The following is a 141337-nucleotide window of genomic DNA, read 5'->3' on the forward strand; positions in this document are numbered from 1 at the left end:
CTGTCATCAATGCAGTCAGCAGAAGGAAATTAGCTGTTTCTTACCTTAAGTTGCTCTAATAAGTCAAAGTCACTTTGGGATTCATTGTTACTCTACAGGCAAAGTGATGTTATATCTTGAGCGAACACAAATATCTATATCAGAACTTCTAAATAAAGATTTGTTACAAAGGCTGTAAAATATGTGTTCTATTCATCCATTTGAATTCACACAAAAACATTGTTTTATGGATGCAATAAAAAATTATACTATTTGTATAAATATCACTGGTTGGTTATAAATATTAATCAATAATTTGTGTCAGGTAAGCTAATACAAAACCCATATCATTAATTTAATGCATCATGTTTATTCATCTCAATATTAATGCAGTTAATGTAATCTCCAACACTCCCACATTGATGACACACATCCTTGCAACCATCCCATATCAGACACACTTGGCCTGATTGAGATCTGCTATGCACATTCAAAAAGTATTCTAGTCCTTCGGGGGGACTGTACAACTGTTGTCACTGTGGCTGTCACACTGATTATCACCATTTGCTCTTAATTGTGAAAAGTTAAGTACAAACTTTTTTTAGTTTTACTTTGATTCTTACTATTTTTTTGGTACTTTTACTTCAGAGTTGTAAACTATATAATCCTGTGTATTAGTCATCTTGTTTTAAAGGAGTTCTTCTTAAAATGTGTTGGAGACCATCAAAAGTAACAGCCTGCCTGGTAACATTACCATTAAGTCTAGCTGCAAAAAAAATTTCAAACCTTTTTGTTGTCTTAAGGTTCATAACATCATAACATCTACATTCTCAGCACAGACCTGGCTTGGAGTTTCTTTTTAAAACTGTACTAATAGCGTAGTTGAAAAATCAAATTATGCACATAAGTATGCTTGCATTGCAGAGGCGGCAGTGAAAACCGAACTTAAAACTTAGAACGTAAATTGATGCCAACTCGTATTTGCAAATCCTTTGTCAATCTGTCGTTAAACATGTTATCAAATAATGATAACTGTATGCTCCTAGCTTGCATTTGCGTGCTTCCTTCTGATGCTGATGTGCTGTAATAGGGCAAATGTGCATTGGAATTTGCCTGCTTGGATACACACAAAACATTTATGATGTGCCTGACTTTGTTTCCTCGTGTGGCAGACAAGCAAGGAGTTTCTGCATTATATGGGACCAGATGTCCTGTAAATCAATAAGGAATGAGTTCTGAACATTCATCCCACACAGTCATAGGTATGTCAATTACGCTTGATTCTTTGATGAATGGAGAATGACTATTGTAAGGGCCACTAACCTGTAAGTTACTAAATAACATTTCACTCAACGAACCCACTCTTTAGAAGACTCAAACCAGCCAATTCTGAAAGTATGGTATGATCCCTCCTCTCCTCATTCCACTGTTGTAGCTCCAGTTAGTATGCAGAGAATGTTTCTGGTTAATCTCTTAAAAGGTAACTACTCTATTTCTGTGTAGCCTGAGCCACAGTAAATAATGTGCAAGCACTGTTACCCAAAGTGGCACACTGTACATCACAAGAGCTGGATTGTTTAAGGATAAGTATTGATACCATCACACAATATCTAGGTTGTACCAGACAAAAACAATGTTTCTACAGCACCTTGTGTGTATATTATGTGCTTTGTGGTAGATAATTGTGTTGTTCTGGATATGCAAATGAAGTCAAACAAGTGATGAATGGAATATATTTGATCAATCAAGTAAGTCTAAGGCACATGATAGTGCATATTCATCTTGCATCATGAATATCAAATCAAAGTCATTCATCAAATATCAATTGTACATTTGTAGCTTATTAATCATACAACCTTATATCTCAGTAATGCCAGAAAAGATGAAGGTTGATAAAGTACTTGCAAGCAGGAAAATGCGGTGGTTGTATAGTGAGCAATGAGGTGTCATTGAAACTTTCTATCTCAGTAGTCAATCCAAACAAGCTTGTCCGTAATCCTTGCTTCTGTTCCTGCCCCTCTCTCTCTCTGGCCTATTAATCATTTCTTTATCCATTTTCGGTAAAGTTAAACTTAACGTTATCGTTTTCCTTGATACTTTCTATGGCATTGTCCTTTTGTTCACAAAAGACATGGTTGATGATCGAGTCATGTCATAGTTTCTCAGTGTGAAGACTATTATAAAGGCTTCACTAAGAAGTCAGTCAAGTCGTCACCTTTAAAGATTTCCCTACTAGAAGTAAGGTGCACAGTCAGCATTGAGTACAAAGTAAGGGTATGCGGTGTATTTCTTTGAGAAGAAGAGTGGGTCACATTTTCGAGAAGTGAACTATACCTTCCTGCATGTCCCTCGGGGCACAGCGTCAGGACCACACAATCATTTTCTAGGTATTGTCTTCAAAGTCAGTCCATCTATGTCCTTTGCATGCTGTGATGAAAAAAATGCCAATCTAGGCCATCCCAAACATTTAATTTGAGCTTGACCAATTGTACTTTTCTTTATCCAGTGTTTCAAGAGCTACAGTAGGAACTATGAACACATTTCTGTGTAAGAATGCATGGACGTTTTCATTGCCATCATATACTGGATGAGAGAACTAACACTCGATTGCCAGCAGTTCATCAGTGCATCCTTCAAATGTGTCACCCAGCTTGCCTCAAGGCAGCGTGCTGGCTCAAATTGAAGCTGACATCTTCCAAATATGAAAGCAACAAATCACACATTTTTATTGGGCCTAATCTCCAGCCTAGCCCCTTGCAGACGTCAGCACAATCATGGATGCTGCTCTAATTCTTGCCGACTGGCTGCTTGTGCCTCCCAAGCATCTCTGGACTCACAGACCAAACGCAAATGGCTAGGCGCTACAGATGGGAGTGACACCTACGCTCATTACGCGACTTCAACACGGTGGGAAGGAAGTGTGGAGTTTGTGTACTGGATATAGAATGGTTCTGAGCAATATAGTGATTTGTGTCTGGGTTGATTCATGTTGGACTGATTAAAGGTTGGAAAATGTGGATGTTTATATTGGCATGTATTTGGCATGTGTGTTTTTGTGGAAGGTATGTTGTGCCAAAGAGAATATTCAAGCGGCAATGCCTCCACAATAATAAAAAAACCTGACATTTGAAAATAAATTGAATTGTACAATAAGATCCTTATTATTTTGGCTGTAGGATGCTCTCCAATCCCTCTCTGTCTGTCTGTCTGTCAGTCTGTCTAGACACACACAGGGTGAGTGGGGGAGAGGCTGTTGAGTGCAGAGCTAGCTCTCCACCTCTTGCCCTCCTCTCCTGTCATCTGTTGCCCCACAGCAGGCCAGAGGTTGTTGGCGTTTTGCTCACTTGTAATCCGTCTCACTGTCAGACTGGCGGCTCCTGGGTCACCCGTCACTCAAAGTGACATGAATCAGCGTTGACGCCAGCAGATTTAAGCCATTTCTCTCAGTCTGTAAACAGAGCCAGGGTTCAGGGGCCTAAAGCTAAAGAACAACCTGTCCCCCTGCCCTAAAACCACAGGCCAATGGTAAATGACCCACAAAAGCATGAATGATGTTGGACAGCATGGTTTTACAATGAACCACACAACAAATACAGAATCCAGTAAAGGTATAATTTGCCATGAATTGCACAACTAAGCGTGTCCACGGATGGGGGTGAAAAGGCAAATCAATTGATTATTTAAAGCAGGGAAATGTAAGTCACAGTGATAATAGTTGTCCTGTCATTGTAACCAAGATTCAGACATGGACATGTGCACTCTTAAAAACCCAGCCAGTGTGCAGACAGGGAAATCAATACAGCATTTTGTTATCTATCTCTATCTTACAGCTTAAAAGAGAAGGATTATATGTCATAGAATGAGCCTGAGCAGAGTGAGGTGGAGATCTATCATTGTAGAGAGTCACTGGCCTTTCCTGTGTAAATCATGTGTCACATGGCCAGCAAGTTCATTCTCCGGCCACGGAATACATTTAGGGCCTGGACGCAAGCTTCCATTTTTCTTGTTTGATAGAGTGCTTCCTGCACTGGTGGACTTGTAAGATTATTCTCTAACCTACACCTTTTCATTATTTTTAAGAGTAACAATCCTTATAAACAACAAAGTGAAAATGTGTGTGCTTGAAAGAAAATGAGATCCCCCCCCCCCCCAAAAAAAGAAATTTGAATGGTACATTTTAATTTTAATAATTCTCCAAGGAACCTTGCTGTCGGAACTGCGGAAGTTTTAATGTGACAAAGGCTTGACAACGGGGCAAAAAGATGCAAATGACACACCTGTGGCAAACGAAGACGTTGAATTTCTCCCTTCAGAGCACTCTGTCCTGTACACGTCAAAACATTCACTGCTATCACGGGACCTCCAGAGCCCAAAACACAGATGGAGCTCACAGTGAATGATTTGACTTCATCATTTACTGGCCCCTCAGCCTAGTAGTTTCATAACCATTTCTCCACAGGAACATCATGCTGACCATCCCAGTCAGACATGAAAAAGTGAGAAGTAGCAATACAAAATATGAACTGTCACAAAACCCAAGATAAAAGATATCATAAAGTCACAACACACTTATGGGTTGGTCCTGTGCAATACATTGTGTTGGACAAAGGATATAAATTATAATTTGAAGTGTGAATCCTTTTTAACTGTAAACAGCAAAATGGCAGTTCCATTATCTAAAATGAGTTTATTGAGTTTAATATTGAATACAAGGAGCTCTGGAGAAACAGTATTACTATTTAGAATAGCACAGTCTAAGCTCAGCCATGCAAATGGTGAAAGATATACAGGAGGTGCAGGTACTATATAGTCTTGATCTCTCAATTATGGGTACACACCCGGATCTGCAGGTAGTCACTCATTCACAACATCTATATTACATCTGTAAGATGGGGTGGTAGAGACAATCATTTCTTCGCTTCACTTTCAACTCACAGAATCATTGTAAGTCGTGAAAGTATGTGAACACTGAAATTGTCAGACAGCTCCCACTCACAGCTTTCATCATCCCACTGCCAAGCATTTCTATTTAATTTAAGTGTGCTGGGAAGTACTTTCATTTTGTTTTAATGAAGTTTCAAAAGTTGGATGATCGTAATAGTTGGCTGTTCCAGTCCCAGTTTTTTACTTTCTATCTAGAATTTATTCTCTGTACAGTTTGACTGTCATGTAGGCTTTTCAACCATTACATTGTAAAGCTGGGACTGGCAAAGAAATAAGAAATGCAGCATTTGAATTTGATGGAGCGTGCATTACATTCATGGCTATACACCCTGCAGGTTGATCTGACCATACAAGGAGTTAAATTGGTCACAAAGCAGGTTTGGCAACCCAATGTCCAGATTAACAGTATCTATTACCCAGAAACTGTCCCTCTGCATGTTCTCAGTGACCACCCATGAATGACTTTGCCACACGATCTAACCCATTATTGAAAGCAGAAAAATTACCCAGGATAGAAGTGAAACAAAGACCTACTAAATGCCATCATCTTCACAAAGACAATGAGATCTAACATTCAGTGTCAAGACATTATGTTCACGGATTTTCAACAAAGAATCAAACTATAGGCAATATCTGCTGGTAAACCAAGAAGGCTCTTAGCTGCCACATCAAAATTGAAAAAAAAGGTCCTGCATTTGAAAGCCTAAAGGCTTAAACTAATTCAAAAAGTCTAATCAGACTAGCAATCCCTGATGTTAATGAAGGTGTCACACACTGCACAAAGAAAGTTGTGCCTGGCAATCTTCCATTTTTCGGCTGCCTACACCAGTGACATTTCATCTCACATTCAAAGAGCGCCTAGGCCCCTTAATGAAATGCATAATTAACATATTCTAATTGTGCTGAGCACAGTGATGGTTTTGACAGAGCTCACTTTCCATGTCTAATTCAATGCTAATTTAATCTGTTCTTTTCCCGCCGACATGACCTTTCTTGATTGAGTTTCACCGCAAAGAATTTTTTGATGGATTGATTTATCAACCTCTTGGAATGCAACAAAAGCGCCAGTTTTAGACAGAAAAAAATAGAAGGTGGAGAAAATGAGGACAATGGAGGTAGCAGACAGATCAGGTGACAGGAAAAGGGAAAAAACAGTTAGAATTGAATGAAGACAAGCAACCTGAAACAGTGTCCAGTGATGGATTGTTTACAGTATAAAAAACAAGTCTCTGCAACGCTTCCCTTCATCATGAACCCTGCTGGTCTAATGGCACATTTTCCCAGTCATTTAATCACACTTGCTGAACATTGCTTAAGCCATCAACTGGCTTACCTTTAATATGGGGATTAGGGGGAGTCTAAAGGCTTCTCTTTGCAAGAGAAAGAGCAAATACCAGCTCCATTCACAGATCTCCTTAATCTGAGTATTTACCAAAGGTTGATGCTGAGCAGGCAGCTCACAGTACTTCAGCCCATTCAGGTAAAGCCCTCACCTCTAGACCAGAAACACTTTGAAACATCTCAACATCTACTTTTACATGTCTCATTCAAAAGGGCAAAAAACGTTGACTCCTTTTAATGGACAGTGTCTATGGACATTAATCATTTTGATGTGATTTAGCAGACTATATAAAATAATACATTTAATATATTGTTATATATATAAAAAAATATTGTATGATAAATCTCTTGCAATGGTGACATTTATTAAAGGAAAATTCATCCTTCCAAAGAAATGCTCCCCAATAGCTCTGACTCAAAATCTAGGTAGTGAAATTGGGGGGGAGCTGTGAAACAGGAGGGGGGAGTGCAGCTGTCTGTCAGTCAGTCAGTCTCTGGGATGGGGGATTATGCAGAGCTCAGAGCAGTAATTGAACACCGTCGGGCCCGCCCTCATTTACATCTCTCCCTTCTGCAGGCTTTGATTGGCAGCTGTACATGAAATGCCACATCAGTTGAAAGTATGTTGTGAGCTGGCACTAACAATCCCGTGGCTCGGGGGAGACCTGCCATATTGTAATTTGGTTATCAGGCATGAAGGAAATAATTCTAAGTGCCAGGAAATGTGAGGCAGAATAAATGCTTCATTGCTGCAAGTTGCCCAGGGTGACAGTTCTTATTTAATGTACAAGTACGTCCTGTTGCCTGCAGGTTTTGGGTTAGGGAAGGGGGAGGCAGACTAGGTGATGGCGATAGTGGAGAATTTTGACACACGATTTTAGTTTTTGCTCTGTGGGGGAGGGAGATCTAAAACTCTTCCTGCATAAAGTATACAATGTATTTGAGTCACGTCCTTTTAGGAGTGTTTTCTTTATCCTAATTTCAATGGAGAAAAGAATACTCGTACAAACTACGAGGGATGCACATCTATTCCTGTTTTACAATCCATATCAGCGGGTCATGCGGGGGAACTGCCAGACAAATGGTGAAGGCCACAGTGAAACCATATATGCACAGAATAGATGCACGTCCATGCATAGCCTTGCATCACTGGGCTGACATGCACTGAACATGGGCCCTGATTGCAGCCACGTCCCCTAAGTGGCATGGGCCTTATTTGTTTTGATGCACTGTTTTTGCTTTGGGGAGTCTTTTCTCTTGAGATGGAGCTGTCACAATGTAAAAAGAGGCCCCTGATGCTGGCAGCAGCCCTCGGGCAAAATGAAAACAAGTAAGTGGCATAGATAAATCATGCCAACCAACGTCGTCTTGATGAATCAAATAAGACCAGAGCATCGCAGCAACATTGGGCTTAATGGAGGTCCCAGTGGTAGCTGTACATTTGTTTATAATGAAGGCTTTGTATCGTTCTCTGTATTGCTCCCAAAGACTAGACAGACAGATTAAATACATAGATAGAAATATGGATAGATAGATAGATAGACAAAGACAAAGAGACCGAGAAAGAGAGAGAGAGCGACCAACACTTGGTTATAACGTAACACCAACTATTCCTAATGAACCAAAAACCATAGGGTTAAGCAAGAGTGTCCCAAGTAGTCATCCATCCTTCATGTGAATGGACTGACTGAGAGGCATGATGGCTGACATTCCCTGGCAGAGAGCGGATCATTTGTCCAGGCGAACAGGAGCTGCTCAGTTCCAAATGCCATGGTGTGGGGTGCCCAGACAATGGGCTCTATGCAGGGCTATTATCCCCTGTGTCAGCAGGGATCGCCCTCCCATTTGAAGAGGTCCGCTCGTCTGCATCCATGGCACTTTGAGAAACATCATTAGGTGGCCTGTCAATTTCACCACAACGTTATCTGGTTGCTATAAATACCGGGCATCTCTCTCCTCATATTTTCTTCATACCATCGCACGTCTCTCAGTCACGAGGACGGTCCGCAGAGCGCTAAATGATCTCAGCATTGCTCCCCCATTTGGTTTTAATGGTTATAGATGGTACAGTTGGCAGACAAATGATATAATACATAAATCGGATGGACCATTGCACATTGTAGGTTTCTCTTTTTAACCAAATCTTCTGTACACTCACCCTATAAGGAATTTGGATTTTTGGGGGGTTTGCAACCTAATGCCATGATATCCACAAACAAGCTCCAGAACTCTTTTGACTTCTACATGTCCTGATGTATCTCTGTGTTGTTTCATGTAGACGAGATGACAGACAGGATGAAGCTGACATATGGATCAGTCAACAGCCTTGACGTCACTCTCTTTTTCTGGGCTAACTGCCGCTGACAAGTGGGTGGAGGTGGGTATGATGATGTGGCATTGATCTGCTACCTGATCAAATAGCCTTGCAAACTGTTGGACTCAGGGCATCATTAGTACACAGTGAGGTGGTAGCCTGGCAGACAGGCAGGCGGTCTCATTGGGTGTCTGGTGCCAGCTGTTGATGCCCCTGGTGCTGGCTGCTCAGTTGGTCTTCCTGATGGTTGGTTTTCCTTTAGGGGTCAGGTGGGGAGAGCCCCCATTAGCCTTACAATGTGACGGCTACCATCAGCTCTGCCTGGGTGGTCCAGGATGTTAGTGGAAGAAGGAGGAAGAATAGATATTGAGATTCAGACACTGTGTAACATCCCAATGGCATTTCTATGAAGAAGTGAGCAATCCTGACAGGACAACGGTCATTTGGTTGGTTTTGTAAAAAGGCTCCAGAAGGTGTATACGCACAGTCGTCTACAGAAGCCACCACTAAGCACCCATCTTCTCTCTCCTGACTACCACCTCAGAAGTCCTTGAGCTCACAAATCAAACACATGGGAATGAATCAGAGCACCTGCTGGGTAGTTTTTCAGGCATTCATAAGTGCCATGTAAGAGTTTAGGGGGAAAAGAGAGAGGAGAGCGGAGGTTTGGATTTGTGAGAGGTTCTGTTTACTTTGCACAGATTTATGCACAGAGCTGTATCTGACACATCTCTTACTCATGCTCTTGGCTTTTCTTTATACCTCCCTTTGGCATTGCCAGACTAAGTTATGTGGATTGCCTGTGAAGATGGGATATCTTGGAAGCACTCAAGACTGCCCCCAGAGAATTGGCCTGTAAACCATCATTAGCAGGGAGAGAAGGATAGTCTTTAGGATGTTAGATCTTGTCGTCATCCAAGCTATAACCCTCTAATTCCCACTGACATACCAAACCATATCAAATCATGTATAATTATGCCACATCCATTCCTCTCTTGGAATAAAAGTTTTTTTTATAAACAATGAATTATATATCGTTAAACATAAAGTAGCAGAGAATAAAATTCTACTTCAGAGACTTGCTATCTCCCCAATTATTTCTACAATACGAGTAGTACGAGTAAGTGGTGGTGTTAAAGAAATAAACAATGGTCCTCTTCAAAAATGTTTGAATCAGTGTGGAGTCTGTTGTACAGGAGGAGAAGAGAAAACATGTCCTTTCTGTCACTGCTTGATTTGATTGGAGGATCTACAATGTAGGCAATCCAAAACAATAGCCTGTTGACACAGCAATATGTTGGATTTGGTCCCATCTTTTACTGTATGATGTTTGGGACTTCAAAAAGATGCCCTGACTCTTGATTTAACCATGGCAGGGCAGAATTTCACATTTAGCTTTGAAATCTTTGACAATTGGGGAGAAAGGCAACCTTCACAACTTTGAAGCACACATGAAACTTAGATCAATTGTATTTCTAAAGGTGCAGCAGGAAGTCACCATACTCGAACCCGACAAAATCAACATTTCAAAGTCTTCAGGGAGCTCTTGACTTTTGTGACGGATCACAGAGCGGTGGATTGGCAAGACTTCATTTACATGGTTTAGAAATAGGCAGTTGGTCTAGCTTGAAAAAAAAGGAAATACTTTATCAGATAGATTTCCTTTACAAGGATGGAATATATAACCTTTCTTCTTCAGCTCGCAGGGGAAAAGTTAAAAAATAAATACTCCAAAACATCAAAGGCGATCATAATTGACATGTTACATCCGTGTAAATAGATCAAACCTGTGAGAGACTTCAATGAAATAACCCAGAGAAGGAGAGCAGGACTGGGAGTGAGCCTTCACATTTTCCCTGGTCAAAAGAAGGGAGAGCAAAAGCTTGAATTGAAATAGCAAGGAAAAGGAGAAGAAACTTAGTTTGAGTGACTCCTTGAAGAAGCCAGATCTGTGGACCTGTCAGTTGATTAGTCCTCTTGATTAGCATTTATAAGAGGCCCCAGTGCTCTATTATTTGCATTTCTATTTAGCCATGATTTTGTGGAGGGCACTCCGTGATTAAACTTGTCAGTAGACCTGATTGACAGGGTCAAATCTTCACATTCCATTCTGCTGGGGAGGAAGAAAGGAGAGCACATCCATGGTTGTGTCAGACTTCTTCCTGTTCTACGCCCAACAATCTTGGTAAAGGTTCAACACTCTCCATTTTCCCTCTCTCTGTCTCTCTATCTCTCTTCCTCCCCTCTCCTTTCTCTCTCTCTTCATCCCTCCCCTTCACTGTCTTGTCATTCCAGATAGGTCAGGAATGTTTTAATTTTAGGGATAGATTCTGCCTGTCAAGCAAGGCGGGTTGGCGTGTAGTCCAGGAGATGAGATGTGAAGGGTGTAAAACAATAAAAAAAAGAGGAGGAGACGGGTGAGTACAAAGAGGAACGAGCTCACTTTATTGGACAGATTTAATTACTCTGAATAGAGATTAAAGCAGGCAATCCACTGAGGTGTGAAATGAACCCTTGATTACTGATGAAGCTTTGAACAGACACAGAAAACAACAGTTTTGGGAAGAAAAAAAAAGATTGACCACTTGGTAACGATAATTATTTTAGAGCACAGATCCCATTTTCTGGAATGTAAAGGAAACGTGCTATTCCAGCATATGTAAATACTTGGGTATTAGGTGACTACATTATTAACCGTGGTCAAAATGTTAACGGAAAAAGACTCAACATGGTCTGAAATGCAGCAGCTTGGTTGCATCAGCGGCTGCTAACCTTTCTGTTAGACTGGCCCGTCTCCCTTGGGACTGCGGCCTCGGAAAAAAACAATTAAAAATGCAGAAATTAGGTGATGCAATCTGCTCGTCCTGCATAGTGCTGTGGACTCTCCTGAAATCCCAAATGCCTGGTTGTATCTACTCCATTTCCTACCTAGAGGTGAGACAAACAGACATAACAAAAATGTCACTGGATTGTATGGGATGACGTTAAAGGAACAATAAGGACCTTATCCTCTCATTCCCAGAATATTGACACAGACAATGTTGTGCATTGTAAAATATGCATAGCATTGCTCCACTATGAAATATATAATCCCAAACTTACTATACCATATTTTATATCCAAGTCAGGATACGTACCCGGCCCAATGTATGTACATCTCACTATGGCCACACAATATCAGGCAGTCTTCCAGAAAGAGGAAAAGGATATCTCCCAGTTTACACCTGATGTTCACAACTCAGACGCTGAGGCTGTACTGTCGCAACAAGAGGGTAGATGTTCGAATAATTAGCAGTAATTAATGAACAGAGAATGAAGACTCATTTGTGTTTTAAATTATCTTAAATGATCCCATTAGCACTTGTCATACCCATGTACACAAAACAGCATGAGTTCAATTATACTTTTGTCATATCAAAGTGGTTGTATCCCATTAGATTTGAGGTCTTTCAATTGCATGAACCGGGTAGATCTTATTTATATATTTTTTAACGCAAATGGAAAGATTTCAAACGACCATTATCAGAATTTGTGAGTTTATTGTGATGAATGTTAACGTTTTTGGAAGAAATCTTTTAAAACATGCACACAGTATTGAAATCACAGTACGGAAGCTATTATAGTATCTGGTCTGATTAGAGCTTTATACCCTACAACTTCTATCTTGCCTATATGACAGCATGCACACAATAAAATATGTACCCTGTCTAGCCTTTAATGCACAGTCACACATCTCATTCCTGGTTGTGGATGGACAAGGGAGGAGGGCAGAGAGGAGAAATAAAGTGCCATAATGAATCTAAAAAGCATAATTCATTCAGATCAAACGCACTCAGGGATGAGTCATGCTCCGTTGAACTCCTCTGACCACTGACAGGGCTACAGCAGGGAGAGAGGAGGGGGCGGCAGATGACGAGCACGCATAAATTCTAATTATTCCCAGAGTACGGTCTTGCAAATGGCCGTCCTCTCAGCGGCAGCGCCAACGAAGCTTTCCTCTCTCCAAAACCTCCGAGCCGTCCCCACCGTGCTGGCACCCAGTGCTCTGGATAGAAACCAGTGGGAGAGGAAAGGAAGAGGATGAGGAAGGGCAGCCATGAAACTTGGGCCGTGTGGCAAACTGTAAGAGGACAACACCCTGCAGAAGCAGCAGCGGTTTTGGTGAGGGAGAGGAGTAAGATAATGAATTAATCCTGGCAGTAATTCGGTGTGTGTAAAGCGGTAATGCTGTAATGAAAGTCATCCATTGTGCACATTCTCTCCCTGGCCGATGAACCATCCCCCCCATCATCCTCTGGATCTCAGGTGCTTAGCCATGCAAATCTGCCTGACAGCCCAGTACATCTCTGTCTGCCTAATTGGACAGTATAGAGTTGTTTATGGATATTGCAGACATTTAGGACTCAGTTGGGGGCTGCTCAAAAATCATTAGCAAAGGGCCCCTGTAACTGGACTGTCAACTTCACTTCACAAACGTCAAAGCCAGCGATAAAATATGTTTATCTCTGTCAACCAAACCAAAAGTAGCCTGTGCTTGGTTAACATTGAAACATGTTATGATGTGTGGAGAGCTGGATACCAGCAGCTTGTTATAACACTTCCCCTGGTAGTTAGTGATTTGAAAGCAAGGTGTTTTTTTTGTTGCTAATTAGTAAACCAGTTTATCAGGAGAATGTGTTGACATGATGCTGTATAAGAGCTTTACTGTAAGTATTGTATAAGGCAAGGCTGTTTGTCAAAGGCTACATTTGGGAGGGATAGACATGACTGATAGATGGTGGAACCGCATGCCATGACCTGAATCACGCAACCCAAAATGCTTGTTTTTGAAGATACACACATCAGTTTCCAACATTTAACTGTGCCACACATGAAGCACTTCACCAAACTACATATGCAACCACTTCCAGCCTCATTCCTACCTTACCTCTGATGCTTCTTTTAAAAACATCACCTTGTAAGCCCTGCATTGGCAATTCTATATCTAGCAGCACAGTACCTCTCCAGAAATCCCATTGGAGCCCAACAGATGAGCAGGTCCTGGCTTATGACTCTCCAAATTGAAGGCACTCTGATTTGCATGGGTGAACATGGCGAGGCAGGGGAGCAGGTCAGGAGGGTTCCAGACACAGGCTTTTAGAGGGATGAGTCTGTGCCAAAGCACATGGAGGTGATGTGCTCTTTGACGTGACCTCATACACAACCAGAATAAATACTAAGCAGGAGATGAGGAGACTAATAAGACCACACCAAACATAAAAAACAAACATATTCTTCCTTTTGAAACTTGGCTGCAGTACTGATTATCTGTGTAACTAAACTTTGTATGAGAGGAATTTGGTTTGTAATTATTAATCATTCTTTTCGGAATGTAGCAAATACAAATGAAATGAATGAATCCATTAATTTACTAATTACATATTTTTTACTGATTACTGATGCATTTTTACTGATGTTCCTTACTGATTGAAAGCTGCATCCATTGTGTACATCACTGTGAGCAGGAGAAGACAAGAAAAGGGTAGAATCAGAGGCAGTAGCACCCTACTCTTTATATCATTCTGTCTTTATTGCTGAAGTCCAATCAATGGCAAACCAGTGTCTATTGTCTGCAGTGTACTCAGTCCCATGCGCTCCCCCACCATCCCCCATTACAGAAATGTTTCTTCCCATCAGTGTCTTTACTTATCACTTCCCGGGTGACATTGAACTTCCTATGCCCTGGCCGCCGAGACACATCTCTGAACTCGCACAATTACTCTTCATCCCCACTAACAATTTAGTAATGAAGTATTGATTTCCAGATTCCCCTCTTATGGATGATATTAGATTTTGTTTGATAAACTGTGCCTGGGCCTCTAATCTGCACTGTCCCTTTCCCCACTGTCTGTAAAACAAAGTGCCACTGGAGAGGTAATGACCAGAGAACATCGATGAACTCATTTCATCAATTTGTAACACTTGACAATGAAAAAGGGCAGACATTTGTCAAGCAGCAATGTCAAAGTTTATTGCTCAGGGTAGAGTCTTATTGGGAGCCAGACATCTTGAGCAGCGCTCAGGTCTAACTTATGGGCCCCAGTGTGCCAGTTACTTTTAAAGAAAATGTTTGGATACTGGGAGGATGTTAGTGTTGCACCTGGGTAGTCTGATTTCCGTGACCTCTGGGGATTCATGCGTCATGTCAAAACACACAAAAACAGCAGTAAGGCTGAAGTCTGGCAGTGCACTAGTGCGTGTTTGTCATGCAGAGCTGTTACATGCTAGTCACACACCCCCAAGATGCAAGTGCTACATGAACTCTGAATTCCAATATTTTCTGGCCTAGCATGTTTCATTTTCTAGCTAGATCCTACAGCTCAAGAACATTAAATCATTATTCCATCCTCATATGAACTGAATGTAAAATGAGAACATGAGAAAAATGGACAATAAATTATATGACTTCTTTCAGATTCAAGTTTGCATATGATTCAACGGTATTAATGTGTAAATAGCTGTACTAATCCCAAACCAGATTTTTACAAATGATTGATCACACGTGATCAAATACTGGATAAAGAGTACCCTAGAGAATGATAGTAAACAAGCCTTTAAAGGCTGAAGATACTGCCACAGATATCTCTTCAAACCTAAGGCTATGTTAAACATTATTTTCTAGCCATTTTGTTTTTTTCCTATTCTTAATCTCTCTAGGGTTTTTTCAACCTTAATGTGTGCTACTGTGTGCCCCATTTATCAGGTGCAAAGTCAAATCATTTATATCACCTTGTTCATCCTAAATAGACCAGGAGACCTCAGGAACCACAGCCAATTTAGACTGAAAATCCCAGTTCCGCTTAGAGTAATGTGATTTTCCTCCTCCCAGAAATCTACATGTATAGTGCTTATCAACCAGATTACTGGCAGGTAGGAGCCATAACCCAATTTGAGGTTACTTGTTTCTCTGTGTGTAGTATTCAGTGTCAGATCGCATTAGAGGAGGAGGGGTATGGCTTTGTGAAATAGAGGTGTAACTGCCTATCCCTCTTTCTACACAGCCCCACCCACTCACATACCGTACTTGTGAGTTACAGTACTGCTAATAAATATAACAACTAAATCACAGACAGACCTTCAGATGCTAATGTATATTTCCATTGTCCTACATACACAGATGATTTCAGATATAGATTGAGCCTGTGATATGAGCCTCCTGGTCTTTCAAAGAATGAAATTGATGTTGAAAACAACACATTGTCTTGCACTCCTGGAAGGTATTCAACAGTGATGCGCTTTCTGTGGTCTTCCCCCATGCATGGAAGTGCTGGAAGTGACAGATTTGAGATGGGCCCCGCTGGAGTGGTGACAAGGCTGAGAAGGGTCTTATGTGCTTCCATTTGTCCTAGAATGGAGGAGATGCCATTTCCTCCTCTCTTGCACGCAAACCTCTCGCCTACATCCACAGCCATTATGCAGGACCAGGATGTACCAGATGAACCCCGCCTGTGTCCGCTCATCACCAGAGAGGTCACCCCCCCTCCCTGCACAGGCCTCCCTCCAAGGTGATTATTGATAAAGAATGACACGCCAATGGATACATGGGGGGAATTACACTCTGGGGCCCAATCACTTCTCCTGCACTGCTTCCACAAAGGGGAGACCAGCCGAATAAATACATATTTTGTAGGAAGAGGTGACCAGTGCTCACTGTGAGGGAAACAAAGGGAAACCCATTAGGAATGCTGGGAGCCATGTCTGTTTTCCTTTAGACACAGGCTCCCTAATATCATTTATTGGAAACAATCATATTTTCTGCTGCACATAAATGTCCAATGACAGGCAAGGTCAGGTTCATAGAGAACACACGCATTGCTACAATGAATACATCGAACGGTCAAAAGTACCATCACATTCTCCTTGCAGAGCTGGTTCAGCCTGCAGACTTGGCACGCTGCTATTCTGGTCAGCTTATTTAGCATGGAAACAGATAACAGATGTTCATGTAATATATCATTCTATCATACAGAGAATTATACAACAAATCCAGACAATGATTTGTTTTAAATGCTAACAGGCCGGTAAATTAATTACAGGTAGAAATTCTGTCCATAGTGGTAGTTCTTCCATGTGGTTTCCAGGCTACATAGAGCACAGTGTGTCCCGTTGGTGAGTGCTTGGAGATGGGGGGGAGTGAGGCAAACAGATAGCAGTTGTTTAGGAGGTGCCATGTCCTACCAATCACACTTCCCTTCTAAAGGGGCTCCAATGGCACCTGAGGGGGAATCTCATGGCTGTCATCCCAGAAAGTCTGCCGCACTGATGCTTGCTTACCATCTGCTCCCCATATGAGCAAAAAACCAGGCAATTGTCTCCGTGAAGGTACCTCAATCACACTATGATTGCACTAATATAACATATTTTGATACCATTTAGGCAACGTCTTGTTGGTGGGCTACGCAAAGCTGAAAGAGCTTTTTGTCTTTAACACGTAAATACAGATGATCGATAGTATGCTTGGTATCAGGTGCTTTAGAGATGTATATCCCAGCTCTGTCGTCTTCCAGCTTGGACCGGGCGTCTGACTGGGAGTAAAAGAAAGCCCAACAGTGGGACCCTGTCAGTGTCACACTTCTGTAAATAACCCCTCCATGCCTTTGGTTTTATCATTCTCTGCAAATTATTCCAGGCCTCTCCAGAGCTGACAAGAAATAGCATTATTTTATGGCACGGAAAAAAGAACAGATAAAAAGGAGGGAGTCAGAGAGAGAAAAAAGAGAGATGGGCTGAAAAAGGTCCTTCAGGGAACATGGTGTAAATGAAGTTCCAGGAATGACACAGGCGAGCAATGAGGCGTGGATGGAAAATATACGCTGCACATCATCGGATAGAGATGCCAGTGGAAATGGCTTCATTGAAGTGTCAGCCCTCATCCATCAATCAATCATCCGCAAGAAACAATAACGCCGCGGCGATGGGGCGGCTTTTATGGGGCTTACTCATGGGTATCGGAAACAGCACTTAAGTGTAGTTCTGACACTGGGAGAAAAACAGAGGTGAGGTGCTGGGCTTATTTCTATGCAGGTATAGCCCAGAAGGACTGGAGGAGGTAAAAAGGACTAAGTAGACAGAACCCCCTGGTAAAAAGGGCTTGGAACACAGGGGAACACAGGGGAACACAGGGGAACACAGAGGAACACAGAGGAACACAGGGGAACACAGGGGAACACAGGGGAACACAGAGGAACACAGAGGAACACAGGGGAACACAGGGGAACACAGGGGAACACAGGGGAACACAGGGGAACACAGGGGAACACAGAGGAACACAGGGGAACACAGGGGAACACAGGGGAACACAGAGGAACACAGGGGAACACAGAGGATTGGGTTTGTATTCATCAAAATGTCGATTTTCATATTTTGCCTCCGTTTGATATGCGTAGATCTGGGATTAAATGAAACTGGCAGGCCTATGTCACAAGTATAATTTTGCAACATACGTTTTGGATTGCTGTTCAATTTTCTCACTACTCCCTCAGTATGATATATGGGTCAATTGAGTCCATACAGTTTCAGAAAACAGATGGTTGGTTTATTGTGTCAGTAAAGTTTATGGTGTCAGTAAGATTAATAAAGTTTGAATATAGACACCATAGAACTTCAAGCATGACTATTACTTATGGTATAAGATTTCAGTTTCCACAAAAGATTAAACTATTTGGATTCCATGCACACTTGCAGATGATATCAATATTACTCCAAACAGTTTACAAACAGAACAGATCTTATTTCCCTTATTGAACTTATATTCACAAGTTCAACTAACAGCTGATACAATTGTACAATAACAGCAAAAAAGTTAAATGCTCTAACAGTCACTTTTGCTGTATGTACATCTTTTGATTTCCCCAAACCAAATCTCTTGATGACTTCTCAGCAACACGAAACATGACACGTCATCCATTATTCTGTATGTGCGCCTTGCTATCTCAGCCCTCTCCATATGGCCCCTGTTGTCTACAGACACCCAAATCCCTTTCCTGAGGCCAGAGGCTGTTTTTGTGGGAACCATTACACTGCTCCTCTTCCTCAGAGGGATGGGGTGACGATGATGAGCAATCACAGCCTGAACAGACTTTCTGTCTCACATTCTGACAGGATATTCAACAATTGACCGTGTCCACTTTGCTGGCCCAATTGCTAATTCATGCAAGTTGACAATCTGGAGGCAACAATTAGGAGTGTCAACAGAACTGAAAATAAGAGTGAAGAGCACTTACAGAGAGAGAAAGAGATAGAGATAGAGAGATGGCAAAGAAATTTGGAGTGGATTGTTCCTAAAATGGAATATTTGATCGCTTTGGGAAATAATTCATGTTAATGCAAGCACAGATTTACATTTGGGTAATTAAAGGATGTGCACTAAATCCATTGCTGAGTGCTCATAGTCAACTGTACGATAAGAACTTGGTACATTTGACAAAAGAGCTGTGTGACTGCAGTTTGTATGACTAAAACCTGTTCAACTTGGCCCGTTGAAATGCATTACATGTATAAATGGTGTTATTCTTTTCATCCAGGCGAACAAGCCATGCAAAACATATGAGGCATGATGCAGAAATGATAGCAATGTATCAGTATTCATCATGTTTAAAATCATAATCGTATGTAGAATTACAAAAAAAACACTTTCAGGAGACCCATCAGTCAGATTTATTTCCAGGAGTAGCCTGGTAAATATATTTTAGTTGATTAGGGTTTTTCTATCAAATTGACACCATATATGCAACATTCAATCATAAGTCAATCCTACCATTGAAAATGTCAGCATGAATGTTCATTGAACTTCATGAACTATTGTGTGTGGTGAATGAAGCACGAATGCCAAGTAAACAGTGAAAATGCAGAGTATATGCTTGTTAAAGGGACACTGACATAAACCCCTTTCAGCAAGTTTTGAAAAGCAGAAAATATAACAAGACCATCATCTTGGACTTAGGGATTCAGAGTAACAGGAAGCATATCATGAGATGAAATCGGCTTCTGTCCTTTGCCGCGCATCTGCACTAAGTTTGCCACAGTGTGGGGGGATATGAGGGTGATGCTAAGTGAAATGCTCATTTTGCGTTTGTGATTACCAAGGCCCATGGGCGATATGCACTAATGTGAGCTAATGCAATAGATTACACAGCACTGGCCCAGGGGAACAGACAGCAAACAGATGTGCTATACTCCAAAAAAGAAAATCAAAGTTTAAAGTGTTCAATGTGCTGGAGATTGTCCCTTGTAATTTATCGCTGACAGAACGCACAACTGTTATCTCTTCTGTCAGTCTCCTCCTCTAAGGATTCAGATGGGAAGGAAGTAAACAAAGGGGTGCCATTTTATGACAAATCAATCTGAAGTTCACATGGTTCTTTGGAAGGACAATATGTTGTTCACCATGGCTTTATCTTTTTCCAGACAACAATAAGCTAAGTAAATGACACTTTACGCTAGATGTCAATCATTACTGGGATTTGGAAAAAAACCTTCGCTTTCCCTTTACCATCCAACAAATACTGTGATTTGACCTGTCAATGATGACAAGAACTCAAATGAAACTCTTACACAACTCTTCCGCCAAGACTACCAACTCGCCTCTACATGGCACAAGAGCAAACAACAGTATAAGAAAGTTTATCCCACAAAAGCCTACAACTGAAACACAGTCAAGCCTTTGTATTTATTGCCCTCTAGTGTTGAAATTCAGAAATGAAGGCTGGTCAGATCCTCCATATCCACACAAAAAAACAAATTAGTTACATACTGTCAAGTATAGATATTTTACAAATGTCTTGGTTGTGTTAACAATTGATGTAATATCCATCTTTCATTTCACATAATTAATAACTGAGGATTTGACAATTTTACACTTCCTGGGTCAATACTGATCTAATCAAAACACAATAAGCAAAAAATAAAGCAATATGAATATTTCACTAAATAAAGATAATCTAGTGTCCAGTAGTTAAGTCTCAAATGTACCATAAGAACAACCATCACATACAATGTGAAACAGGTTCAGAAGAAAGGTGATGAGGGTGGCTGAGATGAAGCCCAGCACCAACAGGAACTCAAACCTTAAACAGAGTTGGAACAACAGGTCTGCAACACAAAATGTAATGGACTAATTTTTTATTATATTGTAACTGTCATACATATTTAAACAATATTTCACTTTTTACAAAAGTACATGTGAATATTAGAAACAAAACCAAATAAAGGGAAATAAATTAACACAAAATTCTATAATAAATGGCAAAAGACCAGATTACTAAATCTGAAGTACACAAATTGCTTGAAAATAAGAAAAGTCTGAAACCTGAGGCAATCGCAGATTTGTTTCCATCAGTGTACAATGCTTTGAGCAAGGCCATTATATCCTCCTCCACATCAATATCACCAAATAAGACAGTCCCCAAGAAGGCCAATGATGAGGCACGTAGCCAGGTCAACATGCCACAAACTAGATACAAATTACTCAGTTGCTGCTCAGGACACTTAATAATATAAGAAACGTCCTGAATACTGTGTAAATAAGACAATTGTGTTTAAAACAAATGTTATAGAGAACTGTTGTTTGCACACAAAACAAACCCCCAGTTATTGTGTTATTTGGTCCATGTTTTACAGCATAGTGGGTTTTGAGGCACTAATAGGCCACTGGTAACCAGTGTACCTTTTACACAGAATTCTGTGTGGCACTTTATACTTGATCCCAACTGAAAATGATACTGTCATGTCCATCCAGTGATCGCTACAAAGAGGCACATCAGACATTTTATTCCATCCTGAAACTGTATTGTCTGTCGTAGTTCACATGACAGCTACAGCAGCTTTATCTGACGATAAAATAATACATTTCTTGACCTTCAACAGTCAATGTCTGATGCATATCATCATACATGTTGTGAATAAAGACTGTAAACTGTCAGGCCTGAGACTATTGGACAGTGCTTTGACAAAATAATGTAGTAATGTATTGCTGACTATGAAAAAAAGATCAAGACATCCGCAATTGAACATGTAAAAGTATGATTTTTTTGTTCTTCCTTTACACAAGTTCTATCTAGTGCATCCATACCATTACATTACATTAACAGTCAATCATCATACATACTGTAAACTGTAGGTAGACTAATTTATAAAGGTTTATCTAAAGATCACAGTAGGTCATCACAAAATAATCCATCAGTTACCGCTTTCCTTCTACTGAAGCAGGTGGCAACATGATAGCATCAGAATACTTTAGACCTGGAAAGGGAGAGAAGTGTTTTCAATTAAGACATTATGAGATCAATGAATACAATAATAAGATTGACACTGATAAAGTCTACATTTTACAACATGGACTTTCATTGGAGTTTACTGTCATCATCATTACCATTACAATTGTTAGGCTTTTTTGTCAGTGGCTCCATAGTTATCATTGCTGATGGGACTGGCATGGTCTCGTCTCTGTATGCTAGGTAGAGTAGGCAGGTGTTGATATAGTGTAGCTCTATTCCCTATGAAGAGAGATGGGCAAACTGAACTGTCACTGCCAAAGACCAGTTCAGTGTGATTTTGGAAAAAATTTATTTGAATACTAAAGCCCTTGCGTTGACAATTAAACATCCAACAAATTCAAGAATATAATATAAGCTCTGCAAAGATGAGCACATTTTTAGACTAAGTGCTCAGTACATACCTGCCCTAGGATTGGTCAAGCCTCCATGGCTTGGGTTGGCCCCTGTGACCTGGTAGAGGGACGCCAGGTCACTGGGGCAGTAGGAGCGTAGGATGTTGATCATGTTCCAGTCAGTGTCGATGCTTCCAGGGGCTGGAGGAGATGATCTCACAGGAGCAAAGGCCTGAGGGCATTCAGATGGGGAGTTTCCTTGCAGTGACATTTTCCTGCCTGAGGTAGGTAGTCTTTTGGACACATCCCCTGTCCTGAAACTGGGGGTTTCAGCAGTGCCACTTTCCCTGCAGGGGGGCAATGAGTACTTTGGCCTCTTGCTGGAGGTTTCACCAAAGTCCATTTGAGGCAGACTGCCAAACCGGCTGGAGAGACAGAGTCTGGCAGCATCTGAGGGCCAGACCACATCGTTCCTCACCGAGTAGCTCCTTTGTCCAATCCCTACTCTGTCAGGTGGGCTCGGTCGGTCTACTGCATAGCAGTCATCTTTGCTCGCACCGCTGATGGACTCCTGCCCTGCCTCTTTAAACCAGGAGGAGTGCTGGCTGGTGTGAGGTTCAATCCTCCTGTACCTCTTGCCCTCCTGCCCTGACTCCCTCTGGAGTGTCGGGATTGGGGAACTTTTAGGGACCTGAGGTGGGTTCTGGGGACGCATCTCTGGAGGTTTTTCTGGCTGGGGGGTTGGTGACTTGGTACGACGAGGATGTCTCCTGTCAATTGGAAGAAGCGGTGTGACATCTTTGCCATCCAGGGCTGGTGGGCAGCCTGTGTAACGCTTCAGTTTAGCACTGCCTCTGATACCATTCCTCTTAGTCATGTCTGACTTTTCCTTATGAATCAGCTTCTTGTGCATGAGTAGGACCTCTGGGTAAAGAGTTTTAAAGGTGCAAGACGCACATGCTTTGGGAACTAACACATTTCTTGGTTCTGAGGTGGCGGAGATGGACAGTGACACTTTTAAGGACAGATTTAATGGGGCCTCGTTGTCTTCGTCTTTAATTTCCTTACGCTCCATCTTCAGGTTGACAGGTATGGGGTATTTTATGTGGACATCTTCTGCAAAGAAAGCACTCTTAGCAGTTAATTTCCCACACTCAGCAGTCACTTTGGTAGGAGGGCTGGCAAGCTTACCACTCAAACTATTACACCTGTCCTCTCCTTTAGCATTGACACGTGACTTAGTTCCTGGCCCAACCTTGGGGGTTACCCACAGTTTGGACCTGCTTGTGGTCCGTTTCTCCTCCTTATTTCTGGTGGATTCTTTCTCACTAGGAGAGGGCCCTGGCAGCACTGGTCTACTAGGGATCTCAAAGTAAGGTTTGTCCTTGTGATGCCTGTCCAGGTGATATCTCAGTGAGGTCTTCTGAGCGCCAGCATAATCACAGTATACACACTTGAATGGTTTTTCACCTAAAATACAAAAGGGAATAAATCGTCACAAAAAAGGACCAACCAAAGTCCTTAATCTCACACACACAGACAAAGTGGGTTTCTAAACCATGGACAGTTCACAGCTTAACAAAAATGTCAACAATATATAAACTTTACCTGTGTGAACCCTGAGGTGAACATTGAGGCAATAGCTTGAACGGAATGTTTTTCCACAGTAGCTGCATATCCTTGAGGATGCAAGGGTTTTGACTTTTGTCTGATCAATGCCATCTTCACTTTTATCTAATAAAAACAAAACATCATTAAATGCGTTTGAGGAAAAGGTGCATGATCAATAGGTGTACAGCAGAGGGAGACAAAAAACACATTTAAATGTGTTATGTGAAAGATTATTGCTTGTACTGTATCAACCCAATAATTATAAATACAATCTGTCAAGTCCAAGCTATTAGAAATGTATACCTGAACAAAAGACATCCCCAGTTCCTTCCTCTGAGCCATCTTCAGACCCTTCCTCTGCTTGGTCTAGGGAGCCTGCTCTTGACATCTTGCCATCAAAGGAGGCAGTGGGGCTTTCCTCTCCACCCCTCTCCCTCATGTGCACTCTGGAGTGGAGCACAAGCTGGTGGTAGGTTCTGAACGTCCTCCCACAGTCCTCACAGTGCGTTGGCTTGTCTTTCCGGATCAGAGACCTCTGGTCTGGCTCAGGTGACGGGGTCTCTGCTCCCAGTAGCCTTTTAGACCTCAGCTGCCTTCCAGAGTCCTCTTTAACAGACCTGTCACCTTGAGATTCTGACCAAATATTTCCCAGTTCTTCCTTGTCTGAACCCGAGTCTTCATTGTCTGAGCTAGCATCTTGGCCCATGTCTTTTGCTATATTTGGACCAACTGCTATCTTGCCCTTTGTGGCCAGCTGCCAGGCTTGGTAAGTGTTGAATGGGTCAAGCTGGGCAATTCCCCTGTAGTATTTATCTGGTTGCATATCAGAACACTTTGTTACAGGGCGAAGCTGAAGACCCTGAAGAAATGCTTCCTGATTGAGCGAGGACTTGGCAGTAGCAATACTCTCTGGATCTCTGTCTTCATCAAGCTCTGCTTCTCTGGTATGCATTTTTCTGTGCTCTAACAAACTGTCTTTATCTGGGAAGAAAAACCCACATACCATACACATTTTATAAAGTGTGGAGACAGGCTCTGGTGTTTGTTCTTGGGGGATGTTGTTGATTGTGACAGGGGCGTCAAGGTCCTGCTGGGCCTTGCTCTTCGGTCCCCCCTTGCTCCCATGTATTCTCTTCATGTGGAGCTTAAGGAACCAGGGCTCCCTGAAGCGCCGGCTACAGAGATTACAACTGTAGGTAAAATGGTCCCTGTGCTTCCTCATGTGGGTCTCCAATTCACCAGCATCATCTGTGACCTGATCACACACAACACACTTGAAGACTTCTTCATTTACAGGTGGTAAGCTAGGTTTGGGCCGGGCTCTCTCCCCTGGGATTCGAAACTCAGCATCCACGCGTAACACAGCTGGTTCAAACAAGGTGGTGGGGTGCTCAGTCAGGACATGAGGGCCCAGGTCATCCTGGTGAGTGAAGGCCCGGTCACAGAACATGCAAAACAAGGCTAGGGTTCCCTCTGCCTCTGTTTCAGCTTTCTGAGCAGTTGTGTAGTGAGGTGTCATACTGGACCCTGCCCCCGGCATACTGCTACTGGTCAGAATCTCTTGGCCCAGCCCATCAGGACCCTCCACATATGGTAGTAACAGGTGAGTTGGCATGTCTTCCCAACTGCGTGATCGATCTTGTACGTTCCTTAAAATTTGACGTCAAATTAATGTGGCTATTGGTTTATACTTTTCAATAGGAGATTGCCTACAATGTGTATAAACAGATTTGGGAGCAAAGTGAGTAACAAACAATGGGTTAGTCCTTTCACTTTCTGAGATCTGACATGTCTGACAAAGAGAAGTGAAATACTGACTTTTGCTGTTATGGGTTCTTGCAGGACATCTTGGTAGGTCACTGGTGAAGGTAAACTTTGACACATAAGGCCTGTGAATGAAATTTGAATATTTCAGTATAGCGTATACCAAAAGATCTTAGGAGCACAGAAAGGTATTATTTCACACTGAAACAGGAAATGAGTCCTTTGGCAATCTACTCTAACAGATACAGTGCATTTCCTCACAGGGTATTCTATATTAGATACTAGATCATTTAATCTAAAACCATCTATCCAAAAAAAAAATGTCTACCCCATATTTAGGAAGACACATCTTTTAAAGAGTAGATGAGAGTGAAGTCTATATCAGAAATAGCAGAATACCTAAATGGTGTTGTGACTTGTTTAAAGCAACAGGTAGCCTAATCCTGTGTCCAAACACTGCATCTCAGATTGGAATTTCCTTTTGTAGACGAGGCTTGCATCTTTGAAGGAAGTATTCACTATATCGATACAAGTGGAGTAACTGGACAAACTAGTCTATGAAAGGCAAACTGTGCATTAAGTCAAGATGGAGGCTAAGTTAAGGAACTTGGCAGCCCTACGACCAATTAAAAGTATTGAGAAATGTACTATAAAGCCGCTAACAAAGACCTGCCTTTTTTATCTCAAATATGTGAACATCCACATTTACTAATTGTGTATTTACCTACACTTCAAACAGGCTATTGACAAAATGTTGGTTAAAGAGTCCAGTACATTAAATTTCCTGTTCCCTTTTTGCTATTTCAATAGCCTACAATACTCATCCAATATTGTTCCCAATCTTCTGACAGCAAGGTGTAATTAAGCTCTACAAAGTAGCTATAAAACCACGTTTAACATTCTATTTGTTCTCTGGAGCACGCAACGTGATCACTTGTGCCAAGTTTGGTAGAGAAGACAAATGATGCACTCGGCGATACCATTATTAGTCAACGGTTATGGCTTTCAAACAACAAACCTTACGGTTTACAATAACTAGTTAGTCTACCAAAAACGTGACAAAACAGTGTCGTCTGTATTCATAATCCTTGCCATTAAGGCAGGCATCTAGCAGGCTTCAGTTGTAGCTAGGTGGTCCACACAATGTTTTCACACAAAAGCTTTGTATTGTTAACGTTAATTTACACTAGTTAACGTGAATTCTAGCTCTTGCCTGCTGTTATTGGTTAGTTTTAGAGAATAAATAACGACTGCACTCGAGAAGTTTAGCTAGCAATAGCTTACAAAAAAAGGTATTTTATAGCTAGCATGCCGGTTAGTTGCCAATCAATAACACATTTTCCGTAAAGTCAACGTTAGAATAGCTGGATATATCAAATCAATATTCACACGTACGTAGCCAGACTAGCAACACAAGTCTTAGAACTAAGCCAAACTGGCTACGTTAGCAGAAATTGGTTGCAGTTCTCTCTGGACTTGTGAAATGCATAGACAATCATTGAATTAACTTTAAGTAGTGTTCATCCTTTTGGAAGTTGGTTAGAAAGCTACCCAACATAACATTTGCGATAACCTCGCCACTGACTCCAGATGACTCACCCTAAAAGCTAGACTAGCTCGTTGTCTCTTATGGCTCACATTTCATGGCAAACCATATAGCCTAGTTAAAATACTGCCGATTCACACTTTGTGAACAAACGTCAAAATAGTGTCTGTAACTATTTTAAGTTAAATAAAGACGTTACCTTGCAAAACTAGTTCAGTGAAACGGTATCGGATAGTTCATCTTGCGATTCTATTGTTTGCGGATCATATTGTTCGTTTCAATGTTTGCAAATCCTTCACTGTGTGCAGCTGTTAAATTCTGAGGCGCGTTCTTAACGATTCTCACTAGCAGCACAGCCAGAGAGCACAGGCAGTCAGAGAAACAGCGCTTGCATTAACAGCCCAAAAACCTAGTGGTTGTCACATGGTCGCAAATAAGTTGCCATCCTTAGAGGCAACTATTTATGAAAATGTAGTTTGTGTTTCTGAATCAAATACACGCTCAAAAGATGCAATTGACTGACACGAGGATTTAGTTCAAAGTTATAGCGAGTCATATTTGCATACCTACTTTGTTCACTGAAGAGACAGGAACTGTGATGCTAGACGTCTTGGCTTTACATTTAGGGATTCATTTTTGCCTGAAATATATAAAGGCAGGTTATTGTCAATGTCGCTAACTCGATATACTACCGCAAGCGACTTTTGCTGAACTACGATTGCGAGTTAACATTAGCTCTAACATTAAGTGACTTACCAACCTAAAGTAGACAATGCTTGTCTTGACTGTTGTAACATTCACACACAAGCAGGCAGAGGGAAGGCAACCTATACCATGTGTGGTTGGGGGATGGGAACCTTAAACAGTAGTTTTAACAGTTGCATGATGGATTCAGCAGGTTGTGTTATCAGGCATTGAACTTTTAGTCCTTTTAGAACATAACTAGAGTGCTCCATTCTTTGAGAAGAAGAAAAAACTCTTGACAGTGTACGTTTTTCAAATTTAAACGTATTTTTGTTTCTAGTTGTATAATCATTATTATTGTATAATCCCAAATAATTTAAATACATTATAATTTACGATTATACAGTTGAACATCATACTAACTGTTAAATCGAAAATATGTGACATTTACTTATCACCTGCTTACTTCTGCCCCTCCCCCACTGCAACATCAGACTGACACTGCAAGTAGTGATCTCACTGAGGTCAAGATCAGTTAGTTTTCTATGTATTGTAAGGTAGACTTCCTATTAAACAATATCCTTACTTGTCTGTGATGTAGTTTGCCTTGATTGAGGTATTTGAATGATAACAATACTTAGCCATACTCTTTAAATGCAGGAATTCAGGACCCCTTGAATGCACTCATCATTGGATCTGGGTGTTTTTCCATGAATGACTGAATACATTACATTGCCCTAGTCTCTGAGAGAGAGAGAAAGCTCAGTTACCCTCCCCATCTGTCCAAGCTAAAGAACAGTGAACAAATCCACATCGACTGCTGTCGGCATGCATTTGCCAAAACATCTCCAGCATCTGGCTGAAACACACAGAGGATCACCCTGCCTACATTATCAACACACTGGTGATAGTGTGAGGAACTGAACACCAGAGGATGTCTGTACAGTACCTTAACTTTGCCCTCAGTCTTGTCACAGAATAATACAATTATTGTTCACTAACAAGAATTGTATCTCTGTTGTATATATATATATATATATATATATATATATATATATATATATATATTATAAAAGATTTCTCAGTATTAGAGTATACCACTAAATGGTACTGTAAGTTATACATCTAAATGTTTGATCATTGCGCAACTACATTTCATTGCACCATTATTTATAATACTCTTGTGTTTCATGGTTAAAGAGAGGTGTTTATGTGTCGCCTATTAATGTATGTAATTTAACTACAGCGTTCAACTGTTGCTTGATTTTTTTACCTTTTTGGTATTCTTGCTCTCTCCCAAGGTCCTGTCATACAAACAAGTCTTGAATGTTAATCAAAGGCACCACATGTGACACACAGAGGCCTCCCGCTCATTTCCTATTGTTCTGTTACCACAAAGGCTTTGTGAACGACTCACAATCTGGAAAGCCAGTACTATGTCTGAGGATGATGAAATAGCCTAAAATTAAATGCCCTATATCTGTTGCTTACAGACTCTGTTATCTAAAGAATATGTGTATACTTATCAGCTCTCATTTTGAAACAAAACTCCAAATGTAAATACTTGCATGTAACTGGATTAGATTTCAAACCAGATTCGTTCATGTTCAAAATGCCTGAATTACTGTACGTGAATAATAACAGAAAACAGATGAACTACAGTATTTTAACAAATAATCTGTTTACTTTTCACTGATTTGATTTAACTTGACGGAACTATTTGACCAACTGTTGTGTCCAATGTCCTGTTTTGTACATATCTCGGCTCTAAGCACAACGATGTTGTGAAAAAATGTATGAGGATATCATACCGTTCCATAAAATATTAAGCAAATAAGAGGAATAGTAGGGTAATCTGGGCTTGTTAAGAATGGGTTACTGCTTACCATAAGAAAACAATTATTTGGAAGTCAACAAGCAGCAGTGCTAAGTTTTAAAGCAATGAGTGGGTGAAGTCCTCTCAGTCTGTGGAGACTGTGTTTTTGTCCCAATGTGTCAGAAGCAGCTGAGTGCATTGTTCCCTTTCAGTTTGACTAAGACTCTTTTATTACCATTGGGGGCTGTTTCAATGATAATATAAAGTCTCTTTTCTACCCATTAGCCTTCCATGGTTGTTCATCTTAACCTTTTTTTATATCATATATGATAGTATAATTATCAGAACAGAATATTTCACAATGGTCTTAGAACCAAATGTTATTTGTTTTACCAAAATCAATTGTGATTTCTTCAGATAGCCTAATCCTTCCTTATCACATATGTGTAAACTTCAGTGTGCAAAGTCTAACAATACACTTAAAACTACATCCAGGAAGATGTGAAGAGAATCCAGTGTGTAAAATGTGTCAGGTTTTTAAGAGGTGAAGTGTTTTGTTCTGCAAATATGTCATTGAGCTTTCTTCTGCTAAACCAAACCAGCCTCTTTTGAAATGTTAACGTGACTGTTAGATGTGATAGATGAGTTTGAGAGAAAAGAAAAAAAAACGATTTGCATTGTTTGACAGTAAAATTCTACATTACTTCATTATCTCTATCAACATCTGCAAGTTTGAGTCAAAGTTTTCTTTCAAGTTTGTTTTGGGCTAGCTGGTCCTTGCTCTGAGCATTGTTATCATCCTGTGACAGGATGCATGTTTAATGTTCATTGTAATATGTTTCACCTTCACATATACTTTCCCTACATATGTATACGTCTTTACTAGTTTTAATGTGTACCAGTGAATGATCCACATGCAGGATTTAAAACCAGGACGCAGGACTCAAAGAAGCAGGACCTACCTTTCAACCTTTAAGACTTAAGAATAGCAAATGATTTTGCCTGTGCCTGTGAACCCTCCTAGGTGCTCCACCGCTAAGGAGCGTCTTTGTGCATCTGCATCATGCTTCCCAAATGACTAAATATTTAATCATTCAGCACACCAGCTCTGCAGCTGCCTGATTGAACAGACAATATAGACTGTCAGTGAGTCACAGTGTCATACAGTGGATAGATATTGCTTTTAACCTGCTATCAAGAGGCCTGGGAATAATGCTCTGTCTTTCGAAGCTGCCTGGAATGGTTTCCCCTTTTGGGTCCCTGTGGACATGCTGATGCAGAGCAGCGCAGGCTGTGACACACATTAGTGTTGACAGCAGGCTGCCCTGCAGGCCTCCCTACCCACTGTTCCCTTGTCCCACCCTGTACAGGGCATGGGTGCATTCTCACAGACACTCCAGAGATGAACTCGATTACTATAGTCGCCCATCAATATGCATAAATACTTGGCTTGTATCAAAGATATATGACCTATATTATTTGTGGTGTATCCTCTTCTTCAGTCACCAATTACATTACACTAAAGACACTGTTGCAATGAATATATTATTATGGATTTAATTGTTCTGCATCCCACCCAAAAGTAACGCAAAGTTTAGGGAGACACTTTGTTTTGTCACTGAGCTTTCAACAGCTAGACTCCATTTGCAACACAATGCATCTAAGATCATGTGACTTTTACTATTTGTAAACATGGAAATGTTTCAGTCAGTTTTTTTGTAGCAATGTCTTGTTTAGAAAGAATTACATAAATTCAAATTAGTAGGCAACAGTTTTGTTTCTAAATAGTTTGTATGAGTGTGTTTTGTATGTCTCTGTGTGTTTGTTGTGTGTGTGTGTGTGTGTGTGTGTGTGTGTGTGTGTGTGTGTGTGTGTGTGTGTGTGTGTGTGTGTGTGTGTGTGTGTGTGTGTGTGTGTGTGTGTGTGTGTGTGTGTCTGACAGAGTCACAGAGGGAGAGATAGAGACAAAAAAAGAGAGGGTGAGAGAGAGAAAGAGTTTTCGGTTAAGAGTTCTCAGATGAATCATGCAAAGTGGAAATGATCAATGAGAAATATGAAAAACTTAGCAAATGTGTTTGAGCTCAGGGTGAGATACAAAGGCAATTCATACTTTCCAAAGTTGTCTTTTTAATTAGAAATCATGTTATTTCTATTCAATTTTATGAATGATATTTTTGTATCGTTTTCTTGGTCCATCATTTTCCACCATACTTAAAGCTCTCACAGGTAATGAGATTTAAGAAATCTTCCTCTGTAAAACTCATTAGTATTATATGGTAACTGTCAAAGACTTTGCATTTTAAAGTGAAACAGACCACAGGGGATAATGCTCCAGGTAATGCTCCAGATAAATGTCTGTCGCCGTACTGGCACACACTAGTCTTCCTCTCATTCACAGCATGGCAATTACTTTGATGCACACATTTGAAATGATCGCACCTATTACAGAGGTCAGTGCAAGAACAGTGTGCTTCAGATAACAAAGGAGCAATGTGAGTTATGTCCTCAGGGACATTCTGCGACTCATCATTTAATGGTGGATGATCTCAGAAAGCACTATCTAAATATATCCTCCCAAAGTCTATCTTCATGATGTGCACAGTAAAATGAATCAAGGAAATTAATATTAGGAGGATTTTAAAAGATGAAAGTTTTATCCTTTACACCAGACACACAATCTTTTAGATCTGGTTTTACTGTAAGAAACTATTCCATGAGGTATAGATGAGACTGCAAATAACTGCAAGAAAATAGGAATGGAGTAAATAACTAAACAATGGACTCAATTCTAGATCCTATTGTGTAATCATTTTCCCAATATGCTTAAAAAGGATGACAAATATTTTCTTTGTATCTTACTGGTAGATGGTTGTATTTTACAAGGCAATTAAATGAATGCGGTAATGTCTAAAGATGAATGGTACTATATATAATTCCTGCACCTATTGTCGAAGGTGTGGTACTTTTTCCAACAGTGGGTCAGAACAGAAACAAAAAATATTGGTTCCCTGAGTGATGAGTTGTGGAACAGGTTTTGAGTAAACGTTTGGTAAATTGTAGAAATATCAAGGCAGACATCACATTTTAGTAAAGTGTTTCACACAATTTTATATTTTTGTTCTAAATCCATTTGAGGGCATCTGCCCTCAAATGGGGCAAGTGAAAGTGTTTTAGACTTTTCCTAAAAGTATTTGAAACGTTCTAAGTGATTGACAAACCTGTTAGGCAATGTCTTTCTTCTTCTTCTTATTGCAACACTTGACAGTTGTGTTTGATCATGAGGTACAATTATTCAACCAACTCTGTTCACAACATTCATTACTATTCATTACCTATAAGTTTCAAGACTGATACATTTTCAGAAAGGGGGGGAGCTACAGTAGAAAGCATAGCAACAAAAGGTGTACATATTTATTGTCTTTGATATGATCCAAGTTACAGAGATGTAGCTCTAGAAAAATAAAAGAAATGTTAATATGACACATAGTGTAAATGTCCTACTACATGACAATAATTCATACAGATTTTAACAATAGAAATCATTGAAAAAATGTATAAGGTGGAAAGAATATGTATATCTGTAGAGTCAGTTTATCGGTTGTCAATTAATGAAGAAGTGTGACAAGAACAACTGAGGAAACGTCAGACATCACATAGAAGTTGAGAAATTTCCTTGTAAAGTGCCATTGAAAAATAAAAGCGGTAATGAAATACTTCTGCAAGATTATCTATCATGAACCACCATTTACAGTGAATATCTCCCTGGAAACGTTACATGCTGAGTAACCATCACTGTCTTTGTACTATCACCATTATTTGACTCAATCCAATAAAATGCCACTATATCAATATATAAATTTGTACCCCCCACAAAAGGCAAATCAGATAATGGACAGTATGTTTATGTTAAATATTTTATATAGAATGGAAAGAACCAAAACAAAACATAATGCTGCATTAGATTATTAGCAGTGTTTAAATGAAGATAAATAGTCTAGCATTCAGAAATTTCATGTTTAACAGCTGTCTACAGGAAGTGTTTCTGAGAAGTCTCCTTATAAAACCACACTGTTGTATTGATCATGCCATTTATAACCAATGCATATTTCCCCATCATGACAAAGAAGGTATCCAATTGTTAAAATACTCCTTGTAAACTAAACCAGACCACCAGTCCACATTTGGCTTCTTGCTCTCATCAAACAAGCACTTGCTCTTATTCTTTTGTTGTATGAAATTTCATCAAACTTCTCTTCCCCACCCTTAATCAGATGATGAAACGTGAAACAATGAAATTGTTCATTTTTGGGTTCGAAAACAGGGTGGCAGTTTTTTTTATTCTTTCTATTTGGCCTTTTCGGGAGCAGATGAGACAGCCAATGGTTCTGTTTGAACTCCTGCATCTGAATGGCGTTTACCCTGTGAGTGAAAAAACAAACATATCCATTGATCCAAATATTTATATGAGCATGTTCTTTTGGTAGAGATCGACTTGACCTATGCTCCAACTAGAAGGCCTCACAGCTGCTATATTTGATACATTGTTTCCATCTAGTGGGTGTTTGGAGGAACAGTGGTGGAACAGTGTTCACTGCGGCAGAAAGCAGCATGTTCAACAATGACAGTCATGAATCTCACCCCAACATGGTAAACATGGGTTCTGATACAATTTGAGCAACTTGAACAAATGGTGCTCGTCTGACCTACCAGGTTCTTAAAGAACAAGTGGATGGAGTTCCTTTTTTCAATTTTCCTGGGTATGTTGGCTGGATCTTCTCCACTCTGAGAGGTCGCTGACTGGTTGTCCACTGGGGCCTCTGGTGATGGGGCCTTGGGGGTGGGTTTAGGCTCCTCCTTAGTCTTCACAGCCTGGGCAGCTTCAGGCTCGGCAGGAGGAGCAGATGGTTCCTTCTTGGGCTCTGCAGCCTAGATACATTACAAGATCAGATGATCAATTGGAGGACACTGTGTGAGGCTTCAAGCAAGGATCCAGAGATGATTAGATATTTTAAACTGCTATAGTAGTATTTAAATATATTGTTTGATACAATGAGACACACAATTGATGTGACTCAGCATAGTCTGTGTTGTTGTATGACAAGTGAACAAGCAAGCATTGCAGTAGCTATTAAAAGCTATACATGATTATAACAAATGATTAATAGAAAAGAGGGCCTTTGTCAAAATATCTGTTAGAGCATGTATTGAATGGTCGATATCATTTATTTTCCCGGGATAGTTCACACTGTGATGGAGGTTGTTTCAATAGGGTAGTACCAGCATCTGAGATCACTCTTGTTAATTTGTCAGTGGCAGGCGTGTGTCGCCATTTACCCCTCCCGTTGTTCTCATGAGGAGTCGGACTCCACTTGCTGAGGCCGTCTGGACTTTTGAGGCCATTTGATCTAGCAGCACCTCAAATTCACATTGCACTGTTATTCTCTATGATATGCATTTCTAACATTGTCTGAAATTTAGATTGACTGTGCATATCCTAAATAATACCTATCCTGTATAAAAATCCCATTTTGTATGGAGTAGAAGTACAATCATGAGTATGTGATATTATTTACCTTGCTGGGCTTGAAAAAGGATTTAAAAGTAGAGGCTTTCGCAGGAGCTTTTGTTTCCTCTGGAACAGGTGGTGGTTCTGGCTTGGGAGCGGCTTCCAGAGTGCTCGCCTTGGAAGCATCCACCTTCTATAGCAGGCCAGAGGGGAAGGCAACACAAAGGTATTGAGTTTTAGTCAGCAGGAATAAAAGCATAAGGGAGCGTTTGAAGCAAATGTCTGCCACCTGCAAGCCAGAAGAAAGATCCCACTAATGAGTAGAGAGGAGGACAATGCAAATATGCATAGATGTGGTCTGATACCACAACTGTCAGAAAGCAGCATGCAGTCCACAGTCATCATGTGTGCAAGAATTACTGCTACCAGTAGACTGCTATTCACTTCATGCATCCAAGCAAATGAGAGAGACGTCGGGATCACAAGGGAATTATCCACTAATTTACCTGGACTTCTATTGTTTGTGGCACCACTTCTGATGTCTGTGGGAGTGTGGGAGAGCAGAGTGATGTCAATCCGGCCATAAACATATGAAATACATGGCAAGATGTACAGCAATATGGTTCAATGAACAACTGTATTGGATACAGTAATGGAAGGATTGGTGTCTGGTGTTAATATGGCCATTTATACTTGTAACATGGGTTGGATTGATTCAAATGAAATGTGTTCAAATGAATGCATGTAAATGTAAAAAGAGGAAAGGTAGATATGACAGATATCGAAACATGCTGAAACACATGGATGGAAGGAAGGACGATTAGACCATGGTGACTGTTATGCTATGTTTCTTTGAACAAAGGGGATGGGAGAAATGTGAAGGGAGGACAAGAAAAGCAGTCTGTGCTCTAGACCTTTGAAACTCCAACCTTTGTCAAGTTGCAATGATATCATTAATACAATGACATGATAGATGAATGCAACAGAATGCCACTGTGCCATTGGTTAAAAAGCATGTCCTTTACCACTGCACTGGGCTTCACAGGAGCTTTGGCTCCACTTGATGTGGCACCCTTGGCTTTAGATGCCTTGAACCAGAGCAGTACCTCAAATTAACATCAATCTGTTATAATCGGACACATTCCATCTAAAAAAAGATTTCCTGTGAAGTAGCTCAACTATGATTTGATGTTGTTACTTTGTATAGGCAGGTGTACATTTACCTTTGGGCGGAAAAGTATGCTGAATGGACTGTCTTTTGATGATTTCGCCTTGGCAGCTTCAGGTTCTTTGGCAGCATCCTTTGCTTCTTCTTTGGTTATGCTTTTGACAGGTTTGGCGGCAGTTTCCCCTTTGCTCTCCAGTGTTGGTGGTGCCGGGGGTGGTGGTGGAGGGATGGACATTCCCTTCGGTGCTGTGGAAGCTGGAGCATCTACTACTTGGGCAGCCTATGAAAAGGAGAAAGAATCATCCCATTTGAACTCTTCAAGTCCTAATCAAAGATACCAGAATGTTTGTACAAATAATAAGTGTAAAAATGAAAACAGCCAAGCGACATTCACTTTCTGCAAGATGTACGGTGTACTCACAGCTGTTGTTGGTGCTGGAGGGGTCTCCTTCTGAGACAGTGACAAATGTAAACATGAGAGTGCTGTTTCAAAAGTGTATTTACAATTTTGGCTCTTCTAAGAGGTTGTGTGTAACGCCTGTCTCAATAGTTTGCTTAAGAGACCTGCAGTGGTCTCTTTAGCAACAGGCTACATGTATTTGGATTCCATGACTGAGGAAGATGCCATCTGGCCTGCATGCAGAGTTCTTCTCAGATTTGATAAAAAATTAATGCCAGTTATGGCAGAATGCTGACACTACTACTGATTTAGTAATAACTGAAGAAGTAATGCATTACAGTATTGTTCTTTTCAGGACATATTTCAGGTTATTTTTCGAAAAGTCTAACTGTAGATCTCTGTAGATTCACTTTTTGTAAAGCTCTCTCTTGGAAGTCGCTTTGGATAAAAGTGTCTGCTAAATGAATACATGTAAATGTAAATGTAGATCTCTACTATGGGGCCTTAGATTCTATGATACTGAAACAGTAAGATTGTGAGTCATGATAATAATAACTGCTTTTACTTTTGTGAGGTCATATTTACTTATTTAAACACAAATCACATGAAAAGATTACCTTCTCTCCAAAGAGTGTTACACACTTACAGTATGTCACGGGAAGAGCATGTGATTAGTGTACTAATGAGCAGTCGGTGCAAAGGCCATGAAGAAAAATGATCGCTTACCGGGTCTATGGCAATATCTGGAGAGGCTTTTTCCTTTTTGGGTGTTTTAGTGGGATTAACCTGTTTAGCATGGGAGTATTTAAATAAGTTCATACAAGCATACAAAAAATGATTAAAATGTAACCTAAGGCATATGCAAAAGCACAAGAACATTTTTAATTAGTTTTCAACTGTATAATGTTGGAATGTTTTAAAGTTAAATACAGTAGCCATGTTCAACGGGACAGATGTCTTTCAGTTATACACACATTGGTGCCTATGCAAGGATAACGACAATGTACACAAAGTGCACATAGATCCTCCCTGACAGAGCTCATACAGTACATGCAGTCTCACTGAAACATCCATTGTGCTCTGGAGATGGCGTAGGCCTGCCCTCGCTCTATCTTCACACATCTCAACTTCCAATTGCACAGGCCTCCTTTGTGAGCTCACATTATGGGGCGAACAATAGGCCACCACATTCCCGCATGTTCAAAGACTTGATTAGCATAGGGCTGGGGCAATGTTAACTCTTTAAAGAGGCATCATTCCAAAAGAAGCCATGATGAAGAGGGAAACACAATGGTGTCTTGTGTAACCTTTCCTTCAGACATGGTCAGTGGAGCACACATTTCTTAGAGACGCCCTCAGTGCCGAAGAGACTGCCTTTAGACACACTTTCACATACAATAAGCACAGTATCTAACAGTGCAACACAGTTTCAAGACAATGACAACACTGATGAATATCAGGCGTTTTCAACAAACCAATTTTTTTCAGGTTATGAGGAATTGATTTCAGTGAGATTTTATTATGGCAATTTACTTGGAGTTGTACCTTGTGTATGTACCATAGATGCTCAGCTGACTATCATCACGTGTTCCATTACTATCAATTACTACCTTATGATTCCAATCCTAACCATAAACAGATGTTACATCTCCACAGAGGCGTAGTTGACACTCTCTTAAAATGTCATTATCCTCCGATTTACAGAATGGTTATTATTTTACAATATTTTACAATACCATTCACTTGTTTATGTCCAAAACACATTTTTAATTGTTGCTGAGATGTTACACTCAATTCAAAAGGAATAATGCCTATCACAAAATCACAATGAATGGTACAATAAAGTATGTCCAAGCGAATGTTCAACTTACTAGTGTTTTGAAGAAGTTCATAACTGTATTCTCTTCAGTGCTCTCCCCCTCTTGAGTTTCCACAAGGTGATCCCTGTCTTCACCAGCCTCAGGTGTTGTGCCTTCCTCCGGGGTAGGGGTGACAGACACACAGTTTGGCTCCTTAAATGTCACTGAATCTTCCTTTGGCTCAGCAAGTTCCTATGGATAGCCACAGAGAATGAGCTCTTGGAGATGTGTTGGAGCAGCAGAGGAGCTGATATGCAGGCACTGTTAATCAAAGCATTGAGCAGGGAGCACAATTCCAACCATGCCTCTGCCTACTCAGGGCTCTATCAACAATCACCCTTTTATTAATGTCTGTGCCCACCCCACCAACCCCTATTGGTATTCTGCTATGTTCTACACTTCTGGCTCTATGCTTGGAGAAATGTAAGAACATGTTTTTATCTTGCTTCAAGGCAAATTTATACTTGTCAAATGTACAGCTTTTTGATGTGATGAGAACTGAATGGATCCCACATCAATTTAACATAGATTATTCTTAAATATGACAAGGATCATTACTCAGGCATGTGTACAGACATCAACTAAGACTGTTTTTAATTGTAGTTGAGTCTACAATCAAATGCAGCCTTGTGTCAAAAAAATAATTCAGAATGTGTTATTTTTCCATCAGCACAGCTGTCATAAAGGCTTGAAAAAGAGTGGGGGTCAAAATGTTAAATTCACATTCAGTTCTTCCAATTATCATATGCTCAAGGATGTGTGTTTGTCTGGATACAGAATTTAACCCAGCATGAAGCGATCCTGTGGCCTTAGCCTTGAAGTCTCAATTTCCCTAACTGCAATTACATCCATTTGCTCTACTGGTTGGCAGCTTACTTTTCCAGCAGATAACTATGGTTCAACCCCAATCAAGTATATATTATGTGTAAGTGAGAAAACATGATCTTGCAGCAAGGCCAGTATGCTGATATGTACTGTCTAAAAGTAACAAGGCTGAAACGTACAATCTTGCCAAGCTATTAAAATTAAGCAAAGCATTTAACCTATAATTTTTTCATCGCCTTTAGTGAGTTTTGTTTGTGCTTGGATCAGTTGGGGCTGTGTGTATGTACGGGTGAAATATCTAGCACATTTTATATGCAAACTGTTCACGCTTTATTTTAGCAGACAATTTGTGTTGATTTGTGATGTATTTTGAAAACGTCTGTTGGCACACACAAGCATTATTTATACATAACAAACACTTTAATAAAAAATATATTATTAGTTGTAGTATTTGTAAGTATAGAGAACTTGTAACATAACACTTGAAAGTAAACACACTGTTACATTCAATCATGTCAACAGTGTGATAGTGTGATTCTAACATTTCACGTTACTCTCCTGTACGTCCACTTGTAGTTTAATGCAAATAGTGTAGCCCTGTGCAACCGACTCAATATCTACAAGCTTAAATTGTGATTTTACAAAACTCTGCTTGCAAGCTGACTCGAGATGATTGAGCAACAGTGAAAATGATGTATCATCTGGAGGTTTGCTGAGCACCTTGCTGCTATCGTCTTTCAGTTTCACAGCAGCACTACTGTCTTCCTGGGATTCAACCATGGCCTCTACGGATTCCTGGGCACTGGAAGGAGGCGAGGTGAGATCAGGTTCTTCAGTGCCTTCCGAGTCCATTCCAGAGTCTGATTTACATAATTGTGCTCTCTTTTCCTTCTCAGGCTGAGGGCTGTCTTCAGCTTCCGCTGCCATGGCCTCAACCTCCGTTTCAGCCTCAACCACAGCCCCAACAATTGCCTCAGCCCCAGCAATTGCCTTTTCAACTTCAACCGCAGTCTCTTCATTTTCAGCCTGCACAAGAACCTTGGGGATTGCCTCAACGACACTGGAATCAAGAACACACACCAACACTTCCAAGGCAGGAGATGTTCCCTCTGCAGTAGGACTAACACTTTCTTCCACAGGCACATCAGGAGAGATGGAGCTAGACTCAGAGTCTTGAGTGGTTTCTGGTTGCGCATCAGCTGCCACATCCTTGTGGTTTGATTCATTTTCAGACTCCTCTTTGACACCCTCAGAATCAAACTCCATGATAGCACCCGACGCTGCAGCACTCTCTTCTTTAATCTTATCTTCAGGGACTTCCATGACACCACTGGAAGTCATTTCTAGGATAATAGGAGCCTCTTCACAGGCATCATTCTCACCATCCTCATCTATAGCCTCAACCTCAACAGCCTCAACAACTGCCCACACAGTTGATTCAGCCGCTTCGAGTTCCGCTTCAGCTTCTTCAACCTTCCCCTCAACAACATATGCAGCACTAGCAATTGCACCTGCAACAGTGGCATCAACCTTAACATACTTCACCACTTCAAAGGCAAGGCTGGTGATTTGGTCTGCTGGTTCTGGATCTGATCCACTGGGGGGTGTTTCTGCTTCTGGTTGCAATGTGTACTCCACCTTTGAGTGTTTTGATTTGCTCTGTTTTGAAGTTTCAGCTTCGCACAATTTAGATGCGTCAGCAAGCCGATTTAGTAAATCCTTTGTAATGAGAAGCAACATCATTGTTTGTGAGGGATGAAGATTTATAGACAATCTGTTTGGGGGACGTGCACAATCATATACTTACAAATTACAGGAAATATGTTTATATATGTTTAGATAAGTTTATACTTACAGATTGTGGGTCATCAGCTACAGGTGAAGAGGGATTTTCAGTGGGGATATTTGTCTCCTGCAAGTTATCCACAATGGATGAACTCTCAGTTTTCTTTTTGAATAGCTTGTCAAAGAAGTTAACTTTTTCCACTGTCTCCTTGGGATCTTTCTTGGGTAAATCAGGGGAAGGGATTTCAGACTCAGCTGGAGTCTCCTGCTTCTGTTCCACATTCTCAGGGAGACATGGATTCTCTTTAGGCACAGGAAAACTGGAGTCATCTGTCTGGTCAAGCGCTATCTCCAATGAGAGGGTTGATGTGGGGGCCTCACAACTTTTCTGCACTGCAACCTCACTGACAACTGCAAAAGAGATAGCAGTTGTTTGTTGATACATGAATCAGGGAGGTGACACCACATATCCCCTTTTTGGGCAATCAGCTGGTGTACTTTACCAAAGGAGTTCCCAATTGATAGAACCACCATGATGAACTATTCCAAAGATTCATGTTAAAAGCTTATAGGAAATCACATTAACATGTGCTTGAGGACAGGTACAATTAAGTGACATGGCTTAAATGATGCAAGTCAATATTAGGGCTTCAATAAGCTTTGAGTCATGGGAATCCTATTACATGACTGTTGATCCACAGTAAGACAACACTATGACAGATCAAATAGTTAAATTAGGCCCATACCTGAGGCAACACCTTTAAATCACATTGCAGGCCACACCACCCAGTAGTCCTTCAGGCTTTTGTGTTTACAGAGACTTAAGTGAGGTTTAGCACTTGATCTTAACTAAGCTAATAACTCAAGGATGAGTCGAAATGTCATGTAGCTAAGGAGCAACAACAGCTGTAGACACATCATTGCACAGGCTGGTAAAAGCTGCTGATGTTCATGGTTCATTATGGTAGTGAAAAGTAAGGAGGTAATCAAACACTAACAAGATACATTGACATTAAGAGATTATTAATCATTGTCTGTGATTGATAATGGACGTATGATTTACTCACCATTGTTTTCCAAGATTGTTATAGCGTGGCCATTGAGTCCTCCATTTTGATGCTGCAGAGTGACTTCTTCAACCTACAAGCAACATAGTTGTAGAAATAAAACACCCTGATAGTCATCCAATAATGTCCATGCTGTGGCAAAATCCTTGAATATATCAAGACAATATTATTGTTGGTTCCTGTACCTTAGTTTGGAGCCCATTTTGTTTGTGAGTAGATTGCTCATTCCCCATCTTTACCCAAGAAGAAGATGTGCAGGTACAGATCAACAAGCAGCTAAAATACATTGGTTGTGTGTTATAAACATAGAAAATACGTGATAATACAGTATTGGTATAACTAAGTGAAGTCATGTTTGATTTAGAGGACAACAGAGGGATCTGTTTGCTTTACTATACAGAGGATTAAAATAGTTATTGTACCATGCCTTAGATTACTTACCTCGAGCCTCCTCCTTTAATATTTAAAATATTTAAATCTTGTGGAAAAGCAACAAGGGCTATCCGTTTGTTATATTCTCAGCCTTCGGAAAACTGAAGGTGCACTTGCTTTTCAACCTGGTATGTAGTTTACTGTGGATATCCTCCAGAGTACCCAGGTGTTAAGTCTGATCTTGAAGGGGTGTGTCTTTCTTTCATCAATAAACTAGGTTTTCTTTTTGAACCAAACCTACAGCCTCATCAGCAAAAGTCTCTTACAGCATCTCTGATCCACTCATGCTAATCTCTTCAGTTGTCTGATGTCTTCTTCATTATAATGTGATGAGTTTAGCTCTATCAAGCATATTTCCTCTGATATCACAGAGAGTCTGAGTCACATTGAGGGGTGGCATATGTGCTGATTAAGGTGTGGTTTGTAAGAAACAGGATGTGTGCGAAGGATATCCATGTCTCAAATAAACCATTGGCATAACCATGTATTTACTGTGGCACTAATCCAAAAAGTTGACCAGTTAATTATGTTTGTAGTTTAGTTTCTTACTTAACCTCACAACAGCTACTTCCCATATCAAAGAAAAATACAATTGTAAATTTTGGCACCCAATTATGTTATAATGTATCGATGTTCAATACTGATATCTTTGTTGGTCAGAAGATAATATTGATTTAGTAAGAAGACCATTGACAGCACCGATAACTCCTAATCAAGGCAAACAAAGACTCTGGTAATCTAATTTTCAAATGATTGAAGCTTTTCACATTTGGTTCATGGTGACTTCATGTGAACCTGACACTATTAGGCAATCATTCCAAAGGATTTGAGAGATCCATCTTGTAGGAATCATTGGTACACAAATATACAATATCTAAGATGGTAATAATAGGAAACATCTCACAAAAATGATGATCTAAAAAGGGAAAGTATTCCAAACAGGAAACAAGACCACTGATGCTATTCTACCAGTAACCAACTGGTAGAATAGTTTGGCTTAAAGTGGAATGAACAATACATTCTAAGCATTCAAACTACATTCCATGGATTCACTGATTTGCCAAACATCTCCCACTGCTGCAGAGAAGGCGTGTAGGGGCCATTCTTTGAAAAACGTTTTCCATCGGACCAGCTGAAGAATTCACCACAAGAGAAATAATAATAAATATGACCTTTCAACAACAACATATACATACATAACTTTGGTCAAAACTTTAAACAAAGGAATTCAGAATAAAGACAATATCTGTAATATAAATGCAATATGCTGAAGGAAAACACTGTACTGTGGCCTACATGGTGAGGCGGAACTCAGATTGCCCTAGTTACTGTGAACTTTTGACAAGGACAAAAGAGATGAAAGACCTCACACAACCTCTGTTCAAAGACCCAACTCAAATGTTTCGTCTGTTTAATTATCCAACCATTTTAATGTTTAATGTGAAATCTGTAAGATGTTTTTTTTTGTCCTCCCTGCACCTAATATTAATGTGTTGCTTTATGAAATATTTTTCCATGTGTCCCAAATCGAAAATAGTTGTTAAGCTCTAAAACTGTAGTAACTCGTGCATTCAACAAATATTTGAACCTGGGAGCAGTTCTGTTTGTTGTTGAATATTTGCAGAGTGAAAGTTCCGGTTCCTCCAAGCACGTGTTTAAATTGGAACGCATTTGCACACTTCTTTCAGCCTAAATCCAAGGTTTTGTAACAATAAAGTATAATTTCCTTTTTCGTAATATTTTCAATGTAATGACATTATATGGCAGCATTAACTATCACTATTGTGATGGAACATTAAGAACAATTGCATCAGACAAAGATGAAAGGAAAACCGTATGTTTGTAGAAACTGAACATTTAGGCTGTGGAGTCAATGTGCCGACTTGTTTTTTTGTTGAATTAACAGAATTGCTCACTAGGTGGCGGCAGCAAGTCACATGTAACTGACTGACACACGCGAAGAAGTAATCGGGCGTGTTCTAAAGATGGCAGCCACCATGAAGAAAACGGTTGTAAGTAAAAATCCAATTCAACCATGAGTCTGTTTTAAAGGCTTCACAGCCACAATATATTTTTTGTAATAGAAAGGTTATGACACTTCACTGCAGTTTTTCTGTTAGTGGCTGACTAGACTAGTCAGCAAATAGGCACTAGAAGAAAAAAACCTCGTGCATTGCATTGGGGAAGCAAACTGACAGCTGAGCTCTTTTCGCACAAATATAGCTAGCACTAACTGTTTCACACTCATGATCTAGCTACCTAGCAAACGACACCCTGTTGCCAGTTTTTGAAATATGCAATTCATTTAGTTATCTTAGCTTCGGTAACTGATTTGCTAAATGTCTGGCAATTAGCAATGATAATATGTTTACTGATACACCTTAATCTTTGTTCCTCCTTCCCCACAGGGAGTTGAAGACGTCAATGTAACGTTTGAAGATCAACAGAAGATTAACAAGTTTGCACGGAACACAAATCGAATGACTGAACTGAAGGACGAAATAGAAGCTAAAAAGGCAAGTTCAGACTTGTCATATTACATTCTCATGTTACATTTTCTTCCATGATGGCCTTTGATTACCAAGTAACCATGAGTTGCATTCACCTGGCTGGCTGCTGTTATAATACATCCTTGATTTACTTACAATCCACCTTATGACTGATTTGTTATTGTGTACCTTGATGATAACTGCAATTGCTTATTTTCTATTTGGTTTAGAAATCTCTTCAGAATTTGCAGGACGCCAGCGATGATATCATGATGTTTGATGATGACACATTGCTGGTCCCATATCAAATTGGCGAAGTTTTCATCAGTCACACCCAAGAGGAGACGCAAGAAATGCTAGAAGCTGCAAAGGTAGGTGGTCAATTTATTATTTTACTCTAATTATCCTTTAGTGTTGAATGAAAACTTTTTTAAATAATGGTTTTGAGCAGAGCTATACATCCATACTCAATTTTGTCCACAGGAAGGGCTAGAGCAGGAAGTCAAAGACCTGGATGGGCGAGTATCAGCGATACAGCAGGTGTTAGCAGATCTGAAGGTTCAACTTTATGCCAAGTTTGGTAACAACATTAACCTGGAGGCAGATGAGAGCTAAATACTGCTGGGCTTAACAACTCAACATTGACATTTATGCAGTTCACAACCAATACACGTCATTTGCATTCACATGTTTTTATTTTGTACCTATTGTACTATCGTATACTGATGATGTTGGTGATCCAGTTCTTATTATTTCTGTTGTGGGACAAAAAGATGATCTCAAGGTTGCATTGGTGTTAGAATAAATGCTAATATTTCAACTGGTTTATGTTGGCAGTTTTTGCTTACCATTGTTTAAACATAGAATCCTTTCAGTAACCCCCCTCCTATCCCTGTTTGTGTACCACATTGAAGATAGCATTTCAATAGGTACATTAATACCATTATAATAATGTTGTTGATTTTCAAATGGCTTGATGTGGACTTCTTCCATGCTGCTTGGATTTAGATTGATTGAGAGCAGAATATAACAGACTTCTTAACAGCCTTCTGAATTGAAGGGAAGCCATCTTACAGGCTTCTGTCAAGATACTGTTTCATCTAGACATTTGCTTCGTACGATCAATAATGAACAGTATTGAACTATCTGAGGCTCTCTTATTTCTAAATGAAGAGATGAATGCCATAATACTCATCAGAATACATTGACTATTGAATGTAACAATGACAAGATAATTTATATGCATTGAGTGAGGGTATACATACAAGAGTTTTGTTTGTGTTCTAAAGGGTTTAGATGACATGGGGTTGCTCAGCTGATGAGCATCACCACTACAGACATTTTTATAAAGAGACAGTCTCGTTTCGACTCATGCAAACACTGAGAAATAGGAACACTGGCTGATTATTGATACGTCTATCATTCAGTAGAATTATTTAAAATCCAGACAGTCGGGATATCATTTTTCCAACTGTTTTGTACTGGAATGGAGTTCTTGTACAGCAAACCACCATGTTGGCTCCTACCAAGACATAATTTATAGACCTCATTAAAGCATGCCCTAAAGTCCTGCCGTCTTGAGCTAACAAAGTATCAAATAAATAAAGTTCAGTGTTCTAGCATACACCTCCGGTGGATGGAGGTCTCAATTAACAAGTTCTTCCCATGGGCTTCCTGCTGAACATTCACTGTGAAGATTAAGAGGAATTCTACCCACATATTGGCTTTATCCACAGCTTGTTAAATCCTGGCGCTGAAGAACGCATGGAAATTACAGAACTTATTTCCCAAGTGGTCTTGTTTTCTTTCTCTCTCCCTTGTCTGTTATGTTGTGAGTTCTCATTAGTCTTTGTCCTTTTCTTTTCTCCTGTTTTTATGTTCATGCATCTCTCTCTGCAAAGGGATTCTATTTTACATATTAAGTAAAGTCCCACTGCAGATCTTCATAAACTGAACAGCTGTTTTAACATTATGACTCCCAGAGAGAGAATCAGAATCAGAAAGGGGTTCAATTGCCATGAAAGTTTGCACAGATAAGGAATTTACTTTGTCAGGAAGGTGCATACATTAAACAGAGAAGTCAGTAGACTTACAGTTGCTTTGGCTCATTTCACGAAACAGAAATGACATTCTCAAAATAACACGTGCAAACCTCCAAGCCAATGGGCACTTGTTCACAACAGATTGGAATTTCTCATTCCTTTAATCAAATTGCAATTGTATTAGCACATCCTTGCAAATGACAAGTACTATTGCCTACAGTTTGCACAAATTTCAAATGATTTAGCACATCTTTGCAAATGGTTAAGGACAATTGCCTTCAGTTAGGCCAATTACTGATTTAATATATCTCGCTGGTCTAAACTGACTGTTGCTTCTCAGTCAAGTGGTTATTCTATGCAAAACATATTGGCATAATTTCCTTGTGTACATCATCACTTGCACAATAGTTCACTCCACTGTCAAAATCGTTCAGGCACATAATACCATTAAAAACATCATGGTATATATTGTAATATGGATCTCTTGGATCATCTGTTTACAATCATTGTCAGGTGCAACTAGAACTTCACTAAACAAGGGGACACATCCGATCACCAATCACACTGTAAGTTTAGTTAGCTGACACAAGCTATCCAGGAGTATAAATGCTTCCATCAAATATATAGAGCTTTTCCCAGGCCAGCTCGGGGGCAACTTCACCATGTGTGCTGCCGTTTCAGATAATGGTGTAGTAAACGACATTCCCAGTCTTGGCCCATACAATACCCAGAAGCTCCTGGCGTTCTTGGACCGCCTGCACTCCGATCTCATCCCTCTACATGAGAGGGGTTTGGTAGGGCCTCACTTGCTTACATTTGTCATTGTGTGGGACAATGTAAGCTTCCACCGTGGCCCACTCATCAGGGTTCACTGCCCATCGAAGAATGCGATGGTGCTCTTAGCACCTTACTCCCCATTCCTCAATCCTATCGAGGAGTTTTTTTCTGCATGGAGGTGGAGGGTCTATGAGCATTGGGCTCAAAACCAGAGGTCCCTGCTCCAGGCAATGGATTCTGCTTCTGATGATGTCACAGCAGATCAGTGTAGGGGATTGTTGCGGCATGCACAACGATTCTTCCCCTGTTGCATCGCAAGAGAGAACATCAGATGTGATGTCGATGAAATCTGTGGCCAGTCAGTGTCTCTGATGGAGGTGGAGAGGTGATTCAGTGGTGGGAAGTCAGTGGAGGGAGATGAGGAGCGGGGTAACATGTGAGCGTCTGGGTAGATTGAAGACATAGTATTCTGGAAAGAAAACATCTACAGTAACTGTAGCACAGTGCACATGAGGGATATTTCTAAGGTCCACTGCCATACTGACAAAACATCTAAACATTTTGACCTGCAGTGTTTACACAATGCCAAAGGGACTTTTCATTTTGGGGACATTGACTATTTGTATGAGAAAAGGTTTACATCTTGACTGATGAGTTGTCTGTTTTGGGAGAGATATGACCTTTTGCAGGTGCGCCATGGTGTTTTGCTAAACTATCTAGGTTATTTTGGCAACTGTATTTAAAGCTTTGAGAATGTCCTTTTTTTAGAGAGATGAGCCACAGCAATTGAGAAGGAACTTTTCATTTTGGGGGCACTGACTATTTATATGAGAAGATTATTTGGTTTTGAAGCATGACCATTGTTTTGGATGAGATATGACCTTTTGAAGGTGATCTATGTAGTTGTGCTGAACCATAGAGGCTATTTTGCCAAATGCACTTAGAGCTTTGATAATGTAATTTCTGTTTCAAGAATTGAGCCAAAGCAATGGAGAAAAACCTGTTAAAGCCATTGTAAAGACATTGTTAAGGCAATGGAAACTGACATAAATAGACACAGAACACTGCAAAATAATTGAATATGAACACTAATGTTATAATATAGTGTTACATTCCCATTTTCAGTTATCACAATAGTACTGTATTTGAAATGCCTAAGGTGTACCAGCAGAAACAGCCCAGCAGGTGTCTCCATCTCCGTATGAAATCAACACCACAGACACCTTCAACTCTGACTTTCTGAACGCTGTATTATATCACAATATTTGTTTTAAATCTAATACAAATAGCTATACGATAGTGTGAGGGGCATACTGTATCTGTGGGTGGCCAGCTGCTTGGGGAGCTTACAATACTGCCAACAGTATAAAAAAAATAAAACAAATGCGCACAACTTTGATACAATTCCTTCACAGACATTTTATCCAGCAAACACTGAAGGTTTGTTGATGTAAGGCTGTGCTTTGTGTGTGGAGTATTTGCTGGTGTCTCTGAGCTTGTGCTCACCTCATGTTTCTAAGGAAAGCTATTTGCTCTTTGTGTGGTGGAGACTATCTCATGTTAGATGATTCACTCAATCTTCAGACAACACCACAGCAACTGTTTTGTAAAGGATCTACGCTTCCCCAAACCTTATAACGATGTGCCACGTAGTGTGCCATAGCTACATGTCATTGATAATAATTTAGTCAGAATTAGGGAAATTTATTAAGATTATGGGATGCAGGCTACAATCTTCTTAAATTCTACAAGACTATGTGGAGCTGCTACATACTCTGCAACAGCAGAACATCCTCCATTTAGTTTTTTTGCGTGATGAAGTGTCATGAGATGTGGGAAGTATTGAACATTTCCTATAAAAATCCTTAGTTTTGACAACTCAAGTATGAAAGATTATAGGAGCATGACAAGTGACAGTCAGGGGATATAATAAATGTTATAAGCCTAAACCAAAAACACATAGAAACAGCTGAAGTGCAGAGAAACCACAATATTGGGACTGAGAGTGAATATGTCAGTGCAGTGAAAGAGTATTTCACTCAAGGTCCAGAGGAACTGCCACTTTAGGAATGATCATAGACTGAGACTTTTGAGATTAATTGATATCCTGATAATTACATTTCCATCACTTTCTGTGGCCTCCGGAAATAAGCCTGCTCCTTGACTGTCATTTGTCTGTTCTGAGGAATATTGGCTGTGAATATTTTCAGGAATACCCTTAATGTCAATGGTTTCATTTCAGACCATCAAGTTGATAGCCCTGGACAATAACAATTAAGAGGCACAAGGGCAGTAGTAAAGCCAGACTGGTATTCTGAGGAGAAATATGAGAAAATACCAGTAAGCTTTCAAACTTATCATTTAGATACTGGGCATCCTTTTTGATCAGTAGTCTCTAATATGCACAGATGACTGCTTCACATCACAAATGCATTACCATATCCACGACAGCACAAAGAACCAAATAACCCACCAAAAGTAATAAATTGGAATTCCTCCAATCGTTTTCATGAATATCATTACCAAACACCCTTTGACAATTACATTGCAAAGACCTTGACTAGACTGGCACATCCCAAGGTTTTCAAATAACATTTAAAGTACAATAAATATTTTTCAAGGAAGTGATGGAAAACTCAATTTCACATACAAGCTCTCAGAAGAGACTCTAAAGGTCAAGGGATGTCATGTTTGGCTGCAAACAGAAGGTTTGCACACCAGCACTAATGTTGACACTCTTACTGTGAAATTATTATTAAGAATTCAATTTAAAAAATCATGTTTTTATCATGAAATGACTCCTAATTGCTCCAGTCTAACACTAATCTGATAGAGATGGAACTAATCATTCTATCGTGATGGTGACAAATCTATACCCATAGTTCAGTAAACCAGGTGTTTGCGAAACAGAGATGACAGAACACTATCCTCCACCATGCCACTCAAGCCCCTGTTACTGGAGGCTGGTTTTTGTAACAAGGTGTTCTATTATTAACACTTTGAAATGTGTTGGCTTTATCACTTAGGTGCCAGCAACCAGGTGAGGTTGAATTGGCAACAAGATTTTGGATGTCATGTGTCTCTGACACACTAAACGTTATGAGCTTCATACAGCAGCAATGAACAGAAGACATCTGCTTAAAAAGTAAGACATTTTGCCTAAAACATCCTTACATATAAGCATATTTATGGTCAAGCATATTAGTGTACTATGGATAGAACACTGAAATGTACGTGATAGATCTGTTAAATGACTAAATGTAGATCAACAGACTGTGTTATGGAAGTACTCTCATGGTATGTATAGTGTCTAACACCCAGACACCGGTGTACACAGGTGTGCTTCCCACATTTATTTTGAGTGAGCTACTATGCCTACTTGTGTTGAACACATACGATATAAATACCACCTAATACTGTCACACTACAAAACATCTTAATTCAACTTCTTAAACCAAAGTCATGTGAAAATGCTGAGAGGTCAGCTGCCCTCAATATTCCAGAACATCTGACAGAATGATGCAACATCTGCTGCCTCATCTGCTTCTCTAATGAAAATTTATGTTTATTAGAAATGGAGTGACACTGTTCTAATCGGTAGAAACATGAGTCCATCTGAGATACTTTACTAAATGAATACCAGGTAGCAATAGAACAATGAGATTACTTGTTTTCTCTGTCTTCGGCTCAAACAGATATGCTATGAACAACTGAAAGTGTAATAATCCACACAGGAGGTTTTCAAAGTCAAACCTTTTCTGATGCTACACATCTAAAAGCTGTATTTATTTGCATAGCCAGATTGTTTTATGTAAAAAAGTAGAATGTTTGTTTTTAATCATGATGTATTTTGCAGTCTGTAATTTTAACATGTGTTTATTGAATATATTTATTGTTGATTTGTGTTCAAATCATCCTTCTTCTCAACAAATAGTGTTAGACTGCAGCTTCAATCTGATGTGATGTTAAAGGTGTATATTCCCTCAGTTTAAGTTGCATTAGCCATTGCAGAGAAAGATACATTTTATTTAAATAGCTGAATGTGCATCTGCATTCCAACACTTTGTGGATACTTCTGGTTTTAAATCAATTTAATCAGACCTTGAACCTCTCGCAATAACAGTGCCATTAACTGGGTGGTCCTGTTAGATGAATAGATAGATCTCTGAGGAAAAAAATTGCTATTCAGATTATGTCACGGTCAAGGAAGATGGATCCCAGAGTTCAGAATCGAACTGAACTCAAGGTTACAGTATTGTTTGTCATTCTTTCCAAAGGGGATACAGGTGAAGCGCAGCTGGCAAATGTCTAACCCTGCTCAGGAAATGACTTCATTCTTTATTCAACACAATTAATTTGTTCATAACAGCAGGAGCTGTATTTTCTAGAAAAAGTGGAACTCATTCTGATTCAGTACAACCTGTCTCATAGCACACCCTGTTTCTGATTATTTCAGCAGTGTAATAGAGGCTGTTTTTCTTGGCATTTCACATTTTGCTTTTTTTGTTAATGCTGTGTCTTCTTTGCCCACGCAAGTGTAAATTATGTTTGCATCCCATTCCCCCTGTATCCCATTCATCAATAAATTGCAGTTATTAGGTCAGTCATATCAGGGATTCCAGCAAACCACGCAGTGGCATCACTTCTTCTAATGACTTGTAACCGCTGCATTGCAACACAGGAAAGATACTGTTGAGAGCAAATCACTTTCTCTTTCCTTTTGCGGTGTTAGAGGCAGCAGGGATCCACAGGAGCTGAAAGGTATCCTTCAGGGTCTGCTTTGTCTGGGAGACATCACTTCTTAATAAACCACACAACCATTCAGGGACCTGTAAACCTCCCAGCCACATCCCTGGTCAATAATTAACCTTAAACAATAGCAGCCAGTTCTAATGAGAAACAGGGAGATGATTATTCCGTTCTTGGTCCCACCGTAGAATCATCCTTTGCTGTATAATGTCCTGAATTTCCAGCATGTTTCCCCATATTGATGGTAAAGTAGAGGTGGGCAGCTTTTTAAGTGTGATAGATGGCCTGTAGTTTTAGGCTGCTTGGTTCTTTATGCCTGCTGTCCTCGGGGGAGAAGGGAATGAGCCTTTGCTGCAATATAGTTCCTATAAAACCTTTTGTTGCCTTTTGATCAGTATCAAAGGTAACACCACTCATTTGTTAAAGGTTTACTTCCAGCTTCCCCATCTGACTTCCATCGAACAGTTTCATGTAGCTAATCTATTGTGAAGTTATTCTTGAATGTACTGTACATATAATATGTCTACCAACCACATCACTGTGGTTTAAGGTTGACACTTGTGGTTACATATCGCACTTTGTAGTGTGTATGTGTGTGTGTGTGTGTGTGTGTGTGTGTGTGTGTGTGTGTGTGTGTGTGTGTGTGTATTGCATGGTGCATGTTGAAGAAAGTTTGGTGTGTTTGTGTCTAATCAGTATTTAGGCGGTACAACAATTTACGGTAATCTGTTTATGATGCCACGGGTTTAATTAGCTGCTTGGTTGTCAGCAAGACTCCCTGAAGGTGTTGATGGTTAGAAATGTCCTTATTTATCAGTCCAATGATGAACTTGTCAAAAATATGATCAGTGAAGACAGGGTCAGAATTATATTTTTTACTGATGACATTAATAAGCATCAGTTTATCATGTATATGATAAGTTAATAATACAATAATGTTCTTCTAGTGTGGTGCCACTGTCAGAACTCCAGTTGAACTCTGCCAGGGATGAAGTTCTCACACTGAAATGTAAGCTTCACTTGCAAACATACCTATCACTGTAACACTTTCTCTGTAGGAAGTACATGTACATGTGCTGTCATAGAAACAACAATACATTTACATTTACATTTATTCATTTAGCAGACGCTTTTATCCAAAGCGACTTCCAAGAGAGAGCTTTACAAAGTGCATAGGTCACTGATCATAACAACAAGATAGCCAAAAAACATCGCGAGTAGCCAAAACATGAAGCACACATTGTGAACAACCAAAGTAAGTGCCAAAGGGAAGAACCATAAGAGCATGTAGTTAAACAAGTTACAATTAAACAACATGAACCGCTATAAGTGCAAGTGTACCTGTGGAAAAAAAGCAAGCAACAGTAATAAAAACAATATATCACAGCGAGAACAAAAATTTAATACAATGATACTGTTGGTGTTAGTTGTACTATATATTAATATCACACATGTCCACAACAATACACTCCTCCTATAATATATAATGTGGAATATTTCTAGAAGTTTACACTGTCAGTGTTCAAAGGAAAATTAGTAGACATTTCACACACCTGTAATAACATTATCTTATACCATGGTCTGGGTGAATACTTGATTCTGATTGGCTGTAATAACATTATCATGATGTACAGTCAAATAAAGGAGCAAACAGTAGGACTAACCATCAACCCAAGATGCTGCAGTTGGTTGTGAAGTATGACAAAGTCAAATACTACTGGCAGGTACTTACAAGTAAACAAACTTAGCTTAGCTAAATTCTGAATATCATGAATATTTTTCAGTCTGCTTCTAGTGACAGCTCTACTGGAAATATTAACGTAATAAAGATGACAGGTAAGATATGAAGCATTCAATACCTCAATTTAACGTAATTTGACTTGGGTCGTATTGTCTTGAAGTACACAATTTCAGGGGGGAATCTCTTGATGCCTTTGCCCAATGGGATTGAGGCATAGCAGGGGATGTATAATGTAGTTATTAAAGGCAGTATACTGAATTATTTATTGTCACTTGCAGTTTTGCTCAATGACAAGGTCTCCTTTGAAAAGTGGTATTAAACTTTCATATTTTGAGGTTTCCAGAATGAAACTATTGATTATCATTTTTATAAGCAACTATTCAAATGATGTGACTATGCACTGGGTTCATATTCTGAATGATAAAGTAACATAACTATATGTGTTGAATGATGGTTAGGTTTTATAACATGCATTGGACTCTATCTACAGTATGTGCTAAATGTGGTGTGTATCAGTCAGTAGTTTTTTCGACCTATAGTCTAATGATGACTTGGGCTTTAGTTCAAAGTGATAGTTAATTTTTAGGATGACAGTACCACCTCATATCAAACCACTTTTCAAAACTCTTGAAATTTGATTAATCCCAAATGTATCTCTACATTGGATTACAGACTCTTGATTCTGTAATGTCTACCATTGAATAATTCAGAATTCATGGGAGCATTTGAAATGGTTTGAGAAAGTTCCAGAGTTCCTTGACCTTCCGGTACTCTGCGATTCATGAGGCGATCCTATTGATTTAAACAGGTGTAAGGGCCCTCCTCCTGCAGGGAAAATGTAATCTTGTCAGAAGACTCCTGGGTTATTGCAGTTGACACTGTCACTATGGCTATAGGAGCTCCAAAGTCAAGGGAACAGACATTATTCATCTGCCCATAACCTCTCATTGAAGTACAGCAACACAGTTGGAACAGTCTTGTGTTCATACTAAAGCCAAGTCCTCCAACTCATTTAACAAGAAGTGTTGCTACGGGTTTGCAGCTTTTTTGAGATGTTTGAGAAACAGTCAAATCAGATATTGGATTTGATTGCTTAGTAAACGGGACACAATTAATAGTGCACATGGCTCTCTGTGTGTGTGTGTATATATGCGTACACATGGGTGTGTTTTGTGTGAGTGAGAGAATGTGTGCGTGAGAGTGTGTGTGTGTTTGCACGTGCATTTATGCGTGCGTGTTTGTGAGCATGCCCAGATGACTCTTAAGCCTCCGTGAATGGGTATTTACCACTTGCTGTAGCTAAAGTTCACAGAAAGAGAGAAGGTGTGGAGGGGGAGTTGGAGCTGTGTAAAGTGGAGATTGAGAAAAAAGGAAGAGTTAGATAACAACATGGCACAGAAATATAACAGTAAGTCACATTTTCTCTTTTTTTATGTCCCCAGTGAACCATGTTCCTGTTGGATGTTAGACATGTACCAGATAGTGTGGTAACACTTCAAAGTATTCTGTGCTGATGATGTGTGTCATTTCCATTCAAACTACTGGTTTGAAACAACTTTTTTTCAGCAAACTAATAACTGTGAAATTTGATTATGTTTCTGTTTAGTTAAGACTAACATGAAAAACGTACTAATTTGTAAACGTTTTACACATGCTGTTTGTGTATTTGATATTTAACATAAATGTGTTATATTTTTGAAGTTGGAATACTCTATATCTAGACATAAAGAGGGTAAATTCTTTGTGAAAGGGCTTTATTTTCTCCCACAGTTATGTGAGCCTGTTGTGAAATCCAACAGGATTTTCTAATTGCAAAAACAGACAGATTAGTCTCGAGCTGAATCTATATCCCTTCCCCCTATTTCTCTGTCACACAGTGCAGTACTCCATCAGAGAGTACACGGCCGAAGATAAGGACGCCGTCATCTCACTGTTTCGTAATGGGATTTTGGAACACGTCTACCCGGCTTTCTTTAAGGCCATGAGTGATCCAGACCACATTGGGGTGGCCCTCAGTATCTCCATGGCGGGATATGTGCTGGGAGGAAGTTCCTACTTCCAGGCATTACTCTTCGGGGGGGCCTGGGCTGGGCTGGTGTACTACTGCTGCCACGAGATTTATGAAGGCTACATGAAGAGAAGATTGGGCACAGACATGGCCGACATTCAGGCCAGCTTCCTAGACAACCCCGACAATGGCTTCTGGGTGGCAGAGGCAGAGGTCAATGGCAAGTCCAAGGTGACCGGTGTAGTGGCAGTGACGGGGAGGAGGGGAGAGGATGAGGATGAGAGTGAGGGCAGTGGTGGCTGGAATGGAGGGATGATGGGAGCCCAAGAGATAGCCCAAGATGCAGGTGATGGTAGCTATGGTGAGGTTTCCCACATGGTCGTGTCTTTTGCTTGTCGCCGCAAAGGCCTTGGCGCTCAGCTGGCTCAGAAGGCCATGGATTTCTGCAAGGAGCGTGGCTACTCTCGAATCGTCCTGGACACCAGCTCACCACAGACGGCAGCCAACTCCCTTTATCAGAAGCTAGGCTTTGTTCAAACGTCCTCTCACAGTAACACACATGCTAACCGCTGGTTCTCCAAGTTGGCCAGAATCAATGTGATGCATATGGAGAAGTTTATCTAAGACAGAAGTTACTGTAGACATCTGCAGCATTCATCCACCCTTAAATGGACCTCCATTTAGTAATACAGCACAGCACAGCTTACTTCCAATCCAAAATACCTCCAGATACAGCCGTCATCTACTCACAAGCGGACAAACACAGCTATAACTGTACAGAGTATATCATATCATAATGTATCTTCTGTCCACTTTACAGTTTTCAAAACTAATTTAGTTTATTTAGAAAATCAATTGAAGGGTTTTACTTTGTGGTGGGTTATAAAGCCATAACCTCAGGGCATTGGAAACAGTAAGGCAAATTATTCTATCTCACCTGTATTTCACAATTAATTTATACAACTTTTGCTGATGTTTACTGAGAAAACTCAAATTAATGTTTGTGAAACATCCTTGGATATAATGCACAAAATAAACTATATACACATCACATAATGGATTGTTATTTTGTCCACTGAGAAATAAACGGTCTACAAAAGGAGATATTAAATTACAAAAACTTTCTTTTAAGCTACTTTCTGGGGAAAAGTTGAATCCCTTTGCCTCAGAGGAATTAATGCCAGCTGACTTCTAAGACCTCAAAACTCTTTGCTTAAAATACCAATGCAAGACGCAATACTATCCCAACTTTAGGAGGTTTAAAATTCTTTCGAGCTAAAAGAGCTGTGCGTGTAGCACAAGACAGGATAAAGAGTTCACTGTTTTGCAACTTAAATGGCAGTTTAGGTCATTGGACTGAGATTATGGACACCACACAATAGAACACCTGTTAGAATATTTTTTTCACAAACAGTAACAAATGTATTTTTGAACTTATACATTTATGTATAAAATGTTCTTTCGTTCCTTCATTCCTTCCTTCTTGCACTAATTATTAAATTGTTAATACTTCAGTACTTGGGGATCAATAAAGCTCCTCAATAAAGCTCCTTCTACTATTAATACCATAATGCATAATGCCTGTGATAGGATAAGTTGAATAAAATATCACGCAACATGTTCATTGTTCAATACTTACCTGTTTACCTTGATAGCTCACATGAAAAAAGGACTTTGAATGCTGATATGATGCCAGGTGTGTCCCAAATGAGTTCAGTAGAAAGGATACCGCAGCTTGGCATTGAGATGCATAGACATGGTCTCTAGCATCAAGACATCAATCACTCTCCCTGCACATGTCAAAAAAGATTAGGCCAGTAGCCAGCCAGCAGATGTTTAACTAGCCAGAGAAAGTTGAGCCTTAATGCTACTAAACCTGTTGTCATCCATTCACAATTATAAAGGCCTCTGGTTGCAATTCTTCTCATGTTCAAACATTTCTGTCTGAATAATCAATTACCTTATCATGGTTTCAACAAACGCTTATAGCAATGCAACCGAAACCCAGCTTATGTAGTAAACACCCCGCACAATATTAACATCCAAAGTATGTTTTCTTTTACAGTTCAGTTGGAAGTTTCAGTAGCATACCAATTTTCTTTTGCATACATGGTCCTCCTGCCTTAATGTTATCTTCGGGTCATTCTGACCCATCAGTCATTGTGACCCACCGTCGTATTGCGACAACTTTACCGCATACAAAAACAAAGTGAACCTTTTTCTTTTAAACATTGGGCTGTCTCAGACCCCCCACATTGCAAAGGTTAAAAGAAAATTATTTGTATTTGTATTGGGTAAAATTGCGTAAACACAACGATGGTTCGTTATGAACCTTTGGGTCATGTGACCCAAAGGCAGCTCAAGGGTTTATCATTCATAGAACGAAGATTGTTATTATTTGTACTTCCAGTGGCCTTGGTTTCCCCAAAAGGATTGTCCTGAAATGGTAACAATTACCTCATAGATTTTTTGTCATGCTAACACTAGTAAAGTTTCATCAAATTTGAGATAAAAGTTCAACGTCAAAATAATTTCAACAGAAGGTACTCTGAAAAATGTCTTTGGATAGTTAAGGGTCACTTTTACTGGTAACTTTTCAGTATTGTGCTATGCTTTGGGTTTTCAGTCCTGAGAAAATGTTTTGCAACACTTTCATTTTAACAAAAGTTTGATTTGATCTCTCTTTTAAAAGGTGCAAACCAATTCCCAGGCACTGCAATTGAAAACATTCTTTTGAAGACATACCTTTGATGACTTCACAAGTTAATTCATTTTTAAGTATTCATAAAAACAAATATAATCAAAATCCCATAGTTTTAATTTATTAAGATGAATCTTCCTTTCAGATTTTTTATATTCTGTAGCAAACACTCAAATCAAATCAAATGAAAATTGATTTGTATGGCCCTTTTTACAAGCAATGTCACAGAGGGCTTCACATACGGCCATAGAACTGCCCCTCAACCAACCTAAACACACATTCTGTATATTGTGCCATATTAGACAGTAGCATATAACTGAGATAAATGACATCCATGAAATACAACTGTGTATTGCTGTTGTCTTGGAGCTAGAAGTGCATTTGTTTAGATCATGCATCATCTTAGGCCAATCACCAGACTCTCATATAATCACTTTCCATCTTTGTTGTGTACTTCTGAACTTCCTTATTAGCTTTGCAGTTGAACTTCACAACAGTGACTAGCACCTGGCCAATTACTCTAAATATTAAATCACCCTTGAGTAACAAAAGCATGCCAAATTGCAATGTATATGGATAGCTCATCCAGCAATGCCCAATTCTGCACATTTAGGAGCTGGCATTCTGCAGAATCTGCACTTTCTCTAAATAATTGGTCAATTTGTCCATTCACTGCATGGTTCAAAAATGATAAATATGTTTTTCTCAAAGAGGAACACATTAGAGCACAGCACACACTGTAGAGACCTTAACAGGTATAATATGTGAAACAGGGGAGATCTTACTAACTAGATTATTTACATTAAATATTAACCATATAGGACAGAGTGAATACTGCTACTATTGTGCTTTCCAAATTAAAAGTAAACTACAATTAGGCTCCTTCTTGTTATCACGCTGCATTGAAACTTAAAAATGAAAATATTGGTCAATATGAATATAAATAACTTTAGAATTGTTAATGAATCATTACTGAATGAGTGTTCACATCAACATAACCCTGGTGGATGAATGTCCCAGACAGCAGACTCATTTCCTGGGCCCTGACCATAGGTCAACTCACAACTGCAATAATGTATGTTGTAATTACAAAGAGACATTAATCAGTGTTAAAAAAATATTCACTGTATTGTCTAGAAGAGTAAAAGGCGTTGCTCTGTTACATTTACATTTAGTCATTTAGCAGACGCTCTTATCCAGAGCGACTTACAGTAAGTACAGGGACATTCCCCCCGAGGAAAGTAGGGTGAAGTGCCTTGCCCAAGGACACAACGTCATTTGGCACGGCCAGGAGTCAAATGGCAACCTTCAGATTACTAGCCTGATTCCCTAACTGCTCAGCCACCTGACTCCCAGGTTAAATCGATTTGCCACAAAGTTTTACTATAAAGAAGTTCAAAATGGAACAAAACATTCTTATCACAGCCTGCAGTAACTATGATTCATGGACTGACTTGCCTCAGTCAAGACATGTGTCACAGGAAATTAATAAAGAGAATAGCATGTCTGGTTCAAAACAGATGAGAAATGGACCATAACTATTAAGTTGATGATAATATAGAGAGATTTTCATGGATGTAGTCTTAACTACTTTACACCGTTCCTACAACCAATTAGCCCCTTTGTGAAGTCATGCATAAAGGGTTAAGATTTGGATGCTGGGTTCTTGTGGGTGGTTCCTATGCCATTGTAAAAATGCCTGACATCTTTAATATGGGGATTTGCAATGGCTTTGAAGAGTCACTTGAACACCAACTACCTAAATAAAGAAGTAACAAACCATCCAGCCACAAGACACCCTCCTGAACATCATCCTTCATCATAGTTACGATCACTGCTATTGACTTTTTTGCAGTCACTGTATTGAATTCTTGTTTTCATCTTTGATTTTAAATGTGTGGTAACCTACCGTTTGGAGATATACAAATTGCCACTCTGGGGACATGTAAGTCTATGATCAAATGGACTACATGAGAGATCAGTGTGTAAAGTTGTAGTGTGGCTCATCAAACCAGCAAAACTGTGATGATAGCATCTGCCATATTGTGCTGGCTGATCCAGTGTATATTGTGTGGTACAGAGAGACACTGAAACATTGACGAGAAAAAGCATTCCTCTAAAGGAAGTGTTGCCTTGTTGCCACTCCCTCCCTGGTAAGCGAGTACTGGCTGCTCTCAGAAGAAGACATATGACTACAGCCTGTGTCAAGGTGAACCATGATTCCTAAAGTGATTCTAATGGAGCAGACACACAGTATTGACTGACTTAGAATGCGAGATAGCAGACCTAATGGGTCTTGACAGAACAACAACTTACATTTTTCATGATGACATTTATCAAGGGTATTAGATGTTCGACCGTTTGACAAAGCTACATGATATTTATAAACAATCCATAGTGCCTATGCCAGTTCAGCAGCACAAGGGCAGCACATTGGTTCCATTTTTTTCCTCTGAAGGCCAACATCATACATCTGTCAAACTAATTCTTACTGACTTAAATGTGCTGCTAAATATAAAGCAACATTATATAATGTAGATACCATCAAGGAAGCATAACACTCGGTTTGAGACGGTGATGATGATTGATGATTTCAAACTTACCATGGCCCCATACTCAACACCAGTGTTACTTTAGTACTGTTGTCTGCTGAAAGCCTATTAAGGCTATTGCTTTTTAAACAGGAAAACATCATTGATACACAGAGTTCAATCAGGCAGTTACAAGGTTACTTGCTTTGGAAATGGATTGTGCCTGCAGTCTCAGTGATGTGATACAGCAGCAGACACTGCAGAGGGCTCCATGCATCTTCAGGGAGTGGATTTAGCAGGCTTTTTAATTATCTGACTCCAATTTTTAAATTAGTTTTTTTTTATACACCAAAACTAATAAAAACAATAGACAGTGACAGATCTTAGGAGAATTGAATGAGCTTATGTGGAGACAGCGTGTCTATGTTCAGTCCTTATGGGATTACGACCTCCGGTTACAGAGGCTGAGGAAATACTATTGTAAAACAATTAAACAACAGAATCAAGCCCGGGTTTTCACAAATATTAATTCATTCATATTCAAACACCATGCCCATGAGCTGCACATAATAATTTGTAGCTGTTTCTTTGTAATTTCTGTCCATAAAACCTGCTTACAGGTGAACTGGTAAAACAAAAATGTTGTATACATCTCAAATAGCCATCCAAGACAAGACAATGGTGAAGATGTATTTGATCAGAAATGAGCGTTGTATCTTTAGTCACAGTTTACATCAACCTCGTCAATCATAACAATTCCACCTTGCACTGCATCCGAGACAAGCCTTCATCCCCCATTACCTGTTTCCCTTTCCTTCATTGCCCAGACGAACCATCACACCAACCAGTACGAAAACAACTAGTAGCTCCAGTCCACTGTTTTTACATTTGTGGTTGAAAAATACATAATTATTACCCCGAAAAAGCAGAACAGTTGGTTGGGAGCCAGTTACAGAGGACAAACACACAGAAGGATATTTACTAATCTGTGTTCCACGCATAAAGGAGAACCGTCTGCTCTGCTTCTGCAAAGACACCATCTTCCAGGTTTGGCAGAGAAGTCCAAGTCCTTCAGAATAGGGATGTTTATTTTACCTCTGGAGACTTCATTGTTGGTGGACAGTGATTGTGTTTCCTGCCAAGTCACCATACAGCTTGCTCCTGGCCTAGCCTTTTTTATACCCCACACAGCAGGTTTCCTTCCTGCCTTATTCCTCCTCATCAACAGATTCATGACTATGGAAAAGCTGCTGAGAACTAAAAGATGGTGGGGAAGCATTATCCATCAAATAGTTTCCGTAGGGACCAACACTAAGGCCAAGGCTACACTACAGACAATAAGTCTGCTCTGGATCTGTCACTGCAATAAGGGATTATTGAACTGCATCTTGTGAGTGTAGTTCCAAACTTCTTCTACACTTAAAAATCTCCTTCTGCAGCATTACAAAAAAAACACTTGATGGATGTATCAGTGAGAGTAGACAGAAACATAGGGACAGTCAGGTCAATATGACTCATTCAGAAAGATAAACCTAAAGCCACTTGAAAGCTTTTCAATTCCCTTTATTATCTTTATCAGTACTTCATCTATAGAATAAGAATTAAACTCATGGATAAAGGATCTTTGCACCACTTGAAACCAACACATTTTTATCTACCCTGATAAATATCCTGAGCAACGTGAAGACGACTCCTCCAATATACAATAACTAACAGACTAGTCGCTTGAACAGGACCAGAGAGCAGGACATCCAGCATTTGTTCTTTTGTTTCTTTTGTGACATGGTGATGAGTCATAGTATTTACATAATATATGTGCTAATCACTGATAACATGTTGTGTGAATTTTAAAATAGTAAATTGAATGACAATTGTATACTGAGCCTCTTGACCGTACAATGAGTGTTCTCATTTGAATACTTCAGTGTTCAACCATTTGGCATTGATTGATTGCCTTTTCTAATTTCCCACACCTCCCAATCGGCATCATGCTTTAGTGCAAAATATGCGTTTCAGATCACAGTTGAAATCTGTGATATAGTGTGATATATATGAAGAACAATTGTCAGGTTGTGTTCCTTATCAGCAAGTGTTTCTGTTTTCATTGCTATGGAGCTGCAGGGCCTTAAACAAGTAGAAGGACAATGAGATTGTCTAGAACAAAAACAACACAATGAACTGGATTCATTTTCGATTGCCTCTTACCCACTAAACACCATATTAATGTAGGGGCATGTTGAGTCTCAGAGAGCAGAAATGGTGTAGCACAGTTCTCCAAGCCTAATTACAGTATATTGATTGGAAAATGTGTTGGCAATGGATTACAATGAGGTCATATCCTTGGTGTTATATTCACTGATGTTGTATGCATGGTATCGTGACAATATTCTGACCCACAGATAAAAAGATTGGAATTAAATTATGACTATGAGATTGATAACTATAATCCAACAATTTGAAATCCCATCATAGCAAGTGATATCTTTTAGCAAGTCTCTCTATGTAATGCATATTTAATAGGGTAAACAAGAAATAGATTCCACAACCTAAAACACGATTGAAACAGTGGAATAGTGAGCAAAGTTATTTCCCTGATTAAAAATGCATCATAATTTCTTTTATGAGAACATTCCGGCAATGCCTCGGATGGTTGTCCCAAGGACATTCTAGACTGTGATTCTGTCATGACTGGGGTGAGATATTCATGCAGCAAAACCTTAGGCATGATGAGTGAGTTACCACATAATGTCTGGAATGTGTTATTGTGAGTGACGTGCCTGCTGGTAAAGGCCATCTAATGTCTTGCTACTAGGAAAAGGAGACAGGTCGTGGTTCAGTATATAGAATGAGAATTAAAAAATGTAACCCTCATAGCTGTCACAAATCATGAGGTAGGATAGATAGGATGTTACACCAATTTGTTGTCGAAAACAAGTTTGCATCATCATAGGCCAGGAGTATGAGTTCTTCACAAGAACACACCTACTTATCAGTTGACCCACACTCTTTGTGATGGAGTCCAACCTGACGTGACCTGCACAATAGTATACGTTTTTACAAAAACAGAAGAAATACCACTGTTGTAAGACAACAATGGTTCAGTGCACTTTTTGGTTAAGCGTTCATTCCAGATTGTCTCCCCTCAAGGCATAGAGATATCCTTTGACCAATATGACAGAATTCAAACATTGAGACAGAGAAAGGAGAAAAGAAAACAATGTTTCTTCTGACTAAACTAACTGTATAAAAGGGTAATTTATTTGATGGGTCAAATCCAAACCTTGATATCTAACTAACACTTTTCTTGATTAAAGAGTTTTATCTCAATTCTAAAAGTACTATGACTCATGTATTCTTGAGTTTGTGAAATATTAATGCAATCAGACTACTGTACGTCTTGTTGAGAACATTTTAATTAAATGCTGTATTACGATTGATTTCTGAGTACTTTGTTTTATACAGTCAGAGATATTTTGAAGTGCAAAGCACCTGCTGCGTGAATAAGGCCAAGAGGTCTGTTTGCATCAGTCAATCAAAACTAGGATTGAGAAGCACTTTAAAGCAAAGTGATTGAAGAAGAGGGTATTATTTTAATTATTTTTGAACTTGATGAAAAGCACATTTTGTACAGTAATCCTGTTTCTTCAGAGGTTCAAAGTGGATTGATTAAAAAAATTATGATTTTAGCCAACTATCCAAAGACAGTTTCAACAACATGGTGAAACTCTTTGCAACATACTAAATTATAATGATTAAGCAAAGAAAAACAATATACATCATGATGTATACAAATATGTGCTTTGTTACCTGCCACTTGAGGCTAGAGCAAACCATTCTTAGTCTTTGGTATTATATGCAACCATACACAAAAGTAAGAAAACTGCTACTCTAAGTGCATTACTCAGTCAATCATTTATCAAATTAGTTCAAATGAGTCACAGGAAAACGGCATCTGGTTTCTGTTGGATTACTCTAATAAATTGAAGTTGCACAAGTGCTCTAAATGTTCTAAGTGCATCTGTATACCACTCAACCACCAATCAGCAAATCATAATGTCAAGGACCCCCCGCTCAACAGATGTAACAGAAACAACCATAAAAGTGATGTAGAACTTACCAGAAATTATGAATGGTGACAATGAAGCTATGCAATCCGATAATGGGCTGTTATACAAACTCCCAACTGTTTTGAAATGTCATGTGGATTAATTTTAGAGAACGTGTACAACCAATAGGAGTTCAGGCAAGTCATGGCCCCCGCAACTTTGTTTGCAGGCAGAGAAGAGCACAGTTCCACATGCTAGACAACGGTGGCAGCAACACAGAACCCAGCCTCGTCCACAAGTGATGATTTGAAATACAGATGATAGGTCAAGCAACTCCCTTCATAACCTCTCAGCACTAACCCCTTTTGCCTTCAGATGAATGAAAGGTCATTAGATGGATTATTGCTAATTGGCATCCTCATTCATAATCAGACTTTCTGCTGTATTGTCCCGTCTATTCCAACTGACAGTCACTTTATATATTCATACTCCTTCACAAGTAACATGCTTATTGTCCATCAGTTCCTCTAATGCACTTTTGATTTGAATCTTATGTGAGCCGCCGTCAGTCAAAAAGGAGTCCTTTTGTCTCTCTCTATTTCTCCATCTCTCTCTCTTTCTCCATCTCTCTATCTCCATCTCTCTATTTCTCCCTCTCTCTATTTCTCCATCTCTCTTCTCCATCTCTCTTTCTCCATCTCTTTCTCTATCTCTCTCTCTCTCTTTGCACAAACTGAGCGAGACAATAGGAGCTCCTCTTCATTCTGCCAGTCAGATCACCATTAGCCGAGAGCCCATCACCTTTCATAATGCAAGTCAGCCTGCTCTCAAATGCATCCATCTGAAATTCTACAGAATCTTAAAAGCTTTGCATGCCATTTGTGGTTAATATCATCAAAATAAGTTGTGTACTGCAGATGAACCCTGAAGTATATGATGGCTGAAGGGAATGATGGGTAATGCCAAACATCATCTCTCAATCATAAAAGTCAGCATGTTAAAATGTTACCAAAATGCAAGTTTTTGTCAGCACAATACAGTATACAATATGTGGTAGATATAGTGGTGTATATACTGTACTGCATGTGAATTTATGTCAACATAGAATCTTGTACTACTACTGTAACACTTTGCATTACACCATCCTCTAGCTGCATGCTGATTTTTCATGTTGCTGCAAATTAGCTAGCAGATGTAGCAGAGCAAGGGATTGCTGCATGATATTCTCCGGGTTTAGGGCCTAATTGAGACAAATGGCTGGTAGACATGTTCTAGATGTTGCTTTGAACAGGTGATGGAACGGAGCATCCATGTTGTTCCATATCACTGAAAATACACACAGCTTAGAGAAGCTCTGATGCTGCAATCCAAACCAAATGTTTTGGATGCAAAACAATACAACTTTTCTTACTAATGAAAGTTTATTTTAATACGTCAGTTCTTTGTGATGTCACCTTATAAGGATGTTTACTTTATGTAACAATTACCTTTCTTCTTTTTTTTTTACATTTACTTAATATAGTAAATACACAGAACAAATATGTGGTTCCTGAGGTGGGAATCAAACCCACAACTAAAGTGGAGCTCTTTGTACTAAAGGGAAATTCCCTGTACCCATGCACCCTCACAAATTATGTATTTGAATAAATGTGTTATCAACCTCAGACCATGGTTCTATGGATATTATTTAACAAATCTGACAGGATACTTATTGGAAAGTGTTTTCTAGCAACATTTAGATTACCACCAGTGGTAGCAGAGATTAGGTACTGTGTACCAACGTTTATTTACGTAATTGTTTATCCATGAAGCAAAGTACTAACATGCATACAGTGAGACCACAAGACCCCTGCAAAAACCTGTTACACACAAGAATGGCCTGAAGAAGAAAGTTTATCCATTCCTCAAATAGACTTTGATTGAACAACAGTAGCTAAACTAGCTCACCCAGTCACATCATGGCTGGAAGCATACAAAAGGCAAGGTGTGAAATGTACAGACTGAAAGATGATCACATACTCTGTGTGTTTCAGTCACTCCAGCCTTGTCAGTCACTGGGCCATTGCGGCCAAATCAGTCTTTCATTTGCCATTCTGAAATCAGAGCTAGACTTGCTGCAGTCACAGAGGTGTTCTGAGAGATTGCACTGCATGCACACATGGCTTTGTATTCCCTAGACCCAGCAACCAGCCATGCCGTTAACTAGCTTATTTACATATACTTCTCTATTCTAGTGGTGTGCACTGCAGAAATATCAGAATTTAGCATAAATCAAATTTTAGAACCACACAATAGGCGCTTAATGTCTTACTCACTTTTTGCTAATAATGCCAAACTTATGAATGCCTATGTTTATTTGATTATCATGAAGCAAGCATATTATTATTTTATGACCTTTGTGAAATAGTTGACTTGATTGAACTCAGGAATGCATTATGTAGTTGCAATAAAGAGCATGTGCTGCAGAGCTAATGAGAGTTATCTGAAGATCTTTCTATCTTTCAAGTTACACTACTGCCTTCCCAAATTCATCCTATGTCCATTTCACACTGATAAAAGCATTGATAGTAGGACGTCCCCCAAGGGCTTGGAATATATTTAAAAAAGCAATTTTTCTGTGTCAACAAATGAAAAGACAGCCTTCATCAGTGCTTAGTTTGTCAAGTTAGACATGCATCATCCTTACGCTAACCTAGGCACAGGCTGAAACCATGACAACAGCTGTGTGGCTCGGCGCTGGCATTGTCGCCTCACTTCGGTGGCGGGTGAAATGGAAGCACTCACTGCTCACAAAGGCCCTGGCACACTCAGCCTGGTAAGCACTTAAAAGATTGCTGTCATCAAGCTGGCCGTTCAAAGGCAAGCAATACAGAGATTCCTTGTCACAGAGGGTTTGTGGATTGCTGTGATGGTGCTCCTTCCTGTTCCACTGTCATGATCCTGAACACGTGGTGGTGAAGCGGCTTTCCACTCCAAATGGGACTGAATGCAATTTTCATTTCATATGGATGCCATCAAATTATCTGGTTTCAACACTTCCTCACATCTTCTTTAAATGAAATGTTAACCCAGAAATGACAATGTCTCAACTACACAAGCTTGACGAATAAGCCCTCTAAGAACTCAATGGTATTATCTTTTCTAGAATGTTCCAGAGAGAGAGAGAGAGATTAAACAGTTTTCCCAATACGAATGCACTCCAGTAAATACCTCCAACGGCTCAACGTCTCTCACCCAGAGATGCTCACGCCACAAGAAACCCTGGCTGAATAAGAATCATAACACGAGAATAAAAGCCTGTTTGTGAGGATTCATTAGCTTCGTTCATTAGATGAGCTTATGCCTGCAATCCATGAAGGGGATATTTATGATCATTGCTGGTCCCGGTAGAAACAACAGTCAAGCTCAAAGCACATTAAAATATGGAAATGTAAGGATGAGCTGTTCTAGATGTCAGCACAGTCATCGTCTTCTCCCTAACACTTCACTTTAAGGGTACTTACATAGAAATCATCACACCTATAGTATCACATAAAGACCTATAAACAGTGCAATATGATTTAACATACATCTGGACAAGATTTCCAGATGATCCTTGTTTGTCCTGAAACATTTTAACTCTGACTCCTCTCCAACATTCCATGTACACTGGTGTGATGGTGTGAGGTACCCTGCTATTGGTATAATATAGACACCCTCACTGAATGTGGAAAGTTGAAAGGACGTCCCAAATCCCATGTGACGGTTCACGTGCTAACAAGTAGATTTTGAGGAAACCTTTCATCCTTCCTCAACTGAACTTCAGTCTCTTTCAGAAAAGTAATTTGCTTCACGTTTAAATCCTCAAGAGCACAGTTTTGAATTTCCGAACAGACTGTCCTTTTCTTTGTTTGTTAGAATTATCTGTAAATTACTATTCAGTTCAGTGTCTCACAGGGTACGATCAAAGCACACAGACACTGCACAGCAGTGGAACTCATTCTAATGTATATGCATCTGACTAAATAAACAGACAAGGTCGCCAGGTTCAAAACTGTACGTGGGTCTTAATGAACTGAAATGTATTACTCCACAACAATGACATTGATTTCAAGGATCTAACATTTTAGATCGAGTTCAGACTTGGACTGGGAGATTTCTTTCTTCTTCAACAATGTTGAAATGTGAATATGTGACTGTCGGCTACAACAGCTTAAAGTTAGAGTGTCAAGTCAGGAGACCAGTTTTTAATATACTTCAGTTTGAATAACGTGCAAGACTGGCATAAAGTACATTTAGTCTTTCTTAAAAAATCTGCATTAAATTACTGTCTTTGCTGTTAAGCAGTTTTTTTAATATAGGCCTATACACGTTTTTAACACATTAAATAAACGAGGATAGGGATTCAGCACACACTGTATATACCTCAGATTTAATTGGGCAGAAATTCAGTGTGCCTGATAAAAGGCCCTCCAACAACAATGCATCCATTTATTCAAATGCACATCTGGACCAATAGATTATTATTTTGTGATGAAAATATCCTTAATTTACTTAATTGGATTGGATTTACTAATATAAAATTGTACCATCATAGTAAATGTAGTTTGCTTTTTTCTTCTTTTTTTAATGAATGAACATGGTAATACATGCCACATAATCATCGATTATTTTAAGTTACATGAAGTAGGTTCATACATTTATTTCCCCAAAATAATTAGGGCAACACTTTACAGTAAGGTTACATTAACTACCATGTAATTAGATAGCAATAACTGTTTACATAGTTACATAGGAACATAGCAAGTTTATATGTAGTTACACTTCATTGCGGTTTAGTGCTACAATTATTATCCAACTGAAACTTGGTATGGGGGAGGTTGGGCCTTCCAGGAGTGCATGAATGTTAACAGTGATCTTGTTTTGGTGACACAACCTTCAAAACATCCACTTAGCCCTTACACCTCTGCCCCATATTGTACCTTCTTACATTTTTGTAATAACCTATACAGCTAAGACTGGGTACCATTTAAATTCATGGCAAATGGACAAATCCTATGTCCTGTCCCTACATAATTTTTACAATGCAATTACTATGTAGTTACACATTAGTCAATGTAACCATAATGTAAAGTATTGCCATGATTAGTAATTACAGTGGTGGTCAACTTTATGGATAAAAAAGTGTGATTTTCTTCTATTCCCTAACAACCATCCAGTGATTTGAACACTTCTCACAAACAGTCTTCACTCATTCACAGCCTTCACTCTTAAGTTCTACAGTACAAGTGATTTCAGAATTTCAAATGTGAGGCTACAGTGACGGAGCAAGTCATCATGATTCAAACATTGCAATGACGAATCAAGTAAAGCAGTCAAATGTGGTTGAATTATCCAATAGTCACACCATAGAAGCCACAACAGACACCTGTAAACATGTCATTTTTTATATTTACATTATTCTTTGCACTCATTTGAAGGATTTGTCCTTCTTAATCTTCTTACTCCACGATGATAATCTGTTATTATAATGCAGAACATGTTCCAGGCCTCCTTGTTCCAGACTCCGTTGGCATCAGCAGTCAGTATGATCAAACATACTGTAGTGAGTGTGGCTACTCAGCTGGATAACTGTTAATCAAACTCGCTCGATGCCAGAATGTCAAAATCCCCCAAAATATAGCAGCATTTGAAAACCGTTGAGGGAAAAAACATTAACAAATGTTCTGAAGTAACTAAAGATCAGATCAATGCCATAATCTGGTAAACTAATCTATTGGTGGCATACAGTAAATCTATTTGTGGCTCATTCTTCCAATCTTTCTGAATTAGTCTGAAAATGCTGCACATATATGCACTCACTGTCTCTAAACAATGACATTAAAAATCACATACTGTCTATCGACTTGCAGAGGCTACAGGTAATGTTTGACATCAAACTCAGCACACAACACAAATTTATAGAGGCAGTCAAATTAGTTCAATGCACAACCACACTGTTTAGGTCTAAATTGATGAATATAAACAATAAATTAACAAGCGTGTATAAAACCAAGTGTTAACAGTATTCCTACATAGTTAAGATTACATGAGGAGTTTTCGAAGGCCTCGGATTCAGAAGGGGAATATTTGGAGTATGAAAAGTCCACTTATTTTGCACTTGCAGTGCAGGCCTATGTAGTCAGCAGCATTCTGCTTTGACATCACTAATGACTGAGGACGGTCCAGGCTGGTTCATCTCTGCAATGTTTGCTTCTTTATCCACAGTCTAAGAACAGAAAAGGCGTTTACCAAAGCTATCCTGCGTTCATGTGTTGCTGAATCTTTCAGGGTGAGTCCAATTAGGTGTCCTAGTCTGTCAGTAAATACATCTAGTCATTATTAATGCCAAATTGCTTAATAGTAGGTTAATCATTGCATTGACCTGCTGGTAGCCCTTTGCAGGACGTCTTGTTTGTACTGAGGTTTCTAACCTCCAGTCCAACACAGGAATTAGCAAACTATTTGTGAATTGATTGTAGAGGATGACCCTTGAGAACAGACTCTGCCACTGAAACCCAGCTTATTACATCCAGTGTGTGACTAGTAGATAGAGGGGGGTTATCTCATTCTTGGGCTTGCTATTGCACATTGGATCACAGTTTCTTCTTGAGACTGTACCCCATATGTCACACTCCCTAAGAAAACAAATCCATAACCAAAGGGAAAAGAGGTCGTATGAGAGCCATGGTAGGAAAAATATTCAATGCTCGCATCATGGGCATTTGGCATTTGAAGATCTTGTTGTGAAACAATGGTGTTCCTCATTAAAATGTATAGAATGGTATAGTGTCAGAAACAAAAAGAGTATTGCATCTGTAAAATAACCCAGCAAATGTCAAAGCTTTCAAAAATACTATTCACACCTTTATCCATGGCCATCCAACATTTCCATCTGTTTGTCTAGATCCAAATGATGAAGGAAAGTTTTGATTAAACAAAACACTTGTGTTGAGGAGTTCTTCTTTTACAGAGGAAATACAAGAAAACCAGAAAAAGTAGAATACTGCCAACCCCCAACCAGGTTTCCTTTCTCCAGTTTAAGGTAAACCTTGTCCTCTTTATCCAGATAGAGCAGGACTCCATTGGTGGCAGCCTCCCGTGTCACGTCTTTGTCACCGGCGAAGGCTGAGATGACAGGTTTCCCATTCAACATTAAGTTCACCTGCAGGATACAAGCAAGACAGCTTTCAACTCAAGAACGATTTAATGACAAGAGAAGGATCGTTAATTTCCTATTTTAGTTAGATATGTGACAGGATGTAAATACTGAATGACTTGAAAGCAAATACTTTCCAATGCTCCTAAACAAAGTATTCTAAAGGAGTATGCATGTCATGTAGGACATTTAGAACAACGGTTTACATTTGAAGACTTGAAATGACAGTGACAGTTGAAACAAAGAGCCACACACAGAATTTCAAACAATGACAGAGTGCATACTGTCATAGGACCTATAATAAAATGTAGTCTTTCCAAGAAAAACAATATTACTTGTATGAAATCCAATTACAGAAACTACATTTTAATAGATGTGTCAGAAAGGTTAGTCATACCTGAATGGTCTGGCTTTGGTACACTTTGATAACATGAAAGTTGAAACTGTAGATTCCTTTTCTAGGTGACAGAAATACGGATTCCAGTGTGAAGTAGTTGCCTATATTCACAAGAATCTGGAAAAGAAGCACAGATACATTTTTAGATTCAAAAACATTTTCGACACAGTCTTTTTCGGGTCAACACTGATCACAGTCTCAGTATGCAACAGCGCCATTATTTAAAAATGAATAACCTGAAGGAGAATTATCTCTGCTGTAAGATATAGATAAGGCGTCAAATGTTGGAAATAGGGTAATAATAGCTTAACTGAACTTTGAAATGTCCAGAAAGTATTCTTACAAAAAAGTGTGGGCAAAATGAATGTTCTGTTTTATTGTTTTGTATAATAAATTGATGAATCGTCTTACTTGATCAAAGTATATGATTCTTGTTTTATTGCTCATCTCCGATGGTTCATGGTTGTTGCTCCGAACTGCAGAGAAAGCCACCTTGGAGTTTGCTGCGCGCACAGAGATACCGAGTGGAGAAGACGAACCCTTCCAATCCATAGTCGGATTTGAGTCGCAAACCACAAGACACTTGCCCTCTAGGACAATTGGTTCTGTGTCATTCTGTGCTCCCACAAATTCCGGTATCATAGCCCAACTGAGCAGTAGGACAAGAGAGTTTAGCATTGCCTTGATTAACAACCCCATCTTAAAAAGATGCTCTGTATCAAGTTGCGAGTCTCCACTAGCCCTCAGTCGCAGACGCCTCTGACGCTGTGAAATGTTCTCACTGGATCCAGCAGTTTGCTACATCAGATGAAAACATATATAATTTCTTTTCTAAATCTTTATCTTCAAACGATGACAGCTGGTGTAGGAGGTGATCCGACCAATGATTTTGTCTTTGCCACATTTTAATAAGTTTTACTTTTGAAAAAAGAGAAAACTCAGAAATGAAAGAGCGTTTTAGTCTGAAATAAAAAGCGTAACTATCTCGGACCGGTTTGAAGCCCATGCCCTGCGACTCATTATTACACACACGACTGAGTAGCCTACTATACGCGGTGATGCGCTACGTAATGCGCGGCTTGTTTGTCCGCTTAGTGCACCATGATTTTGACATCATGAAACAGCATTACATCATATTTCTGTGTAAATTGTGTTGACATATTATATATGACTTTATATAGTATGACAAACCCAAAGTACTTTCAATAATTTAGCCTACAGAATAGCCTACAGCTAAATTATTGAATCAAACTATAAAACGCACTTGTGTAACCTAAGTATAATGGAACGTCTTTACAATTTATCTGGCTGTTTCCGAGCAGTTTACCAAAGGATATAATCCATCGGAAGACGGTGATATTATATCGTCACAGTCATTGAACTATGCATCTTCAGTTATAGCCTACTGTAGACCTATAAACAAAATAATATCTATTCGCAGTTTTATCGAGATGTTTCCATGGAAATATGATTTCTCAGAGCTGACAATCACTACAATTATTGGAAACATGATTCTCAGAGCCTATGGTCAATACAATTAATGGAATTCACCCAGACGTCCATCCGTGGACTTTTTATTAGTACAGGGATATAGATGTTTGATGTTAAAAACTAATTAATCATTGGCATAAAGCTTGAACTCCAATAATCCATTCAATCACAATCCCAAAGTTATCATATCTCCAATACCAGCTTTATCTTATCCCATTTATCTTAAGTAAGCAACATGAAAGGCAGCCTACAATTAGGGTGTGTCTTTAGAATGTGAGTCATCACATGCTGTAAAGAGTTGCTGTGAAACTGCTGCAGTAGCATGTATCCAGCAGATCCTTAAAGAAGCATAGTGTAGATATTAAGTGAGTTTTAAGATCACTTCAGGCAGACTTGTGGCAAAGGTGAGAAAAACAATGTTTCAGATTATAATACAAGTCACATAACAAATCTGCCACCTAACTCAGGCTCACTTAGCTCATGTATTAATTTACTATGAATTGAATTACATATGTGAGGAAAAATACTGGGTTACACTTTACCATATGTCTACATTTGCTACTATGTATCTCAATATATATAGCCATAGTAGCAACATTGTAGGAATTGCTATGTAATTGCATGGTATTAAATGTAAGAGGTATAGGTTTTGACAAAGAGTAATAAAGCATAGGAAGGAAAGGTGTTAGGGGTAAGTGAATTTTCTCTAGCAGTTCTTATGTAACTACATGGTGTTACAATAGGTATTCACAACCAGTTACATATAGTGTTGCCCCATACAGTGTTTTTTTCTGAAAATACATTTTTTAAATTAGGTCCAGGAAATGTCAAAAATACTTTTGGAGATTAAAACAACATTGAAAACCAAAGAGTCCCTTAAAACGACTTGTCATCTTGCCTCTTCTTGCATAATCTTCCCAGAAAAGCAATCATCAAAATTCTTTCCAATGAGTTAGGTGTTACTTTTCACAATATATTTCTCATTCTTAACCCTTCTGCTGCCTTCGGGTCACATGACCCAAAGGTTCATAACGAACCATCGTTGTGTTTACCCAATTTTACCCAATACAAAAACAAATAAAAATATTTTTCTTTTAACCTTCGCAATGTGGGGGGTCTGAGACAGCCCAACGGTTAAAATAAAATGCTTCACTTTGTTTTTGTATGCGTTAAAGTTGCCGCAATACGACGGTGGGTCACAATGACTGATGGGTCAGAATGACCCGAAGATAACACAAGGGTTAAGGTGTTTTATTGCTACTTTAGTACATTAGGTTGAGACCGTGAGCATGGTTAACTGCTAATACAGTACACCCTGTCTCCATCGAGGGAGGTAGAATTATCACAAGAAAGTTAGATTTTTATTGTCTAAAAACTGTTTTCTCGTATAGAATTGAAAAAAGAAACTGTTAACCTGAGACAAGAGCATAGCTCCCTTAACAGCCGAGACTCCATTCAGCTGTTGTATTTTATTTTTGGTTGAATTGGTTGACATCTTTATGTCATGGAGTGGTACATCTGTTATGTAGATGCAGTTGCTCTCCTGGCAACACTGTGTTTTCAGTTCATGGATCGGAAAATGTGTAATGAAAGGATGATAACAAAAATTCAGCAAGATTCAAGCAAATTAAAATAAATCAATACTACTTGAAATCACATTTTCTTAGCACATTGAGAACTGTACATACAATAAAGAGGAACTTTCCTTTTGATTTGCTTGTATTAGTCACCACATACCTTCAGGTGCAACAAACAAAAGAAAATTGCAGACAAATTATTAGATGTAATGAGAGGTACAAGTCATCTTGTCAAGGTCACATTTTATTAAATTAATTGTCTTTCATTTCTTTATTATAATGTTGTCCATTCTTTTCTAAGTAGCCTACATTTTTGGAAAGATATATTCGAAACAGAATGTTTGTTTTTGAAGTATACTGTGTGAATCACCCAGCATGGCATCCTGGGTGAATTTTTCTATAACTGAAGTTATTTGCTCTTTTTAAGCACTCCTGATGTAAAAAAAACAAAACAACAACTACATTTTCAACAAATAAAATATCTTCTTCAGTCACTACTGGACAATTGCCATGATTAAAATGTCACACAGACAGAAAAACCCTGAGACATGGAAAGTTACAAAGAGTACCCATTTCACCCCGGTTTCATTTGAAGAATGGGTTGAGCATAAAGGAAAGATATCTCAGATGGCAGATAACACAGATGTTCCTCTGAATCAGAGAGTCTTGGAGACGTTCCTGGAGTCTTGGAATAGAAATGGTGTCCCTAAACAAGGCTAGATAGAGCGCCTGCAAGTTTGGAGTAAATGTTAACTCAAATGGATCCTTTTCAGCTGGCTTCAGGAATGTTCTTTGTTGTTTTGTTCCTATGCCAGCAGACAGCTGTGGACAATAGCTAGCTCTGGCATACCAGAATCAGAATCAGAATCAGAATCAGAATCAGAATCAGAATCAGAATGGGATTTATTCACCATGAAAGTTTGCACAGACAAGGAATTTGCTTTGGCAGGAAGGTGCAGATCCATAGTGTTCATAATCATTTTGCAAGATTAACTCAATTATTCTTTAAATCTGTTATCATCGATTCGTTCTACATTGTAGACAACAATCACACACTGTCCCTGCAAGATAAAATAATCAAACACAGATGGCTGAGCGGTGAGGGAATCGGGCTAGTAATCCGAAGGTTGCCAGTTCGATTCCCGGTCATGCCACCTGACATTGTGTCCTTGGGCAAGGCACTTCACCCTACTTGCCTCGGGGGAATGTCCCTGTACTTACTGTACGTCGCTCTGGATAAGAGCGTCTGCTAAATGACTAAATGTAAATGTAAATGTAAAATGTAAACACAGGAGAGTTTAACTGACATATTTACCAAATTGATTTTCACTGAGACGGTATTCCCCAAGTCCAGATGTGTAGCTGCTGCTATTAAACACAGCTGGCAGCTAAACCTGCAGCTGTGCTTCCATTATAATGTTTAGATCAAGCTAAAGGAACATGAAGGACGTTGAATCCAAATACTTAACTGAAGAACAGGGATGTTCAGAACACAACACAAAACCACAACAGTCCATGGGGCATCACTAGAATCAACTAATGCCTTTGCATAGAAAATGTATAGCATTAAGATGTAAAATTGAAAAATAACATTACAATTACAATATTTCACCTAGTAAATTGTGTTAGTTAATTGTGGCGTACAGTTGGCTGTACCAGCAATTCATATTGATATCTTGGTTTGAGTTCATTATGTTTTAGCTACGAGCATGTTTTATACAGACTGCGGGGCACGCACAGATAGACAGTTCTTAAAGGCAGACAGCACGTGGCAGGCTTTAGCTCATCACTGTTCAAGACTGGAGGGGCCACATGGGGCTTCACTCCCCACACATACTAAAAAGCCCAGGTCATTCACCAGTCATTCAGTACGTTTCACGTTTCAACAGCAACAACAAAAACAACAGCATAGCCCCTAACAATACCAACAAGAATAGAAAGTGATTTATATCATTTGAGCATGTGCCCTCTTGCAGTCACTGATGAATTGGCACACCAAGCCAAAGAACTCCTGAGAGTCTTGATCCAGTGGCTCACCAAATTTAACCTTAAGGAAAGAACAAATACAACATGTAGTTATATGTGGATATGAGTCTCCAGTGATATGTTCAATTGTATAAAGCATCCTTTCTGAAATTGTGATAATGTTTTATACATGCCTGCCCACAGTAATTAACAAATTAGACCGATGTATGAGGTTAACTGATGTCTGCCTTGAATGCATGACCCTACATCCAAACCTCATTTGTGCTAATGAACTGACAGACTGCATGATCATGTATCTTTTAAACAAGGCAGACTTGTACCTCTGAATGCATCCCAACAATGATGTCAATAGTCACATCACCACTAATCTGAACTACTAACACAGAAGGTTACTAATACAGATAGTTACTACGTAATACAGAGAGTTACTAATACAGAGAGTTACTAATACAGAAAGTTACTAATACAAAGAGTTACTAATACAGATAGTTACTAATACAGAAAGTTACTAATACAAAGAGTTACTAATACAGATAGTTACTAATACAGAGAGTTACTAATACAGAGAGTTACTAATACAGATAGTTACTAATACAGATAGTTACTAATACAGAGAGTTACTCCACCAAGTGTCAGAGTTTTGGCTGCCTATCTGACTGTTGCACTTTTCTTCCCAGGAACACAGGGAAGGTTCTGATCATGTCAGATACACAAGGTTTAGTCCTCTGTTTCTCTCTGCTGTGCTGGCTCAGGCTGATTCAGGCACATTTTATTGGTGTGTGTGCGCAAGTGTGTGTGTCTGTGTGTTAGAAAGTTTAGAGGGAGGGGAGGAATGTAATAGTGGAGCCACTGTAACACAATTTTGCACATAGCCTGAGGCTCAACTCCCACCTTTTCAGGTTTCTTAAACTCAGCAAAGACAGGTAAACTGTGATGATATGAGCTCATATTTTGATGTAAGTTTTTCCTCAACAATATTCGTATGTATGATCTGCTATGTGACCCTGATATTTGTATTTATTTTATGAATTCCATTTCATTTCAAAAACACTCTTTCTGAAGTGTTTACATATGTGTGTGTGTAAAGTGTGTCAATGAATTTCAAGTCTGTCTGCCACTGAAGAAAGCTTTTGAACTAGTGGAATACAAGCATTTTGAAACAAGAGTAGGCGACCTTGAGGACAACATTTTCTGAAATATACCATATACCATACATCCTCCACATTCTACAGTGGGGAGATAAGATGAAAAACTACTGAAAAGAGAAGGCTGGACCAAGGCACTGAAAAACATCCATCTTTCAAGCTGCACAACAAAGATATTGAAATAATAACTCAGGGATTACCAATATGTCAGTGTAGAGTTTCTTCATCTCTTCACATCTTTTTGTCAGCAGAGAGAGATCTGTTTTGTGCTTCTCAATTGCCATCTGGCATGTGGGAAAAAATGTAGTAATGAATGTTACTGGTACGCTTGGTTATTCAGTAGGATTCAACAGTAAGTTAGCTATACTTGTGTTGCAAAACAGAGGGTCATTGCTACCAACAGCTGAACCTTGTTACATAAATGTACAGTAAAAATAATTATGTTGAAAGTCAATCAGAACTTGAAAATAGGGTTAGAAAGTTAGAATACAATTGAAAATAGCCCAGGTTTTTTCACCTTAAGGTCTTTGGAGAACTTGACGTGTTGCTCTCCTGAGTTTCTCTTCTTGTAACCTTTACTGTATTGAATGGCCTTCTGTAGCTCATTCTTTACAACTGGAAGGTGACATATTTGGTCATTCTTGAAATGATGTGTCTGCTGTCTAATTCAGGTAAGAGGGATATCTCATAACTGCTTCTAAATCTCCAACAAATTCAGGCATAGCACATATTGAATGGAGGCTACAACTAAACTAACCCTAACCCAAGCTATTAATCTAATCTCGTGATCACCTTATTATAGCTGGTGTTAATCTATAAAAAGCATCTCACTTTCCAAATGTGTTTTGCACTGTAAGATACTGAAATGTATCAGTACTGTTGGCAGCAACACTTCTGAACATGATAGCGAGACTGATAGACTTACCATCCACTTCTGCGGTGAGGCCTTTAATAGAAGCTGTGCAAAGAACAGAGAAACACAATGAATGGTTCCACAAAACTGTCCCAATTGAAAGCTACCAATTTTCAGCCTTTGATCAAATCTTGATTAGCTAATACCTCCTGGGACAGTATCGAATTCTGTCAACTCTTGGAAAAAGGTTGCCAGGCCGGGTGCCTGCAACATGAGCTGCTCTACAAGGGCATGCAGCAAGGTGAACTTCTTCTTTTTCCCACGCAGTTGGGAGAGCTGGGGAGAAAACAACACAAAGCGTGACTGGGGGCCCTGTCCACTCAGGTGTGCACTAGACCAGGTTTTGAACCACACTCTTATGATAAAGTCTAAGACTTTGAAAGTCACAAAGATTTCCTTCAGGCCTACTGGTAGATGCTTGGGTTTGGAGAAGAGAAATGTGTAGGGTCAACCCCTGCGAGGTACACCTGAGGTTTGGAAAAGGCTTGATGTCTTTCCAACCAAGCACAAGACCTTGGATAAGTGCTAGAGAAGAATGCATGAATTTTTCCAGCTTGGACGAGTGCAAGGCCATTACACATTACCAGAAGAATTGAATCCCAACAAACAAACCCAGTTTTTCACTCTGTGAGAGTACAATATAACATCAACAGTTTCTACATTTATCCTTGACTTTTGGATTCATAGATGTGTTAAGCCCCTTGGATGTGTATGTTTTCTCTAATGTGTGTGTACATGAGACATAGAGAAGGGAGTCAGGTGGCTGAGCGGTTAGGGAGTCGGGCTAGTAATCCGAAGGTTGCCAGTTCGATTCCCGGTCATGCCAACTGACGTTGTGTCCTTGGGCAAGGCACTTCACCCTACTTGCCTCGGGGGAATGTCCCTGTACTTACTGTAAGTCGCTCTGGATAAGAGCGTCTGCTAAATGACTAAATGTAAATGTAAATGTAAATGTAAATGTAGAGAAAGAGCTAACCATACAATTGTTAGCACTGGTGGGCTTTAACTGTATTGGAATGCATATTAGAAAATGCATCCATATATAAGATTGTAATGATATAGTTAAAATGCAAAGCTATGCTTCACATTTGCTGGAGGCTTGAACATGAAATGCAACTGCTAGGGAAGTGGCCTAATCCTGTGACAGGAGTTTATAGGTTTTTCTAGGTTATGCTATTTACCAATTTGAGGTCGAGGCCAGTCCCCAAGGACGATACTGCAAAATATGCACCAAGTATTGCCCGAGTAAAATAACACAGATGCAAGAGAAAAAAACCTCTACAGTTCTTCTCCTTTACCAACATTCAGCAATTAATTTGGTGGAGGTCTCAGTCAAACAGTAATGTTCTCTTGCACAGCATACAGTGCCAGCTGCTTTGAGACGGCATGAAAGTCTAAAGCACAAAACAGTGCATTTAAATGTATTCAAGACATTGAATCTTATTCAACAAGGTGTCCAAAAACATTCAAAAGTTTGATAGTGTCCAGTGAAGTCGAATTTATGACTGTGCCTGCCAGAGTTGGCTCACCTCCCAGCCATGGGGCCACCGATTGGCCAGCCCTGGCGAGAAGTTCCATTTCACATGTGTAGCCAGGCGGTGATGCAATCACCTGCGTGTCAGACACACCAGGGGAATGACCTGAGTGGACTCGGCTGACCGCTAAGGATAGACGCTAACAAAATGGAATGGAGGAAGAAGAGAAGTCCCGTTGTGTATGTCAATGAGACGTCTTATTAGCCCAGCGGCTACACACTCCATCAAAGGTCAGATAACAGCAGAGGAGCCTACTTTAGTTAAGGACGAGAGGCGGAATCCCTTGGCCTTTCCCTTCCCCGCGTTCTCGTTCAGGTAATTGCCAATGGCGAGGAGGTACTCCAGCACGGAAACAAATGACCTGGAGCTCAGCAGCTGCATGCACATTTGGATCTTCTGGTTAATCAGCTGAAAGACAAACACAGAGGTTCAGAACAAGTCATTTCTTTCTAATCCATCTGCACATTTGCTTGTTTCATATCGCAGGCAACTGGGAATTGAGCTGGGAATTGAGTAGAAATAAGTTCCTTCTTTCCCAAATTCATTTAAAAACTTGAGCACGTTTTAATTTCACTTTATTTCATTTGAATGCAACATTAATAATCATAATGATATGAATCTGCAACCTAACAACATTGAATTTTGAAACATTGGTTACAATAATGTATGTATAGTAATTGATATTAATAACCATTTGTATTTGTTTGTAATACAGCCTCCATTTTTTATAAAGTGGGAGTCAGGTGGCTGAGCGGTGAGGGAATCGGGCTAGTAATCCGAAGGTTGCCAGTTCGATTCCCGGTCATGCCAACTGATGTTGTGTCCTTGGGCAAGGCACTTCACCCTACTTGCCTCGGGGGAATGTCCCTGTACTTACTGTAAGTCGCTCTGGATAAGAGCGTCTGCTAAATGACTAAATGTAAATGTAAATAAAGAGAGCTAGTCCTAAATCTTATTGGCCTGTGGAAACATCTGAGACCAAGTCCAAGGAGCACGGTCTGACACAGGATGCCAACCATATGCTCTAGTTCAAGAGTAGCCTCCCAGCAACCTCCAGTGGGACAAGCTGCCGTCTCACTGACTCAGAACACATGGATATGCAGATCAGCTCCTCATACAGGGTATCCAGGAACACAGTTTGCACAGTTCACACATTCTGAAATGCCTACAAGGAATTCAGGCTGAGGGTCTCCTGGCCTTGTGAGGCTGCTGTTCAAATTTGATTTCTTACTTAAGCCGCAAACAGCAGGGGCTTAAAGCATCAACACAATATTCTGAGGAGGAGAAAGGCGCACAATGCAAAGTAAAATTTGTCATTCTACCGGCAGCGCTGAGCGGCGGGAAAGTCACACCATGAGTGTGCAGAGAGAGGTTCCCTGGGCGGTGACTTCTCTATTTTCCGCCCTATAGCGCCCTGCCTGTCAGATGGCAAGCAAATCCTCCTTAATGTTCCAGGCTTAACTAGTCTGCGATGTCAGAGAATCCAAGGACTTAAACTGTTTTGAGGAGAAGGAAGCCCTAGTCCTTCCTTGTGTAGACAACACATTGTATTCTGAGATAGCTGCATCAGTTGAGAATTGAAGATTACCTTTTTGGCAGACCACCTGTTCCTAGAACTCTGTTCTACAAGCCTATTTCCACACCTCTAAAATATAAACTACAATAAGGCAAGAAGGGAAAGGACTTTGAAAACATCATTATTCCCATCATAAATCTTGTTCAATCAGTGCATACATTTGAAGCCTTAAAGTAAGAAGGACTGGACAAAAGAAGGACTGAACGAACAATTTCACTGAACAAAATGTGGGTTTTCAAAATGAAAATAATTTTATCAGTTCTTTAACAATATATGGAATCCTGTCCTAAATACCAGTGCGGCATTCTGTTCTGCAAAAGAGGTGCACTTAAAAATTACTTTGCCCACTTTCTTCTGTGAATTTCAAACACCCAACAAGAAATGGGTGCAATTATTTAAAACATATATTCCCCCTTCTCCTAATGTAAAAAGCTTTTGAGATTTATAGAATATTGTTCAAACTTTTTGATACTTTAGTACAGGAGGAAAAAAAAACATTTTGCTTTGTTTTAAGTCTTTCAGTGAACATAATACCCACAGTCTACAATTGATTAGTAACAAAGATAAATTAGCAATGTTGTCAATGTGAATTACAGTACATATACTATATACCTTGCAAATTAGATGCAAATAAAAACAAAATAGCTATACGATATGATTATACAGATATAATCAAAATCAATCAGTCTGTTAGTTAATCAGTCAGTAGTCTTGTCCTCTATCCATCCATGCATCCACTCACCAGTTCACCCTCCCATCTACCCTTCCATCCACCCTTCCATCCATCCACTCTCCCATCCATCCCTACATCTTTCCATCCATCTATCCATCCACCCTTCCATCCATCCATCCACCCTTCCATCCACACATCCATCTATCCATCCATCCATTCATGAATACATGAATCAATGTATCTGTCACACTATGATACAGTAACTCACAGGCTGCATGTCCTTCATGCTTTGGGGAAGTTCTCTCAGAGTCAGCAGCAGGTCCAGCTGTGTGCTCAGGTATGGAATTTTGCATATCTGAAGGGGATGGGGATATGGACACATACAGCACAAGCACACACAGTACAATTACAATATAATCACACATAATTCAACCCTATTGCAATGTTTTCATTCATATTTTTGTAAGATGTCTGTCTGGGACATGGTTTATGGAGTGTGGTGAGCTTGCTCCTTCCTACAGACTAGGCTGTAGTGACACTGAATGCACAGATTACCTCTGCTTCCAGTAGAACTCTGTGAGGCCATCGCTGGGCTGATTTAGCAGAGAAGCTGAAGGTTTGACACGATGAAACGATTGGCTGAGCTGCCTAGTCGACCTTTAGGTGGGTGCTAACCTCTAATAAATCACTCTGGCTTGTCTCACTGTTTCGTTCATGCTCAGGTGGCTCTCCCAACAGTAAAAGGGCCTTTGGTGTGACGGATGTGTGGAGGTGAAATTAGGGTTAGGGTAAGCCAATGAGCACAGCAATCGCTCAGATATTTTGAGACATCCCCAATAGGATCATTCTTTGTTACAAAGAGAGCCAGCAGAGACTATGCTTTTTTATTTACCTTTTTAACTAAACAGTATTTAGCTAGCTTCTAAATTGTTCCAAAGGAAATCTAAATAGTATAGTTCCTGTTGGTATGTATGTATTCAGTAATCCCTAAGCCACGGTATCTTGCATCCTGGAGTTAATGTTTCCAAGACTTACCCATTGCAGAAAAACACATGAATTGTCTTTGCAACATCTCGTTTCTCAATATAGGGATTACCATGCTGGGTGAACATGAGACTCATCACTCTGGGGGCGCTGTGCATGACTACACAAGACACAAGATGCCCCACCGTGGTGGGAGGTGTCAGCGTGTCTCCCAACATATCCTGCTACATTCTGTCAGATGTTCAAATACAGAACTGTAGACTGATCCTACTCTGCTGCATCTGCCAGCCCTCCTGTCCATTACAAAATCCACCAAAACACATGCGGGATGTCAGTGACCTATTACAGCAGTAATATGTGCCCATTCCAACACTGAGGGCTATCAGTTGTGTAGGTGACTGACTGGCTACACGAAAAGCTGACTAACTGCACAAAGGAACACTGAGGAAGTCATTAAGAAAATGTACCCGTTATTTTAAAAGTCGAAAATTACCCACCAGTATGTTTACGTAACAGCAGAGAAAAACCTCCAATTGTCTTTAGAAATTTGATTAATTTTCTTGAGTGACCCCTACATTAGAAAAAGTTAAACATCGCCTTTTTTCATATTTCCATGAAAGCTGTACATCACTTGTATAAAGACTGTCTTCGGGTTATTTCAGCAGTTAGATAAAATAACACACACACACAATGACAAACTGACACTATGTGTGCTATTGATTTATGATCCAGAGGCTATAAAGGTGCTACAGCTGACAGGGTTTCCCAGTTCTTTCTTTATTTGTTAAAGCCTTGAGTTCACGTTTCATTGTAATAACAATGAATAGTGTCCACTGATTAAATGCAGTCTATCTGCATTTGATTGGATTCAGCTGATAATCATATTCAACAATAAAAGATTCTAAAGGGAATCAAAGAGACTTCCTAAAAGTTCCTCCTTTATAGGAATAATTGGAGAATCATTTTGGAACCCTGTTTATCATGGGTAAGCGTGTGACACAAAGCCTTACCTCCATCATGTATTGGTCAACTATATGCAGATCAGATACTGGTCCCTTGTGAGATGTGTACATTTCCACGTCATCCAAGGTTGGTACATATCTATAATAAAGCAGAAGGAATAGATTAGACTGGGTTCTCTTTTTAGAACATACTTGAGATCTCTATTGTGTGTTTGTCATAAGACATGGTTCTGGCATGATGGTAAACACTCAGGGTTTTGGAGCTCGAGCATAGAATTTTGTAACTTTGAATATTCACAAAGACAGCTTTTAACCCAAGTGGAGCCTGACAGAGGGCCAGGTGGGTCATCTTTTAGGTTAGCTTCCAGCTTAGAAAAGATAACAGGTGAGCTAGTGGTTTATAAAAAGAACTGAGAAGTAGGACAGTAGAAGCCAAAGTTTTCTGATGCTATCATTTGTCTCCTATTGGACTCCCTCTCCTCTGGAAGTACAATATACTTTGCTGAACTCTAGTGGACCGGAGAAAGGCAAGTGATTAAAAGCCAAGTAGCTTTGATGGCCCTAGTCAGGTCCAATGAAGCTTCAGGTCCATTGATGCCATTCATTTTTTTGCACTGAGTTTGAACCTAGACTTCCAAAATGGACTTTACTACTGTCATTTTACTCAGCTCTAAGTCAAAACCGAGCCATTCACTTTTTCATGAGCCAGGGGAGAAGCTGTTAGAATAGCTACAGTATAGCCGACTGTCATTAATATTGCAGACCCTGTTGGGAGTGGTTCTATCAAGACTGTATTCCTCAGGCGTACGCAATGCCACATTAAAATATATATTAAGTTTTTATAGAATAAATATAATCTTCCACGCGGGTACATTAGATCAACGTTCTTCCGGCAGGTCAGCCACTGAAGGCTCGGAGGATACGACTGCAAAGGCATTTTAGCAGCTTTCTGTGCTATACCCCCGAGGGGAACTCAATAGTGTCCATCTCCTCAAATACCTCCTTATAAAAGTTTCAATAGTTAGCTGCTCTGGTAAAAGGTTCTGGCATCTGCTCTTTAGTATTAGCAGAACATTGTAACCACTACTGATTGCACCCTCTCACCCCCTCCACCTCTTCTTCACGTGAACTAACAGTGACTTGACTTGTTTTACTGGTTTGGCATCGCAGGTTGCCCTGCCTGCACCAGGCACACAAAGACTTTGTTGTTAGGTGAGCCTTAGTTTTTAATAATCTGGACTTTTTGTGCTTGGTTACTTCTCTTCCATTCATATATATATATACAAGCTTTATCAAGAATGGGAGAAGTTTTTGATACTGCATACATCGTATATGAGCAGATAGTGTGTAAGGTGGGATAGTGAGGTGTTAGAGAGGTGTTTCTGACAAAATGGCTCACCTCCTCAGGGATGTGATGTGTTCATCAGACAGCCCCCCATCGTCCTCATTAACAATTAACAATTTGTCCTTCAGCTCTCCTGGCTGCACTGGAAAGCTTTTGAGGAAAATGTCTGTGGGAACAATAGGAATGAAAAAAATCAACACCATCAATGGCACATGAAAGTATTTTTCTTGACAGCCCCTCCCTCTTACCTGCGACGAAATAGCTCCAGAAGCATTTTGAAGACAAAAAAGTTATTTGCTTAATTACCCTCCCTCAAGCGCCTTTGGGGTATGCAATAATTTGCATTTCATCAACTCAGATGTGATTTTTTTTGTTCTACCAAACAACCCCTGTGTATGCTGGATCTGAGAGACAGATCTTTCATTAGCACACTGTGCAGTGGCACTTTAAAAAGAAAGGAATTCTTGTGACTGACGGATTCGTGATGTGCTTGAATGGCTCTTCAAGGATACATGAAAAAAACAACTACAGGTAATCTGCAAACCCTTTAGTTCCTCTCTTGTTAATTTGAATTGGTGGAAAAAAATGTTATAGGCCAGCCTGAATTAAAATCAGGGTAAACAAATGTATTCAAAATAGTATTTTTGTTTTGTTTCTAAGGAGAAGCAAGGTTGTGCAGTAAACAAAATGATTATTTCCTATAAGGAATCAATTGTGTTGGTAGCATTGATAAAAAGTGTCTGTTGACAAAACTAATAACAGAAACTAAAACCAAAGAATACATCCATCCATTCAGATTTTGAGAATTCAGTTCTGACAGAGACTAATCCACTAACAAATAAAAAAGGGTTGAAAGACAGGCTAGAGCAATTTTGTCAGTGCATTTATCAATCCTTCACAGAGGGCTATGGCATTATTCCCTCCCTTGAGGCCTGCTATAGGCTTTTAAGTCAAATATTAAAATGCAGCAACACCACATTAGACTTCATCTCACGATTTTTAAAAGATGTCGAGAGTGCTAGTGTCCTCTAAAGATTCAGAGTAGTTTAAAAGCAAAGCTGCTATTTTGCAATGCTGTCCTGTTTTTCTCAACCTGTGCAGGAAAAACAGTTGCACGAGGGGATTGATTGGTGGTTGGACAGTCTGGTAGTTCTAATCCTGACAAATGAGGTTATGGAGACAGAGAGTGCATCCCACTAGGGGGCACATGGCCACAGGTGTGCAGTTCATTAGAAGCCAGTAATTTTTCAGTCATCGTCCATTAAACAAACGGTATTAGTGCTTTACAAAACCTTGATTAGGCAGGCAGTTTGCAAGAACATGCAAAGGTTCTCATGTTAAATAACTATATTAATTGGATACATATTTAAAAGAAGCACAGGGGCCAGTTCTGGGACTTCACTGAAGCCTTTGTGACCACACTGAACATTCACTTATAAAAGGTGTATATGTAGATTTCAAACTGCACATAGTCATAAGGTTAGCAACTGATCCCATGTCTGGGCCCTCCATATAAAGCTCTAGTATCTGCAAAGAATGTGTTTCCCATATATATCTCATATATTACATTCTCTCTACAGGGTGGAATGCAGCCCAAACGAGAATTATTGTGTGAGAGGAGAGAGGAGTGTGGGAGTGTGATGTCCATTCACAAAGGTGCTGTAGACAGCACAGATTTACTGCACTGCAACAAACAAGTCAGTCACGCTAATGTTTTCAACAGGTTCTGGTACATAGCTCCTGGATGGTCGACTATGATAAGGCATTACAACTGTACATGCACACTTTATTGAATGTTGGAATGCTACACAGCCCAAGGAGGTAAAGAAGGTCAATTCCATCCTGCAATACTAAGTACTGCGTACGTGTGTTTATGGTGGGTTCCAGTTCCACACCCCCTGCAGGTTATACCCCTGTACTACTATGTAAAATGCCTTGTGGATTTAGACCCACACCCCATGTATGACGCTTTAGATAAAAGCATTTGTTAAATGTAAATGTTACGTTGACTTGAAGGAAAGAAGGCAAATGTAATACCCAGCATCTTTTTTTTCCTGTGTTGATTGTCTTCCTGCTTAGCTGCAGTGTGTTCTACGTGTGTCACACAGCCCTAGGAATGATACTTAGAGAGGCTCCAGCCGGCAGAGACGACCAGCTCATTGCCAGAGGGGAAAGGCTCTTAATCTCATAATACTGCCACCTGGATGTAGCCGTCCATGTTGATCTGCTTGAACGTGCCACTGCCAGCAACAGGATGTACTTTACATGACATCGTCCTGTATACATGTGTCAGGTGTGACGCTGTGACAGCTCAACAGAGCTAAGAATCGATGAGAATGATTGATCACATATCTATAATTTCCAAAATGAACTGTTGCTAGTTTAGGGTCTATTGGACATTGGCATGCATTCTGATTCCTTGCTAAGGAGGAAAGCATGAATAAACAGAGAAGCTCGAGATGGGATGAATAAACAACACACATTTACCAGGCTTCTGCAATTTAACATGCAAACCTTATCTGTTCTACAACTAAGTCTTGCAAAAAAAAAAAAATCCCTTATATTGTGTGAGTTTGTGCTTGCGTGCATGTGTGTGTGTGCTATTTATTTGTTCCCTAAGCCTTTAACTTTCTCTCAAGCTTGCGGCAGAGAGATGAATAGCCTGGAGATGGCCGCAGGCAATTGTCACCAAGCGCACTCTTGACAGAGACGAACCTTCCAGGTCAGGTTGGAGTAAACCTGTAGTGTATTTTATCCTATGGCAGGCAGATACACATCCCCCCCCCCCCCCCGTGGTACACAGCCATCCATATTTCATGTGCATGTGCACTCTAATTGTGTCACCAGCCAACACACTTGTACTGATTCCATCTAACAACTCCGCAACAGAGACTTGAATCCCTTCACAGATTCTGTGTCACATTTAAGACTGGTGAGACCTCAGCAGACATCGCTGCCTGTCCCTGTGTTCACGCCTTCAACTATTCAAGTCACAAACTCACAGAAAGCCAACAGGGGAAAGCCAATGGGTAAAAATGTTTCACATCTCCACAATACTTCTCACAGTGACAAGCTACTGCCCCCTTCAGACACACATTAATCTAAATTCAAAACATTCAACAAGTCAAGAATTTCTACTGACAATGCCACTTGCACAGTTAATAGGTTTCATTAGTACAAACATGCATGTTATTAAAACATTAAAACAAGGGGCATATACCCCTTTTATCTTCAACTTTTATAGTTAAATTATTTACTAATAATTAAACATTTGATATAATCTGACTGCATAATCACATGCTAATATTCACTACACTGAAGTTTCTAGAACCCTTTCTAGCAGAAGAATCATTTGAAAAAGGAATGAACTCATAAATTCTGTATTTCGTTTTTTGTTTCTTGAAAAAGGGGTACATGGAATCTACAAACTATAAAAGGAAAATGTTTTCTTACTAGAAAATGTGTTTCTTATTTGATTAGTTATTCTATTGTTATAAATGGTTCTATGGTCTGCTTAGTGTTCATGCTAAAGCTTGGATCACATTTGATGTATTTGGACAAAGCTACTCAACCTTCCTGGTCCTTATTGTGAACTACTGTCATCTAGTGGTTCCACACACTAACCACACAATAAACCCAAACGTTGATATTCGTTACTACTTACTGAAGTTGTGTGCAATCTTCTGGTTCAGCATGATGTGGACTTGATTGTTACTGGCCTCAAACCCACCAATTCTTCCCAGATCTTGTGTTGCAAATTCCTCATGCAAGATTGAAATGTTGATTTCAATCTTGCTAGCCCTTCCTGCCATCCAAAACGATTTTTCAATCTGTTTAAGGGAATATCATATATCACCCAAAGTAAAACATGAGTCTAAAAGTCTCTCTTCACAGTCTATAGGTTGGGGAACTACAGAGACACAGGACAAAATAATTCCTAACAGTTTTACAACAAATGTGAGAGTGAAGTGAAACTTATCATTTGGTAATAAGCATTCTGATCCCTAACCCTAACATCCAACAGTATATTTCTTTAACATGTTGGATTACCGTTATAAAATGACAGTAAAGGTAGCCTGTAAGGTGATTAGTTGTAGTAGACATACCTTGTCTGAGCTAACAAGATCCCAGTGAAAAGCTTTGGTTCGCTCGGATGACGGCTTAAATACAAGCTTTGAGGGAAGTGGAGGCGGAAGTGGGATGTTTGGGGGAGGGGGCGCTTCCCGGGAAGGTAGGAGTCGGACAGGAGGGGTGGGTATCAGGACCGGCCCAGGAGGGGTGGGTATCAGGACCGGCCCAGGAGGGGTGGGTATCAGGACCGGCCCAGGAGGGGTGGGTATCAGGACCGGCCCAGGAGAGGTGGGTACAAGAACAGGCCCAGGAGAGGTGGGTACGAGGCCATTTGTAACAACAGGAGTTGTAGGTGTGTGGGGGCTGGATGAACTGACAGGTAAGGCATAGCTAGGGTTAGTAGAGCTGGGACTAGGAGCATCGGAAGTAGATGCAGGTATCTGCAGAGTATTAGAGCCACGCCTTCCAAACAATGCCATTGGTCTACTCTGGTCCCTCTCTTCTCCGGATCGCGACAGATCCCCATCTGAGGAGAAGTTGCTCGCTGCTTCGCTACCTGTTGACCTCTCGTCAGTGTCACCAGAACTGTCATAGACTTGTTTGGCCGCCCTGTCTTCATTCATGGGTTTAGACTGAGACTTTCGTTTCCACTCCAAGCACAGGTTGTCTATGGCAAGGACCCATTCATCTCTCTCTGTCTGTACAGCCTCTGCACTCTTCACCCGCTCGTTCACAGGAACCCGAAACCTGTAATTCATCATCATAACTGTCATTACAGGAACTTACCTTATGAGAACATTTGTCATTGGTGGTCAAAAAATATCTAACACACATCATACCCTTCAGATATATGATTTTACCTGTCACAAAATACAATTCATAGACGATTGTATCAAAGTTGTAATGTCATCAAAATGTGCAACAATTTTTAAGAAACTGCCAACTCATTCAGAGTGAATACTATTAAAGAAAATCTGACACGGTCCACCGACACAACAGTTCGATAACTATGTTCCTGTGCCTCTGTGCTTCCCTTAGCCTTCACACCCAACTTGACATCCCTCAGTGCCTAGGGGGCATATGGTTCCTCAGGCTCAACTCACTGGTGCTCGTTCTTGTGGGTGATCAGGGTGAAGGTGTCGCAGATGGCTTGTTTCTCTACACTGGTGTCTCCGTCTGAGAGGTGAATGACGATGGATAAGGGGACGGTTGAGGGGACGTCGCTGTCATCAGACGCCCCTCGTCTGCTGGTGGGGACCAGGGTCAGCTGTCCAGGGCGGAGCTGCGCCTCGTATCTTGAAAACATGCAGAATATGATCAGGACAGGACCTGTGGTTTTCAATGGCCGTGTGACTCAATATCATACTACAGCCCTATTGTTGAGGTTAGTTGGAAACTAGGGAGTTTCACCAAGACGTGTGGGACTGTTATCAAAAAGTCATCATTGATATTTGACTATTGAGAGTAAGTTGCTGTTGTTAGAAGCCAAGACATGCATACTTCACCCATTTAAATGATGCCAATCCACCTCTGTGCATCAACAGTTGGCCCTCCCGAATGCTTTTTGGTGCTAAAGGTTGTCCGTGGGTCTGAACAGTGTCCTCTACTGGATTGATGTATATATTTCTGTAGATTATGGTGTTCACAAACTGCACAATCTAGGGCAGAAAAAAGAGGGGATTATGGAGTAGGTTCAAATTTAGCAAATCAACTCAGCATTATCTGTCTATGACAACCCCTAGGGTTTCCTCTTAATGACATACCCTGGCTGCATCAACATACTCGACATACTGTAAAACTGAAAGGATAATACCAAAGCCCTTCCGGCATCCTGTACTTGTCCCTCACCTTGTGTTTGTCACACAGAGAAGTGGCCTCAAGCTCGTAATCTTGGTGTCCACGAAATGAGATGGAGAACCTGGCGCCTGCTCCGTCTTCACAGCTCTTCACACACTCGAAAGACAGCTGGTGCTTGATGATGCCCTTCTCTATGCAGCACATCATCTTAGTGTTGAAGTCAATCTGAACAGAAGGACTTGGTTAAAGGCAGGGTAGGCAATATTGTTGAGGAGCACATTTTGTCATATGTACTGACATGAACTTCACATCCTGAGTGCAACTAATAAATCTAAAGGTTTCACAGTAAATTTAAATCAATCCGATATCTGTGGGCGTCGCAGGACTGTGGCAACCAATTATGAAGGACGGACCAGCACTAATGATTGGACAGCATTCAGACCGAATACAATGATTGGACAGGCTACTTGGTCTACCACCTCCTGGGCAGTAGTCAGGTAGCAAGTTCATGTGTTTTGGAGGAGTGGCTTTTAAGGGAAGGGGTGGGATATTTTGAGCTAAAATTTCTAGGTTAGCAAAACTTGACAATACTGCCTTTAAGGTCATAATTCAGATAAACAAACCTGAAGAATACACTTTTGCCACTTGCGGTTGTGACGGCGGACACTGAAATTGTGCTGTAAGACTTCCTGGTCCTGTAACCGAGACAATGAAAGTAAACAATTGACAGTCCCTCGTAACCAACAATAAGAAAGAATGGGGACAGGCAATGTCTACCCAGGCCTCCCTAATGTATTTGGCAGAATGACAACTAGTCACTGAGAACTGGTTTACAGAGAAAGCGATCCAACAAGTAATAGTCTGTATTGTTGTCGGCTTCAAAGTAAGGCCATCCAGCATCAAACACATTCCATTCAGTACCTCCACAGACTGGCTTTGCTGCTTGAGCAGCAGCTCCCTGTCCCTTCGGGCCTGGTCCAGGGCATCCTCAATGGTCAACTCCCCATTCTTCACCTTGTTCATGAGGATCAGCTGCATCTCATTGCTCAGCTGAGAAGAGGCAACCAAAGCTTAAGGGATTATAACTGTTATGTTTTAGAAAGGGGTCCATTGATTAGGTATGTAATCTGTTGAGAGGAATCTTTATCTTGCGCATTGCATCTGAAAATGTTGTTGTTATTCCTGGAACATCTATGTTTGGTTTCCTCTTGACTTACTTCCTCTTTAAGCAGCAGACAACAGGGTTTCAATTCACAATCTGTGTCAGTTCAATACTCAGAGGAATGTCACACTTTGAACATTGGTTTTGAACCCAAGCTACAGAGATTTGTTGATATAAGAATTTCCAGTTTCCCTCTAACTTGCCATTGAACAACCAAGCAATTAAACTGCGACAATACTAGGTCGACAATAATACTTGGAACTGATGTACAAAGTATGTGCGTTTAGAACATTTGTCTGTGAGCTTTCTGCTAAGTAGAGTGAAAGGTAGAGAATGTGAACATATTTTACCTGTGGTAAGTTCAGGCTTACGTTCTCCTTTTTCCTTAGTCCTTTACCAACCAACATCTCTGTGGTGTAGTGAGCATCTAGTCCATGCAAAACTCTGAGATGTATGTAGTTTTAACAGCATGTAAAACTTAGGTGTTCTTCCTTTTTGTCGTATGTAGAACTACAGGTGAAGAAAACAGATTTACCTGTCTCTCTAGCACCACCCACTGCAAGATATCAGGTTTCACTTTTCTACACTCAACTCAGTACAGGTAAGTTACTCAGGCCACTCCTATGACTACAATGCCAATTTTCTGGCAGGTGGAAACTTGTTCCTCTTTTTGGTTGCAAACTGGTCAAATACCTGAAGAGAACTATAGCTTGAAGAAAAACATTTATTGGGTAATTGCCTTGCAGTGCTGACTCACAGGAAGGTCATGGGTTTGACTACTGTTTGGAGCCTGTCAGTGCTCAGATGAGCTATTGCCTGGGCAATTCTGCGTGGAGTTTGTGTTCTCCCAGAGCTCACATGGGTCTCCTCCTTTCTGAACCTCAATTTAAAAAACATGCAGAACAGATTACTCTCCTGCCCATGTCCCTGGACAGGACATGGGTGAGCACTTGCCAATGTGTGTAGGGAGTCAGATGGCTGAGCGGTGAGGTAGTCGGGCTAGTAATCAGAAGGTTGCCAGTTTGATTCCCGGCCATGCAAAATGATGTTGTGTCCTTGGGCAAGGCACTTCACCCGACTTGCCTCGGGGGAATGTCCCTGTACTTACTGGATTCTTCTATCTACTTTACACTTTTAAAGTAGGACCCATCACATAAATACTGGGTTACTCACTTATAGGATAACACGCAAAATAATATTTTACTCGCAAGAGAAATTCCTGGACTTTCCCTCCTAGGATGACAGGTCAGCGTTGACAGGAAAGGGTCATGTGCCTTTTATATTTTGCTCTATTCAAGGGAAGAGGGAGAGAGACACACAGAGAGGGCGAGAATTCCCCTTCAGTCCCCACGCCCCTCTGCGTAGTAAGTTCCTCTAATGCTTTACTTAAACCATTCTGCCATTTACCTTTCTCCTGTCTAATTTAGCGTACCTTTCGAGCTGTTGCCTGTCAAGTTGTCAAGCTCTTGCTTGAAACGATGTTTGGGATTTTGATATTTTTCGGCACTGTCTTGGTAAGTACATTAAAGAAGGCGAATACATTGAATAATTTGTTTTGATCGTGCTTGATTTAATGTACGATTCAAATGTTACAAAAATGCGTTGGTCTGTCTAACAATATACATATTTGTAAGATAGGGCATGTTTCATTAGCCAAATTCGGAATAGGCAAGCCCGACGTTTTAGGCTTTTTTGTTTGCTTTATAAAACGTACGAAAGCAGGAGGAACTGAAAGTGAAAGTAACTGGTGTGCTCAGTTCGGCCTCTGAATAGGGGGCTCTGGGTACTTTCCAGACGTTGAGAATGTGGTCATGTTTAGCAGGTAGCATCCAGTGATACCAGTACCTGTGATCCAGCAACACAGTACCCGGATGGTAACGACTGTTGCCAAATGTGCGGCCCAGGTTGGTTTTGGAGATGGAGTACAGTTAAATGTGAATTAGAAAGTATTACTAGACATGCTTATGTCTGCATGATTGTTGTGTAATAATATATTTTATTTATTTATTTATTTGCTGTTAGGCACCAAAATGAAGAGCATACCTGTTTGCGAAGATGCACAATGCGAACCATGTCCAGAGAATGAATATCAAGATGCATATACCAGAGACAAAGTGTGCCAACGACAACCTTACTGTGACACAAGTATGAGCTGACATTACCTATTTAAATACATTTGTGCAATAGACCTTTATCCTAAAGATTAAACTCGTAACAAAACTAATATTGACCAGCTTGTGACATTGGGACCCCTGCTTATCCTTGTAGGAGCTGGCTGCAAACATTGCAATGGATGGCTGTTTCTTATAACACGACCCCCTTTTCCCTTGTTGCAGATAAAAACTTTGAATTCAAACATAACAAGACCAAGACGAGTCGCGTCAATTGCAGATGTAAACCAGGATACCACTGCAACAGTAAAGACTGCTTAGTTTGTGTGCCCCATACAAAGTGTGAGCCAGGATCTGGAGTGGTTTCCAGAGGTATAAAACACACAAACACAACATACAGAAGGCATACAAACATACTATATATCCTGTCCTTTTCACACGAGGGCTCTTGCCATTGTTGGTCACATATCTGTGCCAAGTGTGGGTAGGAGAGTTCTCCCTAAAGCTTTTGTTCCATTTTCTCAGGTACTGACAGGGAAGACACCCAGTGTCAGGTCTGCCCACCAAACACATTCTCCAATGACACCTCCGCAGTGAGTGAGTGTTTGAAACACACAATGTGAGTATTTCACTTCACATCCATTCAATTTCAACATTGCCTGAATAGACTACATTTACTTTCACTCCTGAGAATTATAGCTGGTATTAGAACCTTTCTTTGATTGGTAATCATTATCACAGCTCAACTAGTGGTTTCAGATTCTCTGTAAACTCTAAACGTATAAATCCTCTCCCAAAATCAACATTCCAGCTGTGGAGGAAATACTGAAACTGAAGGAACAAATGAATCTGACACCATCTGTGGTAAGTGTAAATTACAAATATAATCTAATAATACTTTTGACACTGAATCGTGCTGACTGTAGATGAGTGCTCTACTTACCGTAATGTATTGTGGTGACCTGTTTTAGAACTTGAGAATGGTTGATACTGCATTCTGATTCTGAGTACTATGGTTTGGTATCTTTTTGGTTTATTTGAGGTGTTTTTTGTTTCTTTTACTCAGCAGTTTCTCGTGTTAGTCCTTGGTTTATAGCTATTATAATAGTTGCCGGTGTCCTGGCCGTGGTGGTTTTTGGCATTCTCTTTTGGAAACATGGTATGTAATCCTTCTAAAAAAAAATAAGTATTCTTATGTGTTACTAGGCTCTTTTTGTAGTTCATGTTCTGTCCCTTTCATCTTTTAGCACCTGGACCAACAAAAGGAAAAGTGAAGGTAAGCATTGTGACAAGGATTCCTAGAAATGAAAACTCAGACACTTTTGATAAAACATTTGCCAATCAGAAACAATAGCTGACACTGCATTTTATTTTAGAAGTTCTTTGGGCTTTGTGGATGGACCTCGGTGTTTGAACCAATGCAGAAGGATAACCCAAGAAACATGGAGGCTGAAGAGTTTATAAATGTGACACCAGAAGAGCCTGGTCACCCAGAAAGAGAGTTTTCAGCACTAGAGATGATGGCTGTGGAGGATGAGGAAGTAGGACAGCCTGGGGAAACTGAGCAGGGACACCAGGTGGCCCAGGAGGATGGTAGAGTACAAATAATCACTCATCCTGTATCACAAATGAACTCACTCAATTAGCATTGCCATGGGCCATAAAACCCACCCTGATGTATTTTACCAAATAAACACAGCAAAATATGCAGTGTTTTATTGAACCACGAATGTGAGCTCAATTTCATATGTACAATGCAATCTTCGTGGATCAGTAAACTAAACTCAGCTCAGCCAGGAACACTTAGAATCTATTTAGAACCATCTACTAAGTAGATGCCAGTTTAGTGGCCAAACATTCATTCTCTGTGAAAGGTAATTTTTTTTGTATGTTTTTGTTTTTGTAAATATATATTATACACTAGAGTTTCTGTAAAATTCCCATGTGCACTATTGTGAACTACAAATTATGTTACAGTAAACTGACAATTTTTGCATTAAAGTGTTTGTATAGAATGTAAAGAGGCCATATTTGTGTTAAAAAGGCATTTTCTATCCGTTATTTGCTGTGTGGGCTGTACCTTCTGTCACTTGCTCAGATTATCCACAATGGGGAGCTAGTGCTGCGTTGTTACAACATTGATGTTCTATCAGTGTTCATGAACAGCATTATCACAAAGTATAATGATGTCATCGTTATGCGACGGGTTCTTAGTAGGTTACATAATAAATGGGTTCAATATGATATGAATTCAGATGATGCATTCAACATAGCATAATACACGTTTGTCAAAATTGCCACATTGGAAATGTGTTGATGGTGTTTGAAGGGGGGGGGGGGGTGCTTCGCATTTCTGCTTCTCTGACTCGGAGCTATTCTCATTATCACAAGATTAAATGGCAGGCCTACAATGACGCCAATTTAGACTCATGAGAATTTACATTGAAATGTGGGTGCTTGGTAGGGACAGGCAGGATGTCATCGCACTCCTGACTTCCTCTGCTCTCAAGCTGCTTGTTAGATCGACCTCACCTGGAATTTGATGCTTGAATAGATGAGCTACAGAAACCACTCAATTATTTTTGTTAATTATTGTATATTTCATTGTTATTTTTATTTTTTGTTGCGTCTTCTTATAGTGCAATTTCCCCGGGGGATCAAACAAAGTTATCAACTTACTACTGTGAGAGGAAGAGTCGAGCCTATAGCACATGCCATTGCAGCTTTGACCTCCTCCTGTTGGATGCCAATGCCCCCAGCCTCTTATCAGTTTGACGTTCCTCATTAAAGTAATGATAACCCTGCTTGACCAATGACATTACCCGCCCAATAACTTTTATGTTATACAGTATTAGTTATAGTAGGCTATATATCCTACGTGAATTGGTGATTCCTTCACTCATATCCTTAAATTGAATGACAAATTATAATGATCCATTCAACGTATTTAGCTTATTTATCCAATTAATTTGAAACCACTTCATAATCAGTTTAACTATTTATACTGTCTCAGCATGTGAGACAAATCTGGTTAATTGTTTCATTTATTTTAAAAAGGAGTCTGCTAAACATTTAGTCTTGCCAAAATGTCCTCAAACTAAAAAAAGAATCGCTATTGCTAACTAAAACGTAATCAACTATTAATTATATATTAGCCTATTCCAGTCATGACAGACACATCATTTTCGTTGACATTTTATTAACAAAATTATAATTTACAGATTGGTGATGACACAATATAAACATATAGGCCTATTTACAAAAAAACGTTTATGTTTTGACAGTCTTTGGTCTCAGGCCATACCACTAACTTAACGAAGTAAAACGTGTGAACTTCAGAAAATCACTGAAAGATTTATGTCCCTGAGGTTTGGAAGATTAAAGTGCAAAGTAAGTAAGTTTTTGTCAATTTTCTTTTTATAGGATGTCTCGGGAAGAGTAACACGCTGGAATATACATTCCGTTCCTGGATGCCCATTCAGTCCACCATTTGCCAACTTCTGAGCCATTATTCTGGTGACAAGAATTTTTCTTTGACTTTTTTACAGTTTCAGAGGTCGCTGTCTCTGCCAAAGACCATATTTTAGGTTTGAGGCATGCACCGCTCTCCTTGTTATCCAAGCGAGCGGTGGTCCGGTCTGCGTCTTCATGGTCGGCTTTCTCCTCATTCGCGCAGTCACTGTCTTTACTTTGCCCATCGTTTGATTCCTGACTGTCGACCAAGCATGTAACCTTTGACGTTGAGTTCCCCCGTATCATATCCTCCTTGTTACCAACAGTTTGAGGATCGATTTGCTCATCGTTTTCCAAGCGACTTTTCCGCACTGAACCCTCGTCGTCCTCACTCTCACCCTCATCCTCCTCGTCCGACTTTCCCTTTGATGCCCAGCTGACTCTATTCTCCTTTTTCAGTCGTCGTCTTGCATTGGCAAACCACGTGGACACCTGTGTGAGGCTCATTTTTGTAACGATGGCAAGCATAATCTTTTCCCCCTTGGTGGGGTAGGGGTTCTTCAGGTGCTCGTTCAACCAGGCCTTGAGTGCGCTCGTGCTCTCCCGGGTGGCCACCTTGGCAACTCTGCTGGGGTCATCGGTGGATACTTGTCGGTATTGTGGGAAAAATGGTCCTCCTCGAGCGAGAAGAGATGGATGATATGGTGAGGCCGCTTTCAGGTCAAAAGCGTTATTCTGTAAACAGAAGTTTGGCGATTAGATAAAACTTTTCAGCGTTGCGTTTAACGTGTCATTACGCATGACGTGTATCGGTCATTAAGGGTTCACCAACTCGAATTACATAGGCTACTTGAGTAGATTATATATTTAAATATTGTTATAAATATAGGGAGTTAGGCTGTGCGTAATATATTACATTATAGGCTATATATTAAAATAATAATTAAATCAACTTACCATGTGCGGTATGTGTCTTTGATGTGGGTACGGAATAAAATTGTATCCCTGCAGTCCTGAGTATGATAAGGGCATCCCAGTTAATGCTGCAAGATGGTGTTGTTGCTGTTGTATGCCAGGTGGGCATCCCAAAACGGGTATCTGGTATCCAGCAGGTATGCTGAGGTTTCTGTCCAAGAACATATTGGCAAATCCGCTTTGTGACGCAGGCATCCTCATATCCCGACTATCTGAGCTGGTATGCCAAGCCTCTGTTCAAGAGCAGTTAATATACCTCTACAAACATTTATGGGCGGGGTGAACTCTGATGATTGACAGCTGCGTTCAAAAGACTTTAGCTTTCACTAGCAAATCCCATCAAAGGAGAGCTCTGCTGTTCCTTTTAACGGTTTCGTAAAGGCGCTAAATACGCGATACTTATCTCTTCCCAAACAGGTCTTTAGTGCAAAGAATAATGAAACTTCATTTGAAATGCAAGTACAACCATTTTGAACGTGGAGTTTGTAGTAACTATTCGGATCTCGTTTTCACAATTGAATTATTTTGTAATCCTTTAAGCAATATTTTAACATTATTATAGCCACTTACAATTTATGAACCACAGTCTAAAATAGATTTATTTATCTCATAGTTTACACCAACACTGAATAGAGTAATCGTTTCAGAACAAGCCCTCTCATGCAAAACCCTTAGCATTTTAAATTAAATTACCAAAAAATAATTAGAAATAAAAAATGTGGATGCTATTCATTAACATTCAAACACAAACTTTCGTTGCTGAATTTAATGCATTGCAGCAAACGTCATGGGTTTTTGGTAAAGTGAGAACGTAACTCGATTTTTTTTTTCACGTGTTGCGCAGAGGGATTAGAAAGTTACATGAATTTGATTAACAGCACTGTGCAAATTTTTAAAGTCTGGCCAACACTTATGGTGGTAAGGATTTCTGTTTTCATTTGGAGTTTGTGAATTGAATTAGCCAACTGAATTAATTCGAGTTATGCTAATCAATTGTAATGTATTGAATACTTTGTGTTGCTTTTATATCTTAGATTTAGGACCGTAAATGTGTAATAGGCCTAGCTTTTAAATTGGCAACAGTTAATAAAGGTAGGCTAAATATCTAATAAAACAAAATGATTATCTTTTAAATAGGCTAGTTGAACTAGGCCTATTTAAAAGATAACTTGAGGTAGAGTTCTTTGTAAATCAGTGTTGCTGCATTTTATGTTTCACGTATCAATTAGACTTGTACCTGCCCAAGGTAACGTATAGCCTACACCTAACTTTTTCGTTAATTTATTCTGATTGAACAATAACAGGGTGTCCTTACATGTCGGATGGTTTTGTTTTGGTTGCAGCAATGAGACTAATTAAAAGCGGTTAGGTGAAACAGGTGTTGACTAATGTATATGATAATTTAGAGATAGCAGATGCTAATGTGCGGAGGCAAGGACTTGATACAAGGAGCAGATTGTTTGCATTTCAGTCCCTCTTCCATGTTCATTGTTCTCTCAAACATGTTTCTGTTTTTAATAGAAACGCGAAAACCTTCACCATGTGTACTATTTAACCGGAATAAAATTTTAATTAAAACATAATCACAGCTCTAATTGTTTGTAAACTGAAGAGTGTATGTGTGTTTGTGAAAAGAGAAATAGAAAGAGATATAGTGAGACAGAGCAGGGGGTAGAAGGAGAAAGATAAAACTAAAGAAATGGAGGGTAAAAGCTATCTGGGAGGTGTTCTTTGGCCCTAGAGCAAATTTGTACAACTAGTACAATAGTGATGACTGGAGAGCAAAGAGAAGAAGGCTTAAACCTTCAGTACATCTCAGAACACAAACAGCTCGGGGCTACAGCCTTTGTCTCACTCGTAGGCCCTCTTCTCTTTTTCTTTTTTTGCAGCTCAACCACAATGTATGTGTTGGTATTGCTCTGAGAGGTCGAGTTTGGACTGTTTAAATTCAGGATGTTACTTGTTTATTGGAGAAAAAAAAGACCAAAAGCAGGAGCATCTCTGTTCCCCGTTTCCCACTGAGGATACAATAGGAGATAAGAGGGGACAAACTGTCTAGCCATTTGTCTAGTAGAACACTTGATGTGGACCTTCATGCCCCATTTTACATCCTCTAACTGCTGCTCAACATAGCCCCTTGATTTATGGGTAGAGTCAAGAGTATGAGTCCTAATGAGGCAGCCGTTACAATGTGTCAAGGTGCAACTTCAGTTACTGACCATCACTTGCCACTGAGCTGACAAAAGGACTAAGCATGTCATTAGAACAGCTCAAGGAAAGGTGTGAGCATTACAACCAAAGCTGAGAGGGAATCCAGAGAGTTAAACACTTTTTACTTGTTAGTTTATGTGTCCAACTAGATACTCCTACATTGTTGATTGTTTTGAAAAATGCTGTTTTTTGGCATTTGGGAAGACATCTAAATATGGTGTTTCTGTATAAGATGACATCCAGAGAATGACAGAAGTGTCAATTGTTTTGGTTATACATGGACCAATTAGTCTCTTTTACTTTTAACAAAACAATTCTGATTGAACAAATGCACATATAGATGACAGTCGCCAACATTCCTAGCAAGGTGTAAATTCTTTATAATAAATCACAAACCAGGACATTAAAAAGACATACATTTAGAAGTCAATTGACAACAAATAAGTATCTGTCTCCCCCCAGAGCTCCTATTCTTCCCAGTAATGGGATTTCCCTGGGACAGACCCAAATGGAGAGATGTAAGCAAAGTGTGAATGTTATCAAGCTCTCCCACCCCTCAGCTATCAACCCTCCTCTCCTGACCCCCTTCCACTCTTTGTCCTTTGTCATTACTCTTATCAGGGCCACTCTATCATTCTTTTTGCAGAGTGGTGGCGCTGAAACCGCTTGCAAATGTAAGTATGTCTTTGTTAGGGGCTGGGCAGGGGCCTGCCTCTCCGCTCCCTCCTGGGTGTGCCTTGATTGACGGCCCTCCGCTGGGTGACTGACAGGCGGCGTTCGTTAGCCTGTGACGGGCAGTGTGACAGCTGGGGACTACTGCTGCTGTCCCTGTGTCGAGCCCACACCACCCCTGTGGGCCCAGCAGGCCCACGGACCCCCAGGTGCTGCAGCCCAAGTCAACCTGCTCCAAACAGTACCAGCCATGCCCAGTCAGCCACAGACATCTAGCTGCCTGGCTCCGTGGGGGTTCGCTGTGGCAAAGCAGTTTGCTATCTGCCCCCCCCCCTCCCCCCCCCCCGCCACCACCACCTCTTGAACCCCTGTACCCCCCTGCCCCCACCCCTGCACTGCTCTCCACCGATATACGTATTTCACAGGAGCAGCGTTCATGAAGCTGTTATATGCTGATTGAAGACAAATGCGATGGTTCAGATGGGTCAGACATGGTGAAGTCAGAGAGGCAGCATATATGTCCAATACGCTGACTACTCCTGTTGTTGTCAACCGCCTATTTGCGCTTCACTATCATTTTTGATTAACTGTCATTTTATTGATGACACACACGTGACAGCTGTGACAAACACACAGCAGCAACGAAACATCGTTTTACAGTAGAACAATACGAAAAAGTGTGATTGCCCTCGATAAAATAAGATGGGTGGATGATTAGGAGATGATAAAGCTTACATCTCTAAAATGATCCCTCAGAAGTTCTCTGCTCTGTTTTCTCTCTGCTCTCACAGAGAGCGGCTAATGAGCTTGTTGGGCATCTGTGACGTGACATCTACATTTCGGCCTATTTGTAAAACAATGGCTACAAGGAAGCCAGGGGCATTGGGTTCTGTGTTTCAAACCCAAAATAACAATGCCAAGCAGGCGCTGGTGGGAAGCTGTGCTCTCATGGAAATGAGCAACCGAACCAACAATGTAGGTCCTAATCTCTTCAGAGAGGGGAATCAGTTACACAGCAGTGTGCACCCCTCAATGCTTTTCATTAGAGTTAGCGTGCCATTGAAACACTGTCCCCCCTCCTCCCTCCCCACACACACACACACACCCTGACCCCCCTAATGTGTAGCCACAGGCACTCCTCATACATGGAGCAGATACAAGGTAGTCCCCCACAACAGAAGGGTTGAAATAGATGGGCCAGGGGGTGGTGTGTGTGTGTGTGGGGAGGGGGCTAGGCCTCAAAGCATGGGATTAGAGTTAATGTGCCCTCCCTGGGTTATAATCTCTTCAGAGGGGGACTTTGTTTGAGGGCTTGGGGGCAGTAAGATAAGTATCTATTACAGAAACTCCCTCTTATCCCCCAGTGCCCCCCTTAAAAATTGAAGCACAAAAACACTTGGCTCTGTTCCCCGTGTCTTCTGATATCCAAGAGCCAAAAGCAAGTGCTGCCCTTTTCAGCTAATCTGGAATTAAGGTCTAAAGCCTTATGGAGAGTAACCAGGACTCATATTTACTCCATCTGCAGCCCACAAGTCAGGTGGTTGATGTTAGATCAAAGGCAGCTTAAAAAAGTTGTGAGGATATTACAATGAAAGGAAAAAAAAACTTCTTTTTTACAAGTTTCATTTCTTTTCTTTTTTAGTTGCTATGGAGGAATACGGGTGTGAAAACCCAGACCTGGGCAGATCTGAGGACTTGTTAAAGTGTGATCTTGTGAGATTACTCCTGTTTAGTAAAAACATAGTCACATTCTATAAACTAGTTCGCTATACCTCCAAAAATATTTTATCCAGTTTGTTTGAAGAAATTTGTGTCTGAACTGTTAAACAAAAAAAAAGAAATAGCAGGTATTTCATGTTACAAATAAAATGATGGTTTAATCATAATATCTTCAGCATATAAATAGTGCATAAAACAAACTGTAAAATTGAGGCAATACATTTAGCCTGAGGAAACAATCCCAACTGTAGCTTGTATGACACGGCAATAAACTGAACCAACACTTAAATTAATACTCTGTAATGTGTTTCAGATACAAATAAATGTAATCAGAAATAATTAACCCCATTATTACGGGTTAAAATCCCATACCAAGTGATGGACAGAAGACTTACATGTTCTAGTGCCATTTTCACCAGCATTAGCATGCAATTTGCCTCAACTATGGGATGCAAATAAAGGCTGGTACACAGTGATTTTGTCTTTAAAGGATTGTTGAAATATTTGTGACTGTATCTGTCATAATATCTGCTTATTAAATTTGCCTTCTTTAAATCTTAAATAAACAATGTGAAAGAGAATCCAAACAGGTCACTTTGAAAATAAAAGTAAACTATGGATTAAAGCATCATGCAGCAAAATAGCCACAAGCCAAAACATAATATTACAACCAATAAGCAAATAAACAGCTTTCTGAACCACTACACTATACAAGGAAAAGTGTGTAAGTATTGTGGAGGAAATTGGGATTTCCTATGTACTTACGTTATTCACTAATTAATAGAACTTTCACTAATCGATAGAACAAGTCATTGGATACTAGTTAGTATGTTCTCATGTGAGTTTGCTATTGATTAAAGTAGATTGTGTGTATGTGTCAGGTTGAATAGATGTTCGGGGTCAGGAGACAGTACTTGGCAAACGTCCCTTGTAATGACGACGGGGAGAGCTCCACCTATGATCTCTCTCTGCCCTTAGAGTGGTGATAGGCTGGGAGCCGTGAATCTCTTTCTCTGTGACTGTTGTTACGTCATTACTGCCTGACTGTCACTATCTATGTTTACATTCTTGTGCCCTATATAAGATGATCCTCTGGCCTTCAGAGCTGAGAGAGACATGATTGAGACCTAAGCCTGGTGTTGTGTTTATTGCCAAAGGTCTGGTTTTCTCGCCCAATCTGTAGTTTGATAATACTTTATATACTTACTTTGATATAAATTATGAACTCAACTGAACTTAATCACTCCGTTAATGAAAAGACGGACAAAACCCTTTCTTCATCAGTACCCATGCATGTGTGTGCTGTCTTGTGAGTGAGAGATGGAGTTAATAAAAGAGTTTCCAGTTCCCTCCCTAGCGGGAGAACTTCCTGGTTCTGAAAGCAGGGATCATGAGCTGGTGAGATGCTGACCTCTCCTCTTCTATAGGAGCCAGCTCCTCCGCAGAACCCCACTTCTTCTTAGACTGGAACAATGACGCCAGCTTCCTGTTCCTCCTTTCTGGTGCCTGGCAGGTCTGAAAATCTAGAGTTCCGTGGAGGACAATAATATTATTATTCAGAAGACACATGATCCCAGTGGTCCTGACAGTTTTCAAAGCAGCAAACTGAAGCACAATGCTGTGAACAAATATTCCTATAACTCAGAAAGTGCATTGAAAAGAACAGATACTCACGTAGTTGACTGTCCCCCTCTGATGAACCCCTGATGTTCAGATAATAGCAGGCAAGATGGCCGCTGTAGTCTCTGATGTTTTCTTTGGCACCTGGGAGAGCAGGAGGGAGATATTCACAAGCAGGAACTACCCATCAATGGAAACGATATAACATCTGCGCTGATGATCTGACACTTCGACACCCTAATGGAGATATCACATGGTTTCCAAAACACAGGTAGCTGTAGCAGAGTTTGAAAGCGAAACTTCTTATGCAAGACTGCTACTTTCACAATGATTTACCATACGATTGAATGAGCAAGTCCAAGATGTGTCGATGGCCATGCAATGCTGCGATATGCAGTGGTGTGTACCCCTACAAGACAAAAACGGGTGAAGGAAAGGTGGCAGGCCTTCTGGGTTGTCATAGTACAAAAAACACAGCAGGGCCGTTAATCATCCAGGAATGTTCCTCTGGGAAGACACGCTCTTGTTTGCAAGGAGAAGTTTAGTACTGACAGACAAGCTTTCCTTCAATGCTCTGACACTTTGTTCACACTTAAGGCAAAGCAGGCTGCCTTCTTAGGACTTCTGAACATCAAGCACGTCACCTCTGACATCCTCACTGGGACTAAAGGTCAGGAGTCAACTGTGAAAAAGTGTTTGAGTGCTTTAATACCTACCGCCTAGAGTTTCCCATGACCAAACACAGCCAAGCAAAACACCAGGAGAGAGAATATACAAATTAGCAGAGGTTATGGCAACACAGCGTAATGACAAAAACATAATTTGCTGGTAATTCTCTAAAATTGTTCACGTTTGGAGTAAAGCAAGTTGGTACATTGTGACAGTGTTTTGGGGAAACAATTAACATGACATGACATGATTTATTAGAGGCACACAGCATCGTGCTATAACGAGTGCTGCTGTAATGCATTTGCACAGCTGGAGGTTCACAGGAACCATTAAGATGCATTACATCATAATCACAAACAACAGTCAGCCCTAGTACAACTGTCCAAGCAAACTTGCCTCAGTGACTGACACAAACTCAACATACCAGATCACTTCCTGTTTGCCAAAAGGTTGTGTAAAGAGAGGTACTCACATACTGCAAGAGATGAGAAAACCAGCATTAGTGACTTAAAGTGTAGAATATAATAGTTCTTTTATCTCGAAGATGATTCTCAGAATGTTCTCAAGTGAGCATTCGTCTATGACAGACCATTTTGATAACACTGTTAATTAACCAGTGTATATGCCAAAATAGATCCTGCTTTTGAGCCACAGAAGATGTCTACTCACAGACTTGATGTTGACATCAGCCCCTGCATTGGCCACCAGAGTGGTCATATCCTCCTTGCCATGTTTGGCTGCCCAGTGCAGAGCTGTCTGGAGCCAACAAGAGAAGAGGGCAGAGTGTCAGGGAAGAGCCCTAGTGTTTCCCTTCTCCCTGTTCTTCAACACAGTGGTGATAGTCATACCTTGAAGGTCCAGATTTAATATCAAATGTAAGTAATCCCCCTTCCACAGGCACAAGTACTGTTGGCACACAGTAATAGGCAGACGTTTTTCGCCTTCTAAGCAGTAGTCTAAACAGAGCAAAGCAGGTCAAGATCTTTGATGGGCTATGTGGGGCAAAGCAGCCAGCTGTGCACAGGAGGAGTGCAGGGATGGGGGATGGAGGGATGGTTTCCTGCCATCTAACGGAGACTAATTACAAAACAACACTGCACTGTGCCCACGGCGGGGGGGAGGGGGGTAGATGCCTGTCACTGGGGGGGAAGATTGATGATGTTGGTGTGACCTGCAAAGGGTGGACCCACCCAGGCATCAGCCCACTGACAGCAGCCGTCACGCAGACAGAGCCCCCGCCACACGAACAACACACACGCGCAAGGTTGGCTGCCACACACACACACATACAAACACACGAACAACACACACGTTCACACACATGTTGAAGGACAACTCAGGACTTGAAGAGAGAGCGGCAAGCACAGAAGACACGTGCGCGCGCGCACGCAAATCACATCCACCTGTTTGACAGGGTGCAGCTATAATCCACCGTGCTACTCTTGTCAGGCTGTTTCTGACTACTAAGACTGTGTAATTAGGGGCTGTTCAACAGGTGAAGGCACAAGCGCTTTGCTGCAGATGTGTAAACCGGGGAAGTACAACCAGGGAATCAGAGACAGACTCGACACACAGAAATCGTGTGTGAACCTAAGTTGGCTTCCTCAGAAACAATCAAGGGCCATGCGCCTCTTCATTAGCAGCAGTAAGAGAACATGTGCCATCACTACACAACACGTTTCATCAACGACATTATGAACCACGCGCCCACAGCGGCGCGTTACTGTAAGAGCTGTGTGGGGGCCCCGGGGGAATTGGGCAGACCTGGGGCCGTCTGGGAGACAGATTGTGATAGATGAAGTCTGGATGGAGTATCTCCATTTCTATTGTCCCCCGCGTCAAACGCTGAAGACAGATTGGCCGGCCGGCTGTTTGACTGGCAGTTTGAAGGCTGTCCTAGTGGGCGAGGGTGACGGACGAGGCAGGACAGGATGTGGCGTCTGGCCTCCTCGCGCCTCTCGCTCCTGTCCCAGCCCACCGGGACGTCCCCTGCCTGCCGTGCCGCTGGGTGACAGCTCTGTCCCCAGCAGCACACTCCCAGTGTGGAGGGCTGCAGCGGCTAAAGGGCTGAGGGACGGTCAACAGGAGGCTCAGTGACGTGTGGCCGACACCTTCCTGGGCATAGAGGACGACACAGAGGGACGACACAGAGGGACGACACAGAGGGACGATGGAGGGAGAGGTTGATGTACTTACAAACTGTCGGACAGGGAGGGGAGGAAGTCCATCACAGCAGGGGTGGACAGGGATGTCACAGGGACCGGAGGAAAAGACGGGAGGGAGAGAGAGAGAACATATAAGAGAAAGAGGAAGGCACACATTTCGATGCAATGATGAACTCAATGTACTAGGTCTGAGTAGGGTGATTCAGGATGATTTATACAGATTATCAAGATTGTTTCATTATAACCCGGCCCAACTCTGGAATACTTCTGGGTTATCTTGTGAACCACAGGTATAGCTCTGATTGAGTCCATAGGAACCACTAGCTCTGAGTCTATATGAACCACAGGTATAGCTCTGATTGGGTTCATAGGAACCACTAGCTCTGAGTCTATATGAACCACAGGTACAGTTCTGTCCTCAACTGATTCCTGGGCCTAGGTCCAAGGACAGGCCGGACTCTCCAGGGCAAAGCCTTCTCTCTCTCTGCCACGGCAGGGCAGGCTACAGAGGACTTCAAAGCTGCCTGAGGGAGATTTAGCACCTTCCCGAGGACACGGCCAACATTGTTCCTCAATTAATCCCAGGCTGCTCTATTACTTTCAGATTATCTTTAAGTGGTTGAAGTCTTTGTGCAGCATTAAGAGTCTCTCCTTAATCCCCCTCCATCTCCCCATCTCCCTTCACTTCAATGGCGGCCGTGCTATCTTGTCCGGGTGGGGACAGCAAAGGCTTAGGCCGCTCTTAGAAGGTGGTCTGCCACAGGACACTGTGAGAACTCTGACACAGGGGAGGGACAACAAACATGAGGCCAAATCTCTTAAGCGCACAGGGAGACAAATGAAAGGATTTGGGTTGTCAGGGGGGGACAAGAGCTAAAAAGCTATCTTTCATAATCCTTTTGATAGTGGATCTTTGAAATGCATGATCGAGATGTTTCTACACAAGCTTCTTCTAAGGATACAATTACGTAGAAAATCACACTGAAATGACTGTCTGGAATGTATACAGATAAAATACAGGGTTGGCTTCACGGGTAATAGTACTTAAAAAAAACTGGGATGCATCTGATTCTATACAAACAACATGTATCCTTCTGGTAAAGGACCAACTTCCAATTCAACTTTGTCCATTGTTAGGCAAAGTTGATTGGGAAAGCTCAAACTGGAATGCAGAACAATGGATGGGGATATTCCAGATAAAAAGCAGACTAGATTTGACATCATACTGTATAAATAGTCAGTTCACTTACCCCCTGAGAAAGACAGCCAGGGTCACAGTTGGGAGAAATGAAATTAATGTAAAAAAGAAAATTAAATCAGTCCAAAATCACATAGCCCATGTATGTAGGCCCACACACATGGAACACACACACACACAGGCGATGTACACAGAGAGAATCTTAGTGGATGTGTACTCACTGAGGTGAAATCCTGGTTTGGGCAAATCAAAAGAAAAGAGAACCAAGGATTAGCGGTATTCTGGCAGTATTTCACAAAACATACATCACAAGATACTCAAACCACACCAGGACAGACACCAGTGCACATTCCAACATGGCAGCCTCTTGGCTAGCTATCTTTACTCTTTAATCAGAAATGTGGAGTGTTTAACTCTGGGCCCTAGCCTTATATAGAAAGGCAATGTTGGAGTCCAGTACCTTTTTGTTGGCCAGGGAGGGGTCCTGTCTAAGGAGCTGAGACAGGTCAGAGGAACGACCACACGCAGCTGAGTAGATCCATTCCTTCTCCACTGGCTCCAGCTAGACCAGAGTAGGAGAGTCAACACACACACACACACACTATAGAGCTTTATACACAAATTGTGCTACATTTCTAAATCCAAAACGTCCACATCAACAGCCTTTTCAGTCACTTATACACACACACACACACACACACACACACATGCTCTTACAGCCCTATGAGCCATATCACAATCATTCACAGCTCAAAACTACAGTGTTGACAAAAAGACTAAGAGACGGGTCGAAATGTTGACATGAGTAGATACACATTTTTGTGGAGGGATCTTGTACAGTTCAACACGGCTCCCTAACGCTCTGCCCCACAGGATCAAGTGAAGGTTCAATATGAGAAACCCAACTCACAGCCACAGATGTGGAGCCCATGCTGCCCATACAGTCCTCTTCCTGCTCAGACTCTGACTGGAAGACAGGTAGACACATGGAAAGGAACATTGTGATCACTTCATTGCTACATTTATATGCAAATGTCATTCATTTAGCAGACACTTTCATCCAAAGCGACATACAAATAGTGCATTAAGTACAGAGGAAATGGCTGAAATAGTGCTGGAAAAGTAACTGGCAAAGTTCAGATTCAAGTTGGGCTCTAAGAAACAGACTGTGGTAGTATGTAAATGAACCTAATGTGCTTATCTGGCCCTGGCTCACACACACACACCAGTGTAAAGATCACACGGATTTCACCTTGAAGTGAGGGAAGGAGACCAAAGGCTGCCAGACAGACAGGTAGATTAGTGAAGAGGCAGACGTGTCGTTTCACACCAATTATTACTATGAGCCTGACAATTAACCAACACAAACGTCTGCCTGTTGCAGGTCTGAGCATATGTTTGCTTTTTTGCAAGGGGTCGAAAATGCTTGGAAAATATTGAACACATTTGACTGAATGTACCAAAGTGTCATAGAGGTTGATTAATGTGTGGGGGAAATGGCACTAGTTTTCCCTGCACTTTGAGGAGCACTTGACTTCTAATTGTTTTCAGATCATAGAGGGACATGGTGTTAAAACACACAGGTCTTTCATGTTACTCACACCAACTGTCACACTCCGGGCATTTAACAGAAAAAGTGGAAAGATATTTATCCAGCCAATTCCACACCGGCACATGTCCATAGGACCACTTTGAGTTGGAAACAAAAATAAGTCAGTAAAAAATAAGTTTAAAATGAAAATCACTGGCTTAATCCTGATCAGTCACAATCATCTTGACAAGTTCCCCTTTCAGCATTTTTCTCTTTTTCCATTCCATTTGTCTTAAGTTAAGCAATGAATACTTCCACAAACTCAAACTTCAAGAAAAAAGCAGCCAGAGTAAGAGTAGTTTCTGTGTGACCTATCAGGAAGTGTAGCCAACCACAGGGTTACAGGGAGTACACAAGGGAATCATTTCTGGCTATTAAGGTTCTTTCCGCACGCACATGATGACGTTCTGTTAAGTTATTCTGACATTCAAATGTGTTTTCACAGAAATGTAGACTTCAGATTCCTCTTTATCAAAGGAATCCCTAGATGTGTAATGGTCAGGTTAGCTGTGCTACCATAAGGTGGAATCAGAGCTATGTTATTTACAAAGTGTCCTAAATACAGTGTTCATTCGTGTGACTAAAACCAACCCACTTAATCAGATTGTGCTGCTATATTAATCTACTCTAACATATTTAATCTGTCTATTGTTTAGTCCATCAAAGAAAACTATATATTTCTGCATGAATCTCAATCTGTTTAATGGTTAGAAATGATCATTATCTTTCTAATGAGTTCAAACATGTTACTGCTTACCATAATGACAAAGGGCTTTAGTCAAATGCAAATTGCCATTAGTTTCAAATCCAGTTAATTTAAACACTGCCACCTTGTGGTTATTTGCTGTATCACATCTAAATGTAACTCCTGAAATTTCTCAGAAGAAAGTTAAGAGTATAATATATACATTAATCTTGAGATGGTTCTGACCAAATTAAAATCTCTTAATACTCTTCACCACATTATCTGTGATGTGGAAGGGTGTTCTGGGTCTCCCCCCAGTGAAAGTCTGATCAGACCTCATCAGACCTAGGTCTCCTAATCCTCCTAATCCTCCAAGAAATATGGCCAACAGCTTCCTGGGCCAACTCAGCATCTCAAAAGAGAACAAAGTCATGAGCTAAGGTACATCATGCTGAGGACTGTCCTGTTACCTTGGACCCTAAATCCTTCTCATGGTCATCCTCTCCATGACTTGGTGCTAGGAGTTCCTCCACCTGGACAGCAGGGGATTCCTTTACAGTGGGCAGTGAGGTGGTCCACTCTGTGGGCTGGTCCTGGGACAGGAAGATAATGCCATATATGACAACACAGAAAGGGTCTCTTAAGCCTCTTGGTCAACTGTAACCATTTCTGCTTACTGTATCAGTTTAGCCAACTGTAATCTCACCAACTGCAGTGTTATCCAGAAACTGCCACAGCTAGAGTTCACGCTGAGTGAAACCACTGTTTCTGTTGTTTCCTTTCTAATACTGCTCAGGCTCGAGATAATGTTTGTCTGCATGTTTCACACTTCACCAGCTTAGAGTACATTATATTCTAAAGCTATGCATGTACAAACAAGAATACTCTTCATAAACAATATGTGTAAAAGCCATTTTGCCAGTTTATCAAACACTTAGTGTAAGTATCATAGTGTGTTAGTAGTGGAATCCACTCAAATAAACCCTGACAAAAGCTTTAAAACTGCTACACTCTTTGAGTAAAGTGTGACTATAACATGGGATACAGGCTGTGCTTGCCCTCCTTATCAACAAGGTCTTGTTTGCACTTTTTATCATTTACCTCTGGGACGTTTTTACCAAAGTCATTGCTACTGAACTCATATTCTTAATCATTATGATATTCTGAATCAATCTGAATTCTCTGATTCCTTAACCCTTCCTGTAGGAAACAGAGACAGATTATTGTATAACCTGGTCAGGTAGAGTACATTACAGGCTACTAGAGCACACAGTAGACATTCAGAGTTCATCATTTATCATGGTGGGATCTCACCTCCGGTGTGGGCTCCTGTTCAGGGGCCCCTGTGACGGTGATGGTGGGTCCTCCATACCACATCACCTGGGCAGGCCTCTGCCTGCTCCCCTGGTCTGGGGACTTTGGAGGGTACAGTTTCAGTTCTGAGTCCGAGCTCTTGAGGTCCTTCTGGGGGCTGGAGAGAGGGGAGAGCATTGTCCCCTCCCAGAGCACTGTGGCAGGGGAGCTGGCTGGGATGCCTGGGCTGACTGGGCTGCCTGGGCTGGCTGGGATGGCTGGGCTGCCTGGGCTGCCTGGCCCTTGAGCCTCCTTCCCTGTCCCATGATTCTCTGGATCACGCTCCTGTAACAGCTGTCGGTACTTCTTTTTTAGGACCAGGTACTTCTCACCCTGAGAAAGGGTATGGTAGATGGTCAGATATGCAGACAGACACAGTAGCAGACAGACAGGCATTGAATAGAAGAGCCCTATTTTATACTACGTCTTAAAGAAACTATGAAGTTGTTTATCCACAACAACAAAATACATTCATGTATACAGTGATTGGGATGAGGCCACATGTCTTTAAGGAAACAGAGTTCATGGAAAACCTAGCCAGATGCCTTGACAGACTCATTATTGCAAAATCTCTGTTTTTTCTGTGGAAACATGCACAAAGTATATTTTCACATGATCTCAAAGAAAACTGTCCTCAGAGTGACACACTCATCACACTTACGTTCTCTGACTTCACTACTGCAATCCTGTCAATGATGAGTTTAAATTCCTCTCTGTATTTAGCTGTGGAAAAGGAAGGCTTATTAATTTCTCAATAGCCCCATGTGGCTTGTTTGCAAGGATTCAACAGACATTATAATGAAACAAACATCCTTCGGATCATCATTCTAATTACATCTAAGCTCACATCAAGACCACATGATATATCTAAAGATTAAATAAGCACTCAAACAGTTGCTCTCAAGCTCCAGTATACAATCACAGACTAATTCCAATCAACACAGAAGAAAGGATGATGGCTATTTGGAGAAGTCGCTGTGGGGCCTGTGAAGGTTGGTGGATGATGTTGGTGGATGAGGTGTTCTGTGTCTTAATCCTCCCACCCCCTGAGCCAGGCGGGCCAGAGGCTGCAGATGGGAGGACAGCTATTCCAGTGCTAACCAAACGCAGCTCGGGTTGCAAAACAATCATACCAAAACAGTCGCTGGGAAAGGGACAAAGAGGAAACCAGACCTCCTCCAACTCCCCCAAAAACCACTCACTCATCCCCAAAGGCCCAAAGTGTCTCTATTTTTGCAGCAAGGCTTTCCTGTGGGAGCCAAACAAGTATTGGTTGGTTGGCTAACATAGCTGTTACACCCCGGACCACTATCAGATGAAGCTAGCCACTGCCAACATTTTAAATGTTTGAGTATGTGAATCTCAGACTGAAGTTCATATTTCTGTGTCTGACTAAGCTCTCCTTGACCTTTAATATTCTGTAGCTCTCCAGTGTTCTTGGCTACATACCTAGACAATAGTGTTTTCATGGACATAATGCAGTCCATGTGTCCATGGACTGTTCAATATATACGCTGGAGAATTTCACTTGAGAATGTTGCTAAGGCATGTGTGGGTGGACAATTGAACGCTTTCCTTTTTCCTGACAGCAGGGGGAAAGAACATTCAGCAGAAGATAGATACATGGTTCACACATACACAACAGGAAATCCAAAGGAAGCTGCCACTTACATCTATCAACAAAAGAATTCCGGGCGTACCAGTGAGTAACACAGTGTACATGTTGAGTTACACATTAGCCTAAGATAGATATTGAAAACACACAGCAACTGACACATCAGTGCTTTCACATTTTCCAAGAGTGCTCTATCCTGACAAACATAGACTCTATCAGAGACCTAGAAATACAGCCTAAATTACAGTAAATTAAAACACCACAATCACAATTATGTCCTTGAAGCTGGAAACACATGCTGCTGTGACAGCCATTAAGTAAGAGGACATCATTTCCCTGATTGGAGAGCCTTGTCAGATGGCACAATATCAAAGCAGCTTTCTAAACCTCTGTCAACAACTGCTCCACTGATACAGCATCTGTACAGTATGAGCAGACAACTGTCACACAAGGTCACATCGGATAATCATATTATAAAGTGGGCTATAAAGTGGTCTAACATGTTAGGCAAGCTCAGTGAGCGCTCAAGATGCATAGCCTATCAAGACGCATGTGAATGTATAAAATACACAACTGAAAACAGTTCAGGGAATATGGCAAACAATTGTTGTTTGTCTTCTTCCAACTGTCTGTACAATGGTTGGTGTGATTCGGTGTAAGGCACTATTCAGGCTGTTTCACTTGGCCTCGTAGAGGAAATGATAGAATTCCTTGTGTAATTGCATCTGTTTACACAACCTTTAATCTAAAGCAGATGTTTGGTTTACTCGAAACGAGTAGACAACAATGGAATGAAACGACACGCTGCTTGAAAACTGAAAGACAGTTGATTTCTGATACCATATTTAGCATCTGTGTCGATCGGTTGAATGGCAGATGTGATGCACGAGGTGATCCACTGAACGGTCAGTGACTTGCGTCAATTCACCCTTCACAAGTCTTCTCTACTGTAGTTTTGTGAGCTCTGGACAACTGTTGCTGTTATATTTTGTTTAGAATTTGTCCATTCTCTGATATATTAGAATGCTACTTACCACGCAATTGCAAGTCGCTATGGCCAATAAATGGCTTATATGTCTTCAATAGGTCTGCATTTTTTACTTTGCCTCCGGCTGAATAAAAATAATCCAGCAAAGATTCTTCACTGACATCCATTTAGCCTAATATGTAAACGTTTTGTATCCACAAATAAATTATGTGTTGGTCACCATGAAAGTCTTAATGGTCTTATTACCATGGCATAATGCCGTCCCCTAGGCTAATTTGGAAAGAAAAATGTATAGTACATGTCCAACTTCACTCCACCCAAACCAGACCACTGCTGCGACTCCTCCTGTTAACCCTTTCCTTCCTGAAAGAACCGTCAAAAAGAAGCATTCTCACATATTTTAGTTTGAAGAGAAACCAACCAAAAGCTCAATTATATATTATGTATTGTAGCATTGTACGTATGTACTGTACCATTGTAGGCATTGTAAAATACCTGTCCCAAAGAACACAGTTTTATATTATCATTATTTCTCATGTGGGATGAATCGTGCACAATATGTATTTGAACACTAGTAACATTTAACATGGATCTCACAAATAGTTTCATTCAAAAATATCCATGATCTAAAATGTGTAATGAAGCTGTTGTTGTTGTGTTCACTCTGGTGAAAGTGATTTGCCCTGTGCGTGGGCCACAGGGAGCTTATTCCACAGTGTGGGGGCCCATTCTGCTAGAGCCCTAGTGCAGTTAAGGCCAGTGTCAGTTAAGGTATTATACCACACACAATGTCACATTAATTGTGTCAATGCGTTCTGAATATTAAATGCATTCGACTTACCCATTAATCTTGTCATTCTCCACTTGTAGGCATAGCTACTCTTAAAATGAATTTCAATTTAATTAAGAAATATGCTTGTGATTTCCATTTCATATGTTTTACCACCCTAAAAATACAATATTGAAATGACAATAAGCTTCTTATGAGCTGATACCATTATAAAGGGAAGGTATCGGCAGGTCATGTAAAATAGGACCTTATGCTCTCTCAATTGAGACAACTTTCATACGAATAAAGAAATATGATCTGCTAACATATGCCACGTCTTTGTAATGTAAAATATTTGTCAGACAGCATCTGGCACCATTTTAATCACCTTTATACCATTACTGGAATACACTGTGTGAATGGAATTTAGAGGCAATCACATTTTACTCAACATCGAAGCAGACAGGAGGGGGAGGTTGTGTAAGAGTGACTGTTGTCTAGCAGAGTACTTTTCAAATGTCTTTAAAACTTAATCAGAGATGCAAACCCTAATGGGATGAAACTCAAATTAAAATCATTTAAAACTTCAACTCACAAAATCAGTCTTACCTGTGACAAGGAGATCCAGACATCACCCATCTACTATGTGACCTATTACACCGAGGGCCCCATGTGCTGAGGGCCCATAGGGGCCAGATGTTATGCTGTGGCCCTCCACACAACCGGAAGGTCACTCAGTGTCTAATAGCAGTGTGTGGTTGATAGAACACAGCTGTTCACAGGGTGATCCAGTCCATATGGCCACCACTAGTCCACAGGCCTTTTCACGGCACAGCCTTGTAAACACACTTTAGTTCCCTGTTCGGTACTCTCTTTTTTTCCCCCTCTTTTCAAACCTGTAAAAACGAACCTAAATCCAATCACCGCGCTCCTCTAAAGGGGATTGTGTTGATTAATGTGGATCTGTAGTGACAGTAGCCAACCCATAAACCCTGCTGAGATTACAAGCACTCAGGCAGCCAGCCGGCCCTCGGCCACGCCTGGGTCGAGGCTCCAGGGGCCGAGGTTGAGAGGCAGAGAGAGCTTATCGAAGGATTGTTTGGGCAGACAATGGTGTCTACCTGATTTTTAATCCCTGCTCCATAAGAGTGCAGGGGATTGGCAGAGTTTAATAAATGAAAGTGCTCCCATAATCAGGATTTACCAAAGTGCCCCTTTGTGTTAATCGGACATTTTTACAGCATGCTTTTTTGACATCTGTCATAGGGAGCAGGCTGTGTAACCCCGCGCTGCCCCTAGCTGCATGAACTGTACATTGCGGAGAACAAGCATGCATTTCATCAGATCATGGAAACAAGGCTCAAATCCATAGGTGGCATGGAAATTAAACAGAGCTAAAGGAAAGATATGAATCATAAAGCCATAGGAGAGGACAGCACCTCCCACGGGATGACACAGTCCTGTCGTGTATGCAGTGTGCGTTGCCATGGTGATTCATTTCATAATGTATGCCAACACCAAGCAAATGGGACATTTGTAATGTGCTACCACGGTGACTGTAAACACTTCTATATTTCATATCCCTTATGTGACAACCTGCACCAGCGGTGCCCCCTCAATAGCCTTAACTACCACAGGCTAATAGAGCAGGGTTGTGTAATTACTTTGTAGTTCGAAGAGAAAAGCTGCATTTTAGTAATTAAACTCCAGCATATCAGCACTAAAGCATTATAAAATTGTTCTAAAATCAAGGATTACAACAACAAATCCATGAGGGCCAGATGTGACAACGGTGGGGGCCGATGGATTCTGGATCAGATTAAGATGAAAATCCCAGAGGGCCCGTGCTGTCTTTTCCATGTGGATTAGGGTATTGTGTGGATTCAACATGCTGTAATCCAGAGATTAGCTGATATAATCACCTGTAAATACACCTTGGTCATGGCACGGCCAGGAGATTGTGTCCCTGCCCTGCCGTCCTGCCCTGCCGTCCTGCCCTGCCGTCCTGCCCTGCCGTCCTGCCCTGCCGTCCTGCCCTGCCCTGCCCTGCCGTCCTGCCCTGCCGTCCTGCCCTGCCCTGCCGTCCTGCCCTGCCCTGCCCTGCCGTCCTGCCCTGCCGTCCTGCCCTGCCGTCCTGCCCTGCCCTGCCGTCCTGCCCTGCCGTCCTGCCCTGCCCTGCCGTCCTGCCCTGCCCTGCCGTCCTGCCCTGCCCTGCCGTCCTGCCCTGCCCTGCCGTCCTGCCCTGCCGTCCTGCCCTGCCGTCCTGCCCTGCCGTCCTGCCCTGCCCTGCCGTCCTGCCCTGCCGTCCTGCCCTGCCGTCCTGCCCTGCCCTGCCGTCCTGCCCTGCCCTGCTGTCCTGCCCTGCCGTCCTGCCCTGCCGTCCTGCCCTGCCCTGCCGTCCTGCCCTGCCCTGCCCTGCCGTCCTGCCCTGCCGTCCTGCCCTGCCCTGCCGTCCTGCCCTGCCGTCCTGCCCTGCCCTGCCGTCCTGCCCTGCCGTCCTGCCCTGCCGTCCTGCCCTGCCCTGCCGTCCTGCCCTGCCGTCCTGCCCTGCCCTGCCGTCCTGCCCTGCCGTCCTGCCCTGAGCAGGAGGCTGAACTCCACTGTCCTGTGGACACACTACACCACGTACACAGGGGAGCCCTTCTGCCCTGTCATGCCCTGACCTGGCCTCTCACGTCAGGACACATCGCTTCCAACTGATGGGTCTGTTTAGATGCAGAGACATAATGTGTAGTGAAAGGAATGGGAATTTCAAAGGGAGGATAACTTGATGGTAGCTGTATGCACACAACAGTAACCTAACCTCAGCATGAGAGCACTTAGGCCCGGGACAGGGCTTTGGTTGCTAGTGCTTCCTACTCATGTAGTGTAAAGTGTTGTTCATTAATGTGTACACAAGACAGGATCCTTTAGTCAAGGATTAACTATTTGAGGGGTCTCCAGTCCAAGTCCTTTCAAGGGTCAAGGAACGAGGCAGAATGCTCAGAAACACTTCTTCACTAGACTGTTAATGCCACCTGCTGGACGTCCACGGGAATAACATGACACATACATGGGCGGTTTGTATCCAGTCAAGGTTTAATAAGACTGAATCGGTTCTGTTTATCTCCTAAAACCACTCCCATACTGTTAATTCAAAACATAGAAAACTGTTACAAAATATTTCACAATGCATTTTTATTTTGTAAGACACTTAAAGAGACGTTCCTGAAAGGGAGAACACATGATTTTGGTTCATAGCAAATTTATGCTCGACACAAAAATCCAAATATTAAGACTACACCAACAAAAAATGTTATGTAAGCAAACCATATAAACAATATCTTATATATAAACATAAAAGACTTAATAAATATTACACATAAACAAAACTAAAAGTAAACAAAGTTAAACTATTTGGTTTGAGCAACATTTGGAAAGGACAATTAAAGGACTTCAAAATGATCTCTGTGTCTGTCAGTGGGATTGTTTTAGTGTGTTTTTTATATTAGTGAAAGAAAAAAAGCCAATTACGAAAATTCAGCTAGGCGTATTTATATTACACGTATTATTCTTCCAAACGGTTGCTCAGAATCTTCAGATATCACTATGCTGTCATGGACGAGAGAAGAATCACCAAACTGAAATGTATGAGAAGAAGTCCAGAGGACCTCCCTTTCAAACAAGAAGAAAGTTCTTCCTGGTGCGTGTGTCTACTAGTTTTGTTCTCTTACGGTGGCTAGAATGAGAGTAGTTTCACACCAATCAATACTTTAGTGCAGTAGTGTTCCCCCAAAACAGCTTGACATCACAACATGCTCTACACATCTATCTCAGAACCAAGAGTCCATCAGCCTCCCTCTAAACAGAGAGACTGGAAGTCTAATTTATCTTAATGAATTCATAGAACCAGTGAACTGAAAATGAACAGCCGAGTAGAAGCTCTTGGACTGTGCAGGTGTCATCAGCAATCTTTTCGAAAGGAAGAGTGAGAAATAAACTAGGAGCTGTTAGCTGTTCACACCTGATTATATACAGCACTCAACAATGTATGTTGGGGAAGAACAACTTAAACGATCATCTAAACAGGTCCCTCTTTGGACAATCACAACATTAATTTGGTTCAGTCAAGATCAACGAACATCGTTCATACACGCAGACAACAACACAGACACACGCACATACATACTTCCGCGCATGCGACGTCAAAAAGCAAACCATGAATGGAAATTCACTGTGCACTGCCAATGTAAATTCACCCCCATTAGTGATTCTCTTCTGCTGAACATAAGATTTGTGCAATACTATACAATGTCTTGAAGTAAACCTGGAGTAGCACGCACGGGGCAGCCTAGCTGCTGCAGCTGAACAACATCTCAAGACAGGATCTTCTCAGTCGTGTGCTCGTCTCTCCCTCTGTCGCGTGTTCCGAGACCGTGTCTCGTCCGCGCCGGTCCTCTCTGGTCGAGAACTGGAGCTGGGTCTACAAGCCCTGCCCTCCTGGGGCCCCCCTGCCCCCGCTGGTGTCTCCTGTGAGGGAAGGGGTTTGGGGAGGCGACCCTCAGCAGGTCGTCCCCGTACGGCCCCAGTCTCTCGCTTTCCAAGCCCCTCAATGCTACTTCCGTTCCAAAGTGCAAGCAGTTGATGTCTAACCGCCTCTCCCCTCCATGCGATAAACTCAAGCCAATGCAACGGTGAATAGAATAGTCACTGTCCAGTTGCAAAACCCTGCGGACACTGTCCGGTAGGCAAGGAGAAGGAAGAGGGCAGCAAGAGCGAGTGCATTTGTGTCACAAGGAATCCAGTCTCCACGCAGACGCCAAACAATGTGGGTTCTTTTTACAGACAGACGCTACTGCTTGGTTGGCTTCCAAAGTGGTTACACCTCCCTGAAACAAAGCAGATTAAAGATTAAAAAAACGCTTCAACACATTTTGTGTGTAGTAAGCTGTAATGAGTTGTAGTAAGTAAAGTGTAGTAAAATGTCTTCAGTAAAATGTTGTAAGGTGTAGCATAGGATAATGTGCCATGACTTACGATGCAGTGAGGGTGGAGTTTAGGACCAAGGTGGTACGTATCCTGTAGAGCTGCGCCAGCGTCAGCTTCTTGTGCTGCTGGGCGGGACACTTCCTGCTCTTGGGCGACTCCTCCCCCGCACCGCCACTAGGTGTCGCCTCGCCCTTCCCCTCCAGAGAGCCAGAGGGCCCCGTCTCCCCGTCCGAGCCGCTGCTGTTGGCCTGGCCACCGCCGCCCACGCAGGCTTCCGCCCTCTTCAGCTGCTTGGCCTCGGTCCTCCTCAGGGCTCCGGAGGGCATGCTCTGGGTCAGGAAGTCCTCAGGCTCACTCTGACACAGCTCTGTGCAGTCTTGACTCAGCTCCGACAGGCTCTTACTGTGCACCAAGGATGTGGTCTTCTGTGCCTGCCGGCACTCGGATGGGTCGGGGTCCCGGGGGCGGCGTGTGTGAGTGAGGGCGTGCGCCAGGTGCTGCAGCAGGTTGTCCTCCGAGCGAGACTTGTGCGCCAGGCTGGAGGGCGTCTGGAGGAAGCGCAGGCGGGCCTGCACCGGGGGGCGCCGGCGAGGCTTCAAGGACTGAGCCACCGACAACTGGGAACCGAACGAGGTGGAATCTTCTTGCTCTTCCTCCTCCTCCTCCTCTTCCTCCTCCTCCTCCTCCTCCTCCTCCTCCCCAGCATCTGACACGTTGTTGTTCTCCTCCTCGTCCTCCTCCTCCTCCTCCACCACCGCCATATCAACCCTTTCGTCTGCTGTCGTGTCTCTGCCCTCCGCCTGCCTCCCTCCCACCTCCTCCTCGGTGTCCTCCCCCTCACTCTGGCCTGGGCAGGACCGCTGCTCCAGCAGGGACTCAGGGGAGAGAGTACCGTAGGCGCTGTCCATTGACATGGACCGACACTGGGGTTCCAGCTCCACACACTCCAGAACAGCCTCCTGGTTCTGGTCAGGGGGGGGTTGCTGGGTGTCAGGTCCAGTTGGAGAGGTGGAGGTGGCTGGTTCAGGGTGGCTGCTTGTAGGCCCCCCAGGGTCTGTGTTTGGGGCGGGGGGGACCTCGCCTGACTCCTCGGTGTCCATGACTGAGAGAGTCTCTGTGGAGCCATCAGAATGACTAGGGGAGAGAGAGAAAAGGTTCGACTTGTTATCATTTACCCTGATACTAGTACCAAACATACAGCAAAATAACCTGTGTGGATGTATTTGTGTGTGTGTGTGTGTGTGTGTGCGGCTGTACCTTGTGTTGGGCTCCTCCTTGTGTTGCAGGCAGGGGGAGCTGGTGGTGGAGTTGCTGCTCTCCTCCTCCTCCTCCCCGTCGCCCTCGAGACGTCTCTGCAGGTTCACCTGCTGGCGCAGCACCTCCTCGGTCCGCAGCCTCTGGAGCTGGTTCTGCCAACACAGCACACACACCTGCTTACTACTGACAACATGACCACTGAAACCAGCTCAAACACTAGAATACGGCTCGTCTGTGTCTCTAATCCAGCCTCAATGTCATCATGCGATCCAGCTGCTGGGCGAGCAGAACGGGGGATATCTGAAAGGTTTTCCTCCTGTACCTGGGCGTTGCAGATGGCATCGACCCAGCTTCGCCCCTGGGCGGCGCTGTTGGCCTGTAGAGTGTAGGCTGCCACGGCGCTCTTGAACTCGTTGAGGTATATGAGGGTGAAAGAACCTACTGACAGGCAGAGAGAGCGAGAGAGAGAGAGAGAGAGAGAGAGACAGAGAGGAACGTCAACATATGCTGTTTCTCTGGGTACACAGAATACACTGTACACACAAGTCTCAGTTTGAACTGGATGTTTTTGGGCCCGGGCCATCCGTAACTCCTGACCACACGAGTAGGGGTTGTGTCTGGCCCGGGGTGAGTGGCGGCAGGGCACCGTCACGCTCCGGGCCGTGGGGGTCCAGGCTGGGACTCACCGGGGTCTTTCAGCTCCTTGCAGACCACGTTGTGGATGAGGAGCGGCTGGCGGATGACCTTCACCTTCTCCACCCTCTTCACAGGCTTGGTGATCAGGAGAAGGTCGGTGAAGAGGAAGCAGTACACGTCCATCTGAGGGAGGGAGAGGGAGGGAGGGAGGGGATTAGCAAAGGAATTTCCTCTCAATCCAGGTCCGTCATTGGTGAGAAATGTGCCCCGCTGTCTGGTTGGAGGTGTTAGGTCAGCACTGCGGTGAAGGAGGAAGGTTGTGCCGGGGGAGCAGAAACCTCTGCTGCAGCTGTGAAGCAGAGGTTCCCCCCAGGAGGCAGACTCACCCTGCTGTCTTTGCCCTCCTTCATGCGCAGCGCCCCCTCCAGGTGGAGCTGGCGAGTCTCGTCGGGGGACGTGCCCCTCATGGGAGCCATCAGGTCGAAGCGGTTAAACTCCTTGAGGATCTGAGCACCGTGCAGAGAGGGGAAGGAGAAGAGGAGGGGCTGTTAGGGTCAGCACATGAGTGACGACAGGAGGGCATGTTTCACCAGGCTGGAGTGGCGAGGGGGGGGGGGATCTGTGTTGGGGAGATGCCCGAGGTGTGTTCCGTCTCACCTTCTCCACCTCCTCACTGCTGCCCTCCACGGCCTCGTAGGAGTCGATGCGGCCGGAGGTGTCGGCCAGTTTCTGCTGCTCCTGCCGCTGGCGCATCTGGGAGTCCACGCTGTTGATGAAGCCCTCCACACACGCCACCTGGGGAGCACACACCAGCACTCAGACCAGGACTCCCCCTCCCCCTCCCCCTCCCCCCTCCCCCTCCCCCTCCCCCTCCCCCTCCCCCCTCCCCCTCCCCCTCCCCCTCCCCCTCCCCCTCCTCCCCCTCCCCCTCCCCCTCCCTCTCCCTCTCTCTCTCTCTCTCTCTCTCTCTCTCTCTCTCTCTCTCTCTCTCTCTCTCTCTCTCTCTCTCTCTCTCTCTCTCTCTCTCTCTCTCTCTCTCTCTCTCTCTCTCTCTCTCTCTCTCTCTCTCTCTCTCTCACCATGCTGTTGACAGCGTCCCGGGCCTCCGTGTCGTCGGTCTTCTTCAGGACGCTCTTCAGCAAGAGGGGGTACTTGGTGAGCCTCTGGTGGGGCTTGGCCAGCATGTCTGCCAGCTTCAGGCGGTTACACTGCTTATGGGTCTCGGCCCACTGCAGGAGCACAGACCAGGAGGCGTTTTAGTACACTGAAACCACCATTCCGCTTTCGGGGGAAAGACATTTTGAAAGGGTTGTTGACTAGGAGAGCGAACGCAGGCGGGAGACTGACCGTCACGTAGATCCTGAAGAGCTCGTTGTCCCTGTGAAGCGAGCGCATGTGCTCCATGCAGCCCTCCTCCTCCATGCAGTAACGGATGTAGGGCTTGAACCTGGAGCCAAACTGCACACGCAAACACACCAGAGGCTTTACTGGATGCACGCTTCCATCACTTGCCTCCGCAGGAGAGAGAGGCAGAGTGTCCATACAGTGTGTGTTTGTGTGTGTGTGTGTGTCTCACCGTTCGGAAGCCGTGCAGCAGGTCACAGGGGTCGAGCAGGCTGCGGGCCAGCCTGGCCTTCTCCAGAGCGGGCAGCATGACCTGGTTCCACAGGGCCGTGTGCAGACGCACGATGTCCTGGATGTTACTGAACATCCTGCTGGGCTCCACCTCCGTCAGCAGGCCACTCTCCTGGAGGTTGAGCAGGCCGCACAGGAACAGCTGCATAGGAGGAGGGGAGGAGGGGAGGAGGGGAGGAGGGGAGGAGGGGAGACGTCAGTGTGGACGAAATACAACCTCTGCATGGCATTCTGGGAACACAGCACACTCGGTAGATGTCGTACAAGATCAAATGATGAAGAATTCGCTCTCAACTGGACCTGAAATTAAACTATGGGTTGTGTGTGTAATTCCAGCCCTCCATGCAGGGGTAAATGTGTATGCAGTAGAGAGAGGTGTGTGTGTGCGTGTGTGAGAGAAGCTGCAGAGAGGGAAAGGTCCTTACATCAGTGATGACCCTCAGTTTTTTGATGTAGGTGGCCTCTGTGTTCAGCAGCTCCCAGATCGCCTCCTGCTGGTGGAACTGACGCCTGGTCAATGTCTGGACACACACACACACACACACACACACACAAATACATGCACACAAACGTACACACACACACACACACAAAGTTTACAGCATTAGATGGGTATGCATATCGTACAGTACAAAGTTACAGAACAGATATCTTCTGTAGAACAGGATCAGGACACATTTATTGTTTATAGCCTACTATTACCAACAGATGCTGTGCTTAACTGAATCCTCCATCAATCATAATATAACCTTATCACACACTATATGAGGCTTACTGTCAATTTTGCAACACTGCCCAGCCATCTGAGATAGGAGTTACATAAGGATAAACAAAGGCAGGCTATGATAGTATCATTCCACTGATATACTGCCTGACTGACTGTGTGTCTGTCAGTGTGTCTGTCTGATCTCCCACCCTCCTAAAGGTGCGAGCTGAGAGCTGGCATGGTGCACACAGCTCTGGTACCTTTCACCAAACACCACTTCAAGCTCAGTACGAGTTTTAAAGGCAGGTGTCAGCCCACCGCAGGGGAGCAGCGTGTGTGACTGTGAGACTGGAGCAGGAACCAGCTGACAACACGAGAACCAAGCGAGAGATCGCCAGGAAAGACACCTTTGAGGCACAGTGTGCTGACGCAGAAGAACTTACGTGGGAAAGTGTCTCCAGGCACGTTAGAGATAAGAGGCCGAGCCATGAGTGTGTGTGTGCGTACCTCGGGGTTGTCCAGTAGCTGCTGCCAGCTGTCCTCCAACGCCAGGTTGGTCTCCTCCTCCTCCTCCTCCCAGGAGTCCTGGTGGAAGGAGAGCTGCAGAGGCACTTTGGGCAGCCCGAACACCGTGTACGAGTGGAGCTTGTTCTGGAGCTGCTCCATGCGATCCACTTCCTGTTCCCACACACACACACACACACGCAAAGTTACACACAGAACAAATATTTACAATCCCGTTTCCCTGACCTACATAGTTCAGTTCTTCCAGAGTGATCCATCTACACAAGGTCAACAGCCAGGAACTGAGAGAGGTTTGTTGTTACCCTCAAACTGTAAGTGAGTCTCTACATTAACATAACCCCCCCCCCCCCACACACACACCCTAATCCAGGCGTCTGAATTCTTCATGCACTAGCAGCATCCACTGAGACAATTATTCTAAGTGGGGAGCCTTGTGTACTTATGGAAATGAGGCCCGTGCATTGAGATGACTCGGACAATGGAGTATCGGGGAGGAGGGGGTGCTCTGTCCCTGGTGGGGGTACAGGAGGTGTGGCCTAGGGTCACCTCTGCTTTGTGGAGGGGAGAGGGCTGGGGTCCGGACCCTGGTGGGGGTTAAGGGCTGGCCGCTCTGAATAGAGATGAGCTGAGACTGACAGGTGAGTGACACAAACTGTCCCTGCCTTACATCTGCCACGGTGCAGGATGTGACCTCATGAGAGAGAAGACAATGGGAGCGTGTGTGTGTGTGTGCGGCGTGCGTGTGTGTGTGTGCGCGTGTTTACCAACGGCCGTTTTCATTTCAAATATCGTGGTTCTATTCCCCAAATGGTGACCTTATGGTCCTCTAGAGATACTGAACGACTTATTTTAGAGGAAAGCAGGACAATATCTCAGGGGCTTGGATAGGAAAGGATTTGACAGGGAGTGGAGTGGATACGGCTTTTAACCTGCTTCCCAGCCCTATAGCTACTGTTTTTTCCTCTACTCCTTTACCTCCTCCTCTGTAACATAATGTATTCACTTACTTGGCCCTTTTATCCACAGCGGCATACAGGGGGGGGGGGGGGGGGGGGAGAGGGGTGAACAAGAGACCTCCTGCTCTGCAGCCAGATGCTTTCCCTGAGATTATCCCCCTGATGCTCTCCCACTGAGCCATACCCATCCCTCTAGCTGTACCTCTCGTGGCCTCACCTTGCCGAAGGCGCCCGCTCCAGCCGCCGAGCTGAAGAACCCACTGAAGCGGCTGGCCGCCCGGTTCTTCCAGCTGTCCGGCCCGGTGCCCACGCCGGGCAGGGAGCCAGGCAGCTGGGTCAGAGAGTCCGGCGACGGGATGTTGGCGTCCCCCAGGAACTCGGTTATGTTCTTCCGGCGACGCGCCTGACCCTGCGGAACAACCGGGAGAGGGAACCAGGGGTTAGTCCACTGACGTCAGACAGAAACAGAGAGAAGCGACAAAGATAGGATAGGAATGAACGTTGAATGGGACGGAACATGACATCTTCCAGTGACATCACCTGAGAGGGAGGAAAATAACTTTCCGGCTAGACCGAGATGATGGAGACGTATATACAAGATGGATAAACAGGATGCAAGAGGGGGGTTTCTCCCATGAAGAATGACATCAGTGGGACTGTTAAAGCTATCCTAACTCACTCAGACACAAACAGGAGAGGGAAGGAATGCCCCTTCCTCTGAGCGAAGCCTTCTTACATCACAAGGAACAGGGGAAGGGCAGACGTTGTTCCATAAGAACAGCCCATTGTTCCAGCACCATTGTTACCCTGTCAGCAAGCCCTGTCGCGCAACCTCCCTCGCACAGGCAATCTCAATCCACTTTACGAGCCAGCGCCATCAGCAAAACCAAACAAACAAGGGGCCTCGTCGGTATCTGAGGAAGCAGTTGCTTTTGCCATGTTGGTGTCTGGGCAAAAGAACCTTCTGCCCGCCGATGACACTGTGACAAGAACCCATTCCAGAATCCTGACCCCTGAACATTCCACACCTGCCATGTTTTTCCGCTTTCCCCCAAAACTAAACACCAAGCTATTTCTTGTATGATAAGAATACTATGAAGCAGAACAAAACAACACAGACAAAAGTATAGGTTTCAGCTGAGTGACAGGGCCAAGGCCGTGCGCACTGACTGGTCACTCATCTCCTAGGATTGTCAAAATAAGGGATTATTATACGTCCCATGCAGCTGCTGCCGAACTTCAACTATATTCGGAGTCTTCATCTGAGTTTCCTCACCTTTGCCCCCACTTTTAAACAAACACTGTGGAACTGAGAACAGAATAGGTGACTCTAGACAGTCTATCTTCCTTTGTATTTTAGAGCTGCCTTCATCATGGAAGAGAATGGTGCTCTGATCTTCTGTTGTGCTCAGGGGATTTGGGGGGGGGGGGATCTACGCCAATAGGACAAGGCCACAGGTGTCAGTCAGGAAGTATCCCTTCAGCATGGGGGGGGCAGGGTGGACTCTGGACTCTGGCCGAATGTCAACCCGCTCGCTGTGTAAACGACGAGGGCTGAATTCCTATTAGCTCAGGAATGTTCTGGCAACAGATACTACAGGATCATGAAAAAAGTAGAAGCGGAACCGCTTCAGCAAGCTTTGAAGCGACACAAACTAGATCAATTGAATAGGAAGGAATACAAATCAACCTCAAGACATAACACAATATTCAAGAGGTTCCTAGAATCATGAGAGCGAGCACCAATGAAGCACAGCTCAACACAAACACCGTGGCATTTTGCCCATCTCAAACATTGCCAACAAACTAACTGCAGAGGTCCTTTGATCATTTCAAAACGGCCTTAAACTCAGATACCAACACCACACAGTATCCCAATATCTTCCACAGTACACGAATATGAGCATATCTCTTATTCTTTCACCCGACAGTTTGTCATCCAGATATCGGTACTCACCATTGAAGCCCGCGGCATGTCAAAGCTAACGAAAACCATCCCGCCGGGTGAGAGGGGCTCATGGAGAGCAGCTCATGATGGAGCCAGCTGCTGCCTTCTGTCAACCTCTCTGCCCACCGCTCTCTCTACATGCAAACACGCATGTGCACGCCTACTCGCAAGGCCAAGTCGTCACGCCAACTCCCCTCCTTACTCGAGCGCCCACGCTCAACAGCTGCAGCCGCACTGGGGTTTTCCTCGTCCAAAGGTTTCTCCAGACTGGAGAGAAGTTCCAGTTGGTGGGGAACTGGTGGTGCTAGGCTGGAGGGCTGGTTTGGTTTATGTCCCTCACTACGCTCTGAGCACGGCAAAACCCTCGTCTTTGAACTCCTGCGTGTCACCGCGGGTGTTGCTGTGCTCTCCTGAGTGGTGAAGCCTGCCGACTGAGCCCGCCTGTCCGCGCACATTCACCCCGACACTGGCCCGGCGTCATGGTAACCAGGAGGATCCTGCCCCATTGTGTTGAGGAGGAAAGAGGAGGCGGGGCTACATAAAACATGGGGCTGATCTGCATTGGAAGGGGCGGGGCCAGGGCAGCAGCTTGCGGGCCTCTGTTGCTCCAACACGCATCCGGGAGCTTCAGAGGGGCCAACTGTTTCACTGGCGTCTTGCCTTTTGTTTGGCCATCTCTGACGTCTTCTTTCCTTGTTCTGACCTAAGTCCCCTCCTCAACCCCCCCCCCCCCACACACACACAGTGTGTGTGTGTGTGTGTGTGTGTGGGGGGGGGGGGGGTTGAGGAGTTTCTCTCAGAATGTCAACATTGTATGAAATGAAAGTGATTCTGGGACCCTGCAGAAGGCTGGAAGTGACCATCAGTCCCTGTTGGGAGCTGTACAAGGGCACACTGAACTCAAGGGGAACATTTTATCGTGTGGCGGAAAACTTAAACAATGAGCAGTGGAACAAAACTGGAATTTCCAGCCAAGATGTCATTTAAAATTAAAACTGCATGGTGTGACAAGTTTCAGTTTGACCTGACAGTTGATGTTTTGTTGCACATTGGCCAGTTTACATGAAATACTTAGAGCAGGAGGACTGGTAGCTGGTATCTTTCCTGCTTGACCACAACAAGGAAATAAACCCCAGTATTGACCAAAGAGGAAATGTGTTTCAGCACACCCCTGCAGTGAGCTACTAGACATTAAAGAGCACATAACTCTCTCTAGTTGTTTACTTGTTCAAACAAGTGTTTGTCAAGATAATATCATCAGGGGAATTTCCGTGTGTTACAAATGACAAAATAAACTATTTTAATAACACATGGTTAACTTACAAATCACCAGTCATTCACAATAGGAAACTATGCAGCCCTGTGTATTGACCATGTCTGGTCCCTGTGTGTGGACACGTCAGTTCCCATCAGAGATGGGGGTGGATAGACCCTGACCCGGCCGAGGGGCGAGGGGCTCTGGGAACTGGTGCAGGAGAACCGCCCAGCAGTCAGGTTAACCATATCAAGACTCGTGTCGCCTACATCCTTATCTTATCACAGCTGGCTGTGGTCTTAACCTTGGCTTACGAGAGAAAAAATCTTTAAAAGATTCAGAAGAGAGGGACTGTATTCAAAGTGAGTAGTGAAACCATGACCACCCTTCCTCCCTCCACCTCTCTTTTAGCAACTAGATAATAGCTCCCCTTGATCAGTGTCGCTGATTAACGATGGGAAACTGTAACCTTAGCCTTTCCGGCTCCGCGGACACACAGACTCACACACACATCCAGTAACAGAAAGACAATCTCGGCCAATCTCGGTGATTGGAAACACACACACAGCAAGGAGCTTCAACGGCTCTGTCTCACCTCGTAGTCAGTTGGCGTGGGGGGGGAGTGAGGGGGCTCCTCTGCACTCTCAGGGTCAACATGGAGCAAGTCCCAGCTACGCCAGGAGGACAGGCGCCCGAAGCGTACCATCGTGCCTCCGCAAGAACCTAACTCTCTCTCCAACCGAAACTGAGATCAATCCGGATTCCCTAAATGTGACGAGGGGTAGTGTTAAATCCAAAGCCTGTGAGATGATCCCCAACACATGACAGCTGGAGAAGTGTGCCCCAGGGCCGCCAGAACGGCAAGCGCTCGTCCCGAGAGCAGAGACGACTGACTCCGTCAGAGGAGACCCGTCTGATTACACCTGAGCCTGCTGCCGCAATGGGTCAAAGATCACTCTGATCAAAAGGAACAGTGCTGCAGCATGTTGGTCCTCCCTCCTTGACACAGGTCTCTTCACCTCAGCCTACTGACTGCCCTCTCCCTCTCTCTCTCACACACACACCTTTATCACTAGCCCCTCCCATTGTCCACAGAGAGCAGGGCTATTACACATCTTTACAAAACCAACAACGCATGGACCACAGGCAAACATCCCTCATTCGCTCATGAGGAACTGAAAACGCCCCAATGAACAAATGTTCACAGGCCTAAGGAGAGAGCAATATGTCGCCCTGAGAAGTGTGACTTGGACGAGCGTTTCGGGAGAGGATCCTTGTTCTGGTTATCACATCCATCTCCTGCTGAGTTCAGGTGAATGTGTGTTGATGGGAGCCTGCACTGGAGCAGCGTCAGGGAGCCTGGCAGCAGATCCCAGATCACACGTGATCATGAGGAGACAAGTGACCACTCCCAAGTCACCTCCATTGTTCTATCTACAGCAATACTGCGTAAATCCAGGGGCGTCAGGTGGCTGAGCGGTGAGGGAGTCGGGCTAGTAATCAGAAGGTTGCCAGTTCGATTCCCGGCCGTGTCAAATGACGTTGTGTCCTTGGGCAAGGCACTTCACCCTACTTGCCTCGGGGGAATGTCCCTGTACTTACTGTAAGTCGCTCTGGATAAGAGTGTCTGCTAAATGACTAAATGTAAATGTAAAATGTAAATCAACAATGGTTCCCGTTTAGTGAATTCAAAGAGAAGTCTGCAGGGGGGAAAAAAGCGGTAGCTGTTCATTGTTAAAGGTCAGTTGGCCTGTCTGTGAGGAACAGACGGTACTGTGGTCTAATGTACTATAGTCTGATGTACTGTAGTCTAATGACCATTATCAGACTACTGTGAGGAAAACAGTCCGATTCAACACCCCACTATACACTATAGACAGCTGTGTGGAACAGGAGCTTCAAAGGGATGGCAGTAAAGATGGAGTAGATGAAGTATCTCCTGGTCATGTCCCAGCGTGCCACTGTGAAGAGAGAGAGCCACTGGAGCTTCTGTCTGTCCTTTGCGTGACAACTCTCCTGTGTAACAGGCGGACAGCCATCTTTGGAGCAATGGAATGGACCCCCTCTTTTTCCTGCCCAAAGCCGCGCGCCACATTCAAGAGGTGAGACTGCGTGTCGCCGAGGTGGCGGCTCGCGTGACAACGTCGCATTCGGCGCCCCATAGCAACCCTTGTGTTACATAAAGGGAGTCATATAAAAGGTCCAAAGATCACACCCGCGACGCGCATACTTGGTTCACGTGGTCCAGACATTCGTGTTGCGTGTGATCTTTACAGCTTATTGTAAACCATGTGAGCCCCTCAGTTTCTACTCTCAATAATCGAGTCCGGAGAGAGCTGCTGCAGCCTTATAGGCCGTGACCAAAACACACGTAGGATTTCAGGGGAGTGACCTGGTTATTGTGGATATGTAGCCTACAGGTCCCAGGGTTAATGCTTTACCCGCACATTACGTTGACATTTGATTCCCTTTGCAGTCGCTTTTCTCCGAAGCAAGCGACAAGTAGCGCATAAACAAAGAGCACATCAAGAATCGCGTTTCCATTTCTCGAATAGTATTTAGGCGGTCAGAGTCAAGGAACAGTCCTGTGGTACAACAGGATCTCAAATACAACATGCAGAGAAAGGACCTATTCGCAGGTATCACAGGAAGTAATGGAGTGCTGTGTTCGAGGCCCTTAAGCAGCAAAAAGTAGCTCGTCGAGGTGAAGCTGGAAGCCATTCGTGTTGAGACCTTGGCTGAACGATGGTCTGGATGTAGAGGAAGAGGAACATATGGAGGAAGGGTCAGAACGTTTCACTATGTGGCAGATCAACCAATGGTTATGATGTGTTCATCAGCACATCCACCTGTTCCTGTGTCACGGGCACCGTTAACCTGCCTACATCGGCTTCACCCGTTTACCAAGACTGGCCTCGATTGTCCCGAGGGGGATTGGAAGGTGGAAGTTGGATGCTTCCTGATTACAGGTCAATATGAAAACCTTCCATGTAATGAGGAAGAGCTTAACCTCAGCTAGTCGGACCCCGTGGAAATCAGCAGAGCGGTGTCAAGAGTCTGGGAACTGGTGTCAGATGGCTGAGCGGTGAGGGAATCGGGCTAGTAATCCGAAGGTTGCCAGTTCGACTCCCGGTCATGCCAGCTGACGTTGTGTCCTTGGGCAAGGCACTTCACCCTACTTGCCTTGGGGGAATGTCCCTGTACTTACTGTAAGTCGCTCTGGATAAGAGCGTCTGCTAAATGACTAAATGTAAATGTAAATGTAAACTGTCAAGACGTTATGGTTCACATAATCATGAAGGTGAGATTTGGACTGTTCTACTTCGAAGGTTGGCACCATCCACAACAGAAGCCAGCAATATCCCTATTTTCTGGGTTTATATCGAAAACACATTGCACTCTATGACTCGGGCATCAGAGCCTGCCCAAAGCTCAGACCGGCTGGTACTGTAGTTGTAGCTCTTTATCTCCCCCTTAAGGGCAAGATGGGAATGGCAGCTCCTGGTCTATTTTCAGTACAGAGGACTCTCAGTTGATGAATACATTTTGTCATAGCAAAGTATGGAGGTAAATTTGCTGTCGAGAAACAAGGAAACGTGATGTTGAGAACTCCTGTTTTGAGCCACTCCCATGTTCCCATCTAAGCCTGGAGATTTAGCAGGAGCCAGTCAGACGATGGTGAAAGCCTGTGACGGCCGCCTCCCTGCCCTGTCTGCTGCTACGTGGAGCTTCCTAGCCCCGGGCCCCGATGACATCACAGCTACCTTAACACAACCCCATTGAAAGTGGGTGTGAGAGTGAGTCTAGACTTGTCTGGAAGGTGGATCCCAAACGTGCTGACAGCTCTCCTGCGCAAAAGCGCCGAGCTAGTCCACACAGGCTAATTACCCAGCCTCCCGCTGCGTGCACGCAGAGAAAATAACATACCCCTAGCCACCTCCAATGAAAACGGTTACGGCAGAACTACCATTGAGTCTAGGCCTCAATTGATTGGTCAACGTCAGCGAGGACATGACTGCAGGCTTCATTAAGACCCACAATATGGTCGTCTGTAGTAGTCGAACCCAACAGCCTGAGGCCTCTGTCCAAGCCCAGCACGTCACAGCCTGCCTGCCAGAGCACCAGGTTACCTCTGGTACGTCCAGCACACTGCCTCTCTCAGCACCTCTGTCCATGCCAAAGTAACCACTCTTTACTGCCCGGGGGGGGGGGAGGGGGGGAGGGGGGGCATGTTCCTGAGTGAGGTCATCTGTCTGCCAGACACACCAAGTACCAGCAGGCTGGCAGAGCAGGCTGGCACCGAGAGCCAGGAGGAAGCAAATTGGCAGGGCAGGGCAGGAGCCCTAGGAGATCTGGTAACACCCATGGAACATCAGGTCAGGACTCGACTACAAGGCCATGGGATCCCAGCTGAACCGATGAACAGGAGGAAGTCACGGAACAGCTTGACACAGCTGGGAGACGACAGAATGCATGTCGAAGGTTGTTTTTGTTTGTGCGTTGTAATGTGTCGTACAGGTGTGGAGAGCAGGAGGAGAGTGAGGGCGGCTGTACTGACCAGCAGGTCCACGGTCTCGCGGCGGCCCAGGGAGCCGTGTTCCACCTTCTCGCTGCCCGGGGTGAGGATGTAGGGGCTCTGCCCACCCGACGGCTTCATGTTGGGCAGGCTGAGCGAGCGCAGGTCCTTCACCCCCTGTTCCACCTTCAGCTCGTCCCCTGGCCGCGCTGACGGACACAGACACAAACAGACAAACAGTTTCAGTTCCCTGGTGGACTTGCCATGTGCTTCTGCTGTCGACACTGGCACTCAACCTGGAGACTGTTATGACAGCGCGGAAGGTCACGGCAAACTAGAGTGAAAATAGAACACATTCGAGGGGAGTACAATGTCATGAAATATAACTGAATACAATAGAAGGGAATACAATAGAATGCTTCAATGAGAAACTTTTCGGAACTTCTGTCTCATTTCTTTTTTTAACCACACCAACCACCACACCCTAGAGCACATGACTGCGAGCTAGTTGACGTCTTAGTGTGTGTGTGTCAGAGTGGAGCGGCGGGCTGCGGGGAAGAGGTGGGGAAACAGCACGCACACACACACACACACATTAGTCACAGAGCAGGACTGTGTGGAGACAGATATAGAGCCAGCTCCTTGCAGGGACCCAAGATGGGGGACGCCCTTTCCAGTTTCCTCTCAATCTAGGGTGTGACAGGAAACAGGGCCCCTGCCATCTGTCCCACCCATGCATTATTTAACAGTCTTGAGTAACAAGAGATGAAGTAAAGCCTTTCTAATGAAGGAAATATCAGAACTTTCTAGACAGAGACTTTACCCAAGTCACCCATAGATCAAAAGCAGGGGACCTCATATGCATTTCAAGCTCTACTGATGCACTTTTTCACCTCAAACCCTGCCCAATGGGTTTGAGGGCATGCTAGCCATATTAAACGTTACACAGCAACAACAAATAACAGTGTGAAAAGGCAAGCAAGCAAACAAACGCACGTAGCAATCGTTGAAATAGCATGCGCTGCTCTGTGTATGAATCATTTCCAAATCACTTGAAACATTAAACACGGTTCGTGAACACTGCCTCCCATACCTTTGACTTTGAGGTAGTGTCCACCGAAGCGGTAGGCCTCAAAGTTAAGGGACAGCGGGGTATTGGACTGGTCCAGGAACAAGTCCACTCGGGACAGCTCGATGCCCTTCCTCTCAAACACAGGGCCTAGGATCTCCCTGGACACACACACACACACAACTTTACACCAACACAATACACTGGGTACAATCCCATTAGTAGTACCATAGTGTCGTGTTCAGAGCCTTAGAGACCCCCATGAGGCAGGACCCCCCCCCCCCTCCAGCCTCCGCCTCCTCTCACCTCAGGGTTTTCTTCTTCACCGCCGGGACGATCTCGGTGTCGATGTCCACGTTGAGATCAAACTTGAGGCTGAAGCACTCCTTGCTGGGGTCCTGCAGGGGGCGATAGACACAGCGGAGGTGAATGGAGGTCTGAGCCAGGCTCCTGAGCTGGGGAGCACTAGGATCCTGCCTGCCACAGGCAGGGAGGGAGGCACCACATGCTGCAGCAGACTCCCAGGAGTCTGGGACAGACTGTTATACCACCCTGTTTACCCTGCAGACAACACTGCAGTGGAGAGCTCTCGAGTAGTACTCAACTGGCAGCCTGTAGCCTTCACCAGTATGCGTATACATGCAGTTATCTACCAGATAATAATAATAACAATGTACCAGATTCAGAACAGTCCCAGGACCCTTTGGCTCAGAGGACAATAGGAACTGAAGTGGAAATGCTTGTTTCCGGAGGGGGACTTCCAGCCGTCAGCACCCAGTACTCACATCTGTGTGTCGTCTTCTGGGCTTCTTCTTCACCAGCTTCACCCCTCCGGCTCTGCGCTCCCTGGAAGACCGGCAGACACATCCGTTAGCAATCCCCACTTCCACCCAACCACTGTATGTTTAGCAAGGAAGTCAATGAACCTCAAACGCGCCGGGAAGAGAAAACGTCGAGTCGATTAACGACGAGCGGCGGTCGAAAATGAAATGGGAAGAGTCCTAGGACACACATTCCCTGCCTACGTTCGGTCCCGCAAAGCTAAGTGAAGGACACCATGGCGGCGGGCGTGTGATGTAATGTTGACTTGGGGAGGTGACTGACCCTTGTTCGCTGACCCCCTCGTTCTCTTCCTCCAGGTCAGAGGGGGGGCTGGTGCGTGGGGGGCACGAGCGGGTCGACACGTTCCTCGCCAGAATGGATCCTGGGAAAAGGTGGGGAAGGATTACAAAAAAAATACAAAAAATAAAAGAGATTGTTGTTTTGGCAACCATTCCAAGCCAAGTCTGACTAACTGTTAGGGTCTGACTAAATCCTCCTATAGCCTGTTAATAATTAAACTGTGCCAGACATGATGAATTTGATGCGAGACTATGATTCACTCTTAGGGTAAACCTTTACACATATTTACCAGTGACTGAGGTGAACACTGATTCCTGACATTTAGTCATTTAGCTCTTATCCAGAGCGGGGTTCATGAGGTTATGAAAAGCTGATGAACCCACATCATGATATACTAGTTACAATCTAGAATGAGGAAGTAGCCTTGGTGCAACAGGAAGGGGTTAGAATACACAATCGTAAATTTCAACCGAAATGACAACTGAAAATCACAGCAGTGATATTGTTGCTTGCAAGTTATAGAGAGGTCATATGTGGGGTCAGATTGGTTGTTGGCCAATTAGTGTTGATGTGTGATGTCTTGTGTCGCTAGTGGGCACCTTGGGGTTGCAGGTCAAATCGGGGGTGCCGGTCAAAGTGCATGTTGTCTGTGTCGTCTGGGTGACAGCGCGAGTCACATGACTCGCACAGGTGAAGGGGGTTCTTGTTATTAAGGTCCTGGCAGTCTGGGTGGTGGCACACCTGCAGAAAACGAGGGAGACAGGGAGACAGGCAGGGAGGGAGGGAGGGAGACAGTGAGGGAGGGAGACAGGGAGGGAGGGAGACAGGGAGACAGTGAGGGAGGGAGACAGGGAGGGAGGGAGACAGGAACGGAGGGGGAGACAGGGAGGGAGGGAGGTAAGGAGGGAGGTAAGGAAGGGAGGGAGAAAGAGAGGGAGACAGACAGAGAGGGAGACAGAGAGGGAGACAGAGAGAGAGACAGACAGAGAGGGAGGGAGGGAGACAGAGAGAGAGGGAGACAGAGAGGGAGGGAGGGAGACAGAGAGAGAGGGAGACAGAGAGGGAGGGAGGGAGGGAAATGAAATACAGAAAGAGAGAGGGTCAGACCAATGGATATGCCAATTACTCAGCCCAGCTGTCTGGCATGAGTACAAAGCACTAGGTCACAGTCCTGCATAATGGTCTTGAACACACAGATCTGCAATGCAAATACACACATGTGCATAAAACACAAAGTCGCACACAAACACACACACACACAGAGGCGCGGCGCCACGCGTCTCATTGTTTGCACCCTCACAAGGCTCTCTCCTAGCCCCTCCCTTCTCCGCCTCCTAAATCCGTAGGAGAACAAGTCACCCAGACAAGTTGCCTTTAGGACAGACCTGAGACCAGCTCACCCCTCCATAATCCTAATCTCCACAGCCCAGCACAAGAGAGCAAAACTGACCACAAGTCAAGGTCGAGGGGAGAATCTTCCTCAGACAGGCAGCAGAAGGCTGCAGGATTAGACCTACCCTGGCAGATCCAGACAGACCACCCTCGCCCCTCCAGAGAGAAGGGAGCTCCAGGGGGGTTAGTGGAGATCCCCCCCTGAGCCTCCTCCCACCCCTGACTCCCAATCAGCCCTCACCCTGGACCCTCACAGGAAACGAGGATGTCTGGGGAGATACAATGGAGGTTCTCCTAATGTGCTTCCTGTCATTGTCTTCTTGAACTGTAGAGCGATGCTGGCGTGTGTGTGTGTGCTCATGTGACCCCAGGCCCGTAAGAAGCGGCTCATGCCAGTGAGTGTGGCCTTGACATAAACGCACACCAGTGAGCCCAACGCACAAGGACCCAAACATATGCTGGCTATTAGCCCACAAGGATATCAACACAGGAACTGACCCCGTCCCTCTCGGCTGTCCCGCCGACATAAAACACAGGACCCACATGCTTTCTGTCTGGCAATAAGGGTCTGGAATCACTCAAAATCAATCTGATTCATTAGGATAAAGCATCCTCCCATCATAGCAGTAAACACTGACGACTGTAAACACTGAACACGGAGGAGGGGTGCCTACCTTCCAGCCTGGAGGGTGTGAGCACTGCCCCCCGGCCTCGACCCCGGCCCCGACCGCACACTCCACCTCCACATCCATGCCAACGGGCACCCAGGACCTCTGCTCACATAGACATCCACCTCCGATCACAACCTTCACCCCTCTGTTCCGCTAACACGTTCCTCACACCCCAATGCGAAACAACACAAGCTGCCTGATTAATCCACTCCTCTCAATGTCTAGCCAGGTTAAGTAGCGGTTCACAGGGACTGGTAGCAGAGAGAGGGGGGTTCCTTGAGGTTAAGACAAGACTGAGGGATCCCGGCAAAATGCCCCCCCCCCCC

General features: G+C 42.3%; 10 protein-coding genes across 19 annotated transcripts in view; 3 read left to right on the plus strand and 7 right to left on the minus strand.

Annotated features, from left to right (window-relative positions):
• Positions 1-20720: 20720 nt before the first annotated feature.
• znf217 (zinc finger protein 217) lies at positions 20721-27769 on the minus strand. Of its 2 annotated transcripts, none has more exons than XM_067240004.1 (7): positions 27715-27769; positions 25653-25723; positions 24138-25543; positions 23832-23957; positions 22293-23693; positions 21987-22110; positions 20721-21856 (listed from the first exon to the last, which is right to left on the minus strand). In XM_067240004.1, the coding sequence occupies exons 3-6, from the start codon at positions 25447-25449 to the stop codon at positions 21998-22000; spliced, it is 2952 nt and encodes a 983-aa protein (XP_067096105.1). In that variant the 5' UTR covers positions 25450-25543; positions 25653-25723; positions 27715-27769; the 3' UTR covers positions 20721-21856; positions 21987-21997. The 2 variants fall into 2 exon arrangements, with proteins under 2 accessions (XP_067096105.1, XP_067096104.1); XM_067240003.1 differs by lacking the exon at positions 27715-27769 and adding an exon at positions 27344-27463.
• Positions 27770-33041: 5272 nt separating this feature from the next.
• On the minus strand, positions 33042-43044 carry bcas1 (brain enriched myelin associated protein 1). Of its 6 annotated transcripts, none has more exons than XM_067240014.1 (13): positions 42696-43039; positions 42440-42530; positions 42255-42327; positions 41258-41598; positions 38590-38769; positions 37445-37504; positions 36740-36766; positions 36374-36598; positions 35657-35692; positions 35218-35343; positions 34979-35059; positions 34352-34570; positions 33042-34063 (listed from the first exon to the last, which is right to left on the minus strand). In XM_067240014.1, the coding sequence occupies exons 2-13, from the start codon at positions 42485-42487 to the stop codon at positions 33989-33991; spliced, it is 1491 nt and encodes a 496-aa protein (XP_067096115.1). In that variant the 5' UTR covers positions 42488-42530; positions 42696-43039; the 3' UTR covers positions 33042-33988. The 6 variants fall into 6 exon arrangements, with proteins under 6 accessions (XP_067096115.1, XP_067096114.1, XP_067096116.1 ...); XM_067240013.1 differs by having other exon boundaries at positions 36740-36769; positions 42696-43037; XM_067240015.1 differs by lacking the exon at positions 35657-35692 and having other exon boundaries at positions 36740-36769; positions 42696-43040.
• Positions 43045-44637: 1593 nt separating this feature from the next.
• Positions 44638-45999, plus strand: pfdn4 (prefoldin subunit 4). Its single transcript, XM_067240222.1, has 4 exons — positions 44638-44698; positions 45095-45202; positions 45406-45546; positions 45659-45999. The coding sequence occupies exons 1-4, from the start codon at positions 44672-44674 to the stop codon at positions 45788-45790; spliced, it is 408 nt and encodes a 135-aa protein (XP_067096323.1). The 5' UTR covers positions 44638-44671; the 3' UTR covers positions 45791-45999.
• Positions 46000-55873: 9874 nt separating this feature from the next.
• Positions 55874-57116, plus strand: LOC136946426 (putative N-acetyltransferase 8B). The gene is made up of 2 exons (XM_067240756.1): positions 55874-55892; positions 56362-57116. The coding sequence occupies exons 1-2, from the start codon at positions 55874-55876 to the stop codon at positions 57114-57116; spliced, it is 774 nt and encodes a 257-aa protein (XP_067096857.1).
• A 15639-nt stretch (positions 57117-72755) lies between these two features.
• cbln4 (cerebellin 4 precursor) lies at positions 72756-74043 on the minus strand. Its single transcript, XM_067240403.1, has 3 exons — positions 73756-74043; positions 73345-73461; positions 72756-72953 (listed from the first exon to the last, which is right to left on the minus strand). The coding sequence occupies exons 1-3, from the start codon at positions 74041-74043 to the stop codon at positions 72756-72758; spliced, it is 603 nt and encodes a 200-aa protein (XP_067096504.1).
• A 3260-nt stretch (positions 74044-77303) lies between these two features.
• Positions 77304-95058, minus strand: LOC136946220 (protein diaphanous homolog 1). Of its 2 annotated transcripts, XM_067240484.1 has the most exons (17): positions 94912-95058; positions 94321-94449; positions 94023-94094; positions 93451-93624; positions 93103-93260; positions 92706-92897; positions 91638-92349; positions 91196-91361; positions 87586-87697; positions 86235-86325; positions 84509-84595; positions 82247-82399; positions 80603-80732; positions 80469-80501; positions 80061-80158; positions 79744-79827; positions 77304-78459 (listed from the first exon to the last, which is right to left on the minus strand). In XM_067240484.1, the coding sequence occupies exons 1-17, from the start codon at positions 94966-94968 to the stop codon at positions 78358-78360; spliced, it is 2550 nt and encodes an 849-aa protein (XP_067096585.1). In that variant the 5' UTR covers positions 94969-95058; the 3' UTR covers positions 77304-78357. The 2 variants fall into 2 exon arrangements, with proteins under 2 accessions (XP_067096585.1, XP_067096586.1); XM_067240485.1 differs by lacking the exons at positions 77304-78459; positions 79744-79827 and having other exon boundaries at positions 80069-80205.
• A 746-nt stretch (positions 95059-95804) lies between these two features.
• Positions 95805-98733, plus strand: cd40 (CD40 molecule, TNF receptor superfamily member 5). Of its 3 annotated transcripts, none has more exons than XM_067240488.1 (9): positions 95805-96075; positions 96384-96465; positions 96584-96706; positions 96898-97044; positions 97198-97291; positions 97484-97536; positions 97739-97831; positions 97920-97948; positions 98049-98733. In XM_067240488.1, the coding sequence occupies exons 1-9, from the start codon at positions 96040-96042 to the stop codon at positions 98316-98318; spliced, it is 927 nt and encodes a 308-aa protein (XP_067096589.1). In that variant the 5' UTR covers positions 95805-96039; the 3' UTR covers positions 98319-98733. The 3 variants fall into 3 exon arrangements, with proteins under 3 accessions (XP_067096589.1, XP_067096590.1, XP_067096587.1); XM_067240489.1 differs by having other exon boundaries at positions 95901-96075; positions 96381-96465; positions 97742-97831; XM_067240486.1 differs by having other exon boundaries at positions 95903-96075; positions 96381-96465.
• Positions 98734-100089: 1356 nt separating this feature from the next.
• Positions 100090-101295, minus strand: irx7 (iroquois homeobox 7). The gene is made up of 2 exons (XM_067239002.1): positions 101083-101295; positions 100090-100860 (listed from the first exon to the last, which is right to left on the minus strand). The coding sequence occupies exons 1-2, from the start codon at positions 101293-101295 to the stop codon at positions 100090-100092; spliced, it is 984 nt and encodes a 327-aa protein (XP_067095103.1).
• A 4550-nt stretch (positions 101296-105845) lies between these two features.
• LOC136945911 (ankyrin repeat domain-containing protein SOWAHA) lies at positions 105846-117810 on the minus strand. The gene is made up of 12 exons (XM_067240035.1): positions 117633-117810; positions 115645-115706; positions 114945-115316; positions 114101-114223; positions 112265-112321; positions 111815-111916; positions 111576-111587; positions 110188-110190; positions 108661-108747; positions 107659-107731; positions 107377-107466; positions 105846-107225 (listed from the first exon to the last, which is right to left on the minus strand). Exons 1-12 carry the CDS (start codon positions 117751-117753, stop codon positions 107056-107058), a joined length of 1272 nt encoding a protein of 423 aa, XP_067096136.1. The 5' UTR covers positions 117754-117810; the 3' UTR covers positions 105846-107055.
• Positions 117811-123367: 5557 nt separating this feature from the next.
• The window catches only part of plekhg5b (pleckstrin homology domain containing, family G (with RhoGef domain) member 5b), a 37131-nt gene continuing 19161 nt past the window's right edge, over positions 123368-141337 (minus strand). The window contains exons 3-20 of the mRNA XM_067239925.1: positions 139548-139689; positions 138931-139030; positions 138612-138672; positions 138133-138224; positions 137851-137987; positions 136800-136966; positions 129256-129447; positions 128065-128235; positions 127277-127372; positions 126793-126993; positions 126564-126674; positions 126296-126445; positions 125874-126011; positions 125603-125722; positions 125267-125399; positions 124903-125021; positions 124581-124732; positions 123368-124457 (exon numbers count right to left, since the gene is read on the minus strand). Coding sequence (XP_067096026.1) covers positions 123368-124457; positions 124581-124732; positions 124903-125021; positions 125267-125399; positions 125603-125722; positions 125874-126011; positions 126296-126445; positions 126564-126674; positions 126793-126993; positions 127277-127372; positions 128065-128235; positions 129256-129447; positions 136800-136966; positions 137851-137987; positions 138133-138224; positions 138612-138672; positions 138931-139030; positions 139548-139689 — 3372 coding nt within the window. The remainder of the gene's footprint in view (positions 124458-124580; positions 124733-124902; positions 125022-125266; positions 125400-125602; positions 125723-125873; positions 126012-126295; positions 126446-126563; positions 126675-126792; positions 126994-127276; positions 127373-128064; positions 128236-129255; positions 129448-136799; positions 136967-137850; positions 137988-138132; positions 138225-138611; positions 138673-138930; positions 139031-139547; positions 139690-141337) is intronic.

Source organism: Osmerus mordax, chromosome 7, assembly GCF_038355195.1.
Source record: "Osmerus mordax isolate fOsmMor3 chromosome 7, fOsmMor3.pri, whole genome shotgun sequence".
Taxonomy (NCBI): Eukaryota; Metazoa; Chordata; class Actinopteri; order Osmeriformes; family Osmeridae; genus Osmerus; species Osmerus mordax.

Bases quoted from the DNA above. Each gene is read 5' to 3' on its own strand.
- znf217 (XM_067240004.1), bottom strand. From the start codon at position 25,449: ATGCCAACTCACCTGTTACTACCATATGTGGAGGGTCCTGATGGGCTG. The intron at 23,958-24,137 runs GTATACATTTCT...TGTTTTTATTAG, and splicing joins TGGGGATGTCTTTTGTTCAG to ATAAAAGTGAAGATGGCATT. The intron at 23,694-23,831 runs GTAAAGTTTATA...TTTGTATTTTAG, and splicing joins TCACCTCAGGGTTCACACAG to GTGAAAAACCATTCAAGTGT.
- bcas1 (XM_067240012.1), bottom strand. From the start codon at position 42,487: ATGGGGAATGAGCAATCTACTCACAAACAAAATGGGCTCCAAACTAAG. The intron at 41,599-42,254 runs GTGAGTAAATCA...TCTCTTTTGCAG, and splicing joins AACAATCTTGGAAAACAATG to TTGTCAGTGAGGTTGCAGTG. The intron at 41,122-41,257 runs GTAAGTATAAAC...CTCATTACAAAG, and splicing joins TAGCTGATGACCCACAATCT to GATTTACTAAATCGGCTTGC.
- pfdn4 (XM_067240222.1), top strand. From the start codon at position 44,672: ATGGCAGCCACCATGAAGAAAACGGTT. The intron at 44,699-45,094 runs GTAAGTAAAAAT...CCTTCCCCACAG, and splicing joins CCACCATGAAGAAAACGGTT to GGAGTTGAAGACGTCAATGT. The intron at 45,203-45,405 runs GCAAGTTCAGAC...TATTTGGTTTAG, and splicing joins ACGAAATAGAAGCTAAAAAG to AAATCTCTTCAGAATTTGCA.
- cbln4 (XM_067240403.1), bottom strand. From the start codon at position 74,043: ATGGGGTTGTTAATCAAGGCAATGCTAAACTCTCTTGTCCTACTGCTC. The intron at 73,462-73,755 runs GTAAGACGATTC...CTTCTTTTCCAG, and splicing joins GAATCATATACTTTGATCAA to ATTCTTGTGAATATAGGCAA. The intron at 72,954-73,344 runs GTATGACTAACC...TGTATCCTGCAG, and splicing joins ACCAAAGCCAGACCATTCAG to GTGAACTTAATGTTGAATGG.
- LOC136946220 (XM_067240484.1), bottom strand. From the start codon at position 94,968: ATGTTGGTTGGTAAAGGACTAAGGAAAAAGGAGAACGTAAGCCTGAAC. The intron at 91,362-91,637 runs GTATGTCTACTA...TCCCTTAAACAG, and splicing joins ATCTTGTTAGCTCAGACAAG to ATTGAAAAATCGTTTTGGAT. The intron at 82,400-84,508 runs GTGAGTTACTGT...TTTGTCTTTCAG, and splicing joins GCATGAAGGACATGCAGCCT to CTGATTAACCAGAAGATCCA.
- cd40 (XM_067240486.1), top strand. From the start codon at position 96,040: ATGTTTGGGATTTTGATATTTTTCGGCACTGTCTTG. The intron at 96,707-96,897 runs GTATGAGCTGAC...CCCTTGTTGCAG, and splicing joins ACAACCTTACTGTGACACAA to ATAAAAACTTTGAATTCAAA. The intron at 97,537-97,738 runs GTAAGTGTAAAT...TCTTTTACTCAG, and splicing joins TGAATCTGACACCATCTGTG to CAGTTTCTCGTGTTAGTCCT.
- irx7 (XM_067239002.1), bottom strand. From the start codon at position 101,295: ATGCCTGCGTCACAAAGCGGATTTGCCAATATGTTCTTGGACAGAAAC. The intron at 100,861-101,082 runs GTAAGTTGATTT...TTCTGTTTACAG, and splicing joins AAAGACACATACCGCACATG to AATAACGCTTTTGACCTGAA.
- LOC136945911 (XM_067240035.1), bottom strand. From the start codon at position 117,753: ATGGATGTCAGTGAAGAATCTTTGCTGGATTATTTTTATTCAGCCGGA. The intron at 114,224-114,944 runs GTGAGATCCCAC...TTCCTGTCCCAG, and splicing joins AACAGGAGCCCACACCGGAG to GACCAGCCCACAGAGTGGAC. The intron at 107,467-107,658 runs GTAAATCATTGT...CTGCTCTCCCAG, and splicing joins CTTGCTCATTCAATCGTATG to GTGCCAAAGAAAACATCAGA.